The 138,893-nt window shown below is 50.4% G+C and overlaps 13 protein-coding genes across 13 annotated transcripts; 10 read left to right on the top strand and 3 right to left on the bottom strand.

The window, feature by feature from the left end:
• Positions 1–289: 289 nt before the first annotated feature.
• Positions 290–31,298, top strand: MINK1 (misshapen like kinase 1). The gene is made up of 33 exons (XM_053465125.1): positions 290–689; positions 1,894–2,060; positions 10,602–10,667; positions 11,701–11,757; positions 12,390–12,515; positions 13,620–13,730; positions 14,793–14,883; positions 15,664–15,794; positions 15,953–16,007; positions 16,109–16,187; positions 16,982–17,157; positions 18,679–18,748; positions 19,055–19,259; positions 19,809–19,916; positions 22,486–22,683; positions 22,877–23,008; positions 23,461–23,697; positions 24,285–24,370; positions 24,735–24,844; positions 25,331–25,419; positions 25,606–25,629; positions 26,396–26,556; positions 26,711–26,828; positions 27,146–27,286; positions 27,479–27,590; positions 27,684–27,854; positions 27,981–28,124; positions 28,392–28,526; positions 28,616–28,716; positions 29,038–29,187; positions 29,603–29,762; positions 29,851–29,990; positions 30,643–31,298. The coding sequence occupies exons 2-33, from the start codon at positions 2,004–2,006 to the stop codon at positions 30,724–30,726; spliced, it is 3,825 nt and encodes a 1,274-aa protein (XP_053321100.1). The 5' UTR covers positions 290–689; positions 1,894–2,003; the 3' UTR covers positions 30,727–31,298.
• Positions 31,299–34,238: 2,940 nt separating this feature from the next.
• LOC128492536 (very-long-chain 3-oxoacyl-CoA reductase-B-like) lies at positions 34,239–42,966 on the top strand. Its single transcript, XM_053465116.1, has 11 exons — positions 34,239–34,464; positions 38,709–38,755; positions 38,838–38,913; positions 39,189–39,299; positions 39,651–39,718; positions 39,939–39,983; positions 40,105–40,139; positions 41,237–41,318; positions 41,646–41,711; positions 41,933–42,082; positions 42,729–42,966. The coding sequence occupies exons 1-11, from the start codon at positions 34,296–34,298 to the stop codon at positions 42,837–42,839; spliced, it is 960 nt and encodes a 319-aa protein (XP_053321091.1). The 5' UTR covers positions 34,239–34,295; the 3' UTR covers positions 42,840–42,966.
• A 606-nt stretch (positions 42,967–43,572) lies between these two features.
• On the top strand, positions 43,573–47,962 carry LOC128492540 (eukaryotic translation initiation factor 4E type 2-like). The gene is made up of 7 exons (XM_053465122.1): positions 43,573–43,715; positions 44,301–44,373; positions 44,693–44,827; positions 46,263–46,367; positions 46,722–46,874; positions 46,984–47,120; positions 47,508–47,962. The coding sequence occupies exons 1-7, from the start codon at positions 43,702–43,704 to the stop codon at positions 47,545–47,547; spliced, it is 657 nt and encodes a 218-aa protein (XP_053321097.1). The 5' UTR covers positions 43,573–43,701; the 3' UTR covers positions 47,548–47,962.
• On the bottom strand, positions 47,644–55,777 carry CHRNE (cholinergic receptor nicotinic epsilon subunit). The gene is made up of 12 exons (XM_053465113.1): positions 55,699–55,777; positions 54,322–54,458; positions 53,664–53,708; positions 53,471–53,580; positions 53,048–53,203; positions 52,450–52,553; positions 52,134–52,334; positions 51,521–51,635; positions 51,123–51,237; positions 49,288–49,495; positions 49,080–49,207; positions 47,644–48,616 (listed from the first exon to the last, which is right to left on the bottom strand). Exons 1-12 carry the CDS (start codon positions 55,748–55,750, stop codon positions 48,452–48,454), a joined length of 1,536 nt encoding a protein of 511 aa, XP_053321088.1. The 5' UTR covers positions 55,751–55,777; the 3' UTR covers positions 47,644–48,451.
• A 1,016-nt stretch (positions 55,778–56,793) lies between these two features.
• On the top strand, positions 56,794–60,757 carry GP1BA (glycoprotein Ib platelet subunit alpha). Its single transcript, XM_053465126.1, has 2 exons — positions 56,794–57,525; positions 59,322–60,757. The coding sequence occupies exons 1-2, from the start codon at positions 57,037–57,039 to the stop codon at positions 60,636–60,638; spliced, it is 1,806 nt and encodes a 601-aa protein (XP_053321101.1). The 5' UTR covers positions 56,794–57,036; the 3' UTR covers positions 60,639–60,757.
• Positions 60,758–62,309: 1,552 nt separating this feature from the next.
• On the bottom strand, positions 62,310–67,747 carry SLC25A11 (solute carrier family 25 member 11). The gene is made up of 8 exons (XM_053465117.1): positions 67,611–67,747; positions 65,981–66,133; positions 65,087–65,293; positions 64,847–64,937; positions 64,192–64,282; positions 63,630–63,729; positions 63,179–63,230; positions 62,310–62,930 (listed from the first exon to the last, which is right to left on the bottom strand). The coding sequence occupies exons 1-8, from the start codon at positions 67,676–67,678 to the stop codon at positions 62,775–62,777; spliced, it is 918 nt and encodes a 305-aa protein (XP_053321092.1). The 5' UTR covers positions 67,679–67,747; the 3' UTR covers positions 62,310–62,774.
• A 5,473-nt stretch (positions 67,748–73,220) lies between these two features.
• On the bottom strand, positions 73,221–78,006 carry RANGRF (RAN guanine nucleotide release factor). The gene is made up of 6 exons (XM_053462785.1): positions 77,959–78,006; positions 77,202–77,295; positions 76,081–76,197; positions 75,849–76,005; positions 73,893–73,987; positions 73,221–73,737 (listed from the first exon to the last, which is right to left on the bottom strand). The coding sequence occupies exons 2-6, from the start codon at positions 77,279–77,281 to the stop codon at positions 73,617–73,619; spliced, it is 570 nt and encodes a 189-aa protein (XP_053318760.1). The 5' UTR covers positions 77,282–77,295; positions 77,959–78,006; the 3' UTR covers positions 73,221–73,616.
• A 1,817-nt stretch (positions 78,007–79,823) lies between these two features.
• On the top strand, positions 79,824–87,527 carry LOC128491594 (uncharacterized). Its single transcript, XM_053463911.1, has 22 exons — positions 79,824–79,920; positions 80,257–80,346; positions 80,742–80,869; positions 80,947–81,087; positions 81,617–81,683; positions 81,759–81,928; positions 82,009–82,105; positions 82,274–82,497; positions 83,026–83,183; positions 83,332–83,539; positions 83,818–83,932; positions 84,006–84,211; positions 84,721–84,838; positions 84,944–85,113; positions 85,526–85,623; positions 85,737–85,855; positions 85,954–86,007; positions 86,175–86,364; positions 86,871–86,979; positions 87,067–87,151; positions 87,229–87,327; positions 87,410–87,527. Exons 1-22 carry the CDS (start codon positions 79,824–79,826, stop codon positions 87,517–87,519), a joined length of 2,853 nt encoding a protein of 950 aa, XP_053319886.1. The 3' UTR covers positions 87,520–87,527.
• Positions 87,528–89,395: 1,868 nt separating this feature from the next.
• LOC128491592 (uncharacterized) lies at positions 89,396–96,494 on the top strand. The gene is made up of 8 exons (XM_053463910.1): positions 89,396–89,512; positions 90,432–90,494; positions 90,860–90,931; positions 91,111–91,199; positions 91,290–91,344; positions 91,582–91,747; positions 94,678–94,875; positions 96,373–96,494. The coding sequence occupies exons 1-8, from the start codon at positions 89,396–89,398 to the stop codon at positions 96,459–96,461; spliced, it is 849 nt and encodes a 282-aa protein (XP_053319885.1). The 3' UTR covers positions 96,462–96,494.
• Positions 96,495–100,925: 4,431 nt separating this feature from the next.
• On the top strand, positions 100,926–107,718 carry TNFSF12 (TNF superfamily member 12). The gene is made up of 7 exons (XM_053464808.1): positions 100,926–101,187; positions 103,658–103,693; positions 104,110–104,191; positions 104,885–104,953; positions 106,240–106,275; positions 106,354–106,478; positions 106,776–107,718. The coding sequence occupies exons 1-7, from the start codon at positions 101,020–101,022 to the stop codon at positions 107,025–107,027; spliced, it is 768 nt and encodes a 255-aa protein (XP_053320783.1). The 5' UTR covers positions 100,926–101,019; the 3' UTR covers positions 107,028–107,718.
• Positions 107,719–110,856: 3,138 nt separating this feature from the next.
• Positions 110,857–116,545, top strand: TNFSF13 (TNF superfamily member 13). Its single transcript, XM_053464496.1, has 6 exons — positions 110,857–111,323; positions 112,628–112,721; positions 114,132–114,182; positions 114,982–115,100; positions 115,577–115,724; positions 116,403–116,545. Exons 1-6 carry the CDS (start codon positions 111,144–111,146, stop codon positions 116,510–116,512), a joined length of 702 nt encoding a protein of 233 aa, XP_053320471.1. The 5' UTR covers positions 110,857–111,143; the 3' UTR covers positions 116,513–116,545.
• A 3,320-nt stretch (positions 116,546–119,865) lies between these two features.
• WRAP53 (WD repeat containing antisense to TP53) lies at positions 119,866–126,950 on the top strand. The gene is made up of 10 exons (XM_053463909.1): positions 119,866–120,074; positions 121,213–121,311; positions 123,649–123,757; positions 123,970–124,058; positions 124,524–124,614; positions 124,729–124,861; positions 125,337–125,545; positions 125,911–126,014; positions 126,092–126,226; positions 126,658–126,950. Exons 1-10 carry the CDS (start codon positions 119,866–119,868, stop codon positions 126,818–126,820), a joined length of 1,341 nt encoding a protein of 446 aa, XP_053319884.1. The 3' UTR covers positions 126,821–126,950.
• A 749-nt stretch (positions 126,951–127,699) lies between these two features.
• Positions 127,700–134,182, top strand: LOC128491260 (uncharacterized). Its single transcript, XM_053463541.1, has 6 exons — positions 127,700–128,043; positions 128,817–128,935; positions 129,708–129,941; positions 131,511–131,638; positions 133,020–133,089; positions 133,833–134,182. Exons 1-6 carry the CDS (start codon positions 127,974–127,976, stop codon positions 133,980–133,982), a joined length of 771 nt encoding a protein of 256 aa, XP_053319516.1. The 5' UTR covers positions 127,700–127,973; the 3' UTR covers positions 133,983–134,182.
• The last annotated feature ends 4,711 nt before the right edge of the window (positions 134,183–138,893 follow it).

The raw sequence follows: 138,893 nt of genomic DNA, 5'->3' as shown, positions 1-138,893 counted from the left end.
AATGCCTCCCGAAAATTGGCTCCTGAACTGGAGACAGGAGGCAAAGTCTGGTTTGTGTCTCGTGTCTTTAGGACTCCTAGCCGTTTTAGATTGACAGCCCGCCGGCGGATTTAGCTTTACGTCACTAGACCAGCCCACTAAAGCCGCATCAGGCCCCGCCCCTGCCTCCTCCTAGCCCCCATCTCCCCCTCAGGTGCTGCCTCTGCTGGTGTTGCGGCTGCTTGTCATGTGATGGCCCTCCCCTTCCCCGCCCAGCAGCTCCTCTTCCAACCAATCTGGGGCGCTGAGCCACTGCGCGGGTCCCTCCCAGGTGCGGCGCGAGATTGCGGTGCGCGTGACAGCCCCAGGTGCGGCCTCGCGCGCTGGGCATAGAGTGTGAGGAGACCGGAAACGGCGGCTGGGCACCGGGGATTTACCGGAAATACCGGCGACACCGGATTACCCTGTCTGGAATAGAGGATTAGGAGTGTGCGTCGTACCTGGAAGGAGGAAGCAGCGCGGAGAGCAGACGCAGGCTGCGGGTCCTGCGCATACTCGCTATATTCTCTCAGTACCCCCCGAGGAGGCCGGGGCATTACTTTGCACAAACAACATACACTGTGGGGGCAGGAAGACGGGGTCCACAGAGAGGGGCAGCGCAAAGAACCCCCCAATGCTGCCTGTCACCCCATGGACAGGCCCTTGTGGATGTGAGTACGCGCCCGGCCTGCCGCCTGCGACAGGGGTGTCAGGTTGTATAGCTGGAGTGGCTGCGGGGATGCATAGCGCCTGGTTGTGTGGCTGGGTTGGCTGTTGTGTTCATGGAACATTGTGTGTTGTCAGGTTGTGTGGCGCCTCATTGAGTGGCAGGTTGTGTGGTTGTGGTGATGTACGGTGTCTGGTTGTGTGGCTGGGTTGGCTGTTGTGTTCATGGAACATTGTGTGTTGTCAGGTTGTGGTGATGTACAGCGTCTGGTTGTGTGGCTGGGTTGGTTGTTGTGTTCATGGAACATTGTGTGTTGTCAGGTTGTGGTGATGTACAGCGTCTGGTTGTGTGGCTGGGTTGGTTGTTGTGTTCATGGAACATTGTGTGTTGTCAGGTTGTGTGGCTGCGGGGATGTGTAGCGCCTGGTTGTGTAGCTGGGCTGGCTGTTGTGTTCATGGAGTATCGTGTGTTGTCAGGTTGTGTAGTAGTTTAGCTGGGTTGGCGGTGGTACCAGGTAGATTGGATGAGATAACACTGCTGTGCGGAGTCAGGTTGTGTTACTAGAGGGATCAGTGGTGTCAGGTAGTATAGCTGGAGTAAGTGTTTTGTGTGGTGTCAGGTTGTATAGATGGGCTGGCGGTGTTGGTTGTTGTGTGTGTGGCCAGGGCTGTGTGTGTGGTGTGTAGCAAGGGTTGTGTAGCCGGGGCTGTGTGGGTTTTTGGCATGCTCCGGGGTTGTGTGTATGTGACTCCCTGTTGTAGATTGTGTGTTGTGCGTTGGTTCCCCGCAGCCTGTGTGTGTGTGTTGCCGGGGCTGTGTGGGTGTCTGGCATGCTCCGGGGTTGTGTGTATGTGAGTCCCCGTGGTAGATTGTGTGCGCAGGCTGTGTGTGTGTGTGTAGCCGGGGCTGTGTGGGTGTTTGGCATGCTCCGGGGTTGTGTGTATGTGAGTCCCCGTGGTAGATTGTGTGTGTTGTGCGTTGGTTCCCCGCAGGCTGTGGGTGTGTCGGAGACAAGCTGTGACAGTGTGTGGGTGACGGCTTCGGCTCCTGTGATTGTGTTATTTGTGTGGGTTGTGTGACTCGCTGCGGTTTGTGTGTATGTGCCGTGTCCGGTGCCCGCTGCAGCCGTTGCGTGTGCGTGTGTGTCTGCAGCGTGTGTCGCTGTCACGGTTCGCAGCGTGAATGCAGTAATCCGTGTGTCTCTCCAGCTTGTGTGTAGAGCGCCGGCCGCCTGTGACAGTCCATGTGACCCTCTGACCCGTGTGTGTTGGTACCGCGCGGACCTGCCGTCACCCCTCCCACCGCACGCACCGGAAACATGGCCGCCGACCCCCCAGCCCGGAGCCTGGACGACATCGACCTGTCTGCGCTACGGGTGAGCGTGTAACGTGTATATGATGTAATGCACGCCGTTGTTTAATGATGTCGTAATGCAGCGAAGGCCTCCGTGATGTCACACGCTGAGTGCTTTAAAAGAGCTGACATTCTGTATGTCTGCGTATAACTACATGCGTGTTTCTGGTATTGGTATGTACCACCTCTGCTCGCAGGCTGTTCCGCTTATCCACCTGCTGTCAGTAAAGTAAAACCCCATTTGGGGGGAGGGGCTTGTCTCTTGGGGGAGGGGGGGTAAAGTTGTACCCATCCTTATTTACCGGTCGCTTGCTGGTGACCTTTATCATGATGTCATTATTCCAGAGGCTCCTAGGGGCCGTTACGGATTGGGTTTAGGACCCGGGGCCCCTGGGGTTAAAGTGCCTCCAGTGGTCTCTCTTGGTCCAAATGAAGCCCCTCTTAGTAATGTGGGGGGCACTATGAAGCCCCCGTTCCGTGTCTCTCCCTGATAGCTGGTCCTGCGCCCATCGCTGACGTGTCCTGCAGCCTGGGGCCACAGAGGGGCCACTTTCATATAAAACGGCACAAAAGAGGAGCTTTACCCGGCTCCTGGGGTCAGTCAAGTCCAGTCGCTTAGGTGGGACCCCAATACCCATTATGGGGCTTTCATATCGATTGCCCCCGACCATGGGGCAGCCGCCGGGGTATTAGGAACCGTTTCCCAGCAGCGGTGTTCGGTCACCCACCGGTGGTACCCGCTGTGCAATGTTTGCGCGTCCCGAGGAAGGGAGTGATGGGAGTTGGATGATTTTGTCTCCTCAGGCTGGGGCATTAGAAATGGGGAAGTGATGGACTACAATTCCCAGCATGCTTCACCTCGGTCACCGGCCCAGCGCTGCCCACGGGTAACGATTGTGGCCCCAGTTGGTTAAATACTTGTATAGATCCTAAGCATGCCGCACTGGGACTGTTCCACAGAGCTGACAATCTAAGCCATGGCAGCGTGAATGCTTACCCCGGCGGGGGGGTGGTGAGTGTGAGTGCCGGAAGCGGAGTGGAATTTCCTTTCCTCCCAGCAGGGGAAGTCAGAACGCAAAACAAAAGCCTCTTAGGTCTCCGTCATTTAGCGGAGTCTGCCCGCTTCTGCCCTGCACCCCCTCCCTCAGCCGCTTAATGGAACAGCCCGTATTCCCGGCAGGGGGCGAGTCTGCAGAACCCCTGGTTGGCAGCTTTATGGTGCTGCTCAGGGGTGGGGGGGTTAATGGAGCGGCCTGATGCCCCTCATATCAGATTGTGGCCGGGTGCAGAGAGTGGGGAGGGTTAAACTCCGTGCCTGCCAGGGGACTACAACTCCCATGATGCCCAGCTAGCAGGGGGATGGGAGAGACAATTAAATACATAAAGGGGGTTTAATAAAGTAAAGGAGGGAAGTTTATTGCAAAAAGTTACAGCTAGAGACCGGAATCTAACGCTAGGGGGTCAGATGGAATGGAAGGAAGTTTTACTTTACTGAGAGGGGGGTAGATAAGTGGAACAGACTCCCAGCAGAAGTGGTAGAGGCCAATACAGTAAGGGAATTAAGGGAGCCTCCACAGATTTCCGCAAGGAGGCCCGAGGCCTTATTGTCTACGTCGGAAAAGGGCCTCATGTGGCCTCCTCGGCAGGCTTTACCTCTCCCCCCGAGTAACCCGTGAGATCCGCCGCCGTGTTCTTTACGCTGAAGGGTTGATCACAGAGACTTTTATAAGATGCTTTTTTAATTTTTTGTTTCTATGGCAACAGGCAGGCTGTGCCTGCTTTTGTGTCACATGACGAGTGTTCCCGACACAAACAGTTAAATAAAAATAAAAGAAAGGTAAACGAGGCGACGTGATTTGTTGGTCTGCAGGATCTCCGTGAGAATAGCATGAAGTGAGAGAGACGTGGATCCATGCTCTCCCCGTTCTCACCTCTCTCTCTCTCTCTCTCTCTCTCTCTCTCTCTCTCTCTCTCTCTCTCTCTCTCTCTCTCTTTCCCCCCTTTCTCTCTCTCCTTCCCCCCTTTCTCTCTCTCCTTCCCCCCCCTTTCTCTCTCGCTACTCTCCTCCCCCCCTTTCTCTCGCTACTCTCCTCCCCCCCTTTCTCTCTCTACTCTCCTCCCCCCCTTTCTCTCGCTACTCTCCTCCCCCCTTTCTCTCTCTCGCTCTTCTCCTCCCCCTTTCTCTCTCGCTCCCCTTTCTCTCTCTCGCTCCTCTCCTCCCCTTTCTCTCGCTCCTCTCCTCCCCCTTGCTCCTCTCCTCCCCCTTTCTCTCTCTCGCTCCTCTCCTCCCCTTTCTCTCTCTCGCGCCTCTCCTCCCCCTTTCTCTCGCGCCTCTCCTCCCCCTTTCTCTCGCGCCTCTCCTCCCCCTTTCTCTCTCTCTCGCTCCTCTCCTCCCCCCTTTCTCTCTCTCTCGCTCCTCTCCTCCCCCCTTTCTCTCTCTCGCTCCTCTCCTCCCCCCCTTTCTCTCGCTCCTTTCCTCCCCCCTTTCTCTCGCTCCTTTCCTCCCCCCTTTCTCTCTCTCGCTCCTCTCCCCCCCTTTCTCTCTCTCGCTCCTCTCCCCCCCTTTCTCTCTCTCGCTCCTCTCCCCCCCTTTCTCTCTCTCGCTCCTCTCCCCCCCCTTTCTCTCTCTCGCTCCTCTCCCCCCCCTTTCTCTCTCTCGCTCCTCTCCCCCCCCTTTCTCTCTCTCGCTCCTCTCCCCCCCTTTCTCTCTCTCGCTCCTCTCCCCCCTTTTCTCTCTCTCGCTCCTCTCCCCCCCTTTCTCTCTCTCGCTCCTCTCCCCCCTTTCTCTCTCGCTCCTCTCCTCCCCTTTCTCTCTCTCTCTCGCTCCTCCCCCCCCTTTCTCTCTCTCTCTCTCGCTCCTCTCCTCCCCCCTCTCCTCCCCCCTCCCTTTCTCTCTCTCGCTCCTCTCCTCCCCCCCTTCTCTCTCTCGCTCCTCTCCTCCCCCTTTCTCTCTCTCGCTCCTCTCCCCCCCTTTCTCTCTCTCGCTCCTCTCCCTCCCTTTCTCTCTCTCGCTCCTCTCCTCCCCCCTCCCTTTCTCTCTCTCGCTCCTCTCCTCCCCCCTCCCTTTCTCTCTCTCGCTCCTCTCCTCCCCCCCTTTCTCTCTCTCGCTCCTCTCCTCCCCCCTTTCTCTCTCTCGCTCCTCAGTCGTTGGTCTTGTGTTAGATTCAGGAGCCGTATGCCTGTCCCCTGCATTCCCTCACTGCATTAGCCTCTACTAACCTCGCTGGTAGGCCGCTCCATTTATCTACCACTCTGTCTAACAAAAAAACCCAGGTGCAGGAAGGTTAGGGAACTTAATGCCTAGCTCAAGGCTTCTGCTGGGAGGCTGTTTCACGTATCCACCCCCTTTCAGTAAAGTAAAAAGTCCGGCCGGAGCGTGGCGGTTGCCTCACGCGGTCTCCCAATATGTACAGTAAGCTTCTGGGACCTGCTTCCCTGATTAATAATCGCAGGGAATTCTGTCCAGCCGGCGCCTCAACAGTCTCCCGTCACCGAGATTTCTCTAATTATCAGCATCGAGCGGATCCGGCCCCCGCAGATGGATTTAAATACATAAAGGAGTTTAATAAAGTACACTAGAGTCAGTGACTGAGATAGAATGGAAGGGGGTTTTCTGAGAGAGTAGTAGTGGAACAGCCTCCCAGCTGAAGTGGTAGAGGGTAATACAGTGAGGGGATTTAAACATGCGTGGGGTCTGTCGGCACGTGGGCTGTTAAATGGTGATGATGGCCGAGCAGTCGTCTGTTTTGGAAGCCCCCCTCCTTCGCTGTGTGTTCCCGGTGAGGGGGCCGTGTAAAGTGGCGCGGGGGGCCGGGGCTCGTCTGGCTCGCCGGTGATAAGGGACAGGAAGCCGCAGCTGTCAGCGTCATTGTGTCGGCCTGGAACTCCAGCGAGCGACCCGGCGCTGTGTATGGTAATACCCCACCTGCACCCCCCCCTCCTGCCGGCGCTGTCTATGGTAATACCCCACCTGCACCCCCCTACAGTAATAACCACCCCCCTCCTGCCGGCGCTGTGTATGGTAATACCCCACCTGCACCCCCCTACAGTAATAACCACCCCCCTCCTGCCGGCGCTGTCTATGGTAATACCCCACCTGCACCCCCCTACAGTAATAAGCACCCCCCTCCTGCCGGCGCTGTCTATGGTAATACCCCACCTGCACCCCCCTACAGTAATAAGCACCCCCCTCCTGCCGGCGCTGTCTATGGTAATACCCCAACTGCCCCCCCCATAGTAATAACCACCCCTCTCCCGGCCGTTGGCTTTGACAAATAGCTGGTCATGTGATATTTTGGGTGACTGTCTCGGCTCAAACACCACACTGAGCTGATGCTTTATGGCGATGCTAATGAAGTCCGATCCTCCATAGACTTTCCTTAGCCGGAGACTTTTAGTGGGTGATGAAGACCGAGCCGTTCTGTTTCCCGTGGCAGCTTGCTGAGCAGAACACATGGCTGATATGCAGCTTTCTGCACACACAGGGAGGTTAGCGGGAAGCGGGCGATGTGTGTGAGGGGCTTCCGCCGAAATGGGGGCCACGTTTAAAGGAAAGTGTTTCAGGATCTCCTCAGAGGAGAGCGGGTTTCCGGGGGGGGGGAGTCAGAGGTCGTCCGGCCGTCACCTTCTCACCCCTTCTCACCCCTCGGTCTGCTTCTCGCGTGTGACGGGAGACGGATCCGGTTACTCCGCTCCATTCAGGGGCAGAACAATGGGGGGGTGTCCGGGGGGCCGTAATGAGTATACACAGAACAATGGGGGGTGTCCGGGGGGCCGTAATGAGTATACACAGAACAGTGGCGGGTATCGGCGGGGGGGGGGCGTAATGAGTATACACAGAACAATGGGGGGTATCGGGGGGGGTAATGAGTATACACAGAACAATGGGGGGTATCGGGGGGGTAATGAGTATACACAGAACAATGGAGGGTATCGGGGGGGGGGTAATGAGTATACACAGAACAATGGGGGGTGTCCGGGGGGCCGTAATGAGTATACACAGAACAATGGAGGGTATCGGGGGGGGGGTAATGAGTATACACAGAACAATGGGGGGTATCGGGGGGGGTAATGAGTATACACAGAACAATGGGGGGTATCGGGGGGGGTAATGAGTATACACAGAACAATGGGGGGTATCGGGGGGGGGTAATGAGTATACACAGAACAATGGAGGGTATCGGGGGGGGTAATGAGTATACACAGAACAATGGAGGGTATCGGGGGGGGTAATGAGTATACACAGAACAATGGAGGGTATCGGGGGGGGTAATGAGTATACATGAGATCAAATTCACCCCAAAGAGAAGGAACATGAAACTGTTTAGCGGTTATGAATAAAGCAGGATTCTGGTGTGCAGTGGTGCAGTCGCCATGGCAACCGATGGAACGTCACAACGTCTTTGTGGTTGCCTATTGACACGGTCCGTGGCCACGCACCGCCTGCTGGCCGCTGATAACTGGGAGCATCCGGCCGGCGCTTCCCCTAATGCCCCGGCCCCCGGACGTACTCTGCCCCGATGTGTATATATCGCCGTCATACTCCGCGGTGCGGTACAACGAAGAGTCGGGACGGCGCTGGGCTCCGAGACCACCGTGGTGTGTAACATGCCATCGGAGAGACAGCAGCCCGGGGAGGGCGATATATATTTATATATGATACCGCATGCATTGCATTCTGGGAGCTGTGACTCTCCCGCTCCTATCTTTGCCCATCTGTACCCAGGCAAGCCTCAGCGGGCTCCTTATTGCCAGAGATAGCAGAGGAGGGGCTTAGCTTGACGTGGACCCCCTAAAGCATCATTTTATGTCCCAAACCGTGATGACTCGGCGTGGCCTCGATAACGCTATCAGAAAAGAGCCTCGAGTGGATGTGACCCAGAACACGCTGATTAAGGCGGCTGGGAAAGTAGATCGCGCGCCGACCCCGTTATCACTCGAGAGACGCCTTCCGAGCCAATAGATAGAAGCGTCTGCTGGGAGCCGGCGGCGGGGCCCCTGATGGCGGCATCCACTACTAACGCTTCAGGGCGTTGCCGTGACGATGAGCCTTACAGGATCTTCAATGAATGCATAGAACCCATTCTGCCCGTTTTTTTTTTAGCGTTCCTGGGTATCGTCTTACCCCCGGGATGCCCATCCCCCGCATGCTCAACCTTAACCACACCTGCCAGGAGGCTGTTCCACTTATCTACCACCCTCTCAGTAAAGTAGCGCTTCCTTCCATTCCACCGCACCTTCTGATCTTCTGCTCCCAGCATTCACCCTCCTTGTGAAATACCCTTAAGCCGCGTACCGTGTTTAACCCCTTAATGCCCCGTTCTGTGCGCTAGGATTGTAGCTGCTCTCTTCTCGGGACGCCTCCTGCAGCTCGAGGAGTTATGGTTCTCCTTTATTGGAAACCTAATAAACGGGCTTCACCGAGGAGGTAGTAGATGGGAGGAACAGCCTCCCAGCAGGAGTGGTAGAGGGAATTTAATCCTGGGACGGGCAAATGGCTGATAGACGAGATAAACGACTGATTAATGTCTGATAAGCGGGCAGACTAGACAGGCGGGGGGGTTCTGTGTTGCTCGGTCCGCAGGGCCGGTCCCCGGGGGCCGGTGTGGGTTGCCGGCTCCTGTCTCAGCTGCGTAAATACCGACCCCGCGTTCAATAAACACGGCACGCCTTCCCGAGGCTGTTTATCGAGGGATCGGCCCGGCTTCCCGCACCCACCCCGGGGAGAAAAGGGCTCCCGCTTCCCTTGTCTTACGCCCTCTGCTGGGAGTCCGCTCGGATGTTTCTGGGTCGGTAGCTCTCCCCACCCCAACGACCCAGGACGGTGATTTAACGCTCGGAGAGGAGATGTCGCTTTGCACACGGCCCCTTCATTCCCGCTTCGTTTTCATCTATATTTATATTTGTATTTTATTCTGTTCTCGTCCTTTATTTTATTTTACTCTTTGTTGTTTTGTTGTTGTTTTGTGTTTGTTGTTTGCGTGGGGGGGGGGCAGCTGTCCGCGTGTCACAAGAAATGTCGGTGAGATCCTGCTTTCCGTTTCTTTTCCAAACTAGTATTAAATATCTCACTCGGGGGGGGGGGGGGCATTTGCTGGATCGAGCGATTATAGCGCATTCATATTCCCCAGCGCTGTACAACCCTGTGCTATCTGGATAAATCAGTCGGGCGTTCCGGATTCTATCGGGGTATTAAGCGCACGTCGTGTTCATGCCCGGTGGACTAAAGCACTTGCATACCCTGGAAGCTGCAGCCCTGCTGCTGCTGATGATGAAGATGCCCTCCTCTGTGGTCTGACACTCCTAGCCACAGATTGGCTGATTGAAGCAGCCAATCCGTGCCGAGGAAGCTCTCCCTTTGAAATCGGTGGGACGTTCCCATTGGGGGCGAGTGCATACTGGGGGAGGGGCAGGGAATGGGGCGAGTGCATGCGGGGGGGCAGGGAACGGGGCGAGTGCACACAGGGGCATTCTGCAGCCCCCCCCCATGAATTTGCCAAAGGAATGCCCTGGATATGGTGGTGGGGTCCCTTTAAGGGGTCACAGACAGATGCATTATGGGTAGGCGGGCTGAATGTTCATTCGACTTCATTGATCCAAATAAAACACTGTGGATATAAAGCTCCCGGCGGGGGCTCGTGGGTAATTTAACCCCTTCTCATCATGTCGGCCGTGCGGTGTGTCCCCATATAATAAGTGGTTACCAGGGTGTGGCGTTGACCCCGGCAGCTGTATTACAGATAATGCCCGGGCGAGGGGCGAGCGGGGCAGGAGCCGGAAGCCCTTGGGTTATTTTATGGTGCTTTCTTGCTGCAGTGCATTGTGGGATATCTGCCAACCGCTCCAGATCTCCCCACCGGGCGCCCCCTCTCCCCCCGGGGGTGGCGGGGGGTTGCCGGTGGGCGAGGCGCCGGGGGTTGCCGGTGGGCGAGGCGCCGGGGGTTGCCGGTGGGCGAGGCGCCGGGGGTTGCCGGTGGGCGAGGTGCTGGGGGTTGCCGGTGGGCGAGGTGCCGGGGGTTGTCTGGTGGGCGAGGCGCGGGGGGTTGCCGGTGGGCGAGGTGCTGGGGGTTGTCTGGTGGGCGAGGTGCGGGGGGTTGCCGGTGGGCGAGGCGCCGGGGGTTGCCGGTGGGCGAGGTGGGGGGAGTTTCCGGTGGGCGAGGTGCCGGGGGTTGTCTGGTGGGCGAGGCGCGGGGGGTTGTCTGGTGGGCGAGGCGCGGGGGGTTGCCGGTGGGCGAGGTGCCGGGGGTTGCCTGTGGGCGAGGCGCGGGGGGTTGCCTGTGGGCGAGGCGCCGGGGGTTGTCTGGTGGGCGAGGTGCGGGGGTTGCCGGTGGGCGAGGCGCCGGGGGTTGCCGGTGGGCGAGGTGGGGGGAGTTTCCGGTGGGCGAGGCGCCGGGGGTTGTCTGGTGAAGCTACGTCTCTTCTGCGCCTTGAGTTTAAAGGGAAGCTGCAGCCTTCGCTTCGTGCGGCCGTCCGCTCAGGCCCCTGTTTATCGCGTGTACAGAATGTCAGCTCTTCGGCCCAGGCCGCCGTGCGTGTAACTAATACCCGGCGTTTGATCTTTCAGGACCCGGCTGGAATATTTGAACTGGTTGAAGTGGTTGGAAATGGGACCTACGGACAAGTGTATAAGGTGAGCGTACGTGTCCCCCACACCTCCGGCCCCCGCTGGCACCGTGCCCCCTCTATACGTAGAGCACAGCAAAGCATACCGAACCCGCAGCGAGTAAGGAGGAGGAGTGGGAGAGGGAGCGGGCGAGCGAGGGGGCGGGAGAGCTGCCGACGGCCATGGCAACAGAAACCGGCAGCGAGCACAAAATCCCACACAGGAGTCTGACGGCTGAACGGTGCGAGGAGAGCTGCGGGTGCGGGATTACAAGCGTGTGTGTGTGTGTGTGTGTGTGTGTGTGTGTATATATATATATATATAAGAGAGAAGGAATGAGAATATATGCCTAGTTTTAAATCCTCTCACTGTATTACCCTCTACCACTTCTGCTGGGAGGCTGTTCCACTTATCCACCACTAAACTTCCTTGCATTACGGTGAGAACGCCAAATCCTAGCCGGTAGACCCCCAGGTCCTGCGCGCTGTGCCCCTCGGCGGCATTCATTAAGGGGTATTTTGGTTGATAGAAGCAGCCAATCACTAGCAGCGATGCGCTGAGCCCCCCCGCTTCCATTTAAGATATAAGGTGGCGCTTATACGCATTCCACTCTTGTTGCTATGGCGATAGCATCCCTCTTTAAAGCATTAATCGCTTTTTTTGCCCACGAGTCCCCATGGCGTTCTTGTTCTCTGTAAGACTCATCAGAGTTCTCGTTATCAAACCTGGGCCCCGACCGCCCCGACCCTGTTACATGGATTTCCTAAAATGGTTTGTGAGACCCCGCACTCTGTCATTTGTTTTACCTACAGAGAAGTCCAAAAAAATAAATAAAGGAGAAAAATATATTTTTTAAAAATGGATGATTTTCGCGGCTGCTTTTAAATATTCTTGCAGCTTTAATGCCCCATTATTATTATTATTATTTATTATTATTATTATTATTTATTATTATTATTTATGATCATAATTTATTATTTGATAATATATTTTTAATTTAAAACATAATCTCGGGAGGGGGGGGTCTTCGAGTAACTTGTAACACGTTTTCTCCCTTCAGGGTCGCCATGTCAAGACAGGCCAGCTGGCAGCTATTAAAGTCATGGACGTGACAGAGGTAAGCGATCGCCTGCCTCCTGTATAGTGGTGTATGCGCTTCTTGCTTGCGCAGCTGTCGGGTGATGGATACAGGTAAGTATGTGCTAAGCCGTATAGCGGTACGGAGCACCCATCACCCCCTCCCCCCCCCGGACCCTCTCCTCTGTATAATGAGAATGGAACAATGGTGGATAATGAGTGTGAGCTCCTGCTCTGCGCTCGCTCGCTGCCGAGCTCTGTAATCACGCAGATACACGGCAGAGTACACGGACGCCGACTCTTGAAATACTTTAACCCCCTCGAATGCCAAAAAATGAGCTAAGCAGAGCAGGAGTCTGGCTTTCACAGCAGATGAGCTTCTGCCGTGGCACCGTGGTATATACGGCTCCTAGGGGGCGGGGCTGATCAGGGAAAGGAACGGGGGTCGATCGGTGGATTGGTCACTCGTTAGTACAGCTTAATGACATTGGGGGTTGTCTGTCTCTTAAGATGTCAGCGGCCCCGGCTGTTTTGTTTTTTTTTGATATTTTTTTTCTTTCTTGGCTGGGGCGAGCTGTTCTGCGCAGGTTGGGGGCCGTTGAATAAAATGAGTAGAAGCAGTTTTTTTGGGGGGGTGTTTATATGTGAGCGTTGACGGGGTCTCTCTGTCAGGATGAAGAGGAGGAGATAAAGCAGGAGATAAACATGCTGAAGAAGTATTCCCACCATCGTAACATCGCCACCTACTACGGAGCCTTCATCAAAAAGAGCCCGCCGGGCAACGACGACCAGCTCTGGGTGAGTCAGCGGGCCACGCTCTACTGAGCTGTATGGGGATATAGTGTAGATGGTCAGCTCTGCGGGCCACGCTCTACTGAGCTCTAAGAGGATATAGTGTAGATGGTCAGCTCTGTGGACCAGGTGATACTGAGCTGTATGGGGATATAGTGTAGATGGTCAGCTCTGTGGACCAGGTGATACTGAGCTCTATGGTGGTATAGTGTAGATTGTCAGCTCTGCGGGCCACGCTCTACTGTATGGGGATATAGTGTAGATTGACAGCTCTGTGGGCCAGGTGATACTGAGCTGTATTGGGATGTTGTATAGATTGCCAGCTCTGCGATCAAGGCTCTACTGAGCTCTTAGGATATAGTGTAGATTGCCTGCTCTGTAGACCAGGCGATACTGAGCTCTATGGGGGTATAGTGTAGATTGCCAGCTCTGTAGACCAGGTGATACTGAGCTCTATGGGGGTATAGTGTAGATTGTCAGCTCTGCGGGCCACGCTCTACTGTATGGGGATATAGTGTAGATTGTCAGCTCTGTGGGCCAGGCGATACTGAGCTGTAATGGGATATAGTGTAGATTGTCAGCTCTGTAGACCAGGCGATACTGAGCTGTAATGGGATATAGTGTAGATTGCCTGCTCTGTAGACCAGGCGATACTGAGCTCTATGGGGGTATAGTGTAGATTGTCAGCTCTGTGGACCAGGCTCTACTGAGCTCTAAGGGGATATAGTGTAGATGGTCAGCTCTGTGGGCCAGGCGATACTGAGCTGGATGGGGATATAGTGTAGATTGTCAGCTCTGTGGACCAGGCGATACTGAGCTCTATGGGGGTATAGTGTAGATTGTCAGCTCTGTGGACCAGGCTCTACTGAGCTCTAAGAGGATATAGTGTAGATGGTCAGCTCTGTGGGCCAGGTGATACTGAGCTGGATGGGGATATAGTGTAGATTGTCAGCTCTGTGGGTTAGGCTGTACAGTGCTGTTGATGGGTAAGGTGTAGACTGTCAGCTCTGCAGACCGGGCTGTCCCTGGAACTCCATCGTGTCGGCGTTGCTAGAGTGGGCTGTAGATTGTAAGCTCTGCGGCCTGACGTTAACCCTTGCTCCTCTGCAGCTGGTCATGGAGTTCTGCGGGGCCGGATCGGTGACGGATCTGGTGAAAAACACCAAAGGAAACGCCCTGAAGGAGGACTGCATCGCCTATATCTGCCGCGAGATACTACGGGTCAGTCACCTGACTGCTTAAACCCCGCCCAATATCTGACGCACCACGCCGACGCTTTACCGCAATGCTGATGAAGTCCGTGCCCCATACACTTCCTTTAGTCAGAGAGTCTCTGGGACCGAGGCATTCTATTATTAACCGAGAGTTTAGCGTGTTTAGTGCATTGGATAGAACTTAGTACCTTATGCCCCGGAACGCCTTCGGGAGAAGCTGTGCCGGCGAGCGCTCTCTCTCTCTCTCGCGCTCTCGCTCTCTCTCTCTCTCTCGCGCTCTCGCTCTCTCTCTCTCTCGCGCTCTCGCTCTCTCTCTCTCGCGCGCTCTCGCTCTCTCTCTCTCGCGCGCTCTCGCTCTCTCTTGCTCTCTTTCTCTCTCTCTCTTGCTCTCTCTCTCTCTCTTGCTCTCTCTCTCTCTTGCTCTCTTTCTCTCTCTCTCTCGCGCTCTCTCTCTCTCGCGCTCTCTCTCTCTCGCGCTCTCTCTCTCTCGTGCTCTCTCTCTCTCGCGCTCTCGCTCTCTCTCTCTCTCGCGCTCTCGCTCTCTCTCTCTCTCGCGCTCTCGCTCTCTCTCTCTCTCGCGCTCTCGCTCTCTCTCTCGCTCTCTCTCTCTCGCGCTCTCGCTCTCTCTCTCTCGCGCTCTCGCTCTCTCTCTCTCTCGCGCTCTCGCTCTCTCTCGCGCGCTCTCGCTCTCTCTCTCTTGCTCTCTTTCTCTCTCTCTCTTGCTCTCTTTCTCTCTCTCTTGCTCTCTCTCTCTCTCGCGCTCTCGCTCTCGCTCTCTCTCTCTCGCTCGCTCGCTCTCTCTCGCTCTCTCTCTTTCTCTCGCTCTCTCTCTCACGCTCTCGCCGGCCGTGACAGGCTGTATCGCGGATCTCGCTCCAGACTCTCGTTCAGTAGGCTAATCCTTCCGGCCGAGCCATTGTCTTCCCCAGACTCCCTTAATCCGCGGCCCCCGGGGGCAGAGAGGGGCGCAGGAGCGGCAGCGTTCCAAGTAGAGCGTTACGACGTGGGCTTCAGGCTTAGGGGAATGAGCTGACCTCATGAGCTGACACTCTAATTGCTGATCTTGCAGGGCTTGGCTCATCTCCACAATCACAAAGTGATCCACAGAGATATCAAAGGGCAGAACGTCCTGCTCACCGAGAACGCCGAGGTCAAACTGGGTGAGTCACGCCCCGGGGTCACCACGCGGGACTGTCTCTTTAACCCCCCGCACCTGCACGGGGCTGTCTCTTTATCCCCCCCGCACCTGCACGGGGCTGTCTCTTTAACCCCCCCGCACCCGCACGGGGCTGTCTCTTTAACCGCACCCGCACGGGGCTGTCTCTTTAACCCCCCCCGCACCCCCACGGGGCTGTCTCTTTAACCCCGTCACACACGGGGCTGTCTCTTTATCCCCCCCGCACCTGCACGGGGCTGTCTCTTTATCCCCCCCGCACCTGCACGGGGCTGTCTCTTTAACCCCCCCGCACCCGCACGGGGCTGTCTCTTTAACCGCACCCGCACGGGGCTGTCTCTTTAACCCCCCCCGCACCCCCACGGGGCTGTCTCTTTAACCCCGTCACACACGGGGCTGTCTCTTTAACCCCCCCTGCACCCCCACGGGGCTGTCTCTTTAACCCCCCCTGCACCCCCACGGGGCTGTCTCTTTAACCCCCCCCTGCACCCCCACTGGGCTGTCTCTTTAACCCCCCCCTGCACCCCCACGGGGCTGTCTCTTTAACCCCCCCCCTGCACCCCCACGGGGCTGTCTCTTTAACCCCCCCCTGCACCCCCACGGGGCTGTCTCTTTAACCCCCTCTCGCCTGCACGGGACTGTCTCTTTAACCCCCTCTCGCCTGCACGGGGCTGTCTCTTTAACCCCCTCGCACCCACACGGGGCTGTCTCTTTAACCCCCTCCTACGTGTCTCTCACTGGATTGTAAACGTTCTCTCTCGGTCAGTGGATTTTGGGGTGAGCGCCCAGCTGGACCGCACGGTGGGGAGGAGGAACACGTTCATCGGCACCCCCTACTGGATGGCTCCGGAAGTAATCGCGTGTGACGAGAATCCCGATGCCACGTATGACTACAGGGTACGAGACCGCCAACGTAACCCAGATACCTGATGCTGGGGGGGGGTCACAGCACCCCCCCCCCAAACACAGCACCTGTCACCCCTGCAGACGTCTGCCCCCTCTTGTTGCCCCGTGAGGGGAGGAATAAACCCCTAACTCGCTGCTTTTCTCCGCAGAGTGATATCTGGTCCCTGGGAATCACAGCCATTGAGATGGCCGAAGGAGCCCCCCGTAAGTATGCGCCGTGTCCCTGCGTGTACCCGGTCACGTATGCCGCGAGTGTGCTGTGTGCACGCGGTCTCGGAGATAACCGGGCGCTCTCTCTCCGGCAGCTCTCTGCGACATGCACCCGATGCGAGCGCTCTTCCTCATCCCCAGGAACCCGCCGCCAAAGCTGAAATCCAAGAAGTGGTACGTAGATATACTGCGGGGCTGTCCTATAAAGCCGGCCGACCGCGTGATGATTTCCCAAATAATATCTCACTCGCGGTGTAACTTTATTTATATTTTTCCTAAATATCCTAAATATGAACCCCGAGCTGCAGGCAGGTTGTGTTTATTCCCTGTATTTACGTCCCTTGTTAAAAAAATCTTTTGCGGATCGACTCCAAGATCCTGTCCTCTGTCCTGTATCTTTATTTTTTTTATTTATTTATTTTTTCCTTTAATATTTTTTTACCTCCCTTCTTAATAAGTTTTTTTTGTTTAAAAGTTATCGGGTCACCGTATCATAAGGCAGGCATGAAGCATTTTTATTATTATTAATTATATGTTTGATGTTAAAATTTGTCTTTTTTTAGTTTATTTTGTCTGCATTTTTTTTTCCCTTTAATATATATATCTATATATACCCTTACCCCCCAGAAACCCGCAGCGGGCCAGCAAAGAATATTATATTATATCTGAATATAGGGTCATACTTCCAGAGATTTCATTGTCATGTGACACAAACCTAGCCAGTGATAGGCTGTTGCCAACGCAGCTGGACGTTGTAGAGGGTGAAAGTAATATGTTGCGTTAAGTGGAACTGCACCTTTAGAGGCTGAAAATGTTGTTCAGAGCGGCCATCGCTCCTTGGATACACCCTGGGGTATTTTTTCTGCCTTGGGCAGACATTAACCACCTTGGCAGGGTAGCAGTGCATGGTGTCAAATACTCCAGAGTGTTTACCCTAACCCTGCGCTCCTCTGTCGTCTCCCGTCCAGGTCCAAGAAGTTCATCGACTTCATAGAAACGTGTCTGATCAAGAACTACGTGAACCGGCCGCCGACCGAGCAGCTCCTCAAATACCCCTTCATCAGAGACCAGCCCACCGAGCGGCAGGTCAGGATCCAGCTCAAAGATCACATAGACAGATCCCGGAAGAAGCGCGGAGAGAAAGGTGCGTGCATGCGCTGGGGAGGGGAAACACTACACCGTGCAGACAGCGGGCGCCTCCCCTCACACACAACTACACCGTGACATGTAACAGCCTCCCCTCACACACTACTACACCGTGACATGTAACAGCCTCCCCCTCACACACTACTACACCGTGACATGTAACAGCCTCCCCTCACACACTACTACACCGTGACATGTAACAGCCTCCCCTCACACACTACTACACCGTGACATGTAACAGCCTCCCCTCACACACTACTACACCGTGACATGTAACAGCCTCCCCTCACACACTACTACACAGTGACATGTAACAGCCTCCCCTCACACACTACTACACCGTGACGTGTAACAGCCTCCCCTCACACACTACTACACCGTGACGTGTAACAGCCTCCCCTCACACACTACTACACCGTGACGTGTAACAGCCTCCCCTCACACACTACTACACCGTGACATGTAACAGCCTCCCCTCACACACTACTACACCGTGACATGTATACACAGCGCAGATACAGCGCAGACAGCGGCAGTGCCAGCCTCCCCCCCCTCACACACTACTACACCGTGACATGTATACACAGCACAGATACAGCGCAGACAGCGGCAGCCTCCCCCTCACACACTACTACACCGTGACATGTATACACAGCACAGATACAGCGCAGACAGCGGCAGTGCCAGCCTCCCCTCACACACTACTACACCGTGACATGTATACACAGCACAGATACAGCGCAGACAGTGCCAGCCTCCCCTCACACACTACTACACCGTGACATGTATACACAGCGCAGACAGCGGCAGTGCCAGCCTCCCCTCACACACTACTACACCGTGACATGTAACAGCCTCCCCCTCACACACTACTACACCGTGACATGTATACACAGCACAGGTACAGCGCAGACAGCGGCAGCCTCCCCCTCACACACTACTACACCGTGACATGTATACACAGCACAGATACAGGGCAGACAGCGGCAGCCTCCCCTCACACACTACTACACCGTGACATGTATACACAGCACAGATACAGCGCAGACAGCGGCAGTGCCAGCCTCCCCCTCACACACTACTACACCGTGACATGTATACACAGCACAGATACAGCGCAGACAGCGTCAGCCTCCCCTCACACACTACTACACCGTGACATGTATACACAGCACAGATACAGCGCAGACAGCGGCAGCCTCCCCTCACACACTACTACACCGTGACATGTATACACAGCACAGATACAGCGCAGACAGCGGCAGTGCCAGCCTCCCCTCACACACTACTACACCGTGACATGTATACACAGCACAGATACAGCGCAGACAGCGGCAGTGCCTCCCCTCTTAGCGTGTATGTCTCCATGCGACATGTCTCGGCCAGAAGCACCTGTTGTTCACACACGTGTACCACCCCTTCTGGTTGCAGCTCCAGACTGTACTATTGATCAGTTATTGACCGCGCGGTATATGTACTTGGGCCCATATTCACTAAACCGTCTGCCTCTTTCACACAGATGAGACTGAATATGAATACAGCGGCAGCGAGGATGAGGAAGAGAACCACGGAGAAGAGGGGGAGCCCAGGTATCGGTATTTTACTTGGCTGAGAGGGCGGTAGATAAGTGGAGCAGCCTCCTAGCAGAAGTGGTAGAGGCTAATACAGCGAGAGAATGGAAGCATATGGCTGCTGACTCAAGGGCCGATTGGGTCTAATCCTCCGGCATGTTCTTTGTTTCCATGTAAAGGGTTAAATAATGGCACAGCTCGGTGCCCCGTCTGCAGGGTGACACAGACAGGATTGAGAGAGAGCGCTGCTGCTTCCTCCGCTGGGTGGCGAAGCAGCTGTCCCACTCCCTTTTGTCCTCTAAACCCACCGCTTGTTTCTCCCAGCTCCATCATGAACGTCCCCGGGGAGTCGACGTTACGGCGCGAGTTCCTGCGGCTGCAGCAGGAGAATAAGAGCAACTCGGAGGCGCTGAAGCAGCAGCAGATGGGACCCCAGCAGCGCGACTCCGAGGCCCACATCAAGCAGCTGCTGCACGAGCGCCAGCGGCGCATAGAGGAGCAGAAGGAGGAGCGGCGGCGCGTGGAGGAGGTGAGCGCCTCTATTCTCGCTCCCGCGACCCCCATGCGCAGCGAGTGCTCCCGCCGGTCTCTAACGGAGCGACTTCCTGCCCCTGAACGTTAAACTGTCCGCGCAAGCTGCAATATTTACCGAGCGATTTAAACATCGGGGAGGCTGACAAAGAACAAGGGTGAGGATGGGGCCCGGGTCACCTGTAAATGCAGTGTTAACTCTTTATGCGACCCTTACTGGCATCCTATGCGTCGGCGCACGGGGACAGTTTAATGTATCGTAACAATTTTTAGTAAAAGACACAAGGAAGAATTTAGAAGGTTCCGCTCCTAAATACTGCTCCCCATTAACCCCTTCATGACAAAGCCCATGCATGTACGGGCTCACAATGGTTTAAATGGGGAAGGTCTTTGTCACGGGAGTGTACGGTCGAGCCCCTGCGCCGCCCTTGTCGGGTCCGCGGACGGCTGTGCACTTAGACGGGTAAATATTTCTATTTTCCACATGTTTTGGGCCAGAGGGTAAAAAAGTATTTTTTTTTTGTTTTTTTTTTTATGACCCGCGCAGCAGCAGCGCAGGGAGCGCGAGCAGCGGAAGCAGCAGGAGAAGGAGCAGCTGAGGCGCCGGGAGGACATCCGCCGGGAGGAAGAGAGGAGGATGGCAGAGAGGGAGCAGGTGAGTCGGCGGGGGCTTTGCATGGTGGGAGGAAATGGGCTGTGGCAGGACAGACTGACGGCCGACTGCTATGTCTGCCCGTGGGAGACGCGGCACTGGCAGGACAGACTGACGGCCGACTACTATCTGTCTGTCTGCCTGTGGGAGACGCGGCACTGGCAGGACAGACTGCCGGCTCCTAACCATGGGAGGCGCTGCACCGCAAGGACAGACTCCCGGCTCCTGTCTGTCTGTCAGGCCCTGTGCCGGCAGGACAGACGGCTCTGTGGCGTAAGGCCCGAGCGGTGACGTGTGTGGCACGTGTTGTCGGTGCTGCCGGGACCGTCTGTTTGTTGCGTGGAAACCCGTACAGCCGTGCGCTCTGTTCTGTGTAGCGTGTGACCCCTGTGGATCCGTGACCCCCACACGTGATGTTCTGTAACTTCTCTGCTTCCCGAGTCTCTCGTTTCTTGGAGTTTTTTTGTTTTTTTACTTCTTTCCTCCTTTCTCTCTGCTCTCTCTCCGCCTCTCTCCCTCTCTAGGAATATATAAGGCACAAGTTAGAGGAAGAACAGAGGCAGTTAGAGATCCTTCAGCAACAGCTTCTGCAGGAGCAGGCGCTCTTACTGGTAATTCCCGGCAGCGCATGTCACACAGCGCATCGAGCCCACCGCAGTGCCAGCCTCACTCACACACTACTACACCGTGACATGCAACAGCCTCACTCACACACTACTACACCGTGACATGCAACAGCCTCACTCACACACTACTACACTGTGACATGCAACAGCCTCACACACTACTACACTGTGACATGTAACAGCCCCTCCCCTCACACACTACTACACCGTGACATGTAACAGCCTCCCCCTCACACACTACTACACCGTGACATGTAACAGCCTCCCCCTCACACACTACTACACCGTGACATGTAACAGCCTCACTCACACACTACTACACCGTGACATGTAACAGCCTCACACACTACTACACCGTGACATGTAACAGCCTCACTCACTCACTGCTACACCGTGACATGTAACAGCCTCACTCACTTACACACTACTACACCGTGACATGTAAAAGCCTCACTCACTCACACACTACTACACCGTGACATGTAACAGCCTCCCCCTCACACACTACTACACCGTGACATGTAACAGCCTCACACACTACTACACCGTGACATGTAACAGCCTCACTCACACACTACTACACCGTGACATGTAACAGCCTCACTCACTCACTGCTACACCGTGACATGTAACAGCCTCACTCACTTACACACTACTACACCGTGACATGTAAAAGCCTCACTCACTCACACACTACTACACCGTGACATGTAACAGCCTCACTCACGCACTACTACATTACTACACTGTGACATGTAACAACCTCCCACTCACACACTACTACACCGTGACATGTAACAGCCTCCCCCTCACCCGCTACTACACCGTGACGGATAACACCCTCCCCCTCACCCACTACTACACCGTGACATGTAACAGCCTCCCCCTTACATGTCACGGGGTGGTAGTGTGTAAGGGGGAGGCTGTTACATGTCACGGTGTAGTAGTGTGTAACAGCCTCCCCTTACACACTACTACACCGTGACACAGCGCAGACAACGGCAGCCTCCCCTCACACACTACTACACCGTGACATGTATACACAGCACAGATACAGCGCAGACAGCGGCAGCCTCCCCCCCACACACTACTACACCGTGACATGTATACACAGCACAGATACAGCGCAGACAGCGGCAGTGCCAGCCTCCCCTCACACACAACTACACCGTGACATGTATACACAGCACAGGTACAGCGCAGACAGCGGCAGCCTCCCCTCACACACTACTACACCGTGACGTATACACAGCACAGATACAGCGCAGACAGCGGCAGTGCCAGCCTCCCCCTCACACACTACTACACCGTGACATGTATACACAGCACAGATACAGCACAGACAGCGGCAGCCTCCCCCTCACACACTACTACACCGTGACATGTATACACAGCACAGATACAGCGCAGACAGTGCCAGCCTCCCTTCACACACAAACTGCACCGTGACATGTATACACAGCACAGATACAGCGCAGACAGCGGCAGTGCCAGCCTCCCCCTCACACACTACTACACCGTGACATGTATACACAGCACAGATACAGCACAGACAGCGGCAGCCTCCCCTCACACACTACTACACCGTGACATGTATACAGCAGTGTGCGGGCAGCCCGTGGCCGTAGAGCCGTTACTCCTCCTGTTTCTCAGCGCTCCTCTCGTCTTTCCCTCCGCTCGTAGTTGGTGTTCCCTGCAGGAATGGTCCTGTTTTGTTAGTAAAGTCCTGTTTCGCCGTCTCTGTTCCGTGTACGCGTTCAGTATTCGTAGATACTCTGTATTAACATACGGCTTGGTATCTGTGTTAAGGGTGTACATGCGCGCTGCCACCTGTCAGAAAACCACCGTGCGTTTGCAGCGTTTCTGTACGGATAGGCGCTCTGCGTGACTGTAGTGCGAGTGTGTTCGCGGCGTGGATAGGCGCTCAGCTTGTTGTGTCTGGGCAGGAATACAAGCGGAAGCAGCTGGAGGAGCAGCGTCAGTCGGAACGCCTGCAGCGGCAGCTCCAGCAGGAACATGCGTATCTCAAATCCCTCCAACAACAACAGCAGCAGCAACAGCAACAACAACAGGACAAGAAGCCGCTGTACCACTACAACCACGCGGCCCTCAACCCCAGCGAGAAGCCCGCCTGGGCCAGAGAGGTAATTCAGCCAAGGCATGTAATAAATGCCCGCCGTGTATGACGTGCATGGGGCACAGGATCTCTAAGGCCCACTTCTGCTGGGAGGCTGTTCCGCTTAGGTTCGAGTCTGAGTCTGAGCCGCCTGTCGGATTCCGCGTGGACGCCTCCTTCGGGGGACGCCGCTCTCGGTGTAACGTCTCCCCGTCTTTTAGGTGGAGGAGAGATCGCGGCTCAACAAGCAGAGCTCACCGCTGTCCGTCACCAAGCTGAGCTCCATGGAGTCTGCCGGGACCCCGTCGCAGACACCCCCGTCCCAGCGGCCCCCAGAGATCCAGGAGCACAAGGTAAGATACGGAGCCGAGCTGCGATCCGCGTTCCGTACGCAGGTTCACGGTGGCGATAAAGTCTAGCACCCCGTAGGCTTACACTCCATCGCTCATCCCGCTGCTCCGTACGTGGGAGCTCGGCTCTCCAAAGCCATTACATTCACGCTATCCGCCCGGAGAAGTAAGAGTTAATCTATAGTGTGTGTGTATATATATATTCGTATCTATAGGTGATACTTAACTACAATTCCGGGATTCCATCATACTTGCTATTTTTTCTCTCGTAATGATGATTTTCCTGGCGTTTTGGGGAGTTTCTCCGGGGTTGATTAGCCATGTGATTTGATTTTTTTTGGGGGGGCGGTATAAAGCGTGTCCTGGACCCAGGTGACACCGACCCGGAGTTCAGCGATACAGACGCTCACTCACTCACTCACTCACTCGGCTCGTCCGCTCGTTTCCTTCCTCAGCCTCTCCGCAACACTCCTCAGGCCCGCGGAGCCCTCAAACCCATCCCCCGACCCAATTCCCTTCAAGATCCGCCCGCCGCTCCCCCCGGCGCCCGCCAGCCGGCCGCGCTCGCTCCGGCCTCCCGGGGCCAACTGGCCCGCCAGAGCTCTGACCCCTCTCCCGACCAAGCTGCCCCTCCAGCGCGGCTAGAGCGAGGACCCTGGGTGAAAATGGACCCAGAGATGCCCCCTCCCAAGGTAACACAGCGTAGGGGCCGCTCCTCGGTCTCTGCGGGGGTCTCTGGTTCGGTGTGATTAGAGTCTTTATCTCTCTCCGCTCGCCTTCTCTTTTATAACCCGGCTGGATCTTTCGCTCCGTCCTTCCGCACTAATTCTGTTTTTCCATTCGCGGCTCGTTGGTCGTCCTAACGCCGGCCGTCGTCCCTCACGCGGCTCATCTCTCCTTATTCCGGTAGTAGTCTGTGCTTGCCTCTTACTCTTAGCCGGGGCGGGATGGGCGCCGTCTGCTCAGCTTCTCTTAACATGTTGGCTCTCTAACCACGGTGATCCGAGACGGGGGCGCGGAATATTCCGGCACTTACCCCCCCCTGTGTCTGCGTTCTCTGTATCTAACACCCTGGGTGGGCTCTCTGGATTATCTCTCTTCCTCCTCTCCATTTCTAACCCGCATCGCGCTCTCCCCTCCTCGCTCTGGGATCTTATCCATGCGCTGTTACGGGCTCCTCTGTCTGTTTTATGCATCAGACATGCTGTCCGTCCTCATACAGCAGTCTCTCTCTTTATTCTAATTCCTTTGCCCCCCCCCTATATTTTTTCCTCCCCAGGTTCCTCAAAGAACGACCTCTATCGCTACAGCGCTGAACGCCAGCGGGTCGGGGGGAAGCCGGCCGGTCCAAGCCGTGAGAGCCAGGTAACCTTTTGTTGCTTTCTTTGTGGTCTTTTGTCTGTACAAATGGCTACCGGTACCTTCCCAGCTGGATGCCCTTCAGGATCTCCTCGCGTGTGCACGGGTGGGCCAGCCAGTGACTTGTGCGGAGATTCTGTTCCGGGTGACTGAGGCTACTGAAGACTGATCCGTTTGTTTTTTGCGTCGCTCTACAGCATTCCAGAAGTAGAGTTCAGAGAGTTAATCAAAACTGTTCCTTTTTGCCGCTCTCCCCTCCCTGGGACCTTACGGGGGGTCGGGGGGGGCACAATGGAAACAGCACGTTGTATAAACCCCAAAGTCGCTCATAACATCAGTCTGTCTAATTATTCCTCCTTCCCTCACTCAGTAATCCAGACTTACGGCGAGCAGAGAGCGGATGGGAGAGGGGAGATTCCCTTCTGCAATCCCCTCACCCGAACCTGCCCCAGGCCGGATCCCTCGAGAGGAACCGCATAGGTAGGTGCCGCTAACCTTCCGCATGACGTCACTACGGCCATGTAATATGCTCGTGTTCCAGCGGAGGGCAGCATCGTTTTGCAGTCCGGTTTTATACGCTGGTGCTCCACCAGAGGGCAGCATCGCCTGGCTGTATCGTTTTGCAGTCTGGTGTTATACGCTGGTGCTCCACCAGAGGGCAGCACTGCCCGGCTGTATCGTTTTGCAGTCCGGTGTTATACTCTGGTATTCCACCAGAGGGCAGCATCGCCCGGCTGTATCGTTGTGCAGTCCGGTGTCATGCGCTGGTGCTCCACCAGAGGGCAGCATCGCCCGGCTTTATCGTTTTGCAGTCCCGTGTCATACGCTGGTGCTCCACCGGAGGGCAGCAGCATCTTCAGCCCCGTAACACCCCCGTTTCTGATGGATGAGGTTCTCCGCCGTCGCCCAAACACGTAAGTGTTAGAGAAAGGCGCGCAGTGACCGTCTGATTGGTGTCCCACGCAGCTCCACACAAACTGGAAGAATCGTCTATCGGTCCCCCGGGCAGTAAGACTCCAGGAGACGAGCATCGATCCCGGCCCGGACGCCCAGCGGTGAGTGCCCGGCTCGGCTGGCTCTCTGTTTGCTTGTTCTGTTTAAAGGCCTTGGTAGCATTGGGCTTGTCCCGTGTGATATGTTTGCCACTGCGCGTCCCACCTGTCTCCTAAATTCTTCTCCTCCGGCCGCGTCCCGGGCTGCATTTATTTTCTAACCTCTTTCCTTTTCTTTGCTGCTGCCAGAGTTACAAAAGAGCAATAGGAGAGGTTAGTACAGCTTTCATACGTGTAACCCGGTGCTGTGGTGTAGAGCGTGTCCGTGATGGCGTGTTATAGGTATCGTAAAGGAGCTGCCATGTTGGGTGGATGAGAAGCCATGGCAGGACCCGTCTAATTGGCTCTTGAGTGGCCGCAGCAGAGCTGCTGTATGTAAGGTGGCGATAGCGGCGGCCATATTGGTGTATAAGAAGTCGCGGTGGAGTTGCTGGACTGGTTGTGTGAGAGGCCTCAGGGGAGCTGCCATATTGGTTGTATGAGAGGTTGCCGTAGAGCCACCAGAGCAAGAGAAAAGTAAAGCTTTGATGCTTTCCTTTCTCCTTCCCTCTCGCCTCGTTTTCCTTTCTCCTTCCCTCTCGCCTCGTTTTCCTTTCTCCTTCCCTCTCGTCTCGTTTTCCTTTCTCCTTCCCTCTCGTCTCGTTTTCCTTTCTCCTTCCCTCTCGCCTCGTTTTCCTTTCTCCTTCCCTCTCGCGTCCTTTCCTTTCTCCTTCCCTCTCGCCTCGTTTTCCTTTCTCCTTCCCTCTCGCCTCGTTTTCCTTTCTCCTTCCCTCTCGCCTTGTTTGCCTTTCTTCTTCCCTCTCGCCGCGTTTTTCCTTTCTCCTTCCCTCTCGCCGCGTTTTTCCTTTCTCCTTCCCTCTCGCCTCGTTTTCCTTTCTCCTTCCCTCTCGCCTCGTTTCCTTTCTCTTCGTTTTCTTTGTCCTCCCCTCTCCTCTTCCGTCCCCTCCTTTCCTGCTCTCACTGTCCCGTCCCATTTCAGGACCACCTTCTGGTGAAGGATCGTCCTGAAGATGTCCCCAAGCCCCCCAAGAAGGCTCTGGATTACTCCTCCTCCAGCGATGAGATGGACAGCAGCGATGATGATGAAGATGAGGGTGACGCGGAGAGGCAGGAGCAGAGCAGGGAGAGCTCTTCTGCCAGGTAAAACAAGCTGTCGGGCTGCCGGGCGTTATGTGGAGGAGGCAGGTGCTGGACACGCCGAGATCCGGTGTGGCTGGAGAGACTTGGCCTTGTTGGGCCTCCTCTTCAGGGGTCGCTCTGACTTTTCATCTTATCCGTGTCCTTTGTTTATCAGAAATGGGCGCGATGCGGACACGGACAGCGTCAGCACCATGGTGGTCCATGACGTGGAGGAGCTGGTGGGAAGCACATCCGACAGCTCGTACGGAGACGGGACGATGATCGTACAGAGGGTGAGAAGCGCTCATGGCGTCTTATCGCGGCCGCGCATGTACCTAGCGCAGGCACCCCTTTGTGTTAGGTTGTGGGCTGTTGGCTCTGTTGAATCACGTTGTTCTAGCAGCTCTACCAGAGAAGGAAGGAGCTTTTATAAATCACATACCGTCTTTATCATGCGCGAGTCTGCCACCACTCAGGGCTAGGATGCATATCCGAGGGGGGAGAGAGGGGCTAATCGCTTCCTTCTTCCTGCATTGTAACCCCGCCTCCCAGTAACCCCGCCTCTCGATAACCCCGCCTCCCAGTAACCCCGCTTGTCTCTTCCACCCAGACCCCAGAAGAGGAGCGCAACCTGCTCCACACAGACAGCAACGGATACACCAACCTCCCCGACGTGGTGCAGCCGAGCCACTCTCCGACCGACCCCAAGGGGCAGAGCTCGTCCCCCAGCAAGGAGGGCAGCGGCTCCGATGTAAGGAGACCTTTATTACTAATGTCCTGACACCCCGAAACTCGCAGGGGACGTGTGACCCCCCCCCATACAGAATACTTTCAGTGCGGAAAGGCACGCTGCCCGGCACGGAACTTCGCTGTATATCTATATGTTGTCATGGTAACTTATAATGTCTCATACATGGCATCTGACTTTCTCCCCGTGTCTCAGTACCAGTCTCGGGGTCTGGTGAAAGCCCCTCCTAAGACATCCTTCACCATGTTTGTGGATCTCGGCCTGTACCAGTCGTCGGGTGGGAGCGGAGACACCATCCCCGTGGCAGGTACGCCGCTTAGTCGTGTCCACGTTGGTGCATCGCCGAGCGGACATGGCCCCGTACGCTGACGCTGTCCCCTCTTTCTCTCTCTCTCTGCAGCTTCCTTTGTGTGCGGGGATGCGGCCCGCTTGGAGCAGCTGAAGTACGAAGCCCGGAAGGGCTCCGTCGTCAACGTAAATCCAACCAACACGAGACCGCACAGCGACACTCCCGAGATCAGGAAGTACAAGAAGAGGTTCAACTCCGAGATACTGTGCGCTGCCCTGTGGGGTAAGAGGGGGCCGCGGGCGCCGGACCTGCCCCTCGTAGGGAACGTAGAATTATGACTGTATTGTGTGTGGGGGGGGGCTTCTACATGCGCAGCGAGTCACGCTCCTCCATCTCTCCGTCCTCCAGGCGTGAACCTGCTGGTGGGCACGGAGAACGGTCTGATGCTGCTGGATCGAAGCGGGCAGGGGAAGGTGTACAGTCTGATCACCCGCCGGCGCTTCCAGCAGATGGACGTCCTGGAAGGGCTTAACCTGCTCATCACCATCAGCGGTGAGTGCCGACAACACGCTGGAGGATGAGGCCAACGGGTCCCGGTGGCCATGGGGACCACGCTCTGTGTATATTGTCCCATAAGTCATAGCGATGCAGTGGGGGGGGATCGGACCGTTCCCCTACTGTCCAATGTGCAAGGGCGTCCATAACTTACCCCATCGGTGATGTCTGAAGGGCAGTTTCTTGCCCGCTGTTGTGTCAGCTGCTTGGTCTGTCTGCGGTTTCGCTGATTACCCGACACTGTCCCCCCCCCCCTTCTTCCAGGTAAGCGAAACAAACTGCGGGTTTATTACCTCTCCTGGCTCCGAAACAAAATCCTCCACAATGACCCCGAGGTGGAGAAGAAGCAGGGCTGGAGCACGGTAGGCGACATGGATGGATGTGTCCACTACAAAGTAGGTAAGGAGCGTCTTCCCTCCCGCCGGCGTCTTCTACCGCTGCCTGAGACCCCCCTCGCTGGCCGTAACACGCTCTTTTCTCGTCTCCAGTGAAGTACGAGCGCATCAAGTTCCTGGTGATTGCACTGAAGAACTCGGTGGAGGTTTACGCCTGGGCCCCCAAACCCTACCACAAGTTCATGGCCTTCAAGGTAAACAGAGGACCTTTTTTGAAGTCAAAATAATGGTCGGAACCTCGGAGGTCCAGACTGCGCGGCCGTAGTTCGTAGGAAGTTGGCTGTGACCTCATGCCTCGAGATTGGTTTGGTTCCTGTGATGTCACCAGAGTTTCGGTGCCCCAAGCCATGGGTTTCCAAAAGCTTTTTTTTGCCTTAGAGTTATAATTTATATGTAGCTAGTCATAGTAGGAAGTTAGGTATGACCTCACACCTTGAGGTTGGTTTGTTTCCTGTGATGTCACCATTTCAATTGATATGTAGCCGTTCTCACCCTTGTCTCACCCCCTTTGCCAGTCTTTTACAGATCTTCCTCATCGGCCTCAGCTTGTTGACTTGACGGTGGAGGAGGGTCAGAGGTTAAAGGTCATCTACGGTTCCTCGTCTGGCTTCCACGCCGTGGATGTGGACTCCGGAAATAACTACGACATTTACATCCCAGTCCATGTGAGTGAGCGCCGATACCTCCGAGGGCACTCCTTCACCCCACATCACTTACGGCTAACTGTTACTTTTCTCTCTCGCCAAGGGTAAACACCCCTCTAGGACTGGCCACCTGCGCACGTTCTCCTAAACGTGTCACCCCAGTCGGCGGTAAGGGGGTTATCTTTCCCCGAGTTCCCTCGCCAGCTCTCTTGGTTATTTCTGAGGGCACCACAGACCCGTGACACGGACATCATCGTGCGACTCGCTTACTGACCCCAACCAGACAAACTCACTTAGGATGGTCTCACGCTGTAGGAGACATTAGAGGGTAGACCATGAGGTCTTCTCCTCGCTGTCTCTGTGCGGAGCGCGGGTCTTCGTGCGTTCTTTCATCCACCCCGTGGCCGCTCACACGCGCTCTCCTTTTGTCGTTCAGATTCAGTGTCAGATAAACCCGCACGCCATTATCTTCCTGCCAAACACGGACGGCATGGAGATGCTGCTCTGCTACGAGGACGAGGGGGTCTACGTCAACACGTACGGGAGGATCATCAAGGACGTGGTGCTGCAGTGGGGGGAGATGCCGACCTCCGTGGGTGAGTAACGGCCCCTCGAAGCGTGAGGGCCGGAGGGGGGGGAGCACGGAGCGCAGAGCACCGACTGTCTCGCTCATGTCTCCCGCAGCCTACATCTGCTCCAACCAGATCATGGGCTGGGGCGAGAAGGCCATCGAGATCCGCTCAGTGGAGACGGGGCACTTGGATGGCGTCTTCATGCACAAGCGTGCCCAGCGGTTAAAATTTCTTTGTGAACGTAATGATAAGGTAATAGGACCCGTTCACTCACACTCCCTCTCCACTCAATGAGTTCCCTCCGTCAGGTTCACTCGCTCCCTCTCTTTCTACTTTTCCCTCTTTCTACTTTTCCCTCTTTCAGGTTCATGTACTCCCTTTGCCCTCACTGGGTTCCCCTTGTCAGGATCACACACTCCCTTTCCTCGCTCTCTTTCCCTTTGACCGTTCCATTCTCCAACTCCCTTTCCTCGCTCTCTTCCCCTTTGACCGCCCTGTTCTCCAATTCCCTTTCCTCGCTCTCTTCCCCTCTGTCCCGTTCTCCAACTCCCTTTCCTCGCTCTTTTCCCCTTTGACCGTTCCGTTCTCCAACTCCCTTTCCTCGCTCTCTTCCCCTTTGACCGTCCCGTTCTCCAACTCCCTTTCCTCGTTATCTTCCCCTTTGACCGCCTCGTTCTCCAATTCCCTTTCCTCGCTCTCTTCCCCTTTGACCGCCTCGTTCTCCAATTCCCTTTCCTCGCTCTCTTCCCCTTTGACCGTCCCGTTCTCCAACTCCCTTTCCTCGCTCTCTTCCCCTTTGACCATCCCGTTCTCCAACTCCCTTTCCTCGCTCTCCTCCTTTGACTGCCCCGTTCTCCAGCTCCCATTTGTTTGCCCCCTTTTAACCCACCGTTTCCCCCCGCAGGTGTTTTTTGCCTCTGTTCGTTCTGGTGGCAGTAGTCAGGTCTACTTCATGACTCTAAATCGCAGCTGTATCATGAACTGGTGAAAGCCGAGCACTTGGAGGACGAGACGGCAAGACGGCTCCCCCGTACACTGGAGTTCCCCTCCCCCGCGCACCGCAGGCCCTGCTCTCTTGTATATCGCGCCGGCCATGATAATTTACCCCCATGCACGCGGCACCTTGCTGCTTTCATGCGTTGTAATGTATTGGGGTGCAATATGAGCCCCCCAGAAATCCTAATCCTTAATCGCGCGCCCTCTATATTTCCAGGGTTCGGGGAGGGGGTCGTTAACGGGAGAGACGTGATGCTGGCCCACTTCCTGCCACAAGGCATTCTGGGTATGTCGACCCTGTTCCAATGGATGGTCCCTACTTCCTGTCAATCATACAGAGCTCTCTGTGTGATTGGATAGCAGCACAGCCCCCCCCTCTCCTCTCACATGCACAGAAGCTGATGCACTTTCCCCAAAATGCTAACCATAAAGGCACTTTAAAGGCAATTACCCTCCCCCCCCGGCCCTCCTCAATCCAAAGCCGCACGGCCACCTTACCCCCAAAGCCATCGATATGCCCCCCCCCATAATACCTGCTCAGCACCCAAAGAGATGTTCTGCTCCTGCCCCCCATCAGACATATTGGGTGGGCTCCCCCCGGGACAGTCCCACCAATCCCGCCATGGCGTTCGGTCTCTCGGAGGAAGCCCCTGGCGGGTAATGAATCATGGTGCGGCTCGGTGTGCCCGCTAACGCCCACACCCTGACGCTTCAACCCGGTATGAAGTCACCGGACCCTAAGAGTGAGCCTCAGAGCTTACACTCTACGGGGTAAATCGGGGCGCGTAGGGAAAGGAAGATGCGTGGAACCCGGCCCCCTTTGCTGCCACTCCCAGCATGCCGCAGTTTGGTAATGCCCAAATCGTGCTGCCTCCCAGGACCCTCAGCCTGCCGGAACGGTAACGGCTGGGAGTGATGGGAGAAGAGACACCGGGTATAGCTAATACCGGCTGCGCATGCTGGGAGTTGCTGCTCACGGCAGAGTTTGCACACGTCGGTGTATAGCTAATACTGGCTTAGCGTGCTGGGAGTTACGCCTCAAGGCAGAGTTTGCACACGTCGGTGTATAGCTAATACCGGCTGCGCATGCTGGGAGTTGCTGCTCACGGCAGAGTTTGCACACGTCGGTGTATAGCTAATACTGGCTTAGCGTCCTGGGAGTTACGCCTCAAGGCAGAGTTTGCACACGTCGGTGTATAGCTAATACGGGCTGAGCATGCTGGGAGTTACTGCTCACGGCAGAGTTTACACACGTCGGCGTATAGCTAACACTGGCTGAGCGTGCTGGGAGTTATCGCTCACGGCAGAGTTTGCGTGTCTCGGCACGTGTGGAAGCAGCAGGGTGGTGGCTCCTTCATCCGAAAACCCATCCCCCGACCCTATTTCTTAGTGATTTTCTACATTCTGAACCAAAAAGCTGAAATTCGGCATCGTGGCCGCTGCCCCCCCCCTCCGTTGGCCACTGCCCCCCCCTCCGTTGGCCACTGCCCCCCCCCACCCCCCCATCCCACAGAAAGTGACAATCGAGGCGGATGGAAGACGGCAAATGAATCGTTATTTTTGTAAACTGACAGATGCTGAATCTACGGAGGAGACAAATATTTTATGTAGCAAATTGTATAAAAGGTTAACGACAATGGTGACTATGACATCATCGCTCTAATAAAGTTCCGTCTGCTAGTCCCGCCTCCCCTTCCTTCTGTTCGATAAAGAAGCATGGGGGGGCAAAGATCTGAAGAAGAGACCTCCGAGGTGCTGAAAGCTTGGCGTTTGGTCCGTTTGCTGTAGGAAATTGTATGCTCTTTTACTGGCCCAGCGCTGCCCCCTTTAAGACATGGCTCTCGGTATATGCCCTGGAGCGAGGATGGCGGTATTAGCCGGCTTTTTACCCCTTTGCCCGCTGAGCGCGGGGCTCCATCTGATGATAAATGAAAACCATAAAAAGTATAACTTGCGTGTGAAGAGGGACTGGCCACACTAAACAGGGACATTTGGGAGGTATGCATTGGCTGCCTGCCTGGAGGCGGGGTCATCTGTTGTGTGAAAGACTCATGTGACCTGCAGTTATCTGATCATGTGATCATTTTTCCAGTTTACACCTCGGTGAAAAGTAAGATTCCGGATCCCTTCGCAGGTCAACGACCGACTTAGAGCGAAACCCTCAGCAGAGCCATATAACTGGTTAAAACGCCGCCATACCGGGAGAGACCCCCGCCACTCTGTACCGGGAGAGACCCCCCCCCCAACACACTGTCTGTACCGGGAGAGACCCCCCCCCAATACACTCTCTGTACCGGGAGAGACCCCCCCCAACACACTCTCTGTACCAGGAGAGACCCCCCAACACACTCTCTGTACCGGGAGAGACCCCCCCAACACACTCTCTGTACCGGGAGAGACCCCCCAACACACTCTCTGTACCAGGAGAGACCCCCCACACACACACTCTCTGTACCGGGAGAGACCCCCCCCCAACACACTCTCTGTACCGGGAGAGACCCCCCCCCAACACACTCTCTGTACCGGGAGAGACACCCCCCCCCCACACACACACACACACTCTCTCTGTACCGGGAGAGACCCCCCAACACACTCTCTGTACCGGGAGAGACACCCCCCCCCACACACACACTCTCTGTACCGGGAGAGACCCCCCCAACACACTCTCTGTACCGGGAGAGACCCCCCCGACACTCTCTCTGTACCGGGAGAGACCCCCCCAACACACACTCTCTGTACCGGGAGAGACCCCCCCACTCTGTACCAGGAGACCCCCCCACACACTCTGTGCACAAATATAACCAGTTATAGTGGCACCGGCACCCCTATTAGTTACCAGTCAGTGCTGGCCAATGGCTGCCAAGATCACTCGCTTCACTGCCGGGGCTGACACCTGCCCATGGGGGCAAATGCCTGAGGGGGGCCTTAACTGGAGTGCACATACCCCCCAAATCAATACACCTGTGTTGGGGGTGTGGCTGGCAAGAGCACCCGCCCACCGTACCCCAGGAGCCACCTCGCAGCGCTCACAAGGGGCCACATCGGATTCACAGATCCCTGTGCCGGCCAAGAGGAGATCGGGAGTGAGCCACAAAAACATGGACACCTGGGCCGTACGCCCTCATGCTATAGATCCGCCGGCCATAGTGGGGTCATCAGAGTGCATGGCCTGGGGCTGTCTTTAGTCCCATGCCCCCAAGTGACATTTCCAGCAAGTTCGGGACAGTTAGCAGCTATGCTTAAGACAACACAAGGTAAGCAGCCATTCAGGTCAGGTGTAGTACAAGGGTCGGCTGCAAAGTGTTCTAAACACAAGAGCTCAAGTGCAACCTGTGTCAGAAACTGCTGTATACACATAACGCGGTCGCATCCCCTACGTTACATACACACCCGCCGCTGTCTCACCAGTCCTGATAACGTGCAGTCACACCCCTCTAGGTTAATTATAACCCCAGCCCTGCCCAGCCGGTTTGTGCTCTCGGAGCAGTAGAGGAACAGTCTATTATCTGTTGTCCCGTCCTGCAGCCGTCCGGATTCTTTGCAGTCACCAGCGTTCTCGGGATGTGTTTGCTGGAGACATGTTTGTCCTCCCCAGCCTTTGCCCTCATCGGGGTCCTGGCCGTGGGGTATCTCACGCTAAGCCTGGGGTGGAAGATACTGCGAGGCTTCCTGGCGCATGTTGTCTCTGAATGGTGGAAGACGGACCTCAAGAAATATGGAGGATGGGCGGGTGAGGAGCAGCCTCAATGCTTATAATACCTTATAATACCTACATGCCTCCGCACACACGCCGCTACACCGCGACATTCCTCCACTCACACACTGCTACACCGCGACATGCCTCCACTCACACACTGCTACACCGCGACATTCCTACACACACACACGCCGCTACACCGCGACATTCCTCCACACAAACGCCGCTACACCGCGACATTCCTCCACACACACACTACTACACCGCGACATTCCTCCACACACGCCGCTACACCGCTACATTCCCCCACACACACGCCGCTACATTCCCCCACACACACGCCGCTACACCGCGACATGCCTCCACTCACACACGCTGCTACACCGCGACATTCCTCCACACACACACGCCGCTACACCGCGACATTCCTCCACACAAACACCGCTACACCGCGACATTCCTCCACACACACACTACTACACCGCGACATTCCTCCACACACACGCCACCACACCGCGACATGCCTCCACTCACACACGCTGCTACACCGCGACATTCCTACACACACACACGCCGCTACACCGCGACATTCCTCCACACAAACGCCGCCACACCGCGACATTCCTCCACACACGCCGCTACACCGCGACATTCCTCCACACACACGCCGCTACACTGCGACATTCCCCCACACACACGCCGCTACATTCCCCCACACACACGCCGCTACACTGCGACATGCCTCCACTCACACACTGCTACACCGCGACATGCCTCCACACACACGCCGCTACACCCCAACATGTCTCCGCTCACATGCCGCTACACCGCAACATGTCTCTACTCACATCCTGCTACACCGCGACACGCTTCCGCACACATACTGCTACACCGCGACATGCCTCCGCTCACACACTCCTACAACACTACATGCCTCCGCACACACACTGCTATACCGCGACATTCCTCCACACACACGCCGCCACACCGCGACATGCCTCCACTCACACACGCTGCTACACCGCGACATTCCTACACACACACGCCGCTACACCGCGACATTCCTCCACACAAACGCCGCTACACCGCGACATTCCTCCACACAAACGCCGCTACACCGCGACATTCCTCCACACACACACTACTACACCGCGACATTCCTCCACACACACGCCACCACACCGCGACATGCCTCCACTCACACACGCTGCTACACCGCGACATTCCTACACACACACACGCCGCTACACCGCGACATTCCTCCACACAAACGCCGCCACACCGCGACATTCCTCCACACACACGCCGCTACACCGCGACATTCCTCCACACACACGCCGCTACACTGCGACATTCCTCCACACACACGCCGCTACACTGCGACATGCCTCCACTCACACACTGCTACACCGCGACATGCCTCCACACACACGCCGCTACACCCCAACATGTCTCCGCTCACATGCCGCTACACCGCAACATGTCTCTACTCACATCCCGCTACACCGCGACACGCCTCCGCACACATACTGCTACACCGCGACATGCCTCCGCTCACACACTCCTACAACACTACATGCCTCCGCACACACACTGCTATACCGCGACATGCCTCTACGCACACGCCGCTTCAGTGCGACATGCCTTTACTCACACGCCGCTACACCGCGACATGCCTCCACTCACACACCGCGACATGCCTCTGCTCACATGCCTCTACACCGCGACATGCCTCCGCTCACACGCCTCTACACCGCGACATGCCTCCGCTCACACGCCTCTACACCGCGACATGCCTCCGCTCACACGCCTCTACACCGTGACATGCGTCCGCTCACACGCCTCTACACCGCGACATGCCTCCGTGCACACACGCCTCTACACCATGACATGCGTCCGCTCACACGCCTCTACACCGCGACATGCCTCCGTGCACACACCGCTACACCGCAACATGCCTCCGCTCACACACCCCGACATGCCTCCACTTACACACTAATACACCACTACATGCCTCCACTCGCACACCGCAACATGCCTCCACTCACACACCACTACACCATGACATGCCTCCGCTCACACGCTGCACCACCGCTACATGCCTCCGCTCACACGCTGTTACACCGCGACATGCCTCCGCTCACACGCCACTACACCGCAACATGCCTCCGCTCACACGCTGCTACACCGCGACATGCCTCCGTTCACACGCCACTACACCGCTACATGCCTCCGCTCGCACCCCGCTACATGCCTCCGCTCGCACCCTGCCACACAGTGACATGCCTCCGCTCACACGCTGCTACACCGCGACATGCCTCCGTGCACACACGCCTCTACACCATGACATGCGTCCGCTCACACGCCTCTACACCGCGACATGCCTCCGTGCACACACCGCTACACCGCAACATGCCTCCGCTCACACACCCCGACATGCCTCCACTTACACACTAATACACCACTACATGCCTCCACTCGCACACCGCAACATGCCTCCACTCACACACCACTACACCATGACATGCCTCCGCTCACACGCTGCACCACCGCTACATGCCTCCGCTCACACGCTGTTACACCGCGACATGCCTCCGCTCACACGCCACTACACCGCAACATGCCTCCGCTCACACGCTGCTACACCGCGACATGCCTCCGTTCACACGCCACTACACCGCTACATGCCTCCGCTCGCACCCCGCTACATGCCTCCGCTCGCACCCTGCTACACAGTGACATGCCTCCGCTCACACGCTGCTACACCGTGACATGCCTCCGCTCACACGCCGCTACACCGGGACATGCCTCCGCCTGCACCCCGCTACACCGCGACATGCCTCCGCTCGCACCCCGCTGCATGCCTCCGCTCGCACCCCGCTACACCGTGACATGCCTCCGCACACACACCGTGACATGCCTCCGCTCACACCCCGCTACACCGTGACATGCCTCCGCACACACACCGTGACATGCCTCCGCTCACACGCCGCTACACCGTGACATGCCTCCGCTCACACGCCGCTACACCGTGACATGCCTCCGCTCACACGCTGCTACACCGTGACATGCCTCCGCTCACACGCCGCTACACGCCTCCACTCACACGCCGCTACACCGTGACATGCCTCCGCTCACACGCCGCTACACCGCGACATGCCTCCACTCACACGCCGCTACACCGTGACATGCCTCCGCTCACACGCTGCTACACCGTGACATGTATACGCCGCACAAATACAGCTTTTATTGTGAGGATAAAGTCCTTTTATTGCAGTTAATAAGTAATACGCTGCATAGCTCTGTTAAAGGGACAGTCACCCTGAGACATCTTGCGGGGTTTCTAATGCTCACCCACCGAGTTTTTTTGCCCCACTGAGTTTGCTTTCAGAGTCTCAAAGGAGATGGTGATAGACTCCACTCACTCTACTGACCAAGCTGACTCCACATGAGTGAACATTGAGGTAGACTTTGTGCTTCCAGCTTCCTCAGGTCTGGAGACGGCTTCATTTTGGACCCTTCCTTCTTCTGTGATTATGCCCCAACTCAACTACACACCTCCCAAGTGTCCTTCTTTAAGTTGGCCAGTCCCTCTTTGCTCCTCAATCCCTGATACCCCTCTCTCCTCCCCTGATGCCCCTCTCTCCTCCCCCGATGCCCCCTTTCCTAGGCGCTCGGACTGTTTGCTGGGTAAGAGGCTATCAGAGTTCTACAGCCGTAAAACCCCAGGTTCACAAGGTCGATCTGCCGCTCTGTCGCCTTGGCCTTGGTCAGAATTTGTCTCTGGATTCCGTTTTTGGACCCTGATCCTACTGAAGGAATCTGGGAAATTGTATTCAGTATCAGGGTATGAATGATGTGACCTTGGGGGCAAACGGCTGGAGAAGTGTTTATCCTGGGAGTTCCAGAACTGCCCCCATCTAGCTCTGCTATAAAGACTCAAACCTTAATCAGTCGTTGGTCTCGTCTTAGATTCAGGAGCCGTATGTCTATCCCATGCATGTTTACATTCCCTCACTGTATTACCCTCTACCACCTCTGCTGGGAGGCTGTTCTGCTTATCTACACCAGTCCTGATACAACTTAACCAACGCAGGGAGCTAAGCAACAGAGCAGAAAAGTCCTAAGGGTCTGTTTTATACCCTTCACCTGAGGGCATGTAGCCTTCTGTATAAGCTACCCCATATTGCCCCAGCAATGGAGGAGACTTTGTCAAGGCTGACCCAGGTGATCATTTATTTTACCCCTCACCACGCTGTGTGCTCTCGCCCCTACAGTGGTCACCGGCGCCACAGACGGGATAGGAAAAGCCTACGCTCAGGAGGTAAGTATCCGTCTGTGCGTCCCTCTGCAGGAGTTTGTCCGGACTTCCCGTTAACTGCCCCCCCCTGTCCGCCTGTCCGTAGTTGGCCAAGAGGGGTTTCGACGTCGTCCTCATCAGTCGCACGCTGGAGAAGCTGAAGAAAGTCGCAGAGGAGATCGGTAAATAAAATGCCACGCTGGGGGGTTTTAGGGCCAAACAACCCATAAACCCCTAATCTCTGTGCAGATTTTCTATAAAGTTAAAGCCGGTTGGGTCATTCGTTCTGATCCCAGGGGCAGGCTGGCTGGGGGGGGGGGGCAAGAGCAAACCCCATTATTCTTCTCCGAATGCCCCACTCAGTTACACAGACAGTTAAAAATGACTTTTATGGCAATTCTAGGCATGTTACACGGAATACATCCCACTTGTGAGGAGTAATTTGTTTCTTTCTTAGAGCGGGAAAGTGGACGCAAAACGAAGATAATCCAAGCGGACTTCACGAGAGGCCTTGAGCTCTACGACTCGATTGAGGATGGTCTGCAGGGCCTGGACATCGGAATTCTCGGTATTAAAAATACAAGATGTGGCTCCTCAGGGGTGGAGCTCTAAATGGGGTTTCCAACAAGTATCTTGATCCCTTGTGCCTTCTAATTGGTTGAAGATAAAAAAAAAAAGCCTTCCATCATGAATGGTGACATGAAATGGTAAAATAAATCTGATTTTGTTTTCATGGTTTTCCTTGCAACACCCCATAAATCCACTAGGGGTAGTGTAGAGCTTTGTGGAGTTCAGCATTTACACCCAGAGGGGATCCTTTCTGTGCTTCGTGAATGTGACTGAGTCTGCTGCTATTTGCTAGCCCTCTCGAGTGACTTTGGCGTTGCGACTAAGCGTGGTTTGTTTCCGTGTGTTCCAGTAAATAATGTGGGAATGACTTACACTGAGGGGTCCGTGCTGTTCCTGGATGTCACGGACATTAAGAAGGTACGTGGCTGCATCGCGGGAACATGCTAGTATGTTTTGGGTTGGTTTTTTTTCTAATTAATGACATTTTTGATACATTGAAGCCTTGGGCAGGAGGGTTAGACCTCCGCAGGCAGCATGTGTGAGGTAGGAGGGGTAGAAGTTAAGGAAAGGCGCGCAGGTACAGGCTGGCGATCGAAGATTCCCTGATGTGACCGATTTCCTCTCCTTTTTTACCCAGCGCACGACGGACATCATTAACTGCAATATAACATCCATGATTCAGGTACGGACCTCCTGCAACCCCAGCCTGAGGCCCCTATGGGAGGAGCTATGATTCTGCCCCTCCCCCTGTGGGGTGTCACCCTAGGATTCCAAATGATACACAATTATTCTTTCTTCTGCAGATGACCCGGATCGTCCTTCCTAACATGGTGAAGCGGTACGTGGAGAATCGATTCCTTCTGGGCAAATTAAACCAATGAGAGGCGCTCTCTGTAACTGGAGCTATGTGCTCAGGCTTGGTTGGCTGTGATGGGTTCCCTAGCTAAGTATCTTGGTGATGGTTTCCCCTGCTGAGCATGGCTGTGATGGGTTCCCTCGCTGAGTATTGATATGATGGATTCCCCCGCTGAGTATGGATGTGATGGGTTCCCTCGCTGAGTTGATATGATGGGTTCCCCCCACTGAGTATTGATATGATGGGTTCCCCCGCTGAGTATTGATAAGATGGGTTCCCCCGCTGAGTATTGATATGATGGGTTCCCCCACTGAGCATGGCTGTGATGGGTTCCCCCGCTGAGCACGGATGTGATGGGTTCCCCCGCTGAGCATGGCTGTGATGGGTTCCCCGCTGAGTATTGATGTGATGGGTTCCCTCGCTGAGTATTGATATGATGGGTTCCCTCGCTGAGTATGGATGTGATGGGTTCCCCCGCTGAGTATGGATGTGATGGGTTCCCCCGCTTTGTACTGATGTGATGGGTTCCCTCGCTGAGTATTGATGTGATGGGTTCCCTCGCTCAATATCTCTGTTCCCTCGCTGAGTATGGCTGTGATGGGTTCCCTCGCTGAGTATTGATGTGATGGGTTCCCTCGCTGAGTATGGATGTGATGGGTTCCCCCGCTGAGTATGGATGTGATGGGTTCCCCCGCTTTGTACTGATGTGATGGGTTCCCTCGCTGAGTATTGATGTGATGGGTTCCCTCGCTGAGTATTGATGTGATGGGTTCCCTCGCTGAGTATTGATGTGATGGGCTCCCCCGCTGAGTACTGATATGATGGGTTCCCTCGCTGAGTACTGATATGATGGGTTCCCTCGCTCAATATCTCTGTTCCCCCGCTGAGCACGGATGTGATGGGTTCCCTCGCTGAGTATAGATGTGATGGGTTCCCTCGCTCAATATCTCTGTTCCCTCGCTGAGTATGGCTGTGATGGGTTCCCTCGCTGAGTATGACTGTGATAGGTTCGTATTGTTGTGACAGATTCCCTGATGGGTTCCCCCGTGTTCATATCTTCCTCTCTCTCCGTTTCCCAGGAAGAAAGGGCTGATCATTAACCTGTCGTCTGAAGCCGGCACCCGACCGTATCCCATGATGACCCTATACAGCTCTACTAAGGTGCGTCACGCCGGGCCGGGCCTTCAGAATATCTTTGGGGAGACGAGCAGCCGCTATATCTTGGGACTGCGGATTCTTTCAGCACGCAGGCCGCTCCTTCAGAGAGTATTGCAAGAGATTTTCCTTACATTTCCCTGATTTAACTATACATTACACAGGGCCAGCTCAGCCCTTCCAGAAACTCACTGGGGTTGGCCTTTCATGTGACCAGTAACGTCAGTGATGATGTAATTGGTTACATCAGCAATGAAGGGGTTATTTTCTGAACGTTGACCTTTTTTTTTGTTACTTTTTCCTTAATCAATAATTCCAACTCTATCCTTAAAGGTCTTCATGGATTTCTTCTCCCGCTGTCTGAACACAGAATACGGCTCGCAGGGGATCACCGTACAGGTAGTAGCCCCCACGGCGCAGCCCCGTCTCCATATGGGGCAGATTGTCCTCTACTACTCCTTCACCCCACATTAAAAAGTTACTGCCCCTCAACGGGCCAGGTGTCTGGCGATGTCCCGGGGGTCCAGGCCCCCTCCGGCCCCAGGGTCGAGGCTACAGGTGTAAATCGGGGCCGATGGCGCCTGGAGCCCCTCCGCTGACGTCCCCTCGTCTCTCCGCAGTGCGTCATGCCCCTCCTGGTCTCCACCAATATGACGCGCAGGATGGAGACCAACTTGTTCGTGAAGACGCCCGAGAGTTTTGCACGCGAGGCCCTGAACACCGTGGGGTACGTCAGCCGGACCAGCGGATGCCTCTCCCACTCGCTCCAGGTATAAAGCCGCGGCGTTCTGTGTATAGAGCGCCAGCGTGTTCCGTGGCGCTATAACAACACTTATAACACTTATCACACGGACGTGGTAGGACACACCGGTGCAGACGGAGAAGAGGCCCTAATCTTAGGAGCTGACGCTCTACTGGACCTCAGTCTTCTCTCTCGCTCTCCCTCTTTTGGCACCCAACTTCTTTCTTCACAGTAAAAACTGAGGATAGATTCCACCTCCCCTCTGCCCCAAGTGGTTTGCTCCAATGGCACTTCCTGTCTGTAGCGTAAGCAGCTTCCTGTGTCCGCTCTATAAGACGCCCCATTTATTTTTCTTTATAAGATGGGGTGATTGGTCGCCTCGATACATTCTTGGGTTGCTATTGTCACTTATTTGTATTGTTATACAGGTTGAGACAATCGCGGCAAACAAATAGTTAATTCTATTCATAAAATATCTCCTATATTTCCTGCTGTAACGACTCAGACCTTAATCAGTCGCTGGTCTCGTCTTAGATTCAGGAGCCGTCTGTCTGTCCCATGCATGTTTAATCCCCTCACTGTATTACCCTCTACCACTTCTGCTGGGAGGCTGTTCCACTTATCTACCACCTGAACCCTATGACCCAGCAGGTTTCCGTTTCTTTTGTTCACAGAGTTATGCCGTACGCTACGTACTCCCCGATTTCCTCCTTTTGTCCCCGCTGTTCCCCCGCTTATCTCGGATGCTCGACAAACACGTACAGGACAGAATGAAAGCCGAATAAGTCACGTATAAGGCGGGGGTCCTCGCGTCCGGGGCCCGGGGTCCTCGCTTCCGGGCCCGCCACCGTCTACATGTCCCGGTTGTTAAATCCTCTTTTTTTCTGAAATAAAAACCTCAATAAAATTGAATATACGGCTGATTATTTCTGTATCCTGGGGGGGGGGCTTTGACGATATCTGATTGGTCGGAAATGGACGGCCGCAATCCCAAAAACATTGACATCTGCGATAAGTAACATTATTCTTATGTTTGTATGGCGCCATCATATTCAGCGGCGCTGTACAATCGGTACCCAGGGTCCTGCTCATAAGCGCACTTTTCAGATTTTGCCCCTTAAGGTAGTTTAGGTTGCCCTGTGATTGATCCCCACGTAGTAATATACCCCTCAAGTGTCCCTTTTTTGTCACCTGATGTCCATCTTTTTCTAGGAGGTGGGAATGTTTGCTGGGTATGAGGGTATTGAGGCCCTGACAGGCCCGATAATGTGTATAGAAACAGCAGGGAAGGGTTAATCAATTAAACGGGGTAAATAAACCCCATTATTCTCGTTCCTCAGTTACAGAAGAAATAACCGGCAGCTGCTCAAAGCTACATAAATACGGTCTCGAGAAGCCACGCCCCCTAGTCACACTAAGCACGCCCATAACCCCCCTCCCGTGGTCGGACGCAGAGCAGCGCAGACGCGCGCGTTACGTGAGTGGCGCATGTTGAGTGCGCTTCGGCTGGTGATGACGTATTTTGTAAGGGACAGCTTGCTGCCTGAATTAGCGATGACGCGGCGCATGCGCAGTGCGTGATTTCTACATGCTGATCGGGGATCTGTATACCGGCGGCGGGGGCGCAATATCCGGGTTACTGGTGACATGAAGAAAGAGGAGTGAGTAGCGGGGGTGGTCGGTTCTTATTATCCTGCGGTATTTGCAGGTTTGTGGTGTTTTAGTACTAGCTCCCATCACTCTCAGCGAGTGGAATGGCTCGGCTGGGGTCTGGAGTTTCGTCAGCTGTCAGCTAGTTTTGTTTATAATTATAGGGGGGGGAAGAAGGTGTCGTGGTGTTGAGCCCTAGAGCTATGGTTAGAGGTCCGGGTGGGGGAGGGGATCTCGGAGTGGCATGGTGTAGTCCTGGGTGTTTAAGGAGGCTGGGTGGGTTCTTTAAATCACGTGATATGTTTGGTGCAGGTCTGTGACCTCCTCCAAGGGGTCAGGTTAGGTGTTCTGGGGCTTTTAGGGGTGTGGGATTGTGTAGTAGGTATGTGGAATGACCTCCCAAAGGTTGAGGTTTAGGGGTTAAAGGCTTTTTTGGGTCTTCTTATATCGCTACTTGGGCTGGATGTGTGAGCATCAGCTGGGGCATCATCCCTATCATTCCCAGCCAGCAGACTAATAATTATCTTCCTTAAAATGACAATTATGGCCCTCAAGCCAAATAACTTGTCTAATATTTCTAACTTTGCAACTTGCAGACAGGAAATGGGATTATCTAGCGATGATGTCAGAGTTCTAGAGGATGAAGTCACTATATCTCCGAAAGGCAAGGTACTGATGCCGGTGAATACGTGACCGTGTTAAGGGCGAGGGATAGCAGGCCGCACCTGAACACGCTCTCGCACACGCACACTGTGTTATTTACGGTTAATAAGTGAGATCATATTATTATTATTATTATTCCCGTTATTTGCTGCGTTTTGTGCTGTGTCGGGTAACAGTGTTTTCAGGGACGCAGGCGTTTTGTTCTGTAGGATTTGACGTTGTTGGGGGGCGGTTAAGCCTCTTGGGCTCTTAGTAAATGCGGCGGGGGGCTCCGTGCGGCCCGGCTGGTGTCGGTGACGAGGTGTCTGTTGTATCTCCCGTGCAGGAGGTGATGGTCCCCCCCGGTGAGCACCCTTTACAGTACAGATACACGTTCTGGTATTCGAGGAGAACGCCCTCTCGCCCCGCCAGCACTCACAACTACGAGCAGAACATCCGCCAGTTCGGTACCGTGGCCTCGGTGAGTGCAAAGATTTGAAAACCGCTTCCGACGCGCTTAGTGAATAGCAGGCGGAGACGGGGATACAGGAAGGGGTTAATGTCGCTCCTGGAGGCCTCCACCTGCTGTGACCCAGCCTCCTTCCGTTCAAAGGTTTGGGGTCGCTCATGGAAAACGATGACATTTCTGGCTGTAACATCATCACAAAAGGGTTTTCTATCCATCAGTTAGCCTTTTAAACTTAAACTTGGATCAGCGAACACAACGTGCCATTGGAACACAGGAGTGATGGGAGTGATAAAGGGCCATTGGGGCACAGGAGTGATGGGAGTGATAAAGGGCCATTGGGGCACAGGAGTGATGGGAGTGATAAAGGGCCGTTGGAACACAGGAGTGATGGGAGTGATAAAGGGCCATTGGGACACAGTAGTGATGGGAGTGATAAAGGGCCGTTGGGACACAGGAGTGATGGGAGTGATAAAGGGCCGTTGGGACACAGGAGTGATGGGAGTGATAAAGGGCCATTGGGGCACAGGAGTGATGGGAGTGATAAAGGGCCATTGGAACACAGGAGTGATGGGAGTGAGAAAGGGCCATTGGGGCACAGGAGTGATGGGAGTGATAAAGGGCCATTGGGACACAGTAGTGATGGGAGTGATAAAGGGCCGTTGGGACACAGGAGTGATGGGAGTGATAAAGGGCCGTTGGGACACAGGAGTGATGGGAGTGATAAAGGGCCATTGGGGCACAGGAGTGATGGGAGTGATAAAGGGCCATTGGAACACAGGAGTGATGGGAGTGATAAAGGGCCATTGGAACACAGGAGTGATGGGAGTGATAAAGGGCCATTGGAACACAGGAGTGATGGGAGTGATAAAGGGCCATTGGAACACAGGAGTGATGGGAGTGATAAAGGGCCATTGGGGCACAGGAGTGATAAAGGGCCGTTGGAACACAGGAGTGATGGGAGTGATAAAGGACCATTGGGACACAGGAGTGATGGGAGTGATAAAGGGCCGTTGGGACACAGGAGTGATGGGAGTGATAAAGGGCCATTGGAATGCAGGAGTGATGGGAGTGATAAAGGGCCATTGGAGCACAGGAGTGATGGGAGTGATAAAGGGCAGTTGGAACACAGGAGTGATGGGAGTGATAAAGGGCCGTTGGAACACAGGAGTGATGGGAGTGATTAAAGGGCCATTGGGACACAGGAGTGATGGGAGTGATAAAGGGCCATTGGAACACAGGAGTGATGGGAGTGATAAAGGGCCATTGGAACACAGGAGTGATGGGAGTGATAAAGGGCCATTGGAACACAGGAGTGATGGGAGTGATAAACAGCCACACGTTAGTGTGTGTATATGGGTATAATTGTTGCTTTGTGCTTCTAGCGCAGTTCACGGTATAAACCTGCGATTGGTTATTTCTCGCTCTGACTCCCTTCTCCCCCCGGCAGGTGGAGCAGTTCTGGAGGGTTTACAGCCACATAGTGCGTCCGGGAGACCTTACCGGCTACAGCGATTTTCACCTCTTCAAGGAGGGCATCAGACCTCTATGGGAAGTAAGTGATTGGCGGGGGGCGGGGGGGGGGTTGTGTCTCCGTCTCGTCTCCGTCTTTCCTCTGTGTCAGGAGCCCGGGATTCTGTATTTCGTATATTCCTCCCTTTAATATCTCTTTATCTTCTTGTTGTAATGGCCGCGTACATCAGTTGAGTTACCTAGCAGTGATAGTAGAGGCAGCCTGGGAAGGAGTTCAATTAGTGAATTTCAATTGAACTTCCTGTTCTTCATTCTCCGGATTTTTTTTTTTTTTTTTAACACTATAAAGGCTGGATGGAATAATATTTGGAGAAATAAGGTAATGTTTTATTAACGTTAAAATTGATCTTTTTTTTCCGCCTTTTCTTTCTCTCAGGATGACGCCAATAAAAACGGGGGAAAGTGGATAATCCGCCTGAGGAAGGGCCTGGCGTCTCGCTTCTGGGAGAACATAATCCTGGCCATGCTGGGGGAGCAGTTCATGGTGGGAGAGGAGATCTGCGGTGTCGTGGTGTCCATCCGCTTCCAGGTGGGTTTACAGAAACGCTGTCGGATCAGGGGCCCGACCCTAGCGCCCCCCCTGCCCCCCCCCGCTTCCCATGCTTTAAGGGCTATTTATGTGCCCCTTTCCCCTACAGGAGGACATTCTTTCCATCTGGAACAAGACGGCCAACGACCAGCTGAGCACGGTGCGGATCCGCGACACGTTACGGAGAGTTTTAAATCTTCCGCCCAATACAATCATGGAATACAAAACTCACACGGACAGCCTCAAGTAAGATGGCGCTCGCCTGTACTGTGCGTTTCTTTTTATTGGCGTCCGATAGCGATGCGATGTACGCTTTCAGAGCCTGAGCCTGGACTTTCCGAACAGCCCCTTGGTTTATTGGCACTCACGTGAGTTTAGCAGTCGGGGTTCTGTCACTCGGTTGAGTCAGATCTTTTATCCCAGTCGCGGTCGCGTGGAGATACGGACCTGCGCTATCGGTTAAGCTAAGTGGCCTTTTGTCGTATCCTGGGGCCACAGCTGGAGCTTTCATCCTAGGGCCGCGCAGGAGTTAAATGGAGTTGAAGGATGTGGGATAGAGCGAGCCTCCAGGAGCCCACCATGTATGTTTTTACAGGGTCTCATTGTGCTATTTTTTTTTTGTCCTCCTTGCAGGGATAACTCCAGCTTTCGAAATACTAAGATCACCACTTGATTCTCAGCACGGAAGCTTAAGTGTAACCAGAGAGGAGTCTGGGAAGATCAGGGCATCGCTTTTTTTTTATTTTTAATTTTTTTGAAGAAAATCTAATAAAACTGTCCGTTCTCACTTCATCTCAGGGGAACATCGCAAACGGGCGCGTTTTTTATTATTATTATTATTTTTGTTTGTTTTCTGCCCCTTTACCCAAAGAAGAAGCATCTTCCAAGCTGTTCTTGGCCCCCAGAAACCTGATACCCAGTGAAAAAAAACTCTAAAAAGGAATCTCATTGTGTCGAGTCCTGCACCGGTACAAGGAGTTCGAGAGGACTCTTCCTTGAACACAGCGTGCCTTTGTGAGAGGAATGAATGGAATTACGATTCTTTTTTTCTTTTATTGTTAATATAAATAAATGATGTTTTGACAAGATTCCTGCTTATGTTTTGTCAGGTGGGGGGGGGTGTATGAGTTGCCTTTAATGAGCAAAGCATCATGGGAGTTATTCTAGCCCAGGGCAGAACGCTCACTACAGGGGGTATTTATAGAGCTCTGGGTCAGTGGTAAAGCAGGATTAACCTGATGTGGGGCAGGCAAGCTTAGTAATGCTGCAAAACCTAGCGGGATATCCGTAATCTAAATGATCTGCCCTGGGGCTCTTTAAATTTTAACCCTTTAACACGCAGTCGCAGCGACTATTATATTGCCAAATGGCCCTAGTAACAGCGGAAAAGATATTCTGAATGAAATCACCTGTGTGCAGGCAGGGATGCTCGTTAAATCAGAGTGGGCTATGAAGGGGTCGGCTCCAGACTGCGGGGGCTGGGGTATGCGGTGGCGCGGCTGCCCGTTACCAGCCGTAGGTTGTAATACTCGGACCGAGTGACTGGTGTTGGAGGCCGGGAAGTCAGGGCGTTGTCCTCATGGCGCGTAAAAGCGGTCGTCGTCCTCGAAGGGCCGGTCTGGGGCTTTGTTAACGTGCCCCATGAGGAAGATGGCGAGGGTCCCCACCACGAACAGAGGGAGCGCTGCCCAAAAAAACAGAACGTCCAGCACCTTCCCGATCAGGATCCAATTCTCCATCTCCTGTAGCAGAACAAAAGGAAACGCCACGACGGGGTTAATTTGATGAGCTATTACCCTGCGAGGGGCAGAATCGCAGGGGGGAAAGACCGGCTCCCGGCGTCTTCCGTCTAGGGGGTTTATTAACTAAAGGGAGCGTTGGCAGGAGAGCTTACTATTCATTATGAAGGGCCAGCAGTGGAAGATTCCGCCAACAAGAAGGGCTGAGGCGGCCCTGTATCATGTATAGTTTATTGGGTAAGGAAACGTTGAAGGCATCTCGCTGATTTAGCTATACATTATACAGGGCCAGCCAAGCTCTTCCTGCAGGAGAAGCTCCCTGGGGTTGTAATTTCATAACGTACAATGTAAAGCTGCAACCCTCCCATAAACTCTCCCTTTAGTGAATAAACCCCTCTGTCGCCCTGCCCGGGGGGGGGAGTAGCTGGTGTGGGGTAATTCGTGGCGGCGTTGGGGTGGCACTCACCGCTCCCGTGACGTTTTGCCCCCTCGTGCTCTCAGTGATGAAGTTGCAGGCATCCACGCAGTCCTTGATCTCGGGGGCGCACTGGGCCAGGTTTCGGTATAAAGTTGTCGTTACATCGAATTCGTCGCCTGGAACAACAAGGGTTGGGGTTACAATGAGCGCAGACCCCTCCGCGGGGGGGGCGGATTGTCGGGTCTCCTCCGTTCACCTCTGTGGCCCCCGGGGCCCCTGCTCATTCCGTGCCGTTCCCGCTGTCTCTCGAACATGAGCTCGCTTCTCGGCTTCTTCAGCACGTACTCCTCGGCTTTGAGCATGATGCCCAGCGAGCTTCTCCTCCGCTCCCGGGGCGGCTCCTCCGCCTCCTCGCACGGCTCCACCCTCATCCGGAGGTACCGCGGCAGGACCTCCAGGACCATCTGCCGTCCATGGCGACAAATAATCACAATTAATACCCGTTTCATCACCGTTTCATCACAGCTAATTGACTTTTATTAGTACCTGGTTAGTTAGTTGGGTGTTACTAGGTTTATCTGCTCTGTCGCCTGTAACCCGGGTGTAGCAGCTTTACTAACATCGGGGACCGAACGGTTCCAATTATGGTAGCAGCAGCCAATCACGTGAATGCTAGCAAAATATCAGTATTCTCACAGCATTCATCCGATTGGCTGCCGGTTCTCCCGGCCCCCCAGGTGTCCCACCGCGCGATGGGTCGATTACAAGAGACCCAAGAAGCCTATTAACGCTATGGGCGCTGTGCCGGCCTCCATAGGCTTCATTACAAGGCGCTGCTAGCGTTCAAGATACAGAGCACCCGTTCCTGTGTTTGATTTGGGCGAATATTCGCATACATTCTTCGCGTTCGTTTTGTTCTTCGTTTTTTGTAGAAGGGGTTAATACGGGGTTAACGCGGTATGCACTACGCAGCAGCTTTGGCGCCAGGATTTTAAATGTCCGTACGAGCAACTCTATTGGTCGCCTGCAGGGGCCTCCTCTGCTGGCGACCAATAGAGTCGCTTGCACAGCCTGACGTGGAACTTGGCCTGTCTCCCCGCTCCAAGTTTAACTCCTGATGTTGTTAAAAACGCCGTGCGAGTGAGCCTATTGGTGGCCTGCAGGGGCCTCCTCTGCAATCCCAAGGACCATGTTTTCATCACAAAATGGTCTTGTTGGCCGCCTGGGTTATTGAGACCAGACTGCTGAAGGACACTATTTCGATGCTGCGACTCAGACCCCACTGAATGCTTTAAAGATACAGATTTCAGCAGATCCTACATTTTCATAAGCATTCCCCGCCATGGGATCTCCTCTTATACAGATTTACAGAAGCGTCCTTTGAACACGAGGCCTCCTGTGATGTCAGATCTCACAACTGGATGATATTTTCCCATTTGCTATTTCATCTGTAGGCTTGGCTTCTGAGACCCAACGTATTATGGAATGTATCCTCGTCTCCGGAAGCACCAAAACCCCTTTTTTTAACTACAACTAAAGAACACTCTAGAGGAACCGATACTTGGTTATGATTGAAGCTCTAAAGTATTAAAAATGAGGCTCCACTCAGCTCCAGAAAACGGACTCCATCTTGATAGCTAGCACATTGACTCGCTCATACCAATAATAACGTCTCCATTATGGAATTAGCTAAAGAACTTACAGACGTGGCCAAACTCCACTAGAGAAGTTGACACTGGACCACATTTGGTCCTCACTACACTCACTTACCAAGTTCTGTACTTTTAACTCTACTCAGGCCTGTCTTATCCAGAAGTTTTGCCTGTAGTTTCATTATTTCGATTTTTTGATTTTTTTTATATATAAATATATATTTATTTATTTTTTCTTAGGTATGAATGGCTTTGGGGCGTCTCACTAGCTGCTACGCTGTCCTGGGTTCGAAAGAAGGAGATCCTAGTGGTTTCCCTTAAATGCGTTTCCCTCAGGACTCTTAGCTAGTACAAGATGCCCCGTTCTGCCTGGCATTTATTTTGGGGGTTAAAGGAGTTATTTTGTGTTAGCCGGTAGTATCATTGAGCGCTCTCTCACGTGCTTAATGTTGGCGGTCAGGCGGTGAGTACTCGGCGTCCGAAGGGACACGTTAAGGACAATGACACAGCTCAAGACGATGAGCGTCGACACCAACATGACAAAGATGAGGTATCTGCAAGAGAAATGGTGGATGGAGACGTGAAATGGAAGACGCGCTCATTCTGATAATCTGGACCGAAGCGGTTGAAGACCTACCCCCAGCCCATTTACCCCTCCTGCCCCTTACAAATAGAATGTGTTTGGGGCTAGCCCTCCCATCGATGATACGGGTCCAACCATTGACCCGCTCACCCGCATCCCAAAGAGTAGCCGTGGCCTGGATCCTCCCAGGTATGCATTAACGTGAGGAGAATCATGGAGGGGAATGAGCGTGAGATGGATCCGTTCCTACATACTTGCCAATAAGTGGGACGCTGAGAGACGTCTCAGGGACCTTCTGCGAAATCAGGATGAGGAACACGGTCTGTGCCAGGAGAACCGAGATGGACACCGTACACTTCTGGCCCCCAGCTGCAAAACATTGGGAAGCGGGGGGAGGGGGGACGGTTGGATTGAAGGACGGGGTAGCCGGAGTACAGCACAATGACGCATGTTAATGTACATTTTAAGTTTTTGATTCTGCTGTTTGTCTTTAACACCCAGTTTGTTCATTAAATGTTTTTAAATAAACACAAATTAGCATATATCGGCCAACTAATCGATTATGAAAATAATCGTTACTTGCAGCCCTATGAATCTTATATCACGGAATCCACGATACACTATATGGACAAAAGTATTGGGACACCTGACCGTTACACCAACAGGGACTTTGATGACATCATATTCTAAATACATAGACATTAATATGAAGTCGGACCCCCTCTGCAGCTATAACAACTTCCACTCTTCGAAGGCTTTCCACAAGATTTTGGAGCGTTTCTGTGGGATTTTTTTGTCAATTCATCCCCCCAAACTGACCTCAAAACACAGCTTGGCATAGTAGCTTGACTTGTGACCCCGACTCACCTTTGGCCGGCAGGAAGTAGACCAGCACCACCAAGGATGATATGAGGACACAAGGAACGATGATGTTGATGATGTAGAAGAGAGGTTTCCTCTGGATAATCAGACAAAACAAAATCTCTTGATACTCAAGGTCTTCTGGTGAAAATCTGGAGTTCACGACCTTTCGTGCTGGCCTGTGTTTGATGGCCCACTCCCCATTCTCTAATAAAGAGGTTGAGGGAAAGTCATAAAGAGACAGACAATGGGAGGGAGACACATAGGAGACCAAGACAACAATTCTAGATCCAGACCATTGTATAAGAGGAATTGGGATCACCTGTGAATGCTTCCGGATCAATGTCCACCCACTCTATCAGTTTATCCGTTTCCGAATCATAGGCCAGCTCCAGACTGATCTCATTTGCGTTGAATGTTTTAGACCTGTAAGGAGAGATGCACCCGGAAACTTTGATGGCTAGAAGAAATGTCTTAATGTCTCTCCTACTACAACACAGACAAGCACGTTGAGGAACCTAGCCTAGATCTTGATCTAGAACAGACAGACTGGAACCACAAAAACGTGCAACCACACCTGAAAGGCTCCTCTTAAACAAAGAGATAAACCCAGACTCCTCTAGAACAGAGCGACAACGGTTGACATTTGTAGAGCAGAGAGACAAAGCCTGGCTCCTCTGGAATGGAGAGACAAAGCCTAGCTCCTCTAGAAATGACAAAACAAAGTCTTGCTCCTGTAGAATGGAGAAACATTTTCTTCTAGAGCTGGGAGACAAAACCTGGGTGCTCGATAAACCCAGGCTCTCCTAGTACAGAGAGAGTCGAAGCCTGGCTCCTCTAGAATGGAGAGACAAAGTCTAGAACCTCCAAATTTCAGGGCTTGTCTACTGCGAGGCACGGTATGGGGGCTAGTACCTCACCTGAACACCAGCGAGCAGTTCTGCCAGTCGAAGGGGAAATAGGTGACCACAATGCTGCACGTGCTCCTGAAGATAGCCGGTGGGATCCAGTTAATGTACCCAGAGCTATAGACGAGGGCATTAGCGTAATAGGCGACTTCGAAATTGCCATCGATACTGTAAGAGAAAAGGACAGGGGGTGAATCCTAACATCATGTCACCCAGTGAGGGGAACATCACACGATCCAACGTTCCCCCCAACTCTGAGAGGACTACTTTTCAGCCATGGCTTTTTTTTTTGGACCATGGGACATTTTGATATTGTGATTCCCAGCGAACAAGCTCCTGGAATAAAGGGAGATTAGGGGAGGAAAAAAAAAACAGAGGACACAGGAATTTGTGCCCCAGAGAGGGAGCATTAGGGGGTATTTGGGTATCACTCACTTATTCTCCAGGACGATTTCCGGTAGCCACACCATGTTATGCGGAACGCGTATAATGCCAATCCCTCCGTATTCTGACTCATTCCAGGACAGACGGTAATCGTCCCATTCCTCCGGGATAATATGAAAAGAGTTAATTTGGGATTAACGTGTATTTTTGGCCTCATCCTCCCAAATTACTTCCTTCTACTTACTAATTGTATCCACACGTTGGTTGTTAAGGTCTCTTCTTTCTCATTCTGCAAAACGGATAAACCATGATGAGATTCTTTTAGGATGTCAACGTTATTGCACGTCAGCGCTTTGATGAGAAAATTGAGATCATCTAAAAAATTCTAAAACTTCCTTCAAACCTGAAGAAAAGCCTGCCCCTACCCAAAAAGATCATTAATTTGGGCAGTTAGGCTATAGGTTTACCACACATGGTCCTTTGACATTTCTGAACTAGAAGTAGAGCTTCAAAAAAAAAGGAGGCTCCATCCCGTACTCAGACATAGAGATCCTACAAGGGCCCTGTTAAATGTACAAAGGACTAGAGGTGAGGGAACCGGCCATAGCATGGTATAAGCCAAGCTAGGCCTTAGTCTTGGCTTCACAAACCATGCATTAGCTGAGCTGGATGCACCTAAAACCTGTTTAGATGAGGGGCTTGAGCTGTCTTGGCTCCGTCTCATACTTTTTCCCCTTTTAACAAGCCAGAGACGGACAAGACATTGGTCTGGAGCCAACGTCGTCTTACTCAGCTATACAAGGGAGGCTCCAACCTGAGCCACCAACACAGACACCACGAGCGGGGATCTCCCTGTAGGAGGAGGTAATGACTCTCTTTCTGACAATGATGACTTTATATACCAGAGAGATGAGATTGGTCAACGTGAGCTTCAGTTTCACTGTTATGATTTCATTGATGTCTCTCACTGGCCGGGACTTGACATCATAGTTGGAGAACAAGTCCTTAATCAACTGAGCCTCCTCGCTGGCCAAGCAACCTGCAGAAGATGAAGAAAGAGGTTCGATGAAATGTTACCATAATCACACACCCCCCTGTCAAGAAAAATGACAAGTATCAAATATAAAAAGGTCATTAACAGTCCACCTTCTCCATGTAACCAAGGCTATTATTCCTAGTTTTTCTGGAACTCTCCAGGCATCCCACCCATCGAGGCCTGGCTTAAAAAGTTGGGACTCATTTATCGAATAGAGGGTTTGGTGATGTCCGCTAATGGCTTAGGCTACCAAAATGATGTAAAATGGCTTCTTTGGAAAAAAATATTTTTATCTTCATCATCCTTTTCTTGGGGCCCGTAGACCCTCATGCTACTTCGGAGATCGTTTCTCATCTTCCTAGGGCTCACCACTATTACACTGTATCGTTTCTGTGATGCTTCATGGTCCCCGTGACGGTTTTGCGACACAATATGGAAGGCGTCATATTGGTCATTACTTGAAACACTCTATCTAGCTGGATTTTGTCTTTTTTCTGTTTTACATTGTTTGATTAAACCATTGTATCTATTAAACTGAGAATTATGCTAATTATTCTCTAAGTCTTCTCCACCATGTGGTCATCAAGACTCATCTGATTCAGCAGAGTTCCAACAAGTGCAGAACGTCTACAACTAATGTTCTCAATCATGAAAATGGATCACTGAGTCCTCTGCCCGAGTCTTCTTTCTTCTTCTTTCCGCATTTGGTTTTCTGAAGACGAGCCCGACCACTGATTAAGGTTTAAGCAGGAGACATGGGCAGACCAGACGAGCCGGACATTAGGTTTCTAAGCTGGATTCACCGGAGGAAAGTAGACTCTCGCTAATGGTCTATTTGACTAGAGAAAGTTGGACAAAAAAGAAGGTTCCGAGGTCCAACGGAATGATGAGACGCAGAAATCTGAGGTAAGCAGCGGGTACGGCGATGGGGGACACGCTCAGGTGTGAGAGACAAGCAGGACATGTGGCTTCTCTGCTGGGAGATGGATCAGAGGCTCATGGACCAAGGCAAGGTGGATGAACCACACAAGTACCCGTGCAAAGGGGCCATAGGGCAAACAGGTAACGACAGAGCTAAGCCTGGCACGTTTCTCCAATAAGCAGGGCTGAGCTGGCCCTGCACAATGTATATCTCAGTCTCAGTGATTTAACTATACATTATGCGGAGGCAACAAAGCTCTTCTTGCAGAGAGGGGCAGCGACACAGACAGACAGACACACAGACAGACATATAGTGACTCACAGCGCAGGAAGGGGAGAAGAAACAAGGCTCTGAGACCCCAAACCATGGCCATGACCGAGCGTCAGCTCCGGGCTCTCTCTCGTTCCACGGGGGCTGCAGAGCGGAAGGGGTACCCAGGGAGAAAGTTATTTAAAGACGGGATGTGTTATTTCCGAGAGGAGGGATAGTATCGTCTTCCACGGCTTCTGGCTCCTAGAACCTCTCTCTCTCCGACCCCCCCACAGTGCGTGGCTCAGCTGTCTCCAATGTTACGTGTCATATGTATGTTCACGTGCGGTCACGCGGCTTTTACAACTTAATCTGATCCGTTTTAAAGACAAAACCCCCAAATAACAACAAAATAATAATAAAAATAACAAAAAAATTATAAAAATACTTCTTATAATAATAAAAAATAACAATAATAATAATAAAATAAAAATAATACAATTTGAATATTTTATTTACTCCTCTAAAAAACATATGTGAACTATTAGTGAATTATTAGATAATAATTTAATGTTCACTAATAGCTGACGGCCTCGTTTATTAATACATGATGAAGCAGCGGCACATCGCTCCCAGTTCTCCTTGTGGAATTCCCAGTTAGTGAATGGGTGATGAGTGACAGGGCCGTCTGGGGCTGCAGTCTCATTGACATTGGCCCAGAGACTAGGGAATGCCATTTAGAGGGGAGGAATAAGGGGGGGGGGTCCGCGTCTTATCCCTCCCCATGCGGCATAGTCAAGGTTAATAATTACTTAAAATAGACCTGGTCCTGGCTTACGTCAGAATCTATTATCATCCCGAATAGAAACGATTATTACTTAGGGTTGTTTGTTTATGATATGGAATAGATACTCGGCATCGTTGTACACAGCGGCGCGTTCGGCATCGGCGCATAGATACTCGGTATCATGATATAGACCAGCGAGGGGATAACGTCAGTCATGACAGTCTGCCGGTTATTAAACGGATATTCTTTATCCGTTTTCACTGGAAGCCCTCGAAATAACGTCAGGAAATAGGCTGCTCTCTCAGATAAGGCGACCACAGCCACGTCACAGATAAAGCAGGAACCACGGGGCATGTTCTCTAAGCCGAGGGTCAGCCTGGACGCTGTCAGTATACACGGAGCTGGTGGGTTTGTGGAATTTTACTATTAGTTTTACCATCGTTAATGTACCCAAAGCCAACGACTCGCTCTGAGCCCCCCGCAGTAAGTATCGCTCGGTAGAACTCCAGAATGTCCTCAATGTCTAGAAGTTAGCTTGTCTTTATTACGATATATATACGTTCCCAAAATTCTTTTATTGCTCGCTCAACGTTCTTAATTCTTACAGATCACACTTCGTTATCATGAGAAGTTTGGCGCTTTGGGAACTTCTCGTTCTACTTTTGGTGGGAAACGGTTCTTCTGCCAAGCCTTCCTGCTCCACTCAGAAGGACAAGTTGGACAAGGTGGAGACGTCGTGCACCAACCTTGGTTTGACCGGCATCCCTTTGGACGGCATTCCCACCGACACGCAGATCCTCATCTTGAGTTTCAACTCTTTGAAGTCCGTCTCCACCTCAAGCTTCAAAAGTTTCCCGCAGCTGGTAGAGCTGGACTTATCCAACAATGGGATGTCTGTCATCGACGTTGACTTACCGTTGAAGTTGGAAGACCTGAACTTGGCCAACAACTCGTTCGACAAGCTACCGAAGCTCTCCCAGTTGAATAGTTTGGTAAAGCTTGACCTGTCCAACAACCGGATTGTGACTGTGCCAGACGCCGCTTTCCACGGCCTGAAGAAGCTGAAATCATTGTATCTTCAGGCTAATAAGATCCAGGATCTTCCCGATAAGGTATCTCGTTCTCTTCTTCTAGACTCCAGAAAGTCACCCCGGGGCGTGAGCCGCAGACAGTAGAATAATTATGTGAACCTAGTGGCGTAAGTGCAGCCCCTTGGTCCTGTCTTCTTGTACCGGAAGGGTCCTTTCCAACTAAACTAATTCCAACCGGTGTGGGGAGACAGGACCTTATGAGAGGCGCGTTACTCTACGTGACCCCGTGGTGAAACCGAGGCTGCTGGCAAAGTGCAGGTGGAAAGGGGTGGGAAGTATGTATATGTATATGTGTTTGTATGTATGTATGTGAGCATGGATGTGTAATTGTTTGTGTGTGAGCATGGATGTGTGCGCCAGAGTGTATGTTGGAAGGGGGCAAGGGGCAAAGGAGGCACAGACAAGTTGATTTGGGGGCAATGATGGCGCAGGGCTCACGATGCATTTCTCCGGTCGGGTGGTTGTCCGGAGGACAGGATCATGCAGAAAACTGTTTTTACATCGTGTTCTCTGTTAACCCTTTCATAACAGGGGTATTTAACACCCTGTAGGTCAGCCTACAGTTTTAACCATTTGTTTAACTGTAATTTCCCCTGTTTCGGGGTTTTGTGCACCCATTTAATGGCTCATAATGCAAAACACAAATAATTAATAACTAAGGGGTAAAATTCCTCAATTATGCTCTGCAACAACCCGGCCCTTAAAGGCCAAATTACTTAAGTGCAGCGGTCGGCTGGATATCCACGCAGGAAGAACAGGAAGTTAATATGGAACAGATCTCATCTTTAGCCCCTTTTCACCCCTAAGAATGTACCGGCTGTGCCAAGCTGTGCCGAGACACCCATTAGGACGTACCGGTACGTTCTGACTTGGTTGTAGCGGCAGGGACAGGGAGATCAGGCTGTCTATTAATACAGACCCCCGCTTGCTGATCACAGTGTGATCAGCGCAGACAGATTAGGAGAAGGAGAAACAAACAAACTAAAAAAAAACCATAAGGGAAAAATTAAACATAAATAAAAAATAAAATAAATTTTTTATTGGGAGTCCAGTGATGTCACCATGACATCATTGGCATAAAAAACATATGAGAGTTCACCAAAGGGATCTCGAGCCGTAGTCGTGATTTAAAAAAACATATGGTTAGAAAAAAAACCTGCTGGTCCTTAGATTATGAAAACCCTCAGACCTGAAGGGGTTAAATTGCCCAATTCTTGTAATTTAGCTTGACACCGTAGCCCGCCTTGAAATTGGTCACATGACTTTAAACTTGCTAGTCGTCATCGTGGTTTTCTCTGTGGTCCTTCTGTTGTTCCGACTGTGTATTACATCATAGGAGCCGTTACTGCGTTAACCCATCGTGTAGCGATGGATGAGGAACATAATTATTACATATCCGCTATACGCATGTTATGTTATTATGCCACTTTCCGATTCATGAGCTGGATCTTAGAGTTCCGGAATGGAAGTTTGGAGTGGAGTGTGACAAAAAGCTGAAAAATGGAGATATTCACAAAAAAACGTGGGGGGGTGTCACTGTTGACCTGGAGTTAGTCCAGTTGTTCTTCTGTCCATCACGTGCCATATTGTTTTTCTGCTTGTAAGAGAACGTTAATGATTAAGATGCGATAATGTTCCATTATATCCTTCAAACTGCGGGCAACGACATCGGGGGCTTCAACAAATCTAAAGTCCTTAAAAATGATCTAATCGGGTTTGGTTAGAGACGAAAACGCAAGAATGAAAATTCTGAGCATAGTCTTCCGCGGTCCATCAACATTCTAACGATTCTTTGTTTTTTTGTGTGTTTGTGGAAGGTTTTCGAAGGCCTGCAGCTCCTGGAAACTCTGGATCTATCGTCTAATGAACTGTGGCAGGTCCCGCAGCATCTCATCTACGATTCGGTGCGGATGGAGAAGTTTCACTTAAGCGGCAATCGTCTCACGGAAATTCCGGATTTGTTTTTTGAGGGGCTGGATAATTTGGCTTACGTGTACCTGGACAAGAACCCGTGGAACTGTAACTGCGCTCTTGCGTATTTCAAGGACTGGGTGGAAGAAAACGAACACAACATCTACACCATTGTGAGCGGAACTCCGGTCAACGACGGGAGAAGTGTCCTCTGCTCAAACAAGTTACCGCTTTTGGATTACTCCACCGAGCACTGTAAAAGTACAGGAGACGCTGGACCGGGTGTGGCCAAAACCGAAAGGCAACCATCAACAGAAGTGCCAACCACATCCGCAACCACACCGGTGGAGACTACAAGCCTAGAAACCACAAAAATGCCTACCACCGAAGTTCAGACTACAACCCTAGAAACTACAACGCTGGCAACCACCGAAGTTCCGACTACAACCCTAGAAACTACAACACTGGCAACCACCGAAGTTCCGACTACAACCCTAGAAACTACAACACTGGCAACCACCGAAGTTCAGACTACAACCCCAGAAACTACAACACAGTTGAAGACTACAAGCAAAGCAGTAATTCCAACTACCACGGTAGAGCATACAAGCCTAGAAACCACACAACTGACAACCACAGAGGTAGTCAGTACGCATCATACAACAACCCCAGAATCATCCACCAAGATGACAACCTCTACACCATCACCAACCACTACCAGATGGACAGAGGAGACTCCAACAAGACCAGCTTCTACACTCACAGTGCCACTAACCACCACGGCCACGTCACTCTACCCAACAACACAAACTCCTGCACCAGCAGAAATCGACGTTCCCGTAGCACCCGTGGCCATGAAACATTGGCGACTGTGGCTGGTGGAGACCATCATCAGGCACTGCTGTTTCCTTCACTTCTTGCTGTACACGCTGATCGTTGGCGGTCTCGTCCTTCAGATCGTGGTGTGTCTGGGGTTGCTGGTATGGGGGTACACCTCCTACAACGTATATTTCCAAATACTGACACAAAAGGCCCCCGGAGTCCGGCTGACGCGATACAGTCAGAGAATATCGAGAAACGAGGACGAGATCCTGCTGGTGCACGACGGCCACGGAGATTCCACCTTCACAGACGGGTCGGCCGGAGAGCCGGTCCCGATACTACTGCTAGAGGCGAGGTCCAGAGAGAACGGCAGGAGGTTCACGTCCGCTATCTTACCGTGACGCTGTGCCAAGGTACGCCAGCTACATGTGTATCAGGCCCTACACCCGGACAGAAGACAAGGACCCTGTGTACTGTATAATACTACCGAGTACCTCCAAAATAAAACATGACAAACCTGCGTTGTGTAATAATGAGTATGCTGCGTGCGGAACACGCCGCGCTGTATAATGATGGCGAGTATCTATACGCTAATATCACACACATTGTAGAGATACTAAACTTCAGTACACGAGGACCACAAACATGTAAGGAAATCTGCGTACCCCTAAAAAACAAGTAGCTTAATTCATTTTAATTAAAATTGCAGTCCATTTGTGGCCCTTGAGGACCGGGGTGGTGCAGCCCTGACAATAATGTCCTTGTTACTCTGGTGCCTACACGTGGAGCAGTTTCCAGTCATGACTAAACATCTTCCCGTTACATCAAAGTGAAGCCCACCCTGCTCAGGGCAATGAACGCTATGGGGGCAGATAACCAGCATGCCCCACCCGTCCGGCAGAAAGTCTGTAAACTTTCCATCACCCCACAGACTTCAATCCAGATGATGAGGAAAAGAATTAGGCCTCCTGCCCTGATGTTGTCACAGCACAGTACAGCCACGCGCTAACCTCAGTCCTAGAACGGCTGCTCCTGCCATTGTGTGCCACACCATGCCCTCCGCTCAGCAGCGGCATTCCCCTCGCACCACCTATCTCAGTTCATCTCCTTGTTCATTGCCCTGTTCTCCACGTTCCCCGCCAGATCGTGCCACCTGAGACACATCTCTCAATTTCATCTTTTCCTCACACCTACCGTCAGTACCCAACACCAATCCATTGTGCAATCTGCATAACCAGCCTCCCAATCCATCATGATTACCTCTGCCAGACAAATGTTCTCCTCGGCATCTGCTGCCCCTCTATGCCAGACCCTCCATTACCTCCCTGTACCCTCCAGAATTAAATGTAAACGAGCCCCAGTTACCGAGACCTTAACGCTGCAGCCCACCATACTCTCCTATCCGCCCTCCTCATTCTCCCCGCAAACCTCTTCTACCCTACCCCGTTCTGTCAGAACCCAGCCCCCAATACCCTAAGGAAACCTGTGTCACCCCCACCCTGCGAGATAACTCTTCACATCACCCGCCCTCCAATCAAATCATCCTCACCCAAGCAACCCCGCTGTCTAATACCCCCTCAACCACTTAATAGATTGTCAGCTCAGAAGACCAGGGCCTCTTCCTTCTGCACCGATATGTCTTATTATTAACATTATTGTCAATTTCACAGCCCACTGTTGTAACTGCGCTACGGAACCCGCTAGCGCCATATAAATAATATTTCATGTCCTTTCCTGACAGAAAGCGATCCCATTTGCTGCTGGAGCCGCTTTTTTAACCACCTTCATAGAACTGGCTGTCTGGGTCTTCGGCCGACGGCATCACACACTAGCCCTCGGCAGCAGATTGGGCGCTGCAGTGTGCAGCCACCGGCTGGATATGCCGGCCACATGCACATATTCAGCTGATGGCCGTACTTACACCTGGCCTTAAAGTGCGCCCCCAACTTTTTAAGTAGGGACCCCTCTGTCACTCATATGGGAGGAAGGGCAGCCATTGCTGCAGGGAGGGAGAGCAGCAGGGGGATTTATGTGTAACAACCCCCCCCCATCCCATCACATACAGCCAACGTTTCTGCCTCTACGAAAGCATTTAATTAACACACATGTAGGACCTTCCACGTTAAAAACAACACACCGGTCGCCGGGGTCCGCGGGAGGCCGCTGTCAGTATTATTCAATGAGAACTTGTTCGTTGTCGGGGGGGATCCACGAGGAAGGACAGTCCCGATCCGTGCGCACATATATATATATATATATATATAAATTCCTGATTATTGCATATATGTGAGGTTTACGACCTCCCCGACCTGTTCCTGTTACACGCAGGAAGAAACTTTTAACCCTCTGAGGTCCAGAAAAGGAGGGCAATGAGGTACACTGCCCCAAAAGCCTTGGCGCTCACAGGGTTAAACACCAGAGGTGGTGGTGGCGGCGGGGGAGGGGCAAAGCACTATAGAGCAATGTCTAGCGGCCGGTGGGCCCGGGGCAATTATCGGGGTGCAGTGTTCTCAGGAGGGCTTGTTCTCGGGGGCCCATCATCCGCTCAGGAAGAACTTCTTGTACTGCTTGTTCATTTGTTCGAGGAAGATGAAGGTCAGGACGGTGTGAGGGCCGAGGCGGGCGTAGTACGGAGTGAAGCCCTTCCACAGGCTGAAGAAGCCCTCGTATCGCACGACCTTCAGGAGAACGTCCTACAGAGCGATAAAGGGACAGTTACACCCGGATGCTACGCGACCCAACAACTGCCCTGTGTTTAATGGGTTAACGGGGCAGCCCCACAGGAACACAGAATCTGACGGAAGATCGGCCCCTCTCCCCCCTGTCTAGTCTGCTTTCGGGCCTCATCTTATGCCTGTCCCATGCATGTAACCGGCGACCGCCCTCCCTGTGATCCATGTAACGTCAGGCGTGTATTTATACCAGGTCAAAGGTCACTCACCAGTCCGTTCTTATATTCCGGCTTCCCGTCTATCATTCTCATATTCTGTATCCTGGAAACGAGAGGGAGGTGAGAGGTGGGACACGCTGCCATTACTGCCGACAAGCCCCGGGGAGCGGAGGGGGTGGAGCGGGAGGGTAAGAAGTAGGAGAGGGCATGGAGGAGGCAGGGGTGGCAGCCATATTGGTAAAGGTAGGAAGACCAATAGCGGCATTACAGGGCTAGCACACACTAGAGGCTGTGGGAGGGCAGCCATATTGGTATGGGAAGGAATCATTGTTTTCAGTGGGGATGGCAGTCATATTAGTGTGAGTAGTCGTAAAGCAGTGGTTCAAGGAAGTGGGGTGGCAGCCATATTGGTGGGGGCAGTTAGACGAAAAGCCACGCTGCTGGGCGAGAGCCGGCGCTGACCGCGTTGGGAACCCGTACCGGATCACCGGACGAAACTCACCTGGTTTTCGCAATATCGACGGGCATGGAGGCCGCGGTGGTGACCAGACCGCTGATCATGCTGGCACAAAAGTGACACAGGATATCATCCCTGAAGTACCCTAAAGACATGAGACCACAGAACATAAACACCCCATCGGGGGACTACACCATTCCCCCCCCCCTGCCCGGCGCTGTATGACTGCTCACGCACCCCCGGCGCTGTATGACTGCTCACGCACCTGGCGTCTGGTAATGGACCATTTAATAGCATTGTGGCTCCGATATACGCTAAGAAACCCGCCTCCTACTTCCTGTCCAATCGCAGCCAGACCCTCCACCAAGGGGGGGTAAACTGCAAGTTGCTGATTGGTAGTCACTGGGGTTAAATACTCTGCCCTAGAGGAGCCGGTCAGATAGCACTTGTCATTTTGGCCATACTGGGTGCAAGGATACAATAGGTTTTACTAAATGTCTATTTGCCCTGCAGGTTCTGTGCATGCGCTGAAAACCCAAATCTAGGAAATCTAAATCAACCTGACGCTGTATATGCAGCGCACGCTAGCAAGTAACGAGTATCTCACCAGAGTCTAAAAGGGCCTGCTTGGACTGGGAGTAGGAAGCCAGCTGAGCTGCATTCACCACAACCGCACGAGCCATGGTGGGCACACAACCCTGAAAAAGAATCCGGACACGGGATAAAGCAGTGATACAACCCACACTACTACACCGTGACATGTAACAACCCCCCCCTCACACACTACTACACCGTGACATGTAACAACCTCCCTCACACACTACCACACCGTGACATGTAACAACCCCTCCCCTCACACACTACCACACCGTGACATGTAACAACCCCTCACACACTACCACACCGTGACATGTAACAGCCTCCCCCTCACACACTACTACACTGTGACATGCAACAACCCCCCCTCACACACTACTACACCGTGACATGTAACAGCCTCCCCCCTAACACACTACTACACTGTGACATGCAACAACCCCCTCACACACTACTACACCGTGACATGTAACAACCTCCCCTCACACACTACTACACCGTGACATGCAACAACCCCCCTCACACACTACACCGTGACATACAACAACCCCCTCACACACTACTACACCGTGACATGTAACAGCCTCCCCCTCTACTACACCGTGACATGTAACAGCCTCCCCCTCACACACTACTACACCGTGACATGTATACACATCACGCACCCTCCATAACGTGGCGACTCCCTCCTCTCTGGTAATCCTCACTAGGGCGTTGAACACGTTGCTGTAGCCTCTCCTCTGATCGATTGGTAACCTGAAGAGGTAAAAAAGGTATTTTGTGAAGCCGAGTAGCACGCCGTGCAGCGGTGACGGCGCCGACTGGCTCTGCTATCCCAGCATTACTGTGCGTTCCATGATCCGGCGAGGCTGCGCATGCGGTGGCCCCTTGGTGTCCCACATTACCTTCCATCTGCGGTCATTCTGATGAGGGCGACCTCAGCCGGCGTCCCCACGAATGCTCCAGTAGCGCCGGCCGTCATCCCGATGGCTGCCTTCATTAAAAAATTGGGGGGCGTCCCGTCAGCCTTGGTCAGTTTCTCAAACAATATGGTATAAATACCGAGTCGCGTGGTAGTGTAGGTGGCCTGCCGCAAAAGCCCCGCAGATAATCTGCAACCAAAACATAATAAAATAAAAAAAATTATCATTACAATAATCATAATAAAACAACAACAAAAAATAATTACAAAAATAAATTAATTAGAATTTTAAAAGTATAATAATCATAATAAAAAATAATTACAATAAAAAAAAATACAAAAATAAATTAAATAATTAGAATTTTAAAATATAATAATCATAATATATGATAATATATATATAAAATAATTACAATAAAAATAATAAAAACAATAATAATAATAATTACAACAATCATGACAATAATCAAAAATAAAATAGTAATAACAAAAAGATAAAAACAATAAAATAACAAAAATAAAATAAAAATAATTTAAAAAAATAAAACAAAAAAATAACAACAAAAATAAATAAAATAATGTTAATAAGTAACATTACACACAGATATTCCTGATGGAGGGTGCGAGACAGACGGAGCTGTTTGTTTGTCCCTTGAAGGTCGCGTGAGCGGCAGTTAATAGAATCTCTTTTCTTTACCCCTCCGAATAGATTGTAAGCTCACAAGCCCAGGCCTCCCTCCTCCTCCTCCTCTATCGGAACGTCTTGTTTGTTGGAGTTTTTGCGAACTCTCTACGTTCTGTATGTATTCTCCCTGCTTTACTAACAGCTATGGGCGGCGATGACATCATAATAATAATAAATGATAATAATAATTACCCGGTGTAAATGCCCCGCAGACCCTCGTTCCGCAGGATGCTGCCCACGGCGTGGAAGCTGGTTTTGTATTCCCTGGTCTTGGCTCCTTCGCCGCTCAGCTGCATGCGATTCTTCACCAGATCCAGCGGCTGAACGAACACCGTGGCCCCCATCCTACGGCCGGAACACAGACAGCGTCACCCCGTGCCCCAACCCGGGGTATTAAACACCAACGTTCGGCTCTCCCTTATATTTATAGCTTCCCGCTGTACAGCGCCGCGGAATATGCTGGCGCTATATAAATAACATAATATATAAGGGCTATTTATCTCCGCAGAGCTCAGCTTCGCGTAAAGATGCGGTTCCACTAAGACAGAACGTTAATAAACCCCTTTCATCGCCTTATAAACAACGCGCAAGCTTTTAAGAGCCGGTGTACAGCGCTGCACAATATGACGGCGCTATATGAGAAGCTATAAGGCTTCTACGGCACTATCCTATCAGTGGCCGTTTTTTTTTGTCACATGATGAGTGGAGAAAATACAAATGATGAAGCTTAGTTAGTTATGGCAACATTATTCAGGAACCACGTCTGTATTCCCTCACTGAATTAGCCTCTACCACTGCGGCTGGGAGGCTGTTCCACTTATCCACCAGCCTGGAAAGGACCATCGCTCTCAGCGTGCACAGAGGTTGCAGTCGACCGAGCGGATATTTCTACGAACAGAACGTATTTATATGCTGAATACATTCTAACAACTAAACAATCGGCAGACGCGCAAAGGAAAGACATCGTCTAAATCGCTACATGAGGGAAGGGGAGGGGTAGCGAGGGGTTAACCCCCGACAGACCGGGCAGAAAAAGATGCTTTATTATCCAGAAGTTACAGAACCCCCCCCCCGCCTAAAAATACACACCGGCAGAGACCACCCCAAACACGGAACCCTATACACCATATATACAAAAACACATATACACATATATACGTACATACATACACACACATATATACACATATAAACACACATTTATACATATACATACAAATATACACACACACACACACATTTATACATATACACATATATACACGCACACACACATATACATACATATACACACACATACGTACATATATATATATATATATATATATATACACACACATACACACACATATATATATACACACACACACATATATATACACACACACACACATTTATACATATACATACAAATATACACACATTTATATATATATATATATATATATATATATATATATATACACATACACGCATTTATACATACATGTATTTATATATACACACATACGTACATATATACACATACATACATACATACGCACGCACACACATATATATATTAATACATACATATCCGTACACATATACACATACATATACACACACACACCTATATACATACACACATTTATTAATACATACATTTATTTATATATATAGACACGCACCAATTCTATGCATTACCAAATACATCTATCTCGTGTATAAGACGCATGCCCCCCGCAGTACACAGCTGCAGACACTCATACAGAGATCATACATGTCTACATGTCTAGTAAGTATGTGTCATGTCCCAGAGGACACATCAAGGAGCCATTACCCGGCCAGCCCCCCGAAGAGGAACTTCACGGCCTTGGGGGAGGTCCTCCGCGTCCCACTCTCTGCCATCTTCTCACGAACTGACCGGAGAGACCCCCAAGGTGACACCGTACCGGCGGAGGGAGAGATTGCAGGGGGCGCGGCCTGATGACGTAAGCAAAAGGCAGTAGCGGCAGCCATGTTGGAGGAGGGCAGGGTGCGCGGACATCAGCGGAGGCGGCCATGTTGGTTACGGGAACGTTCATTTAAATGACTCTGCGTGCTAAATCCTGTTTGTAATGAATAGCGAGTTATCCACATAGAATAACGGAGCAAGATTCACGTCATCCGGGAAAATGGCAAACGTATATACATCCATGCTTTATATCATTGTAACATGCTCATATCTGCCAAGTGTCCCTGTGTATTTGGCCAGTCCCCCTCTGTAGGAATAAGGACTGCCCCTGCTAAACAGGGACTGTTGTCATGCATACTGGTTGCTGATGTAGAGATTGCTTAAGCTGACACAGCAGGCACAGAGAATCTGGCCGGGTTCAGCCGTTAAAAGGTCAATGCACCAACGGGGCCTGTGACTAGGATCACGGCCAACAACTAGGATCACGGCCAAGAGTGACACGCAGCGCGTGCGAAGATCTCAGTGCCGGGGAGGCTGCGCTTATTTACATAGCCCCGGCAGATTCCGTAGCGCTGTTACAATAAAATACTTAACAGCGTTAATGCCCGATAACACCTTCTGTTTGTTTTTTGAGAGCCTGATGAGTCCTCCGCCGCCGTGCGCTGTGAAGAAACCACCAGCCATAGGCCAGGGCAATTTAAGGGTGGGTACATAAAAAATGCATCATGACGGGATCCAAGGTCAATACAACGTGCTTATCAACCCGTACAAAGTGATAAAAAAACCATCACAGTGCCGAGTGCCCCAGCGGAAATAATGCCAGGGGGCGCTATAACACCCCGGGCTCTCTGACGCCATTGCCGGCCTTAAGGCCAGAGGACCAAGCTTTCCCTCTCTCAGGCACTCACTTGATCTTAGCCGAAAGGCCGAGAAGTTATACCACATGTTGAGGGAGAAGAGGGCCCTGCCCCGGAGAGCTTACAATCTATTGGGTGGATGAGGGGGAATGAGACAGAAAGGGGCTGTTGGGTCAGGGTGATTTGATTGTAGTTGGGGCGATACGGAGAACTCTGTGTCGAGAGGGTCGCCTCCTTCAGGATGCAGGTTGGGGGATTGTAAGCTCCTTTGACTAGCTGGGGCATTTAGAGTAAGTAGGAGAGACTCTGACAGAATGGGGCAGGGAAAGGGTGGGAGAGCAATAGGGACATCTGCTGGTGATGGTCGGGACTGCGACGATGTGTTCCCAGTGCAGCCTCTGTGCAGTACTGCTCTTTGCCAGTAGATGGCGCACAGATCGATTGGAGCTGTGCATTAAAGGTGCTGTTCCACCTAGTCTGCAGCTTTTAGTTCATTAGAAACATCGCTGATAGTGTTATGGGGATAAAACTCTCCCTGACATCATTCTTTCTTCGTGCCAAATATAAATAATTGTGAAGCGACTGGCGGAAGAGAATCCATTACTCAGTTATACATCGCCCATACTGCACGGGGTAGCATTTTAGTTTAATTTATAAAGCCATTCCCTGCTGTTTCTATACACATTATCGGGGCTTTTAGGGCTGTAGAACCCTGCGATCCCCTCATACCCAGCAAACATTCCAAGCGCCTAGAAAAGAGGGGCATCAGGGGAGGAAAAAAGGGCATCAGGGGAGGAGGAAGCCACGGGGGGGGGGGGGGACCGGCCAAACTAAACAGGGGTATTTGGGAGGGGTGGGTTATGGAACATCGGCCTCTAAGCTGTTGAGGGATGTGTGAGAGTCATACAGTATAGGAGTATACGGGTGTCAGAGTATGTGAGTGTACACTAAGAGTAAGAGAAGAGGAAAAGCGTATAGGAGTATAAGAGTATAAGTATAGGATTAAAGAAGAATAAGCGTGGAGGAGTAGAGGAGTATTAGACTAGAGAGGTATAAGAGCAGAGGAGTATAGGGGTATTAGAGGGGTATTAGAGTAGAGGGGTATTAGAGTAGAGGGGTATAGGGGTATTAGAGTAGAGGGGTATTAGAGTAGAGGGGTATAGGGGTATTAGAGTAGAGGGGTATTAGAGTAGAGGGGTATAGGGGTATTAGAGTAGAGGGGTAGAGGGGTATTAGAGTAGAGGGGTATAGGGGTATTAGAGTAGAGGGGTATTAGAGTAGAGGGGTATTAGTAGAGGGGTATAGGGATATTAGAGTAGAGGGGTATTAGTGTAGATGGGTATTAGAGTAGAGGGGTAGAGGGGTATTAGAGTAGAGGGGTATTAGAGTAGAGGGGTATAGGGGTATTAGAGTAGAGGGGTATTAGTAGAGGGGTATAAGTGGCTCCCACGGTTGGTCGCGCAGGATGTATTTCATCGTTGAGATCCAGTATGGCTCCTCGGTCCCAGTGAGTAAATCTCACAACTCCCATCCACCAAGCCCTTCCTCAGCATACGAGCCGCCTGCTGCCCTGGAGCGCGTTCACCATAATGCCAGTTATCTGATGTCCGCGTGGCCCTCACTGTCACCCGTCCCATGTCTTGTTGTCCCCGTGGCCCTGTCACCCGTCCCATGTCTTGTTGTCCGCGTGGCCCTCACTGTCACCCGTCCCACGTCTTGTTGTCCGCGTGCCACCTGTTACACGTCCCATGTTTTGTTGTCCACGTGGCCCTCACTGACACACAGGTTTCACGTGGCATCCCTTTGTCACTCGCCCCACGCGGCTCCATTGTGTGGCAGCGGCCGGTCTCCACGCTCCGTGGCCGCAGGCCGGGTTACGTCGCTGCGTATAAAAGGCCAGCCGTGTAATTATCTCCGGCGCGCCACGATGTGCGGCTGGCTGACCCTCCTCACCGTCCTCGCCTGCTTCACAGGTAACAAATATACAGTTTTATTTATTTATTCTCCACGGGAGCCATGTCCCTACCCTCACTCTACCACTTCTGCCGGGAGGCTGTTCCACCTATCCACCAGCCCCATTTCTCCTCCTTCGAAACTGAAGTCAAGAACTACATTATAAAAATTATTCGGTTGCCCTCCTATCCCGTTTGGGTGGCCAACTCCTAACACTGATATGTGGCATCCTACTGCGGCCCCCGAGAAGCCACGTCGCTTTCTCTAGAGTGGTTCATTGACCTCTTTACCCTCCGTGGTTGCCCCGTGGTATAGTTGTTTGGGTGATCATTTTGAATAAATCAAGTTCCGGGCAATAATGTGATTGCAAGCTCTAGGGGCACCCGCCGATGCCGGTTCCAGGATGCGTCACCGTGTGGGTGCCCTGCTCGCTGTATAAACCATGCCACGGTCATTAAGCCACATTATTCCTACAGGTTCCATGCAGACCCTCCCTTTAGCCGTATTTAAAGCCATCGTACACCATGCCAAGAGCCACAAAGCCCTCACGGAGACCGATGTGACGCAACAGACCCCCATCAGCATGGAAGAGACCCCCCCGGGACTAGGAGAGACCCCGACCAGCGTGGAAGGGGCCCCCCCTGCACTAGGAGAGACCCCAACCATCGTGAAAGAGCCCCCCACTGCACTAGGAGAGACCCCAACCAGCGCAAAAGAGCCCCCCCCTGCACTAGGAGAGACCCCGACCAGCGTGGAAGGGCCCCCCCCTGCACTAGGAGAGACCCCGACCAGCGTGGAAGGGCCCCCCCCTGCACTAGGAGAGACCCCGACCATCGTGAAAGAGCCCCCCACTGCACTAGGAGAGACCCCAACCAGCGTAAAAGAGCCCCCCCCTGCACTAGGAGAGACCCCGACCATCGTGGAAGAGGCCCCCCCTGCACTAGGAAAGACCCCAACCATCGTGGAAGAAGCCCCTCCTGCACTAGGCGAGACCCCGACCAGCGTGGAAGAGGCCCCCCCTGCACTAGGAGAGACCCTGACCATCGTGAGAGAGCCCCTTCCTGCACTAGGAGAGACCCCGACCATCATTGAAGGGGCCCCCCCTGCACTAGGAGAGACCCCGACCATCGTGGAGGAGGCCCCCCCTGCACTAGGCGAGACCCCGACCATCGTGGAAGGGGCCCCCCCTGCACTAGGAGAGACCCCAACCAGCGTGGAAGAGGCCCCCCCTGCACTAGGCGAGACCCCGACCATCGTGGAAGAGGCCCCCCCTGCACTAGGAGAGACCCCGACCATCGTGGAAGAGACCCCCCCTGCACTAGGCGAGACCCCGACCATCGTGGAAGAGACCCCCATACTTCTAGAAGGGATGCCCCCCAGCCTGGAGGGGATCAGAGTCTGACACGCAGCCACCCCCGGCACGCTAACAGGTATCTGTCTGTGTGATGATCACCTGCCCCTTTGCCCCACCCTCAGGGCAGTATTTCTGGCGGGGGGATATAATACGGGGTCCTGTCTATAATTCTGTATGTGTCGTGCCTGTAGGGGGCATCCTGATGCGTAGAATGCAGCACCGGGGGGGCAGAACGCGCAGGGATGATCCGGTCGCCCCACAGAACGCCCAGTCAGGGGGGGGGGGGCAATAATAGAGAGGGGAGGGAAAAGCGCCCAGACAGCAAAAATAACATTTCTTTCTGATAGGTGCTTCCAGCAGCGGCCCCCGAGCCCCCACCACGTCCAAGACCCTCTCACAACAGCCGAGACAGCTCCTCCAATGGACACGCTAGGGGGTAGTGTGGCCGAGTGGGGCATTTAATAGAAGAATAAGAGCTTTTATTTGCCCTGTATAACTTATAACCCCATTCCCTGCTGTTTCTATACACATTATCGGGGCTTTTAGGGCTGTAGAACTCTGCGATCCCCTCATACCCAGCAAACATTCCGAGCGCCTAGAAAAGAGGGGCATCGGGGGAGGGGAGAGGGGTATCAGGGGAGAGGAGAGAGGGGCACTGGAATGAGGCGGCGTTGCCCCTGTGAGGATCTCCGGCCCACGTTTTCTGTTTATATATAAACCGTATAATAGATACCCAAAATGTTAAAATCCCTGCATTCCCACCGTTTTTACCGTTCCAGTAATGTGTATTTTTTTCTCTAAAAATATATTTTTCTTTAAAAAAACCACCAAACTTTAGGGGTGCGGCCTATATTCCAGCGGACGCGGTACATTTCTCTCTAAGGACACGTATGTATCTCGTACGGCCGCCCATCGGATGTAGAGCGCTGCCCCCTGCAGGACGGGAGGTTTATAAACTCACAGCTAGGGATGAGTTATACCCCCCAGGTCCTGCAGGGGGCAGCACTTCACACGCGCAGCGCAGACATTTATATCTTTAGAAGGGAGGACCCTGTTCCAAAGAGCTGACAGTCTACGTATCAGTTAAAACGCGATGGGCTGATCGTAATGTTTTGTTTTTTTATCGTTTTCAGGGATTTGGTCGTTTCAGCCACTTTTCCACTGACCGCCGCGTCCGTAAAGCGAGGATGAGAAAAAAAAAAATACCGATATCTCCGGCGTTTCCACACGTATGAAACATGTAACGTGAGGATCGCGGGATGCCAAGCAGGCGTCGTGGGGGGAGGGGGGAATAAACCACGCGCCAGAATAAAAAATCCTCCAACACAGAACACGCGTGAAAGTGTGTTATTGTACTGCACGCTAACAGGACACATGAACACGCAGAGTACATACGTGAAAGTCCCCGTCAGTCCGACGACGAGCAGGAGGCAGACAAATGTTTAAAAGGGGCAAATATGGGGCACTCTCCGCTAACTGCCTCGGAGGGTTACTACTGCCGCTCGAAGGGTTAATACTGATAACCCATAATGGATCCACCAGATCCCCTAAAGAGGTTTGCTGGGCGTCAGATTCTCGCCACTCTTTGCCCCGGGGCGTTTTATTTTAATAGTTAACCCCGTCTCTGCTGAAGTGTGGTATCTCTTGCTTATATAAATGCCCCCTGTCAGTCTGCCCCAACAGTCCTTTCTGCCCGTTAAACGGATCCAAGTAAACAGCGGCGGGCGATCAGCCAAAGATGCCGGGGTCATGGAGCCGCAAACTACCCAGGAAACGGTTAAAATCTTCAGGTGTCCAAGGAGGAGACGCCGCAGCACTGACTCCGCCCACTGCGCTGCTGCTGGACGGGCTAGGGTTAAAAGGAAAAAAACAGAGCATCGTTATCATACCCCCATTACTGTACATGGCCCTGTCTGTCGCCCTGCGGGGGAGGAGCCAACTCCCAGCCCCGCCTGTCTGTGTCGCCCTGCGGGGGGAGAAGCCAACTCCTTTTCAGTTACTTACTCAATAGCAACAGGGTCATTAAACGTGACGAGTAGGTCTGTGGAATGCTGAGGCAGCCGGAATAACACCAAGTGCACACGGACGGTATTCAGAGCCTGGAAAAGAGAACACACATGTGTGACCCCTCACACGCTACTACACCGTGACATGTAACAGCCGCCCCCTCACATGCTACTACACCGTGACATGTAACAGCCGCCCCCTCACATGCTACTACACCGTGACATGTATACACAGCACAGATACAACGCAGACAGCGGCAGTGCCTCCCCTCACACACTACTACACCGTGACATGTATACACAGCATAGGTACAGCGCAGACAGCGGCAGCCTCCCCTCACACACTACTACACCGTGACATGTATACACAGCACAGATACAACGCAGACAGCGGCAGCCTCCCCTCACACACTACTACACCGTGACATGTATACACAGCATAGGTACAGCGCAGACAGCGGCAGCCTCCCCTCACACACTACTACACCGTGACATGTATACACAGCACAGGTACAGCACAGACAGTGCCAGCCTCCCCCTCACACACTACTACACCGTGACATGTATACACAGCACAGGTACAGCGCAGACAGCGGCAGCCTCCCCTCACACACTACTACACCGTGACATGTATACACAGCGCAGATACAGCGCAGACAGCGGCAGCCTCCCCTCACACACTACTACACCGTGACATGTATACACAGCACAGATACAGCGCAGACAGCGGCAGTCTCCCCTCACACACTACTACACCGTGACATGTATACACAGCACAGATACAGCGCAGACAGCGACAGCCTCTCCCTCACACACTACTACACCGTGACATGTATACACAGCACAGATACAGCGCAGACAGCGGCAGCCTCCCCTCACACACTACTACACCGTGACATGTATACACAGCACAGATACAGCGCAGACAGCGGCAGTGCCAGCCTCCCCCTCACACACTACTACACCGTGACATGTATACACAGCACAGATACAGCGCAGACAGCGGCAGTGCCAGCCTCCCCTCACACACTACTACACCGTGACATGTATACACAGCACAGATACAGCGCAGACAGCGGCAGCCTCCCCTCACACACTACTACACCGTGACATGTATACACAGCATAGGTACAGTGCAGACAGCAGCAGCCTCCCCTCACACACTACTACACCGTGACATGTATACACAGCACAGATACAGCGCAGACAGCGGCAGTGCCAACCTCCCCTCACACACTACTACACCGTGACATGTATATACAGCACAGATACAGCGCAGACAGCGGCAGTGCCAGCCTCCTCTCACACACTACTACACCGTGACATGTATACACAGCACAGATACAGCGCAGACAGCGGCAGCCTCCCCTCACACACTACTACACCGTGACATGTATACACAGCACAGATACAGCGCAGACAGCGGCAGCCTCCCCTCACACACTACTACACCATGACATGTATACACAGCACAGGTACAGCGCAGACAGCGGCAGCCTCCCCTCACACACTACTACACCGTGACATGTATACACAGCACAGATACAGCGGCAGTGCCAGCCTCCCCTCACACACTACTACACCGTGACATGTATACATAGCGCAGATACAGTGCAGACAGCGGCAGTGCCAGCCTCCCCTCACACACTACTACACCGTGACATGTATACACAGCACAGATACAGCGCAGACAGCGGCAGTGCCAGCCTCCCCTCACACACTACTACACCGTGACATGTATACACAGCACAGATACAGCGCAGACAGCGGCAGTGCCAGCCTCCCCTCACACACTACTACACCGTGACATGTATACACAGCACAGATACAGCGCAGACAGCGGCAGCCTCCCCTCACACACTACTACACCGTGACATGTAACAGCCTCCCCTCACACACTACTACACCGTGACATGTATACACAGCACAGATACAGCGGCAGCCTCCCCTTTACCTGTTCATTGAACTTGGCCACCTGCTGCAGACCGGTCAGTGCCCATGCGCTGGCGCAGTTGGTGAGCGAGAGCTGCGCCAATGGCAGAGGCTCCACACTCAGCACTTCCGACCGCCCCTCTGCGCCGTTACTCGACGCCACGTCTTCAAAGTGGTATCTGCCGCAGAGAGACGATCAGTAAAGCGAACGACGGCCGCTAAAGGAATTTGCTTGCTCCGTCTCGCGCCCTCACCTGGCGGCGTCCGGGTCGCTCATCCCCGCCTGATACTCCAGCAGCTCCACGATGACGCTCTGATCGGTGCCGCTGTGCACAAAAACCTCCTGGTTATCGGGGATCTCCCGGAGATCACTGCGCGGGGCGAGAACCGGGGAGAAACAGTGAGGGACCAGCAACCCAGGGGTGGATTGGGGGGATACAGAGAGTTGGGGGGCCGAGGAGAGAGACACGGGGAGCGAGAGCCCCCCCCGAGGAGAGAGACACGGGGAGCGAGGGGCCCACCCGAGGAGAGAGACACGGGGAGCGAGAGCCCCCCCCCGAGGAGAGAGACACGGGGAGCGAGAGGCCCACCCGAGGAGAGAGACACGGGGAGCGAGAGCCCCCCCCGAGGAGAGAGAAACGGGGAGCGAGAGCCCCCCCCGAGGAGAGAGACACGGGGAGCGAGAGGCCCCCCCGAGGAGAGAGACACGGGGAGCGAGAGGCCCCCCCGAGGAGACAATTTGGGAGGTACAGGCGGGCAGTAGTTATGGGGCAGTGGGGGCAGAAGAAGTTTACAGGAATGGGGGGTGGGGAGAGGAGGTGAGAGACAGGCGAGATTAGAGGATGAGGAGGGCAGGATTAGAGGATGAGGAGCGCGAGATTAGAGGATGAGGAGCGCGAGATTAGAGGATGAGGAGCGCGAGATTAGAGGATGAGGAGGGCGAGATTAGAGGATGAGGAGGGCGAGATTAGAGGATGAGGAGGGCGAGATTAGAGGATGAGGAGGGCAGGATTAGAGGATGAGGAGCGCAGGATTAGAGGATGAGGAGCGCAGGATTAGAGGATGAGGAGCGCAGGATTAGAGGATGAGGAGCGCAGGATTAGAGGATGAGGAGCGCAGGATTAGAGGATGAGGAGGGCAGGATTAGAGGATGAGGAGGGCAGGATTAGAGGATGAGGAGCGCGAGATTAGAGGATGAGGAGGGCGAGAGTAGAGGATGAGGAGGGCGAGAGTAGAGGATGAGGAGGGCGAGAGTAGAGGATGAGGAGGGCAGGATTAGAGGATGAGGAGGGCAGGATTAGAGGATGAGGAGGGCAGGATTAGAGGATGAGGAGGGCAGGATTAGAGGATGAGGAGGGCAGGATCGTGGAGTCACCTGACATCATGGAAGGGCTGGGGCAGAACAGCAGAGAAAGCTCCACCAAAGAGCGGATGCCCCGCGGCGTTCACATCCATCACGAGTGGGGCATCTGCGTGAAAGGAGGCAAGAAGAGGGCAAATTACAACTCCAGACACGCCCCCAATTTACCAAACCCCTGCCACGCCCCCCGAACTGACCAAACTCCCAGCACACCCCCTAACTGACCAATTCCCCCACCACGCCCCCCATTATACCAAACTCCCAGCATGCTCAGCGCGGACAAAAGATAACCTGGGAACGTATCACACGGGGCGGTATTAATGCCACCTCCGCCACGACAGACGCATTTTGTCACCGTTATGGCCCTTTATTCAGTCTTTTCTTCCCTCGCACTTTGTGTTTATGATGTCACACTGAGACAGATATATATATATATATATATATATATATATACGCACCCTGCGACCCACCCGAAGAAGAGCCCGCCGAGGTCTCAGAGGTTACATAATGTCACACCTTTTTCTGTGTCAGCCCAATAAAAGGTATCAACTCCAACTAATCAAAGACCACAAGCGGTGTCCTAAATGTAGTCAGAACCAGTGCGTCCCAGTCTGACCAGTACCGACCCTTTACATCCCTGCAGGCGCACAGGTGAGGGACTTTCAGGTTCACCCTAAAGCCCTCGCTATGATTTATTACAGGGTAAGATCCCAAAACACCCTTTATTTCCCCTAAATTTAAGTTTTAACCCCTGCTCGCCCGGCTGTATTACCTGCTTCCCGGCTTTGTATGCAACGTGCTCTGGACAGGAAGTAGGGCAGCGACGTCAGTGAAGCTCCGCGAAGTGAGGGGAAAAAAAAACCGCAGCTCGGATTCTCCCGTGGGGCAGCCGGCAGCCATATTGACTGTGGGCAAATTGCCAGTACTGCGTCCGCTGACATGTTTGCCAGGGTTAACCCCTTTCGGTCGGTAATGGTGGAAAAGAATATGCCATTTACTGTAAAGACATTTAAATATCCAGGTTTCAGAGCCCTGCGGCACAAATTAAATCCCATTTCAAATGCACCGGCTGTTAGTATTATTAATAAAGAGACATGACAACAATACATAATAATCATACCTGGGGCTTTTACCCCAAGCTCAGGGGCAGATTTTCTGGAGCGCACTCCTTCCTAGTCTACCCCCCCCAAGCTATGATCATATATAAAACTCCCAATTGGTGTTTTTGCACCCCGTTATATGATGGGCGATGTCCCTGCTTGAATGCAGGTGACTCTATTAAGCGCGTGTTGAAATAATGGCAAGCCAGGGGTTTCCATGGGGACCGGTATTAGAGCCGGTATTAGAACACATTTGAGGGGTCACTACACAGATGGGCTATTAAAGGGTTAATATTCCCAGCGCCCCGCGGCGGGGTCATTTATGATGATAACGAGGCTGATCAGCTGCATCGCATCACGCCAGGCGTCCGTGGCGCTGGCGGAATAAACTGCGGCGAGGATCCACGGGCGGAGGAATCGCCACCTGTGGATCACCAAACCCCCCCGGTATAGTTACTAAGAGTCCCGAAACAATCGACAGTCCTGCCTGTAGTGTCTATACTCTATAGTGACCCGATAACCTCTTATATATTCATATATATATATATATATATATATATATTATCCGTTTTTTCCTCCCCAGGCTTTCTGTCCGGCTCCCGTGGTGATTTCGCTGCACGATGCCTGTCCGGGTATTAATTTCTACTGCTGGTAACAAACCTGCCTTTGATTGCGGGTTAATTCGGTAACGGGCCAGAGACCGCTATAAATTCTCTCAGAAGTGGGGCAGTGGTTTATGGTGTTCTCTTTTCTGCTCTTAATGAGTTTTCCAAGATATTAGGCAGTTTTTTTTTCCTCCCCATCCCTCGCTTTGTCCCTTGGCGCTGCTGGCATGCAGTGGGCATTTCTAGCCGGGTAATGTATTTTATGTTCTGCTGTATGGGGGGGATTTTTGGGTCTTTGAATCCCTTTAAAGTGTATTTTGTGTTTGTAGGAACTATGTTGTGAGGGGATTTTTTTCTTTAAACCCCCCCCCCGTCTAGCCTGACCGTTTCACCTGTAAAGGCTCAAACCTTCATCGTTCGTTGGCCATATGCCTATCCCATGCGTGTTTAAATCCCCTCATTGTATTATCCTCTACCACCTCTGCTTGGGGGCTGCTCCACTTATCTACTACCATCTTGGTAAAGTAAAACTCCCTTCTGCTCCATCAGAGCCTCTGATCCTCTATTGTTAGGTTATGGCCTCATAAGCCTTCTCCTCCTTTGCAGTAAACTTCCCTCCTGTAAGTTTTAAATGTCTCTCCTATCCCCTCCCTCTCATGGGATCAGCTATCTTTAGTTCCCTTTCCCCAGGATCTCTATGATTATTCCTCCCCGTTAAGCTATTTCTCTAACTCGCTGATAGTTGTCTGGTCCAGGCAGCATTTGTAAGAGAGGGAGCGGCTCGCAACTTTTTTAATTTTGCCCCGATTTCTTTTTCTGCTACAAACCTTTAAATCGATAACTCTGCTAAAGCTCTAATCTATAGATGGTTAGAATCCTTCCAGCTCCCCTCTGTGCCACAACCAACATGGCGGACACTCTTGTTACCTCTAATGGTGCCCAATGAATGTAAGGCTCTGTTCTGTTTCAGGGTCGCCCTGCTCTTCGTGAGCTTCCCGCGTATCGTGAGAACGGCCTCTTTTCCAGACGGTAAGCCCGGCTTCCATCTCTTGGCCGATCGGCGTAGGCTCTTCGGTCGGTGGCAGAAGCTGCTGCTCTCTTAGACTGGGGTGAGAGTGAATGGCTCTCCTCCCAGTCTCTGGGGCTGGATCCTGCAGCTTTCGTTGACATAAGCTCTGGGGAATAGGACAGACTTGGTACCCCCGGCTCGGAGCTTCTGCGGCCCTTGTGACGTTGCTTGTGTGATTGTAGAGCTGGGATCGATACCGGTTCCTAACCGGTGGTGTACTCTCCGCGAGTCTAATGTGAGGAACGTAGGAAGTAGAAGCTTTAACCATGAAGGATAAGGAGTCTTCTCTTGTGTAGGCGTCTACAAGACTGAATGCCGGAGCCGCTCCTTCTGGATATGGGTGGAAAGAGACTTCTTGGGACCGCAGTGGCAGCTGGAGACCTTCAGTAAGCAGAACCTGACCCTGTCCAACGGGGGGGCAATTTATTGGCTGTAGCCCTGGGGAGATATATAAAGACCCCACGGCTCCAAATATAGTCTTTATCTTTGATACAAGATTGCCTCTGACATAGTAACGGGACAGGAACCCACTGGCGCATTTTACTTTGTCTGCCTGTACTACCTCCACTTGGTATCTATTCATGGTCTCTACTACCCCTTTGTGCATGGAATTATCAGTATGCTGCAGTTTAATCATTGGCCAGTCCTGGTTATCTTGTCCACAGCAGTGATAATGGTACATCAACACTGGGCCGTGGTCCCTAGGGCCCATTATGGCAATATTTATTCACTGTGGGGGTGAAACATCTGAAAGAGGCTTCTATCTTCCTTCCTTCTCCAGATGAGACGGGATACCCCGTCGTGATGGACGATTACCTCTCCTCGCAGTGCGGATATACCAAAAGCAGGGACATCTACGGCAATGTGGAGATCAGGATCTCCTTCCTCGGGTGTTGGATTCACAATGTGGTGCGTATCTGCCCGTTTGGGCACCGGTAGGGGTAAAAGTCCGCAGCGGCTGGTACAGTGTCCTTCTCTCGCCCCAGAACGACGAACAGTTCAACAGTCTGGTGCGGTTCAAGGTGGCCAAAAATGGTGTCGATTCCCAGTATATGGTGTCTCAGTCCTGTCGGCTTACAGACCCTTGGAACATGAGGGAGATCGTCTGTGAGGAAAACTACATGGAGGTAAGAGCTTGGACCGGTGTTTATGGACTCCTGTCCTGCCCCACAAGACTCGGTTCTCTCTAAGACTTGCCGCTCTAACTTTCTTATTGGGGAGTTGGAGTGGACACTGCTTCGTCTCCACCTACACTGAGATCACGACGTGTCCCATGCTGGGTCTGGAATATCTTGTTGGCGACACCAATGGTTCATAGGCTCGTTAGAAGTAATCTTAGTTGCAGCTTTCCTAGGGGTTCAGGATGGACTGAAGTGGGAGAAAGGGCAGCCCGATAAATAGGGGCTTGCGATAACCCCGATTGGCATATGAGGGGTGTAGGGGACGCCAACATGGCGCAGTAGGGGAGAGGAACCACTGCTGGAGAAGGAGATGCTAAAAAGGAGGTGGGATTTGACCCAGAAAAGCCATGTCATGGACGCCAGAGAGGTCAAAGAGGATGCATAAGGAGAAGAGCTGTTTGGGTGGAGACGAGATTGTTGGGGGATTTTCCCGACTTTCCCAGTTTCCAATCTGGTTAATATCTGATCTCCGCAGGTCTCTGTGATAAGAATTATCCCTCTAGAAAACTGGCTGAAAACCGATATTAGACTCTCATGGCCTGCCGTAAGTTGACTATTTTTTCAAATAATTGTATATTAAAATTCCTGGGTTATATAAATTTATAATCCCCCTCCCCCCACACAGGGTGGCGCGTCCCCACGCTGGCAGGTCGAGTTCATTGTGAACAACTCGATTATCACTCTCTCTTCAACAAACGCCTTTAAAAAGGGCTACGGACTCAACGCTACCGCCACCAGGGTGGTCTTCAGGGCACCGTACCGCACGGCAGAATCCGTAACTATGATGGTAAGGAATGGGAACTCTGGGCACTGCTGAAGGTGTTGGCAGTGGGTATAATGCCTCGTTGACCATCTTCTGCCTTATAGGTCGATGGCTACCGCTACGCTGGGATTCTAGGCATGATGTACTACTCCCAGCCTTTGGTTCGTCTCTATGTGAATACAACGCTGGCCTGTCCGTCCGGTAAATCACTACTTATGATTCAGAATGCCATATCGCTGTACTGGCCTCTGCAGGGCGGCTGTTGCATCTATCTACCACCCACTTGGAGGGGGAGGAAAAACTTCCACTCCATCCCATTTTAAGATTATGATCAGTTTTTTTTTTGTTTTTTTTTCTCTTCCCTCTCAGATCCCCCGATCTTCACGCCAACCTCTCTCATGTGGCGCTCGCCTGCCATACTCTCGCCTCTGGTCCTTGACCCCACAGCCTATATCGAAAGTGATCTAAACTTAGGCCTCGACGGGCAGCTAATAGACTCAAGCGTGATAACCAAGAATGGCTACGTTTTTCAAACCAGACCCACCGCTGTTGAGGTCATTGTGCCAATTGGTGCCCCTGGAGGCAACATTGAGGTGAGTGATCTGATTCCTATCCAACTGCTATGATCTGCTACTATGGAGAAGGCTTACTTCCTTGAGTAAGGGGAAGAAGAAGGCTTTAAAAATGAGCCAGCCGGGAGAGATATAGTATCTAACTGGTAATGAGATCCTGGTTGGAGCTGGAACTTGGTGGAAAATACAATCTCATGGAAGTGGTGGGATGGTGCACACTCTGCAGAGGTGACATGCTATTTAAGGTGTTCTTCATTCAGGGAACGTGAGTTGCAGAGCTACAAGGGAAGTTATCTTAATTACCCCTCGCTTGACTTCTATGCCTAACCCTCAAGACTTGGGGCAGAAGTTCTTGGTGGAGACTCAAGCTATGAATCTCTGAACTCCTAAAGTGTTGTATGTTGGTGGCTATCAAACATGGCTGGCAGGACCTCCTGCTAGATCTGCATGGAGCAAGCTTGACTCTTAAATCGCTGATCTTGATCAAAACTGTGCTGTATGACCATTGCACCCCAAGAAAATAGAAATCTGTATGTGTTCTGTCCCTAGAGCGTTATAGTGAATAACTCCTATGGGACGATTTATCGCATCCACCTGCTTCTGGTGCATGAGTGGAGAGAGTTGCCGGCTGATGTCACGAGACACACAATCTTAAAGCCAATTGCCACTGCTTTTAGGCCAGAAGTTCCAGTTTTTATTAACCGTAAGTCTTTTATTTTTTTCTGATTGTGTGCAGAAAGGGGTTAAGGTGACTTGCGTTATGTCAAGACAAGGATTGGGTCTGGTTTGTCCTGTAGAAGGAAAGTTAAGTTGAGATGTGCTGACTTGGCCACATGTCCCCTGTCCAGATACCAGATGCCAAATAACAGATGACTTCTTTGAAGTGTCGCTTGGTAACTTCTTCTCGGATGTTGAATTAAAGTCCCTTGAGATCAAGAAGGTTCCGTTTACCCTGGAAGAGGCCAAGGCTAGAGGTTTCAATGTGATGACCGTCCCCAATGCGAACGGTACCAATGCGTTCTACCTTCAAGTGCCTTTCAGCGATTCGCTTGTGGAGCAGAAGGTAGTTACCTACTTGACGTGTCTGGATCTTAAGTCTATCTGTATGTGCATATGACTGCTTCTGGCTGCAAGACTTGTTCGTGTCACCATCTATGTAACTGATTCATATGGGCTTCTTTACTCTACCGTTACTAGAGCCCTTATAAATCCAAGCTGTGATAGTGTGGTCTACAGCAATTGGACTATTCTCTAATATGGTGTTAGAGGGTGCCATGTTCAGTCTGCACCTAACATATATATATTTTCCACATCTTAAACATTCCCATCTCTGCTTTGTAGCATCTTCAGGGCCACCTGCTGCTCTACACTCTGCATGTGACCTATATCATGACCCTCCTGACAAAGCAGGACTTCCAGTACACGGATGTGGTGGAATGTATACGACAAGATGTTGGTATGTGAAACTTGCAGTCTCTACTTCATTCCATGTCATTACGCCAGACCCCTGATGGCTATTTCTGCTGTAGAGCCTCCTTCATGTAAGGATGAATGTGGTCCGGACAGGCTCATCCTTGTATTGACCCACGGCAATATGGATAGATACTGGGTTCCGTACATCCGAGAACTGCATCTGACAAAAGAGCTGGCACAGTCGCAAAAATACGTAGTTTCCGATCAAGGCTCCATCTACAGGCTCGAGGTCCCTCTGTTTGCTGCTGGCCTGTCCTACAAGGTGAGCTTGTGCAGCAAGTAGGACATCTTCCAAATGGGACATGTCAAGAAGTGAGGTAGCTGCATATGAGTTTATTTTTTGTTTGGGCATAGATAAGAAAAAATCTACTAGACGAACACCCCAACTCCTTATCATACTGCCTGTGAGGAAACTGAATGACCCAACCAGACTCTGACTAATGAGTCTACAGAGGGACTGACTTCATTAGCATTGCCATAAAGCATCAGCTAGGTAGCGCTTGAGGAGTCTCCTCAAACATCATAACTGTGAACTGTCACCTCCCGGGGCTGCAGATAAAGGGAGTTTATTGGAACAAAAATGTGTTAATGTCCTCCGGCATTTGTGTCCAGCACTGGGGTCTATGTCCATGGGGGGGGGGGGAACTCCATGGGATCTTACCTTTTTAAATAGCCCCATTACAGGCAAGACTCCTGAACTCTGGCTGCCACTGGCCTAGATGGGCTACATCTAATGGCTTGCGCCACTTCTCATTTAAATGTTGTCTTCAGGAAATCTCATTGCGGGGAGTCCTTGTTGCGCTGAACTTCACACTGAGAGACAACAAGACCTTGGACATAAAGTTTAACTGCTTAGTGGAGTGCAGGTTCCCCACTGATCGGCTGCTGGGTGAGTAGATGAGCACACAACCTCAAACCACAGCTTTAGAAAAGACAAGATCTGCCTACCCAGCGTTTCTTCTTCTGACATCCTCAATGATCTTCTCTTCTGCAGTTTGTCTTCCTAATGGCACAATGGCCGCCACAGTACTGGGCTTGGATACCAAACCAAACTTCAATCCTGCCAGGACTCACCTGAAAGACCCGACATGCAAACCCCAGGAAGTGGATGACACGCGTGCCCTCTTCGTCTTCCCTGTCTTTAGCTGTGGGACTATAAGGAGGGTAAGATCCAGATGCTCAGCTATGGTTGAAGGAACCTGTTGTGCTAAACTACTCTCCTCTTCAGTACATGAGCACCCGGTTTAGCTGGTGATATTGTAGTCTTTTAGGTTCTAGCTCTTGGTCACCTATGGATGACTTTGAGAGGTTCCCACAAAAACACAACATTCTGATTTGAGAATACACTTCACCGAAGTTTAGATTCTCGACATTCTTGAAATCTGGGTTCCCAGCTGAGTTTTGTCGAGGAAACAAGACTGTCCCTAAGGACCTCCTCTACTTGCCATGCTCCACCCAAGTTGGTGAGGCTTTAGTTGGGTCCCTGTTGACTCGCCATAGTGTCGCGTCTCTCCGTTTCTTTGGCTTGATGGAAACTTTGTCTTAGTTGAGTAACAATTTGATCCCTTTTCTGCAGTTTGATGGGGATTTTTTCATATATGAAAACGAAGTTACTTTTGATCGGGAATATTTACCACAGGATCAACCAATAATAACACGGGACTCAAAATACAGGTGACTTCCTACCATTCCTGCTCTTGTATGACCCAAACCTTGCCTTTGCCTCTGAATAAGGTCCTCCGTATAGACAGACCTGTCTTTATCTCGGGTCTTCTCCTGTACCATAGGCTGACCCTTCGTTGTAAATACCCTGTCCGAGACACTCAACGGATGTATGGTAGATACAACAAGACTACTCCAATCAGGCGTGGCTTCTCGGCAGTCTTAACGGGTGACAAGTCTAAAGGTGACTGTTACGTCTGTGTCCATTATGAAAGCACCGTATGCTTTTCTTTCCATTACTGCTGTTCTGTGCTCATTAACGTTCCGTTCTTTCTTTCCAAGTCCTGAGGAAGAGAGCAAAGGACAGGCTGGATGCTGTGCTAAGGGTTGCAAAGGGTAAGGATGCCCGGGAGCAGAGCCTACGCCTCTGGCTGGTAGTGAGGTGGAGTAGTTACTCCTGGAATGGTGCAAATCCAGAGGTGCCATGTTGAGTTGCGGAGAAGAAGCTGATGAGGCTCTGCCATGCTTGATGTAATGTCCAGCAAGCTGTCTTTATTTCATAGATGATGCTTTCACCTCCTTCTACCAGTCCGGAGACTTCCCTGTGTATATGGCAAGAGATACCAGCCTCAACCTCGAAGCTGACATAAATGGGAGGATGGCCGGGATGTCCAGGGTCGTATTGCGGGAGTGCTGGACTACACCAACGCCTCAGATGGATGGCTCTCCACAATGGGACTTGGTGGCAAATGGGTATGGGCTTGGTCTTATACCTTATTCCTCATGACTTCCAACAAAAGTGGAATCTGCTGCAGTGTTCAAGGTGGCAGATCGGCCCCGCTCTGTCTAGTCTGCCAGTGTCTCCTGCTGTAAAGACTCAAACCTTACTCAGTCGTTGGTCTCGTCTTAGATTCAGGAGCCACATGGCCATCCCATGCATGTTTAAACCCCCTCACTGTATTACCCTCTACCGCTTCTGCTAGGAGGCTGTTCCACTTATGTACCGCCCTCTTGGTGAAGTAAATCTTAAACCGTAGTCATCTAATCCTGCGTTTAGAAACTGTTAAAGCATCAAACCTCTTAAGCAGTTAAACCTTTCACAATAACACGGTCTCCAGCCAGCTGCATGTAGCTACACACATTCTCTTAATGAGGACGCCTAGTCCTGTCAGACTGCCAGCTCCATTTTAATGTCGTAACCGATACCCCATCTGAGTGGTGGGGACTCTAGTACTTAACTAACAATATGGTGTTTCTAGGTGTGCCAAAGATGGTGCAGCCTATTCTACCAAGCTCCAGACATCACCGGACTCTCCTCCGCGGTTCCAGGTGAAGATAGGAAGTGGTCTCCATGAGCCCGGCAACCAGGTTAGCCGGACATGCAATGTGCTCCAGTCTTATCCCCGGCGGGTAACCTGGTTTCTAGTGACTCCTTTCTTCTTGCTCTTGCTGCAGATTTACATTCATTGCCTAATATCCCTGCATGATGACGATGCTATAAGCTGCAACGGGGTTGGTGATGGACCGGAGCAGAGAATGGGTGAGTCCCTTGATTGGCATGGACATCACCATTGCTATCACATCACCATCACACTGGCATCACCTTTCTCTTTATAGGGAAGAGATCTGTGCTCCAGAGGGTGCCGTACGAAGCGGTCTCTGCAGGGCCCATCCAGATCCTGGCACGAGATAACGGTGTTGCGTATCAGTGTCTCGGTGAGTTCTCTGACATTAAATTCCCTACGACCCCTCACGGTACAGACATGGCTTCCACTAACGTCTCTCCGTTCTGTTCCAGGAGACGAGTCGTGGTCGGTGTGGACCTGGATCCTGTCGGCTGGGCTTGCTGTGTTTGCTGTGGTCACTATTGCCGCTGTCACACTTGCTGTTCGGCTTTTTGTATGCTAAATAAAACAAAATAACGTTTACGCTCTGTCTTGTTCATGGTTGGGATTGGGTCTCGTGGGCATGGTCCGTCTGGAGTTAAAGGTGCAGCTGTGTGTCTTCTGTATCTCTAGAACAACACCAATGGGTTCCACTATCTCCGGGGTTTAGCTTCTGGGCAGCCACATCTAGGCTTGTTGGGTTGCCATCAAGATCCCTAAGAGTCCACCGCTAGCCAGCTTCTAGGAGAGTGGAAGTGAACCCTTGTGCTCTGAGGAGAGTTCAGTCTGGGGAGGACAGCAAATGGCCAAAACCCTACTGCTATTCCAAAGGGGATGGTTCTAGATCCTCTGGACATCTTGTAGACCTTGATTGTCTAGAAAACGAGTCGCGTCTGGTAAACTGGGAACAACTGGGCTGCGTGAGGAGCGTAGGCTGGCGCCCGGCAGGCTTAAAATAACCATAGAGGTTTTCAGGGGCTGGTTAGATAGAGGGGATGTGAGATGCATCTCTGGTAGCTATGCTAACGATGGAGGGAGTCGGTAAAGGGACTTCACTGCCACCACATGGCTCCTACAACGGGGCAGATTGTTCTTCATCCATGATTAAAGAAAATGCGGGTTTTTATTTTTGAAATGCATGTGGGTTTTTTTTTTTTTTTTTTTTTTTTTTTTGGTGTAACAAAAACTGCAAACGTCAAAGCACTACACGTTGTAAAAGTTGTATAGTATTAAATTGGTCTTGTCTTGGATTCGGGATATGTCTATCCTGTGTTTAAATTCCCTCACTGTATTAGTCTTAGGCTTCTGCTGGGAGGATGTTCCACTTAATTACTACCCTCTTGGTAAAGTAAAACTTCCTTACATTCCATCTAATCATCTAGTCTTAGATTATGGCCTCTCGTAACTTTTTTTTTTTTTTTTTTTCCCCTTCTTTACACCATACCTGCCAACATTTAAAATGTGAAAGAGGGACACTGAGTCATGGGAAGTGCAGCAACAGTAAAGCTGCAGATGCTAGCTGTGAACTAAAATTCCCATGACTCTCAGCCAGCCAGGTGTCCACCATAATACTGGCTTAGAATCACTGGAAGAGCAGTCCACCGCAGCAGAGATTTTATTTTTAATTTAAAAAGGCTAATGTTAGCCTCCCTCCTTTGATTTTGGAATGAAAACATTTGCTACTGGGGGTGTCTGTGACCCCAGGGCAACGCTGGTCCAATCTCAAAGTGCCTGTCCTTTAAAGGGCTGCTCTATAATATATCACAATATGCTGTATTGACCCCAATACAGGCTGCACCCCCCCCACAGTCTTTAAAGTGGGGTGCGGCCTATAATCGGGGTTTAGTGCAGGGATGCGCAATTCATATCTCCCGACACACATGCAGTTCCGGGTACTCTTATTTTTTTTCCAGGGTTAGGATCCAGATATCCCGCAGCGCTGCAGGGGACCCGGATCCTCCTCTCCGGTGGACGTCTGCGCGATGCCGGGGCTTCTATGGTGGAGCACCGGCGTGACGTAACCTTCCGGCTGGCCCCTTCTAGACACCAGGGAGTCTGGGGGTGCATTGGTAAGTCTGGGGGGATATCAGGGGGCAGAGTGGTATTTCTAGGGGGCATAAAGCATATATAAAGCGCTGACAGACTCCATGGTGCTGTGTACAAAGGAGAAAATGTTAGATAAGGACAAATATAATACAGCAATTGACATACAGATAAAAGAGGAATGGATCTTTGCGATGGGCTGAGAAAGGGTTAATAAATAGCTGAGGCACCGCAGCGAAGCTCCTTTCAGAAAGCTGGGATGGGGTTAACAGACGGTCTTTTCTGTTTAATGTCTTTCGGTGATGAGAATGGAAGGTATAGGAGAGGGGGGGGAGCGGAGGAGAGTCGGGAGGAGGATGGATGCGGTGCAAGCATTGGATGAGGATGGAGAGAGGGGAGAGCGGCATCACAGTCTGAGAGGGAGGCTGAGCCCATCCTACAAACACGGCATCATCGTGATGAGAGACACACGGGTGAGTGGGGCAGCTATACGGACCCTGACCTATAGACATATATATGGGGCATCAGCTGGGGGCAGGCCCTGACCTATAGACATACGTATGGGGCATCAGCTGGGGGCAGGCCCTGACCTATAGACATACGTATGGGGCATCAGCTGGGGGCAGACCCTGACCTATAGACATATATATGGGGCATCAGCTGGGGGCAGACCCTGACCTATAGACATATATATGGGGCATCAGCTGGGGGCAGACCCTGACCTATAGATATATATATCGGGCATCAGCTGGGGGGACAGACCCTGACCTATAGACATATATATGGGGCATCAGCTGGGGGCACCGGGTGGCCATCTGGCACGTCAGCCAAATACATGGCTGGCCGCTGGCCGTCAGGAGAACATCAGGACAGGAAATTGATGAGATAATGCTGGCTCTGCCACAGGCTGCCACCGGTCGCAGCTTCCGTGAGATGGAGCTTTAAAGAAAATATCTCCCAGACCCACGCGGTAACTAGTTACTAAAAATAAACGTGTTTCATATTTACCAAATCCACTAAATTCCTTCCGCCTCGTCCAGCGCTTGCTACGTTGTATCGGCTACCAGCTGGTATTTCTGCGTAGTTCACGTTTCGTACCGGACTGAAAACCAAATCCGTTGTGTAATTAGGAATTGGGTAGGAAATTATGGAATTTGGCACTTCTAGGAATGACCTATTCCAGTAACGTTCGTAAAACCCGAACAGAATGTAAGGAAGTTTAATTTTGCTGGTGGATTAATGGAACAGTCTCCCAGCAGAAGGGGTAAGTGGCTAATAAAGTGCATGGGATAGGCATACGGCTCCTGAATCTAAGACGAGGCCGCAGCAGAAGAGGCGGGAAGACTAGGGGCCGACTATGTGTAAAACACGGGTTGTCACGTTCTGTTTCAGGATGATGGGAGTCAGCGTTTGGAGCATTTTCTTGGCGACCTGGCTCTTCTGGGTTCATTACAGGTGAGATGGAGCTTCCTTCAGTAGATCCGTCGCTTAGAACAACAATGGATCCCGAGAGATTCCTCTAAGGTTCTACTTGGCCTGTGAGGCGGTCCTTTCTCAGAGGCCATTCTCTGTCTTTTTGGAACGTTATCGTTGTTTTCTGGTGGATCTGGCACCAGATTGTACGTAGCCTCCAGCTCTGTGTTGGGGGGGGGTAACATTGGTACATGTTCTAGACCTAGCTCTGGAACGTCATTGGGACCTCGCCTTGGTTAGTTTAATTATACAGCAGCTGGAAGTTGTCCTCCCATCCTTGGCGTTCCAGGAGGCAGTAAAACCCCCCCTTTCGTGAGACAGAACCTTACGTTTCTTGTCGCCTTTAGGGATTCCGGTACTTCCAGCCATGGCTTCGAGGGAGAGAGGAGATCCTGATCACCGTAGTCAATGAAGATCTGGTACTACGGCCGGTCCATCAGCTGCAGTCTCTTCTGTTCTGGCTCCTGTCTGTTGCTCTCTCTCTTTACTCTTTCGTTGTTGTTTGTTGGCTCGCTCTGTCACCTCTCTCCTCTTTACTCCTTATCCTTCCTTTTTCTTTATTAGTCTTGGGATCTGTCTTTGTCTCTTTTTTTTTTAGAGCTGTCCCTCTCTCCGTTCGCCTGTCTCTCTCAGCAGTGACTCCAATGGCCGCACTCCTGTCTACAACCATGAGCAAAACGCCCACAGGTACGTACCGGATCGCTGTGTCTCGGGATAAAGGGCCGGGGCAGTTGGCTTTCCCTTGGGTGTTGATTTGACCCTGGTCTCTTTCTTCAGGGATTCTTCTCTCCTCCCTCCCGCCTCTCCTTGTGATAGAGAAATTGCTATCCCGGTAAGACTGGTCTCCTCCATCACTCTTCATGTTGCCGATATAATATCCTTGTATCTCGTGGCAGCTCTACGGTTCTGCTTTAACCTCCAATGTCTAAAGAAGACCTCTCCATGTCTATATCGTGTCCTTCACCACGCTCTAGACGTTCTACCATCCTTTTCTTCTCCTTACCACTTGTCCCATGCCTCTACTTCTTATCTCGGCCTTCTTATGCCCATCGCTCTCTTCTGACCCTAGGAGACGCACTGCACTCTTTTTCTATTGGCTGCCTATGCCAAGTATGGCCGCCCGTATGTCTGGGTAAGGTCCAATCACCAGCGTCTGATCGGCGGAGACCAAGATGATTCGCGTTTGAGGGACACTCCGCTGGCGCTTCCATCTTCCTCCGAGTGGAAAAGAAGAGGTATTTCCCCAAATGTTACCCCTCCTCCCGCCAAGAGCCATCGCTCCACAAAAATACCACGTACATGGGGCATGGTCAGCCCCGTAAACACGTCATGTAAGACGGAGACCTAAAGGGTATTGTGGGCTCTAGAGGCTCAGGAATCGGAGATTTACTGAATCCTGTATTTACCCCGAGCTCTTTCCTTCCCAAAATCAGATAACTCCCCAGAATTATTTTTACTTAATAAAATCAACTCAGTTTCTTGAGTTTGAGTTCAAGTCCCTTAATAGTGGGAAAGCGTTATATTACTGTATATACAGCGCTGGGGGGTTATATTACTGTATACAGCGCTGGGGGGGTTATATTAATGTATACAGCGCTGGGGGTTATATTAGTGTATACAGCGCTGGGGGGTGATATTACTGTATACAGCGCTGGGGGTTATATTACTGTATACAGTGCTGGGGGGTTATATTACTGTATATACAGCGCTGGGGGGTTATATTACTGTATACAGCGCTGGGGGTTATATTACTGTATACAGCGCTGGGGGTTATATTACTGTATACAGAGCTGGGGGGTTATATTACTGTATACAGCGCTGGGGGTTATATTACTGTATACAGAGCTGGGGGGTTATATTACTGTATACAGCGCTGGGGGTTATATTACTGTATACAGCACTGGGGGTTATATTACTGTATACAGCGCTGGGGGTTATATTACTGTATACAGTGCTGGGGGTTATATTACTGTATACAGCGCTGGGGGGTTATATTACTGTATACAGCGCTGGGGGTTATATTACTGTATACAGCGCTGGGGGTTATATTACTGTATACAGTGCTGGGGGTTATATTACTGTATACAGCGCTGGGGGTTATATTATTGTATACAGCGCTGGGGGTTATATTACTGTATACAGCGCTGGGGGTTATATTACTGTATACAGTGCTGGGGGGTTATATTACTGTATATAGCGCAGGGGGAGGTTATATTACTGTATACAGCACTGGGGGTTATATTACTGTATACAGCGCTGGGGGTTATATTACTGTATACAGCGCTGGGGGGGTTATATTACTGTATACAGCGCTGGGGGTTATTACTGTATACAGCGCTGGGGGTTTTTATTACTGTATACAGCGCTGGGGGGTTATATTACTGTATACAGCGCTGGGGGGTTATATTACTGTATACAGCGCTGGGGGTTATATTACTGTATACAGTGCTGGGGGGTTATATTACTGTATATAGCGCAGGGGGAGGTTATATTACTGTATACAGCACTGGGGGTTATATTACTGTATACAGCGCTGGGGGTTATATTACTGTATACAGCGCTGGGGGGTTATATTACTGTATACAGCGCTGGGGGTTATTACTGTATACAGCGCTGGGGGTTTTTATTACTGTATACAGCGCTGGGGGGTTATATTACTGTATACAGCGCTGGGGGGTTATATTACTGTATACAGCGCTGGGGGTTATATTACTGTATACAGCGCTGGGGGGTTATATTACTGTATACAGTGCTGGGGGTTATATTACTGTATACAGTGCTGGGGGTTATATTACTGTATACAGTGCTGGGGGGTTATATTACTGTATACAGTGCTGGGGGTTATATTACTGTATACAGAGCTGGGGGGTTATACTACTGTATACAGCGCTGGGGGTTATATTACTGTATACAGCGCTGGGGGTTATATTACTGTATACAGCGCTGGGGGGTTATATTACTATATACAGCGCTGGGGGTTATATTACTGTATACAGCGCTGGGGGTTATATTACTGTATACAGCGCTGGGGGTTATATTACTGTATACAGCGCTGGGGGTTATATTACTGTATACAGCGCTGGGGGTTATATTACTGTATACAGTGCTGGGGGGTTATATTACTGTATACAGTGCTGGGGGGTTATATTACTGTATACAGCGCTGGGGGTTATATTACTGTATACAGCGCTGGGGGGGTTATATTACTGTATACAGCGCTGGGGGGTTATATTACTGTATACAGTGCTGGGGGGTTATATTACTATATACAGCGCTGGGGGTTATATTACTGTATACAGTGCTGGGAGTTATATTACTGTATACAGTGCTGGGGGTTATATTACTGTATACAGCGCGGGGGGTTATATTACTGTATACAGCGCTGGGGGTTATATTACTGTATACAGTGCTGGGGGGTTATATTACTGTATACAGTGCTGGGGGGTTATATTACTGTATACAGCGCTGGGGGGTTATATTACTGTATACAGCGCTGGGGGTTATATTACTGTATACAGTGCTGGGGGTTATATTACTGTATACAGCGCTGGGGGTTATATTACTGTATACAGCGCTGGGGGTTATATTACTGTATACAGTGCTGGGGGGTTATATTACTGTATACAGCGCTGGGGGTTATATTACTGTATACAGCGCTGGGGGGTTATATTACTGTATACAGTGCTGGGGGGTTATATTACTGTATACAGCACTGGGGGGTTATATTACTGTATACAGCGCTGGGGGTTATATTACTGTATACAGCGCTGGGGATTATATTACTGTATACAGCGCTGGGGGTTATATTACTGTATACAGCGCTGGGGGTTATATTACTGTATACAGCGCTGGGGGTTATATTACTGTATACAGCGCTGGGGGTTATATTACTGTATACAGCGTTGGTGATTAAGGAAACTGAATTATTCCTGCAGTATCAGTAAGATCCCTCTAATAATTTAAGCTCTCCTCACAATAAATGAGAAAGCAGATCTTGATGACATTCTCTCTCCTCTCTCTCTCTCTCTCTTCTCTCTTTCTCTCTCTCTCCTCCTCTCTCTTCTCTCTCTCTCTCTCTTCTCTCTCTCTCTCTGTCTCTCTCTCTCTCTCTCTCTCTCTCTCTCTCTTCTCTCTCCTCCTCTCTCTCTCTCTCTCTCTCTCTCAGATGTGGCCGTGTGGCACGTGGTATGGGATGTGGTCAACGCCTGCATCTCTCCACCTCCGAGGAACGCTCTAAGTGTGGACTTTGCTTACTTGCGCTCTCTTCCCCTTTCTGAGAGGTCTCTCTCCTCCGGAGCTTTAATCGGCTTCTTCCATCGCCTCTTGCTCCGAGAACCCAGAGGGACCCCGTTATATACATACGGTGGGTATAACATGGCGGTCCGGCTCCCCTCCGGTGTCTGGGATGTTTATAGCGCCCTGGAATCTGCATTCTCTATTACCTGCTTTGACAAATGGCCAGCCCGGCCCTGCTGTTAGGAATACTCTGCTTGTTTATAAGTGATAATATTGACAGAGGCTCGTTTCCCGGGTCGTTCCGCTGTCTATGGCCGGGCTGATTGCTAATCAGACATAAATATTAACCCCGGCTCTTCTGCCAAATGTTTGAAGGAGGCTGCATTGTGAGCACCAGGGAGGGCCGGCGTCGTTCAGCAGACCCGGGCGAGAGGCCTGATGGTACCATAGGTCAGAACACACTGGGGTCCAGTCCTGGCAAGCATAAATTAACCCCAAAGGGAACTGCGCAGAATAGATCTCCCATGATAGGAGCAAACAAAGGATCCAGGCATGGTGTGAATTCTGCATACAATTCTTTCTGATACTTGAGTGTTGCTCTACAAGCCTGATGTGGCCCAGAATGTTGAAGTCGGAGCAGCCTGGGGGGCAATTTACACTACTTCCCTCATTGCCCTCCCCTACTGAGCACTTGGTGCATCATCTGCCTGGTAACCCCCAAGCTATGAAAGGAAGATTTGGGCTAGCCACACACAAAAAAGCAGGATTTGTCCTCAAAAGGGTGAAAAATAGAACTTGCAGTTACATCGGCCCCGCTCCCCCCGTCTAGTCGCCCGTTTCTCCTGCTGTAAAGACTCCAACCTTAATCAGTTGTTGGCCTCGTCTTAGATTCAGGAGCCGTTTGTCTATTCCATGCATGTTTAATACCCCCCTCGCTGTATTACCCTCTACCACTTCCGCTGGGAGGATGTTCCACTTATCTACCGCCCTCTTAGTAGTGGTCTAATAGGTGTTCTAATGAGCTTTGATTCCTGGAGCTTGCTCCCCAAACTTGGGGATTTACAATCAGTGCCCACCATGGATGGCACATTAGACCTCCAATCTCTCTCTCTCTCTCTCACCTACCCTCTCTCTCACTCTCACTCTCTCTCCCACCCTCTCTCTTTCACCCTCTCTCTCACCCACCCTCTCTCTCTCATCTCTCTCTCTCACCCACTCTCTCTCTCTCTCTCACCCTCTCTCACCCACCCTCTCTCTCTCACTCTCTCTCCCACCCTCTCTCTTTCACCCTCTCTCTCACCCACCCTCTCTCTCTCATCTCTCTCTCTCTCACCCACTCTCTCTCTCTCTCACCCACCCTCTCTCTCTCACTCTCTCTCCCACCCTCTCTCTTTCACCCTGTCTCTCTCACTCTCTCTCCCACCCTCTCTCTCTCACCCTCTCTCTCTCCCTCTCTCTCCCACCCTCTCTCTTTCACCCTCTCTCTCTCTCACTCTCTCTCTCACTCTCTCTCTCACTCTCTCTCTCCCTTGGTCCTTCTCTATTGCTATTTCTCTGTCTCAACCAGTAATCAACAACCTCTCTCTCTCTCTCTCTCTCTCTCTCTCTCTCTCTCTTGTTGCAGTCTGGGAAGAGTTGGGGGAGCTCACGCGACTCCATGCGCAAACACTGCAGGATCTAACGGATAACAACCTGATAAGGAACCCGTTGTAAAGATTCCCCCCAAATACGACAAGAAATCGCGGCGGCGTTGACGGCGACCACATTTGATCTAAAATAAGACTTAACCCCTTAAGGACAATGAGTGGTTCCTAAACCCATTGAAAACAATGATTTGTTTGATTATACATGTACGGGCTTTGTCATTAAGGGGTTAAGAGACTATTTAAAAAAAATATATATATTTTTTTTTTAAAAAACAACAATGGTGAAGGTTTGTGCCATGTTCTGTCCGCAATCCCTCGCCCAATGAGAGCAGAGGAGCTTGAGTATGCATTTTTTTTTTTGAAACATTCTAAATCGCTGATATTACTCTAGATATAATAAAGTATTTCATTAATTGTTAGAAATACATTTTGGCTCCAGGAAAATTACTTTTGTGCCCTGGAAAATATATATTTTTTTAAATTTATTAATCATTAGGCCTCCCTGAAACTCCTCAAATATTTTCCGGGTGTAATTTGAAGATTCATATATTTGACAAGCTGCACCTAAAATATACTGTATTTTCGAGATTATAAGACGACCCTGATTATAAGACTAAATTTAATTTAGGAAAGAAAGAAAAAGCCTGAATATAAGACTACACTATATGAAAAAAAAGGTTTTACTGGTAAATATTAATTCATGTAAACTATTTTTTCATATTTAATAAAAACTATGCTTCAGAAAAACGCACTCGCCGCTCCGTAGTGTCAGCCTGAATGCAGGGGCATACCTAGAAACCACGGGGCCCCCTGACATTAACAAGCAACATGGCCCACAGTGCCATATTTTCCCACAAACAGCCTGCTTGTGCCATATTTTCCCACAAACAGCCTGCCTGTGCCATATTTTCCCACAAACAGCTTGTCTGTGCCATCTTTGCCCCCAAACAGCTTGTCTGTGCCATCTTTGCCCCCAAACAGCTTGTCTGTGCCATCTTTGCCCCCAAACAGCTTGTCTGTGCCATCTTTGCCCCCAAAGAGCTTGTCAGTGCCCCAAACATCCTGTCATCTTTGCCACCAGACAGCTTGTTTATGCCCTGATGCCCCTCTTTCCTCCCCTGATGCCCCTTTTTTTCTAGGAGGTCGGAATGTTTGCTGGGTATGGGGGTATTGCAGGGTTCTACGGCCCTGAAAACCCCGGGGGATATCTGCCCAACATATAGTGTTTGCTTTTTATTGTAAATAGTAAACCTCTCTGTTATTTCCTGTTGTAAATTCCTTGATCGCGTATTAATTTATTTGTAGGTCACAAAAAAAGTCGTAGTTAGGCCCCGCCCTGGCCACGCCTTTAACCACACCCCTTAACCCTCTTTGGCCACTTGAAACGTTGGGCGATATGAAACATGTACGCGCCGTGCCGCACACGTGTGTATTTGCGGAGCCGTAGTATGTGTGGCTTGCATCCTACCCGGGATTATCCCCAACATTTATTTCACCCCACCATGCTCTCTTACCCCTTTTCACCGCCGCCCCACCCTGAGCCATTATCCTTCCCGCTGACCCTCAGAACGCCTTTCCAGCCTCGGCCCCCCGGCCAGCTGTGTTTTGCATGCTCACAGCTGCTCTATTTACACAGATGTTATTCTTTCTGAAAATGCGGCGTGGAGAATTATGCGTAAACATGGATTGGACTGACTTTCCTCGCCACTAAATTCTGGGTTCTTGGTCTCGTCTTCAGGAGCCGTATCCCTATCCCATGCACGTTTAAATTCCCTTACGATGTTAGCCTCTACCACTTCTACTGGGAAGCTGTTCCAGTTATCTACCACCCACTAAGTAAAGTAAAACTTCCTTACATCGCATCTAAACCTTTCACCCTCTAGGTTTAGATTCTTGTTCTACGTTATGGATCATAGTAAAGGTCTCATTCCAACGGCCGGCGTGTGTCACCAAGCCTTGGTAGCCTTAAAACCTTGGGGTCTCCTGGTTTATACCCCCTGCCTCCCCCAAGATTGTACTTTAAAGGCAGGCTTGACTGGCAGGCCAGAGAAGAGCCACTGGCCGACAGCACCACATACTCGCTGAATCTGCTGCTGCCGTGGCCGCGGTTATGGCATCAAGCAGCCAACTGCCTTAAAGTGCCAGGGCCGCCTCGTCGCCCCCACTCCGGCCCTGTTTAAAGGAATGGTGTCTGGAGGGGCTGGGGCTCTGATAATTTGAGGCTGCTGTTTTATAATTTCCCTCTAAGCCGCCCAGTTAAACCCCTGAGTAATATATACAGAGTACTATACACAGCGTAATATACAGAGCATAATATACACAGCGTAATATACACAGTGTAATATACACAGTGTAATATACACAGAGTACTATACACAGCGTACTATACACAGAGTAATATACACAGAGTAATATACACAGCGTAATATACACAGTGTAATATATACAGAGTAATATACACAGAGTAATGTACACAGAGTGATATACGCAGAGTGATATACACAGAGTAATGTACACAGAGTAATATACACAGCGTAATATACACAGTGTAATATACACAGAGTAATGTACACAGAGTAATATACACAGAGTAATTTACACAGCGTGATATACACAGAGTGATGTACGCAGAGTGATGTACGCAGAGTGATATACAGCGTAAAATACGCAGAGTGATGTACGCAGAGTGATATACGCAGAGTGATATACGCAGAGTGATATACAGCGTAAAATACGCAGAGTGATGTACGCAGAGTAATATACGCAGAGTGATGTACGCAGAGTAACATACGCAGAGTAATATACGCAGAGTGATATACCCAGAGTAACATGCGCAGAGTAATATACGCAGTGATATACCCAGAGTAACATACGCAGAGTGATATACGCAGAGTAATATATACAGCGTAATATACGCAGAGTGATGTACGCAGAGTAATATACGCAGAGTGATGTACGCAGAATGATATACGCAGGGTAATATACCCAGAGTGATATACACAGCGTAATATACCCAGTGATATACTCAGGGTAACATATGCAGCGTGGTATACGCAGATTTATATACGCAGAGTGACATATGTAATGTGACATGCCCAGAGTGCTATACGCAGAGTAATATACACAGGTAACACGCACGGGCGCTCCGTGTCCGTGTAATGGATGTGTTCTGTGAGTTTTGGCTCTGCTCAGCTTCACGTGCGGGGAGGGCCTGAGGAAGCTCACACGGGCGTGGGATAATCTGACAGCCAAGAGGCTGTCACGGAGACTGGGACCACACGCACGAACATGCGTGTGCATCCACATACATGTCTCATCAATCAGCTGCCGTGTCACATTCAATCTGTCCCTCAATCACAGTTTTTCCTGATCTATCTCCATTATTTGATTCGCCTGCCCCCTCTTTCCTCTTTTTTCCCTCACTCCTCACTCGCTTATCTCCTTCTCTCTCTCTCCGTCTCTCTCTCCCTCCCTCCTCTCCCATTCTCTTCCCCCTCCCTTTTTTCTCTCTATTTCCTGTCATTCTCTTTTTTTTTTTTTTTCACTTCTCTCTGGAACTAGCCCAGAATCTAGAAAAACACACAGATTTCCGACCAGCGGAATACAAGCACTCGTCCTGTTCTCTCTTCCTCCTTCCCTTCCTCCGAACTCTCAGGTCTGCTGCATCCTCGCCCCTTCACTCCTATACCTCGAAAACTCTCTCCCGTAACTGACTCAAGGCAAGACATTTGTTGACTGCAACTTTATTTAACTTACGAATATTTTTACAAAAAAAACCTGCTTGTTTTTAATAACTTAACCTCTAAAAAAAAAAAACACCAACGCAGCTGTTTTTTTTTTTTCCTCCCCAATTATTTTTAGAATTTTTTTAGAAAACGGATCTGTGTCTCTGTGATAAGCCTGCTCTTTTTAGGAACAAATCAGTCTTTTTGCACACTTTGGAATTTATTGAAAAGGATTTTTTTTTAAATATATAAAAATTGCAATTTTTTTTTTTTTTTTTTTTTTTTTTTTTTTACATGTTTGGTTCTTACTGGGATTATACAATTTGGAGGTCGGTTTCTTACATTGGATTACAAAGCGGATCTAAAGAGGGATTTAATTCATTTTATTGGATGCCTCGGAGAAAGTTCATGGAGTCACAGGATTTTTTTTTTCTATTTCCAGGAATTAATTGTTTTTAAACAATTAAAAAAGGGGGAGAGGACACCTCTGGGGGGGAGAAAAAATTATATTTTAGGATATAATGGCAGAATCTGCTTCTGGATATATGAAAAAGACTTTCCGCTATGTATAAGGAGCATTACACATGAACCGGAACACCTACAATTCCTCAATTTTTTTTTATTTTTTTTTAACGTCTAAGAATGTAATCGCAAATTTTGTTTTTTAAAATTTATTATTTCTACAACTTGGCAGTTAAACAAAAATATCTAAAATCGCTTGCCTCTCTTTTTTTTCCAAGTGGATATTTTTCCATTGGGTCTTCCAAATACATAAAGAAAAAAAGACTATTTTATCCAATTATTCACTTTAACAGCTCGGAGGAAGTTCGCTTTTTTCCCCCCTTCGCCATAACTTTAGTTTTTGCAGATAAATAAAGAGGGAATGACAGAGTGACATCGATGTCTCGGTGGCGCAAGAAAGGGACACGGAGAGGCACTCTTCTTCTGCTGCTGTTCCTGGCGCTGGCACTGGGGGGCGCAGCTCTCTGCCTGGCGTCCTTTAACCTGCTGCTGACGACCACAATCTGGGGCCACAGTCTGTGCCAGGCGCAGATCCAACCAAACCAGGTAAGGGGTCCTCTGCGACCTGGCGAGGCCAGAGCAAATCTACTCATGGCCTACAAGGAGTCCTGAGAGGTCCGAGGCCTCCTCTATTCTAAAAGGGAGATTTAAGCAATAGACAGCCAGGGGTAAGAGGAGACCAGAAACCAAACTGGTTTAAGGTAAGTTGTGAATACAATTACCTAGCAACGTAGAACCTGTGGGCAGATCAGCCACGCTCCCCCCCGTCTAGTCTGCCCCTTTCTCCTTTCTCAGTAGCCATATGTCTACCCCATTGATGTTTAAAAATTACAAAGATAGGTTATGAGAGCCAACTGGGGAGGGCCAACTGTTTCTATACACATTATCGGGGCTCTTGGGCTGTAGAACCCTGCGATACCCTCATACCCAGCAAACATTCTGACCTCCTAGAAAAGAGGGGCATCAGAGGCCCTCTCCGGCTGCCTCTGCTCACACCAGGAAGTGTGCACCGGAAGCATACTTCCTGCACATGCTCAGTAGCACTCCCCTTGAAGTCAACGAGAGCCGAGCTTCCCTTGAAATCAGCGGAGGTAGCAGCAGCCAATCACATGTATGCTAAAAAAACACTGGCGTTCAGACAGCACGCTTTTGATTGGAGGCCACTGCTCCAATTAATTTTAATGGGTTCTCGGGTCTCATTACTGAGCATGTGCAAGAAGTGTACATATGTATGTTTCCTGCTTTCACGAGAGGCAGAGAGGGGAGGAGTTAAAGGAGTCCAATAATAAAAAATTCCCGCCCCCCAATTTGCATGCAGTAAAATGCATTGGGGTGCATACAATTCGGGCTGGCATATTCCAATAAGGGGGTTTCATGGGGTGATAACTGAGGGTAGATGCCTCAACCAGGACACTGTCCTCTGAAAACAGATGACAGGCGGTCACTCTATGATAAAACTAAACCGCGGAATGTAGTGAGCACCTTGAGGATGTGGGCGCTGCCCTGGGTCAAGCATAGTGAAGTACACAGCTGCAGCAGTGCCCCTTAGAGGATATACCAGGTAGATCATGAGTTGTAAGGAAACTGGAGATGGAAGGTGAAATCTTTGAATGGGCCAACAATCTTCAGATGGGTTATATGGGTCTGATTTTTATATACCTCCTTTATGGAAAAAGCATATTATCAGCCTGCAGTGGGTGCGTTGTTGCCCTGTAGCATGAGTTTGATAGAAGTAAAGTATTATTATTAAAATAATGAATAAGACACACAATCTAGCAGCCGATCGGGAAGTGTAGGGTGGGAGACAACATGTTTTAAATATTTCGGGTCCCCCAACCACTGCTCTATTCACAGGCGCAGGGGGTCCAAGGGAGGCTATGTTTAGGTGTCTATCAAGGGGCTCCTCTGCTCCCTAATGGCCCCTATGTCCCAGGCACTTGGACGCCAGGTTCTGAAATTATAGCCCCAGAGCCGAGAGTCCATAAAGGAACACTGTAGCCCTAGTTTCATATAGCATGCATATTAAAGCTGCTCAGCTCCCATTACCCTTACATTTACAGGAAGTGTACTTAAGTACACTTCCTGTTTTCAGTAGAAGCAGCCGGGGGGAGGAGTTAAATGAGACAGATGTTTCATATTCTAACTACAATAAGAAAAGAATGCCTGCACCGATTTGCATGCAGTAAAATGCCTTAGAATCCATGCAAAATGGGCTTTATTTTTACTTTCTCTAACATTTTCAGGCCTAGACTATTCCCATAACTTTGTAAAGACCACACGTAGTTATAGGAAAAGTCTAGATCCAAAAAATGTTTAAAAAAATAAAACAAATAAAATAAAAACCGTAGACAGTAGAGAAATCTCGCAGGCCTCCCTGTTTCCCTTTCTAGACCACCGGGTAAATAGGCCACAGAGGACACAGCAAAGGTCATGGGTTCTGTTCCATCTGCAGCCCCCCGTGACCTTCATTGTTACATCACTGGATGTAAGTTGAAATATGTCAAAAAAAATGCTGAGCAAAACAATATGAAACGTTACTAAAATATCCACAAAGTTCTCAACTGTCATCCCGAATAAAAAGTGTGAAAAACACGCCGTTTGGGTCTGTTAGCGAGGCTGAACACTTTTCTGGAAAATAAAATGTTATCGCCTCAGACATTTAATTTTAATTAATTGATAATTCATTTTTTTATTAATTAATATTAACTTGATGTTCATTATCTAATTTTATTATGAACTTATTATTTATTTAGAGGTTGTTGTTGGATGGTCATAATCTGGTGCACCCTTGCCCTTTTCTTCTGGGGGGGTATTTAAAAAAGACTTCTTGAAATAATCATTTTTTTCCGATAGTAAGGTATTTAATGCCCATGTGGTCACTGCCGACGATGTTCGGATCGGCTCTGTCAGTTCTAGAACATTCTAGTGTCAGAGACACGTATACACACGCCAAGGGCACATACACCCCGCGGAGTGGACAGACACCTTCTAATAACGCTAATTCTCTAAATTTCAGGATCTTCCTCGACAAGGACCAAAGTCGGAGCCTCAGGTGAGACGGATGGAGTATATATGTATGGATGTCAGTGTGGGAGAATATGAGTGTGTTAGCATGAATGTGTGTGTGTGAGCATGAATGTGTGTGTGTGAGCATGAATGTGTGTGTGTGAGCATGAATGTGTGTGTGTTAGTGTGAGAGTGAATATGTGTAAGTGTGTGTTAGTGTAAGTATGTGCGTGTAAATATGTGCGCTAGTGTATATGGGAGGTTACCAGGGAGGGAGCCATGGGTCTATGGCACCATTTGGCTTCATCTGCCCCCTGGGCCGTAAGATGCCAGCCATCCCCTGGCACGCGTTCAGTCATTAATTGTTATGGGTGTTCTATACAGCGTGGGCAGAGCCAGACTCCAGGATCCATTTATATTTCTCTTACTCCGTCTTCTCATGCACTTTTTTTTATTTTACAGATTTTTTATCAGAATGTTTGGGAAAAACAGCAATTTCTTTATCAGAAATTAAGGGAAGAGAAGGATCGCCATAGACGCTCAGGTAATACCGGGCCCCAGCGAATCAGCGCCCCCGGGCGCGTAGCCAAGGAACAAGCGCTACCCGCACAGCCACACGTGCACGTTTAGGGCGTGTAACCTTCAAACGCCTTAAAACTAAGTTGATTCTCAAATTAAAATCACCATCACACCTCCCCCAGCGTATGGAGATCAAAGTAATTGAACACTTAGATTCAATAAGGCCAAAACTAGCCATTAAAATGTGTCCAGATCACCTTGATACCAAGTGCAACTGAAACAAGACAAGTACAACCTTTACATTTAAAACCTTACATACCTTACATGCCATATGCCGGCATTCCGCTTCTTAAGGACGCACAACGCTGGGCGTAAGTGACCTATGTCCTCCGTAATGTTAGCGGGCTGGAGTATTAGCGATCAACCACCGATCTCCCTTTAAACCGGCCCGCTAACCATTGTGTATAATGAATAAGTACAACAGGGGGGCCGAGGCAAAATAAAATATTACATTATTTAATGTAATACCAACAAGTAGTACTGTCTAGTGTTGACTGGAAAGCTAATATTCAGCCATCTTTGGTGAGAATTTTATTGCTCAACTTGTTGCAATTTTCCCCCTACATATATGTAATGAAACAATCTCCTGCTAATGACGCGCACTGCGGGCTGTGCAGGATTAAAAAAAAAAAACCTTTAAAATGTTATTTTTTTCCAGTAAAGAGAAACAAAGAGAGAAACAAAGGAAACCGTAAAACTGCACAAACCTCAGCAGCCCACTACGAAGGTTCAGTAATCTATAGTTTAAAATTGAAATACTCTTCTATAACACTCATAGCCCTCTCTATCACCCCTCCTATTCCTATATATATATATAACCCTCCCTATATCTCCTCCTATTACTGCATATAACCCTCCCTATAACTCTGCCTATTACTGCATATAACCCTCCCTATAACTCCGCCTATTACTCATATACCCCTCCCTATAACTCCTCCTATTACTGCATATAACCCTCCCTATATCTCCTCCTATTACTGCATATAACCCTCCCTATAACTCCGCCTATTACTGCATATAACCCTCCCTATAACTCCGCCTATTACTCATATAACCCCTCCCTATAACTCCTCCTATTACTGCATATAACCCTCCCTATAACTCCTCCTATTACTGCATATAACCCTCCCTATAACTCCTCCTATTACTGCATATAACCCACCCTATAACTCCTCCTATTACTCCATATAACCCCTCCCTATAACTCCTCCTATTACTCCATATAACCTCTCCCTATAACTCCTCCTTTTACTCATATAATCCTCCCTATAACTCCGCCTATTACTCCATATAACCCTCCCTATAACTCCTCCTATTACTCATATAACCCTCCCTATATCTCCTCCCATTACTCATCTAACCCTCCCTATAACTCCTCCTATTACTGCATATAACCCTCCCTATAGCTCCTCCTATTAGTCCAAATAACCCTCCCTATAACTCCTATTACTCCATATAACCCTCCCTATAACTCCTCCTATTACTCCATATAATCCTCCCTATAACTCCTCCTATTACTCCATATATCCCTCCCTATAACTCCTCCTATTACTCATATAACCCCTCCCTATAACTCCTCCTATTACTCCATATAACCCTCCCTATAACTCCTCCTATCACTCATATAACCCTCCTTATAGCTCGTATTACTCCATATAACCCCTCCCTATAACTCCTCCTATTACTCCATCTAACCCTCCCTATAACTCCTCCTATTACTCCATCTAACCCTCCCTATAACTCCTCCTATTACTCATATATCCCTCCCTATAACTCCTCCTATTACTCCATATAACCCCTCCCTATAACTTCTCCTATTACTCCATCTAACCCTCCCTATAACTCCTCCTATTACTCCATCTAACCCTCCCTATAACTGTCCTATTACTCATATATCCTTCCCTATAACTCCTCCTATTACTCATATAACCCCTCCCTATAACTCCTCCTATTACTCATAACCCTCTTTATAGCTCGTATTACTCCATTGAACTTTCTTTTGTATTTGTGCAGTGAGATCACCCAAGGGTTCATTACAAATGAACGCAGGTAAGTTAAATGCACAGCCGCCTCTCGCCTCCCTCTCTCTCTATGCATAACACAAACAGCAATCTCCCCTTTTTGCAGACAGTAATGGTACAATCCGCCACTGGATTGAAGTCCCTCTGAACTCCAGCAGCCCAGTCCAATACGACGACAAGAGGGGGGAATTTACCGTGAGCCGTAGAGGACTATATTATGTGTACTGCCAGGTAACATGAGCATGGACTTCACCATAACGTGTACCCATTGTACAGCACCATGGAATATGATGGCGCTACGTCAAACAATAAATACAGGAGCTCTTGGACGATGGAGGGTGGGGGGGCTCCTGTAGCTCTGTGCCGAATTGCTTTGAATATTTGCCCGTATTTCCCCATGTCTGGTACCCCAAAGGCCTATCCAGTTGTTTCCTTAAGAAAACAGGGGCATACGGATGAGTTAGGGTTTATATACAGAGCAGGTGATTTTGTTCACGCTTCATTTCTGTCCCTTTTCCCATCTTTAAGGTCCATTTCAATGAGGACCACAGCATCTACATCAAGCTCGATCTCCTCCTGGACGGCTCGTTGATCTTCCGTTGCCTGCAGGAATTCTCCGCGACGGCCGCCAGCATTCGTGGACCCGAGCGCAAGACCTGCGGCGTCTCCGGTCTCCTCACGCTCCCTTCTGGCTCCTCTCTCCGCGTCCGCACGCTCCCCGACGTCAGCTTGCGGGTAGAGCATTTCCTAACCTACTTTGGGCTTTTTCAGGTCCACTGAACCTGATACAAAAAGTTTACCCTAGTAGGGGGGGGTGGGAGCGGGCAGTAGGATGCCCACCCCATTCTGAACTTCTATTACAAGTCTGGACTACAGGCACAGAACCCACCGTAAAACCGAAATACACACGAGAAACCACGAGGACTACAGAGTCAAAAATCCAACTCATAGATGATTGATGCCACAATCTATAGTTAGAACCATCCAAGACATTTGTTAAACCCTAATCAGATGATTATTGGCTAAAACCGGTTTGCTAATCTAGAGCAGGATGAGACAATAATACCAACCCCAACTGGATGGGTGCCTTCACCTTTCCAAAACCAATGAACAAACTCAGCTGCAATGCCCGTGGTGTGTAACCCCCACGTCGTCCGAACCAGCGAGACGTAGAAAAAATATCACGGAAGCAAGAAATCGGTACAGATTCCATGTCTACAGCAAAAGAGGAACCGATGGATTGGCACATGGATATCTAGAATCAAGATACGGTGAGATATTGGCACAATTTTGACATCTAGAACCGAGATATGGTGAGATATTGGCACACATTTCATATCCTGAACCAGGGACAGAGCAAGTGATGGCCACTCATTTCATATCCAGAACCAGGGAGAAAGAGATTGGCACTCATTTCATATCCAGAACCAGGGAGAAAGAGATTGGCACTCATTTCATATCCAGAACCAAAGAGAGAGCGATTGGCACTCATTTCATATCCAGAGCCAGGGAGAAAGAGATTGACACTCATTTCATATCCAGAACCAGGGAGAAAGAGATTGGCACTCATTTCATATCCAGAACCAGGGAGAAAAAGATTGGCACTCATTTCATATCCAGAACCAGGGAGAAAGAGATTGGCACTCATTTCAAATCCAGAACCAGGGAGAAAGAGATTGGCACTCGTTTCATATCCAGAACCAGGGAGAAATGAAAAGATTGGCACACATTGGAGTTCAGAACCCCACTAACAATTAAGAACTGGTGAGATTTCCATGTACAATTACCCAGAATGCACTGTAAATCCAGAATCAGTGAATTAGAACTAGACAGGGAGAAGCAGGAGATGGACTGAACATCGCACCCATTCCTCTAAACCAGGAGGGCTGGAATTGTGGATACTACTACAGACCTGGGGTGGACTAAAAGTTCAGAACCAAGGAATGAGATATCTGGACCATGAATCCCAGCACAGAATGGGACAACTAGAGACGGTAACAAGAACTACAGGCCCCAGAATGCACTGCGATCCACATCATCCTTCTATACTTCACCACTGAGCCACCCCAGACTATATGTGCTTAGGGTTGTCATATTGGCCGATGTTTCCAGGATGCTGATCCCCAGCCGTAAGTCATACCTGGGAACTCTCCCGGATTCACTGCGAGACTGCGGGTGAAGGGTCACATCTCCAGGTCACAACAGAGACTGGGTGATGGGCGTTTAGGAACACCCACTCCCCACCCCTTTCCCCTCCCACCCCATTATAAATTTAAAGTGTTTGGAGGTAGCATCGCCCAAGTACGTCATCAGTCCCGTCCGCATACATTATCAGTCCCAGCCACTTACGTCATCAGTCCCGTCCAGCACTAACCCAGTGCCCCCCCCAAAGAAGAAGAACCTACAGTATGTGGGATTCATGAACCCACAGCAGGGCATCAACATAATCCCAATCGTAATGCAGGGAAGCACTTTATAGGTAATGGTCAGCAGCATGTATAAAACAGGTGTATGCGGGGGGGAAACTGCTGATATGGCAACCCTATTTGTCCTCCTAACCACTCCCATATCCATGCTGGGTTTTTACATACGCATAATAAAGGTATATTTCATACAGGTGTAACATGCGGCTACAGATGCAGGTGTACTAACTGCAGAAGTATTTGTCGGTATATTGTAATAAATGCAGTCTATACATACCGCTTCTATTAATGGATCGTCTTTGCAGTTACAGGCCGCTCGGCACTTAGATTGGCCAAAGAGGGACACTTTTTGTTTAGGGGGTGTGGTCGGGGGCGGGGCTTCACTCAGACTGGGAGGTTAAGGTCCTAAAAAGCGATGGTCCATCCAAAAGCGGGGTGGGAGCTTGGAAGCGATACCAAGGGATCTACCATAACTTCCTGTTCTCGGGGTCACCGGGATTATTCCTCCCTATTAAGTTATCTCTCCCCTGTTGTTAAGTTGCTGATTATTTTTAATTGGTTCAGGCAGCCTTGGTAAGAAGAGAAGGGAGAGAACTTCTGGACAGAAGATTAATTAGATAATTGTGCCGCAGTTATACGCCGATTTTAAATGTTTTTAATTTTAATCTACATTTTTCCAAAACAATTAAAAGATCGAGACAAAAAAACACAATCTTATTGGTAGTTTTCAGGGATTATACTTTTTACCATAAGGGAGGATCGTAAGGACCTAGAATGTTCGTCCACTGGATGGGGCTGAGATAACAGAGCGAGAACACACAGCAGTCTGTGGGTCAGCAATTAAACAGAGAACAGCTTAACCCAAGAGCTGACACTCCGCTTGCACACCTACTGTCCTAGACGGTTTGGCTCAAGCGCCTCATCACTCACCCTCCAGCTGGCATTCCCACGAGCGATTCACGAGGAAAAGGAGAAGCTCAGTGTTTTCCCCAGAAGCATGCAAATATCTTTCAAGTACAGATAGTAAATAGCTACTGTACTTCCCTTACTGCGGCTCTGTTATTCCACCCCGATACTCTGTAACGGCCCTTACAATCTCTCCTTTGTTTAACTTATCTCACAATCTAATAATTGTTTTCACTCAAATTCCTGCACTTTTCCTCTCCCTCTCTCCCTCTCTCTCTCCCTCTCCCTCTCTCTCTCTCTCCCTCCCTCTCCCTCTCTCTCTCTCTCTGTCCCCAAACTCTCTTTAGCTGAACTAAGTTCTATCTCCTCAAACTCGTCACTCCCGGGATCCTTTCTCCCAACAGATTTTCTCCTTCTTCCCCTTTTTTTCCTCTCCCCAAGATTCTCTCTGCTGAACTATTTCTCCCAATCTTTATTTTACCCAGGTCTCTTTTCTTCTCTCTCCAAACTTTCCTCTCTACTTCTCCTGTTCTTTTTTATCTCCGTTTTCTCTCTCCGCTGTTCTTTTACTAAACGCTTTCTCACCCCTAAAGTTTCTCCCCAAACCTTTTCTCTCCGTTTCAAAGTCTTATCTCTCCTTCTTGCTCTTCACAAACTTTTACATTCGATATTTAGACCTCTTCTTTCTGTCCTTTTCTCCACCTCTCTCCCATCTTTTTTCTTTCCCCAAATTTTTTCTTTTCTTACATTGTTATTCTTTTCCTAAACATTCCCTCATTCCTCCCCAAACACGTTCTCTATCTTCCTTTCTTGTTCTTCCCAAACCTTGCATTCTCTCTCCAGACCCTTTTTCTCATCCCTCCCCATTTTTCTCTTCTTTTTCATATATTTTCTCCCCGAACCTCTTTTCCAGAACCTCATCTCTCTTTCTTGTCTTCTCACGCCTTTACGTTCTCTATTCAGACCCCTTCTATCTCTTTTTCCCATCTCTCTCTCTCCCCAAACATTTTCTCTCTTCTCAAACTGTTTCTTATGTTCTCATTTCTTAAACATTCTCTCTTTCCCCTGAACCTTTTCTCCCCAAACCTTTTCTCTCTCTGTTCCAGAGTCCTGTCTCTCTTTCCAAACCTTTAATTTTCCGACCTCTCTCTCTCTCTCTTCGTGCTGTCTCTTCTTCTTTCCAGTCTCTCTTTTCCGTGATCTTCTCCTCACTATTTGCTGCTAACCTCATTCTCATCTCCAACTTTCAGTTTCATTCTTTCACCCTGGCTCTCTGCCTCCCTCCATCTCGCTTTGACCAACGTGCAGAATACCACCTGGATTCATTCCTTCTGTCTTCTGCAGAAATGTCTCTTGCTTCCTGCTAGACCTGCTGGTAGAGTAAGTCTCTTTTCTAATCATCGCTGTCTCTGTTTATCTCTCTATAGACCCCTCAATTCTTGTAACAGTTCTATATTTTTATTACGCATTAGAATGATGCAATAATCCCTTAATCTCCTCGTTTCTGTCACGCCTTCTACTCTGCTTTCTTCCTCTCCCAAATTAAAAAGCAGAAGCTGGAGTCACAATGTGCCGTGTGCCGACAGTAAGCGGGTCCGTTGGGCTGGCACAAGGATTTTGGGGGGGTACCGGGTCCTGGCTGGGGGTTATCGTCTGTCTCGTTGCACTGATATGCCAATCAATCCATCTCGGGGACCTGCGGAGGGAACTCTCTCTTATTCAAAAAAATAAAGAAGATAGAGCGCAGGTGAGTGACGAAATATGTGAGACGCGGACCGAGAGCGGGTTAAATGGGTGAGAGACAGTCTTGATTAAAGTGACATGTCTAGAAGCGCAGGAGACCCCCCTGTCCAGCTTTCTATGATTCACGTAAAGCTATCACGTAAAATGTTTTATCTATATAAAATCGGAGTAGTAGATACGAAGAACGGACATCCAGTAGAAGAAGCGCAGGTAAAAGCGGTAAAGAAATTCAAGAGAGCTTTTCCCATCTGGGTCACGTTAAATGAAACACTTTCAATTGTCAGGACTGTCCTTGCAACCACAGGACTATTAGCAGCTGTGTAAATGATAGCAGCCTCATGTTATTCCGTCCACCGACCTAAACATATATGTATTAGAACCCCCCCCCCTGCTATGTGTACTCCATGAGGGGAGCCATCTCAACTTCCTCTCCTTGGGATCAGCGCAATTATTCCTCCCCATTATGTTCTCTCTACGTTGTTGATTAGTTCAGACAGCCTTTAAAAGGGTGAAGGCAGAGAATTTCACGCATTAAAATGCCGGTTTGGTTTTGACCACCCCTTCCATGAGACATACCCCCCCCAACCTTTCAGGGCTGTAGACGGGTGGGACTGACTGCCCGCCATATCCAAAGAGCCATCGCACGGCGCTCAGCTTCAGAGTGTCACGAGGCACAGACCTCCACTGATTTTACAGCTCACTGGGTCATGGGATCTCCACTGCCCGGGATTAAACCTGCAGAGGAAAGAATAAAGCGGCAGATCCGTTTATTTGCTTGACGTGCTAGAGAGTGCAGTTCATGTTGTTGTCTAAGTGGAACGGCAGCTTTAAATGGCTTTGGGCAGAAGACCTTAGTGACCTTGTGGGGACCTCCAGCTCGAAGGCGTCTCGATGAGTTTTTAATAGATGCTTTAAGTGAATTCCATTCATAGACGAGTTCAGGTGATAGGGAACGTTCCATATCACTGATGGAACCAAGTCTCGTAAACGACCAACCCTAGCGAGGTTCTCCTGCAGGATCTGAGGTGGTGTACCGATGGACCGCGGGGCTTAGAAGGCAAGGGTAGATGAGGCCTTGGACCGGTCCCATCACATCTCAGCTCCAGCTTCATTTCATGCCCTGTCTTGGGTTCATCAGAGCTGCTGTCCCGGAGACGCGTTCTTCGCCTTACTGAGAAAGGTCGGAGAGGCCAGAGGAATGGGAAGGCTAATGTTTCAGCCGTTTCTCGGATATCGATGTTAATCGGGGTTGGGGGCATCCATAGAACGACCCCACTATGCATCACACGCTGTACACTTTTACTGCAGGTCAGGAGGCACCATAATCCAGACGATGAATCCTTCAACCTGTGGCCCAAAGAGAAGCGGGACCTGGCAGGGAGACGACGGAGGAGACACAATGGTGAGCAGGGTAGGTCGAGGTATCACACAACACACGCGGTGACTTTCCCAACCTACGGCGGCGCCACCACCAGCCGCTCCCTCCATTCTGGGCTCCTCGTCATGGACATCCGGCACCGGGCAGATGTACCCGCTCACGGGCTTTTACTCTGCACACTCGCTCTGTTTTAAAAAGTTTTAAATATCGTTCACATTTGGCAAGAAGATAAAGTTGTGAAATAAGCGATTAGAGAAAGTAACTTCCTTAAACTGTTTGTTACAATGTATCCTCCCAACAAAAGGGATCAACACACGGCTCCTTCGGTCTGTGTCGCCCTGCGGGGGGAGGGGCAGACTCCCGTCTCCTTCGGTCTGTGTTGCCCTGCAGGGGGAGGGGCAGACTCCCGGCTCCTTCGGTCTGTGTTGCCCTGCAGGGGGAGGGGCAGACTCCCGGCTCCTTCGGTCTGTGTCGCCCTGCGGGGGTAGGGGCAGACTCCCGGCTCCTTCGGTCTGTGTCGCCCTGCGGGGGAGGGGCAGACTCCCGGCTCCTTTGGTCTGTGTCGCCCTGCGGGGGGAGGGGCAGACTCCCGGCTCCTTCGGTTTGTGTCGCCCTGCGGGGGGAGGGGCAGACTCCCGGCTCCTTTGGTCTGTGTCGGCCTGCAGGGGGAGGGGCAGACTCCCGGCTCCTTCGGTTTGTGTCGCCCTGCGGGGGGAGGGGCAGACTCCCGGCTCCTTCGGTTTGTGTCGCCCTGCGGGGGGAGGGGCAGACTCCCGTCTCCTTCGGTTTGTGTCGCCCTGCGGGGGGAGGGGCAGACTCCCGTCTCCTTCGGTTTGTGTGACCCTGCTGGGGGAGGGGCAGACTCCCGTCTCCTTCGGTTTGTGTCACCCTGCGGGGGGAGGGGCAGACTCCTGTCTCCTTCGGTCTGTGTCACCCTGCAGGAGAGGGGCAGACTCCCAGCTCCTTCGGTCTGTGTCGCCCTGTGGGGGGGAGGGGCAGACTCCCGGCTCCTTCGGTTTGTGTCGCCCTGCGGGGGGGAGGGGCAGACTCCCGGCTCCTTTGGTCGGTGTCGCCATGCGGGGGAGGGGCAGACGCCCGGCTCTTTCGGTCTGTGTCGCCCTGCGGGGGGAGGGGCAGACTCCAGGCTCCTTCGGTCTGTGTTGCCCTGTGGAGGGAGGGGCAGACTCCCGGCTCTTTCAGTCGGTGTCGCCCTGCGGGGGAGGGGCGGACTCCCGGCCCCTTCGGTCTGTGTCACACTGCGGGGGAGGGGCAGACTCCCAGCTCCTTCTGTGTCGCCCTGGATGGGGAGTGGCAAGCACAGCTTCTTCTGTCTGTCACTCTGCAGGGGGAGATGTAGACTCCCGGCTCCTTCTGTTTGTGACGCCCTGCGAGGGGCCGGATAGACAGCTCATCTTTCACATTTTCTTTTTTCAGGAAAGCACGCTCTTCTGCACCTGGTGCCTGCCTCTTTCTCTTCTCCAGATGGTGAGACCATAACCCATTTCCATATGAGTTCTTAGAACATAAGCTCCCCCAGAAGGAAGGGATCCCAAGGTTCTACGGGAATACTCCATTCTAAAAGTTGCCGCTGACAGCAGAATCCGATACAGTTATCTATCAACTGCCCGTCCATATTTTGATTAACTCATGTATGGGATCGACGTACGGCATATAAGACAAAACCAACGACCCAATAACATACCGCCCAATATTTCAGGACACCATAGTTGACAGCTTGCCCTCCATACCTAAAGTGCCACCGCGTGGAGTTACAGAGGATATCCTCATCCTCACTGTCTGCAAAAACAGCTGCCCGGGGAAAAAGGGCACAAAAACCATGACTGGCCTAAGAAAGCTGAGACACTTGGGAGGTATGAAACAGGTTGTCCTTTAAAGCAGGGACTAATAAGCACCTGTAAATAATCATAACCAGGCATTGCTCCATAATATTATCACTCGCTCAGCACTATGAAGGGCTGACCCCGGGCAAACGCCCTGCATAATGTATAGTTAAATACTGGTTCGCAAAATAAAGGTGAGGACTTTTCTCTACAGCCATGTGAGACTTTGATTCTGAAGGCGCCACATGATTTCGTGTGATTTCATGAGATTTAGTGTGATTTCATGTGATTTCGTGTGATTTCATGTGGTTTTGTGTGATTTTATGTGATTTCATGTGATTTCGTGTGATTTCATGTGATTTTGTGTGATTTCGTGTGATTTTATGTGATTTTGTGTGATTTCGTGTGATTTCGTGTGATTTCCGATCGCTCCTGTCTTCCAGCGTTTCAGGACGTCACGTACATATCATGGAAAGTGTCTCTACACGAGGGTAAAGCCTTCGAGCTTCAGAGAGAAAGTGTCCGAGTGAAACATTCCGGGGTATACTATATATACAGCCAGGTACTCTCTATAACACACACAGCTGTCTCTTACTCTGCACCTCTCTATAACACACACAGCTGTCTCTTACTCTGCACCTCTCTATAACACACACAGCTGTCTCTCGATCTGCCCCTCACTATATAACACACACATCTATCGCTCGCTCTGCCCCTCTCTGTATTACATACACATCTATCTCCCGCTCTGCCCCTCTCTGTATAACATACACCTCTATATCTCGCTCTGCCCCTCTCTGTATCACATACACATCTATCTCTTGCTCTGCCCCTCTCTGTATTACATACACATCTATCTCCCGCTCTGCCCCTCTCTGTATAACATACACATCTATCTCCCGCTCTGCCCCTCTCTGTATTACATACACCTCTATATCTCGCTCTGCCACTCTCTGTATAACACACACATCTATCTCCCGCTCTGCCCCTCTCTGTATATTATACCCAGCTCTCTCTCACCTGCCCCCCCCCTTCTAGGGCCTTTACACGGATATTACGTTCACCATGGGTCAGCTGGTGACGCGGAGAGCGGAAGGGGAATCTGGAATGGGGGACATTCTGCTGAGGTGCGTGCAGAGTATGCCGCAGGACAAGCTGCAGGCTTATAACACGTGCTACAGCGCAGGTGAGATCACGGCAGCCAGATAGCCAAGTCCTCCGTAGCGCATTACCAAACTGTTTTACCGGAGGGTACCGAGCGGCCCTGGGGGACAGTATGAAGAAGTTTCTGAATCTGAGGGGCCAAATCGCTGCTGTAACCAACAGTGTCGCCGGCCACGGGTCCCGTATCAGTTACATTACCTGACATTTGCAACAATGCACGGTACGTACTTACGACCAAGCGTTCCTGAGCCTAAAGGGTTAATCGCGGTATAACGCCGGTAAAATCCAAGGTGCGACACCGGTTATCCATCCGTTACATTCAAACAGCGTATTTTACTTTAAAGGTAAATGGGCGTCTGTCCATTAATGTAGCTTTCCTTTGCTGGGCTACTCCGTGCTGTGTTACCCAGTTACCCAAGTCTATCTTATTATAGAGGCCGACTTGTTACAAGGCAAGGCGACCTCTTCGGCCCAGGTAAGCTGCCATGAGATGGAAAACGAAATCTCGCCCATTAGCCATGCATCACTTTGGGCCAACCTGATCCTTCTTGAAGGAGATGCTCACCAAGGTCGGCCCCTGGATCATGGTATCAGATGACCTGCTCTGTCTCGCTCTGCCCTTCCGATCAGATGAGGGGTTTTGTGTTTCTTATCGGACCAGGCCTTAAATATTTCGATTCTGTTGTTTTCACCCTTCAAGGAGTCTTCCGGCTGCAGAAAGGAGACGTCATCAGCCTCGTCGTTCCGAGATATAACGCCAGCGTGGACGCCAACGGATATTCAACCTTCTTTGGCCTGGTCAAGCTCTAGATGGAACTCTTTAAGACGATGTCCTCTCAGACCCGTCCTCGCGTCTCTCTCTCTGAAGAACGGAGGCCAAAAGCGTGAATTCCCAATATGATGCTGCTATTGCTTCCTGACGTTTAGCTGCAAGCTCTGCTGGCGAGAGAAACACAAACAGCAATAATAAAGATATTAACCCTTCAGAGATAGGAGCCGGGGTCCGCCCGTACCCCCCCCCATAGGGTGACATGGACAGATGGAATAATTGTATTTATTTTTGGGGAAAATCAGAAACCCGCAGAACAGAATAAAAGGGATTTCGCCATTTATAACAGCTTCAGTGTTTCAACAAATAGCACATTTTTTTTACTGAATAAGTTAAAATAATAAATGTATTTTGCATTCATCCTCCTTTACTGATTATCTGTTAAAATGCGATTATCTCTGGGTGTTACCATGAAATTATACGGATTTATGGAAAAAAAATATTATTCATTTTGCTAATTTTTCCCTGCCATAAGTTTGTGGCGGTTGGGTGGCGGTTGAAGTTGCGGTTAAGTACGGGGTGGAAAATAAACATTTTCGGGGGGGGGGTTCAGATGTAGGGAGTCCAAAACCTTCCTTAGCGCACCTTACATCCCAGAAGTGAGTATGTCCTCCCCTGAGCCTCCCTCACAGCCCATACTCTGCTGGGATAGAACCTGGTTTCAGCAGCCTGCGTGACTTCTCTATATCCATCAGGGCACCTTCCTTCTTCACTGTAATTGGTTCGTCCAAAATTATGAAATTACGCATTGCTGGGGGGGTATATTACTGTATACAGCGCTGGGGGTTATATTACTGTATACAGTGCTGGGGGGTTATATTACTGTATATAGCGCTGGGGGGTTATATTACTGTATACAGCGCTGGGGGTTATATTACTGTATACAGTGCTGGGGATTATATTACTGTATACAGCGCTGGGGGTTATATTACTGTATACAGCGCTGGGGGTTATATTACTGTATACAGCGCTGGGGGTTATATTACTGTATACAGCGCTGGGGGTTATATTACTGTATACAGCGCTGGGGGGGTATATTACTGTATACAGTGCTGGGGGTTATATTACTGTATACAGCGCTGGGGGTTATATTACTGTATACAGCGCTGGGGGTTATATTACTGTATACAGCGCTGGGGGTTATATTACTGTATACAGCGCTGGGGGGGTATATTACTGTATACAGTGCTGGGGGTTATATTACTGTATACAGCGCTGGGGGTTATATTACTGTATACAGCGCTGGGGGGTATATTACTGTATACAGTGCTGGGGGTTATATTACTGTATACAGCGCTGGGGGGTTATATTACTGTATACAGCGCTGGGGTTATATTTCTGTATACAGTGCTGGGGTTATATTACTGTATACAGCGCTGGGGGGGTATATTACTGTATACAGTGCTGGGGGTTATATTACTGTATACAGCGCTGGGGGTTATATTACTGTATACAGCGCTGGGGGTTATATTACTGTATACAGCGCTGGGGGTTATATTACTGTATACAGCGCTGGGGGTTATATTACTGTATACAGCGCTGGGGGGTTATATTACTGTATACAGCGCTGGGGGGGTTATATTACTGTATACAGCGCTGGGGGTTATATTACTGTATATAGCGCTGGGGGTTATATTACTGTATATAGTGCTGGGGGTTATATTACTGTATACAGTGCTGGGGGCTATATTACTGTATACAGCGCTGGGGGGTTATATTACTGTATACAGCGCTGGGGGGGGTATGCTATTTACAGATTGAAATATATGTGTAAAACATCCTGATAAAGTTCAGTTTAAGGGAAGCAGCCTTTAACTTTCTGTCAGAAAACTGGATCCAAACCTCCTTTATAGCGAGAATTGAGAAAGCGTTTTAAATTAAATATTCTTAAACGGCCAAATCTACCCCTTTCAACACAAAATAAAATGGTCTGACCCAAATTAACTGTTATCCGTACTAATTACACAGGTTCAGTTTGCCCTTAACAAACGTGGATGCCGCACTCTTTCCCTTAACAAGTTCCGCTCTTTCCGAACGCTCTACGCGACCTTCCTTTCGGTCTCTATGATACCACTGCTTCGCCCCGCCCTTTCCTCGCCTTCTCTCTTCCTATTGGCTGCAAAATTTCCCTCCCCCTCTTCGCGTTTTTGACTTTCGTAGCCTATCCATCGGCCAGCCGCGGCTACTTTCCTATCTTCTATTGGCCAACCTCCAACTCCCATCTGGATTTTATTGGTGAATACACGCTCAAGGGCGTGTCCTGCCGTTCCACGTGCTGTTTCCGAGCAGCGTGTTTTCATCCTAGCTCCCGGAGGCGGAAGTGAAGGTATTAATGGTTATCACCCGAGCCCAGCACCCTCCATACGGCACATTTTATTAACTTTAACCTCTCAAGTGCCGTTTAGATCATACAGTTTAATGGTGCTGTGTGTGGGAGCTGAATGCAGTTGTTTGCCGCTGTCACGCTGCTGCACGGTGTATATCGTCCCCCCCTTGGTATTTTGGACTTAATGAGTCTCCGTAATAAGTATTTCTAATTAGTGCTGGTTTTGTACAGGAAAAATCTGGTAGCCAGAGCCAAACAGATATAGGAATCTAGTTTGTACATTGATATAAGTTGGGAAACTTATTGATAATGATATAAAATCTGCCATCTTTCTGCCCCATAGCATGGTTTAAATTACCCCCTCAAACTAAGATATCTGCGATAACAGTCTGCACTGAAGGATCATGGGAAACCCAGGTGAATTTGCATGATGCGGCCTGGCTCCGCCTCTGCCGGTGGTTGGAACCAGATAATATGAAATAATCACGCGAGTGGGAGTTGGGCTTTCAGCTCAGGATTGGGTGTTTTCCCTTTTAGGTTATTGTAGTTTTTAATGTTTTTGTTTTTTTATTATTAATGTTGTTTTTCCCCCCGTTCTGCAGGTTCTGTATCCTGGACGGTTTAGGAGTTCATGTCCCGTTTACGGAGGACACTCTGAGAGGTTTTTACGGGATGGACGGAGGGGAAGAAGTTGGTGTGGAGGGCAGGGAGAGCGAGGGAATGGAAAGCGGTGGAGGACAGTGGTTGGAGCAGAAGGCGTTGGGTAAAGGGAATGACGTAGAAGACATGGCGGAGGATGCCGGGGCTGATACGGTTTTGGAGTCCGGTGGCCATGGTAGTGACTGTGGGCCATTAGGGCCGGGATGTCTAAGTTTGCCTGCCAATGATCTGGTGCTGGAGGAGACGGACAATGCTTTAAGGACTATGAATGAGCTGCCCGAAGAGCGGCCTGCTGCTGCTGCTGCTGCTGCTGACTTCATTGAGGGTGAGAAGGAAGTGGAAGCCGTGATGGACGAGGAGAGCAGTCAGCAGATGGTCACAGCAGAGATCTGTGCGGAGGGTAAAGACGCATCTTCACAAGGGGCTTCTGGTGACAACCCGGCCCCCGTCTGTGACGTGTGTGCCGACGACAGAGGCGGCGGTGAAGCTGAAGTTCCGGAGGAGAACTTGGAGGTGACGCATGAGGAGCCTTCAGAGATGTTGGAGGAAACTTCTATGTAAGAGCAATGCAAGGTCTCCATGCGGCTCGATGAGGACTGGTCAACTAAACACGCTCTGTATACCCAGCACATGCATGCATTACATGGTGGTTTTTCTATATTAACCCCTTAAGAACTGGTTGTCCTTATACCAATTCATTACAATGCTTTGTGAGCCCGTACATGTCATGAAGGGGTCGCTCCAGCAATCGTTTGCACTATAATGCGTATGATAGCTGGCTGTCCCCCCTTTATTGTTCTTAATTCTCCCCCGCGCATCTGCCCCGCTCTCCAGCTCCTTGGCTTGCAGGAGATGTGTTTGGCCAAACTCCTCTCCCGCTTGTCTGTGGGCATGCGCAGTACGCTCACCGCCAGTCCGTTCCAGGGGGTCTAATGGGATCCCCCACCCACCCATGCGCATATGGGGGTGCTTTCAGGTCACTCATTTGCTGCTTCAGGAAGCTAAAGGTGTAAAGACCGGATGAGCAGAGGGGGCGGTATGCTGCAGCTTCTCCTAAAGGTTTGTTTTTAGGGGCCACCGTATAAAGGACCAACCTGATGAGCCGCTTCTTCAGAAAGTGTTAATCCAGACTTTTTAACTCTCCCCACATTAACTATACATTACGCAGGGCCACCTCTGCCCTTCCTTTTAGCGCGCCCAGAGAATAAACCGGCAGCAGAGGCTCAGATGTGTCGGAAATCGGCACCCAGTTTTTCATTCGCATTGGGGGGGGGGTAGAGAATGTACCTTTTTTTTTTTTTAAGAATATATATATTTTTAAACCTGGTGAAAAATAAAACATATTAGTCACCTTTAGGAGAAGCTTCAGCTTCGCCACTGCTCTGTGATGCATCGTTGCTGACCAATCAGCTGCAGGATTGCTCTCCCAGTTAAATGAATGGGAGCTTTACCTGTCCATGTGCACTGGGATGGGGGGGGGTATTTGTTGGACACCATGTGATGTATGGCGGGGGGTGTAAGCAAGAGGGGCGCCACGTCAGAGACCGCACCGCTTCATATGCATAGGAGCGCATGTGCCGGCGGAGCGGCCCTTCAAACCGTGCAAATGAAACTAGTGTTATTTATATAGCGCCATCCTATTCCACAGCGCTGTACAACGAGGCATCACTAATACCGGTATCCCCCCTCCGACAGGTTGGCAGCGTACGACTTCTCCCACCCGCCGTGGGCCCTAACAGGATCCTGGCGGGAGTATTCTGCGGCCCCCGAGAATTTCCTTAAAGGCTGCAAATGGTGAGTTAAACAATTCCTATAAAATCACCCGAACCGGCTCTTATCCATGGGGTAAAACTTCTTCCGCATCAGCGCTTTAAACTGGGCAGATTCCTGTAGTCTTTCTTTTTTCGGGGGGGGGGGGGATTATATTTTCCAGGTCTTAAAGGGTGTTTGCCACCAAAAATCAGCTAATCATTAATCAATAGACCACAAAAAAACTGCCTATCCCATCACTGCTTGTATTCCCTCACTGTATTAGCCTCTGCCATCTCAGCTGGAAGGCTGCTCCACTTATCAACCACCTTCTCAGTAAAACTTCCTCACTTTACTATGATGTTAAATGTGCAACCAATTAGAAAGCTGGGAGATCAGGATATATAGATATGTGTGTGTATGTATATATATATATAATTTTACAGTGCGTGTTTATGTGGCACTGTACCCGGTTGTCTTTCTGCTCTCGCAGCGCGGTAACGGGGGCCGGTCCCCCCCCAGTGAGTGATGTTTGCAAGGGTTAAATAAATCATTAAAATGCTAGTATTTATTACAGCGGTATTTACTACTCTTCTGCCGACCGCCATACCTTTCATCTGCAGCAAAAGATATGAATAGATTGGGCCGTGCGGGTCGAAGCGCGATTATCTTACAGCCGCTCAGCTGAGCTGCGATCAGTAAACTCGTGAAAGCCCAGTGTCTGTGCTGTGATAGGAGCCTCTTTCTGATCTCTGTCCCTTTAAATCAGCGCATGCTTTGCAGAAAGTTATTTCTGCAAAGCCGGTGGGGAATTGGGACTCCCGCGTTCTCATTTTTCTTTAGATATCGACGCGCGCGAAATAAAAATCCATAAAGCTTCTGTCCGCGAGGGACGAGGCGGGGAGCGCGCGGCAGGGCTTTTCCTCCCCGATACCCGGCGCGTTATACTGAATAGGGGCACAACGTGTGATTTATTAACGGGGCCGATGGGTTTAAGTTATCAAAGGGGCTCGGTTACCTAAGCGGCGTTTAACACTCTGAAACGGCAGAAGCTTTTTGAAGATGCGTGGCCATGAACGATAGCTGGTCTTCAGGAAGATTGTATCTTCTGATGAGCTGAACAGCCTCCCAGCAGAAGTGGTAGAGGGTATTAAACATGCATGGGACAGGCATACGGCTCCTGAATCTAAGACGAGACCGACGACTGATTGCGGTTTGAGGGCAGACTACACGGGGGCCGGTTGGGGCCGATCTATCTGCCGGCAGATTCTGTGTTTATGCCAGTAGCTGGAACTGCCCCTTTAAATGTTCCCGTCCGGGTTCGGCGCCCCCCGCTTTCCTAATCAAGCGCTGCCCCCGCCTCGTCCGCATGCCGTCGGGGGGGGGGGTTTGTACACCTTCTGCTATAAAAATAGCTGCGGGGATCATTTCCATATAAATTGCGCCTGAAAATATTTGTGTGAATAACGCGCCTCGCACGGCCGCTCAGCACGCGATCGCACTCACCGCTCAATCAAATCAGACGAAGCGAGCCGCGCATGATTTCATTTGATTGCCTGCATTTTCTTAACGTTTCTGCTGGGGGGGGTGTATTAACCATTTCGCTGCCGGCGATCGGGGAAAGTGATGACTGTGCTTCTGGCAGTAAGGAGTTAAAATGTTACATGTTATTTTATGTTTTACAAAAAAGGAATAAATGCAGAATCCTAAGATTCCCCTATTTGGTGTTTTAACCCACAAAAACTTTATTTTTTTTTACACTGTTTATGGATCTCTTGTACATCTTATGTCTGTGATGTCACAATGACATAATTAAGCTCACATTTTTTTTATTATTATTATTTCTCATTTCTATTTATGTTTTTGTTAAGAAAAAAGGTTATATATTTTAATTTTTCCCTTTGTGGGAAGAGGGAGAAATGTTTCTCGCCACAATACGTGCGATCAGCCAGCAGGGGGAGCTACTGGACGGGAATGTGTGATCAGGAATTATATGACGTTGCACGCGATCGGCCGGCAGGAAGCCAGCGATGCTGGGGATGTCACTACAGCTGCATTAAAGTTAAGACGTACCAATACGTCCATGTGGTCCTGAAAGGGGTTTAATGACCTTTTATGAGGGGCAGAACCAGCGTTATCCGATCAATTTCCTGTCGATTAAAATGTGGTGGTCAGGTACTGGGTTTTAGGCATCTGTCTCGGAGTTATCTCGGGACGCGAGGCGTGATACAGATTAAATATATATCCGTATATAAGCAAACAGGAAGTTGTTATCGCTGAGACGAAAGAGTGGCGCTTCGGCCGTCGGGCGCTTCGGTCTGGTTGGGGATTTCCGGGTGCTTTTGACTTCTGTGGTTATTTGGACCCCCTCTCCCACTGTAGGGCTCCTGATGGCTCCTGCATACTCACCAACAGCGATGACAACGTCTTGAGGATCTACAACCTGCCCACCGAGCTGTACACGGGCAGCTGGGACACCCTGGAAGAGATGGTAGGTGTCTCCGGACAGACACACAGACAGATCCTTCCGGACAGATTTCTTGATACGGGTTGTGGGGGGATGCGGAAACGGCTCGCTGCTAGGCTTTGGGGCTGATGGCTTCGTGTCACCGCGCATGCATGGGTCTGCCGTGTGTGTGGGGGGGGGTAGACTCTTACCCCATCAATGTGTCTCCAGGCTGATGAGCCGTCTTTCTCCCGTAGAGCGCTGTTCTCCGTATGGCTGAAGGCGACACGATTTACGATTACTGCTGGTATCCGCGCATGAGCTCCTCTGATCCGGACACTTGCTTGTACGTGTGACCCCTGTGCTCCTTGGACGTTGGTATATAGTGTATGGTGGGGGGTATATTACTGTATACAGTGCTGGGGGGTTATATTACTGTATACAGCGCTGGGGGGGTATATTACTGTATACAGCGCTGGGGGGTATATTACTGTATACAGTGCTGGGGGGGCTATATTACTGTATACAGCGCTGGGGGGTTATATTACTGTATACAGTGCTGGGGGGTTATATTACTGTATACAGTGCTGGGGGTTATATTACTGTATACAGTGCTGGGGGGCTATATTACTTTATACAGTGCTGGGGGGGTTATATTACTTTATACAGCGCTGGGGGGGTTATATTACTTTATACAGCGCTGGGGGGGGTATATTACTGTATACAGCGCTGGTGGAGGGGGTTATTAATGTGGCCAGGACATACCATACTTCCTCCATATAAGCGCTTGTGTCTCCATTGTGTCCCCTAGTGTTGCCAGCAGTAGCCGTGATAATCCAGTCCACGTGTGGGACGCCTTCCATGGCAACGTCCGGGCATCGTACAGACCCTATAATCATTTGGTAAGTGACAGTCGGGGGCAGATTCGCGTCACTTTATTGCCCTGTTGGCAGCGGGGGTAAGTCATGGACGGTCTCCTTGAATATATTTAGTAACGCTTGCTGTCTCGCTGTCAGGATGAGCTCACAGCAGCGCACGCTCTCTGTTTCTCACCGGACGGCTCTCAGCTCTTCTGCGGCTTCGATAAGACGGTCAGAGTGTTTGAGACGTCTCGGCCAGGGAGAGACTGTCAGTGTCGGCCCACTTTCCGTAAGTACCTCCGCTTCGCGTCGAAGACCGTATTTATCATCCCGCGTGCCTCTGCCCCTCGAGTTTTGCCTCCCTCGCTGGGTATATAATCGCCAGGGGCAGACTGTGCTGGTGTGTGTGTGTGAGGACCTAACTGTGCATGGACCCTTCGGGTCTCACATGGCATCCAGAGCTGGAGTTCTTGGTGGTCTTTAAGAAACAAAGAAGTCTATGTGCCCCCCCTATAGACCACCAGTTCCAGCTCCGTTCTATTCTGATACCATGAGGCCCATCTTATACGATCAGCCCGTCGGTGGCTTTGATGACTCTGGGTCCACCTGCTTGACCATCTGGAAGAAATGATGGCGTCCTGACATAAGCGTCAGAAGAGTCCATGGGCTGAATTATTTATTCTGTGGTGGGAGGTCCCAATGTCCGCTCTTAGGTTCCTCACCTCGCTGTAAGTGATGAATAATATTCTCGTATCCTTCCGCAGATAAGAAGCAAGGACAATCCGGCATCATCTCCTGCATCGCATTCAGCCCTTCCGAGGATATATACGCCTGCGGCTCCTACTCCAAATCCCTTGGTCTGTACTCGCTCCACGAGGGGGTCACCTTGGCGGTCCTACAGGGCCATCACGGAGGGGTCACCCACCTGGCTTTCTCACCCGACGGCCACTGTATTTTCTCAGGTGGTCGTAAAGTAAGTGATTGATCGCTCGAGACATTGAGTGGTGTGCATCTTCTCCTCTCCCCACCCCCACAATGGGTAGAATTGGCCTTTTTTGTATATATATATTGTGTCAAATTCCATAAAATCTGGAGTATGAAGCTGGGCCCCTCTGGAACCCCTGCAGATTAAGAAGCTCCAACTTCCTCCTCCTCCTCCATAAATCATATTTATCAGGAACCTCTGAGTGTTCCTCTCCAGACGGGAAGCCGTCCGTTAAGGGCTGCAGTTGACCTTCCGCGCATGGTGGTGGACGTAGCGGAGCCGTCACTGAGCCGGGACCAAGCAGGCGAAAGACGCCAGTAGAGGTTCTTCAAAACTCTGACTTGTTCCACCAGGACCCTGAGATCTTGTGTTGGGATGTCCGTCACCCCGGGAAGGTCTTGTCTACCCTAAGACGAACCGTATCCACCAACCAAAGGATGTACTTTGACATGGAGGTGTAAGTTCCCTTCAAGTATGAGTTCTCTCTCTTGTTTAAGGTCCGTGCACTCGTGTTTATCCTCCCTCTCTCCACAGCTCTGGGCGGTACCTCATCAGTGGTGACACCCGGGGCCTGGTGACAGTCTGGGACACCATGTCCTCAATCCAAGATGGCGTCGTCCTTCCTCTCCTCCAGTTCCAGGCTCATACTGACTGCGTCAATGGAATAAGGTGAGGGACAGACGTCAAACAAAGGAACAAAGGCCTCCAGAATTTAAGAAAGTGTTGTTCCTCCTCAGATAGGCATATGTCTCTTGAATAGAGAGTGGAGAGAGTTCAGAGGAGGGAAACTCAAATGGTGAATGGCTTGCTGGCTATATCAGGAAAGGCATGAGGGATCTCAAAATGCACGGAGTGAGGGGGGGGGTGGGAGAGGCATTTAAATACATGAAGGGATTTAACAAGGTATAGGAAAATGTTACAAGAGGATTAGATGGGATGGAAGGAAGTTTAACATTACTGAGAGGGTGCTGGATACGTGGAACAGCCTCCCAGCAGAAGTGGTATGGCTCCTGATTCCCGTGACTGATTGTGGTTGTTTTTACACTTGTCTCCCTTCCGGACCTGGCTGATTGGCTCCTTTCCCTCGCCTCCGCTCGTAGCCTGCACCCTTCCTACCCGCTATTGGCTACGGCGTCGGGACAGCGGAAGTTCCCAGAGTCGGGGGGCAGCAGCGACGAGTCCGTGGAGCCAGAGAGACCCCCGAAGGGCAACGCGGGAGACAATTCTCTGCAGCTGTGGTGGTGCGGGGCTGACGCGCAGTAAAGCCCGCCGCGATGTACAGATGTATATATCCTGTGCGTGTTCTAGAATCTTCCGCCTGTATATATCGTGTAGGTATTTTTCTACGTTCTCATCGCCTTCCTACCGTCTAAATAAAAGATTTTTAGAGAAACCTGATGTTTTTTTTCTGTGTCCGTGCACCTCCTTCCTTCTCTCGCCCCATTTCGGGTGTCTCTGTCCGCCTCCTCTCCCCCGAATCTTCTGTCTCCTTCTACATGAGGAGCCAAACAAATTACAACGGAAAGAAAAAAAATAAAAATATATATTTTTTACTCGAGGCACAATTTTTAGATCTTAAAAATAAAAAATAAAATTGTTTTTAGTTCAGCTTTGTGGACCATTCCATTTGTTGCTATGGCGATAAAACCACTTTTCGAACTGCTCCAGAATCCCGTTTTATACATAATCCTTAATGGAACCCCGGAACAATGGAATTTCTGCCTTCTAACGCGTCGTCTGCGGCTCTTTGGGTGTCCCTGCGGGTGTCTGAAGCCGAGGTCCGTGTTCTGGCCTGGGGATTGTGGCTGCGCATGAAGAAAGAATTTAAAGATTTTCCTTTAATACTCAGATTTTTGGTGATTTTTGTAAAAATCTTTTTGGGGTTTTCGGAACGAAGGGGTTACGTTGGCGATAAGATCGTTTATGGGCTCTAAGACGGGTGATTTTGGATCATGCTTGTTACAGGGCTAATGTCGGCAAAAACCTGGTATTTTGTTCCATAAAGGGGGCTTCGTGGTCCCGGGGTGGGGGGCAGCTGTGGCCACTCGCTGGTAATTGGTGGAAGACGTGGCGAGGCAGCCGTATCTATCCCATGGGTGATGGCTTGGGTCTTCTTCTCAGTAAAGACCGATACTAGGGCAACATTCTAGCTCTAGAGCAGTATCCATGGCAACCGATGTGCGTTCTTCATACGCGTGGCTCGTAGGGTCCGGGTCGCTCTTCTAGATCTTCCCGCGGAGGTTGTAGCAGGAAGGGTTGGCTGAGACTCCGTATCACCGGAGTGCCTGCTCGCAGCCGCCTCGCCCTCCCTCACACACGCCGTCTCTTGGAAACCCTGCAAACACTCGGTGAGAGCCGCCCGTCTCCCTGCACTCTCACGGACTTGCTGTCTCTTCGGGTTCCTGCCCCCTCGGGGATGTCTCGTGAGGTCACACCGCCCTCGCCGTCCTCCAGCAGACCCTCACAATGCCCCCCGCAGGAACAAGGTAATCATTGGCTGATACACGTGTCCTTACACCTAAATCGTGTTGTCACAGTTACCTGGATTCAACCAATAGGAGGTCGGATACCCTCCCGACTCTTTCCCTATTGGCTGGCCGCAGGGATTTAGCGACGGGCTTTTCTTTGGCCACATAAAATTGTTACGTTTGTAGCGTTTTTGTCTCAATCAGCCACCCTTGATGCCGATGTTTTAGTTGAGCCGCCATGTTTTTCTGACATAGATAAGGGGGGGGTAGCTGTTGAGATTTAACCCTTCCAATACTGGCACAGATTTAAGGAATCTATTATGGTCCTTAAGAGGTTACATTTCCTTATGTTTTTTTTAACCTTTCTATGACGCGTAAGATTAGTTTAGACCCGTCTATAGTAACTAACTAGAATGTAGATATCAGAGGGTCGGATGGAATGGAAGGAAGTTTTATTTTATGGAGAGGGCAGTAGATAAGTGGAACAGCCTCCCAGCAGAAGTGGTAGAGGGTAATACAGTGAGGGGAGTTAAACACGCATGGGATAGACATACGGCTCCTGAATCTAAGACAAGACCAACGACTGATTAAGGTTTGAGTCTTTACAGCAGGAGAAACGGGCGACTAGACGGGGAGGAGCGGGGCCGATCTACCGGCGGGTTCTGCTCTCAGATGAATGGCGGAGATCTTACGCTTCTGAACCATTTTGATTTCTTGATCTTAAAAACCAGTCACACAGGACAGAGGACTACTGAATTAAAACCCCATTTCCATTTTCCTTTCTCAACCAGTGCTCGGGGGCATTTCTGGTCATCTGCCCCAGGGGGTCTGCAGGAAATGTGCCAAGTACAGGGATATGATTGGTCAACTTCAGCAGGAGAAAGAGGAAGCACTCCAGGACCAGAGGAGGGTATGTTACCCTAAAGTGAGCCCTCGTTTCAGGACACAATGTACCCCACAGGTGCCATCCTGTCCTTTCGCTTCTGTTTGTTCAAAATGGCGGCTGGTCCCTGTCTACTCCCCGAGCTGTACCACGTTCCAGCCTATGGGGGTCTATTTCGCCCATAGTCACACCGTGCCTTTGATTTATATGGCCTTGTGGTGCGTGCCTGTTTCCTTCCTGGACCATACCATGTCCTTACCTGTTTCTGTCTAGGGATGCCTACCTAATTATTTCCGGGTCCATACCATGTCATTACACGTTCCTGTGTAGGGTTGCCTGCCTATTTATTTCCTGGGCCATACCATGTCATTATGTATTCCTGTCTAGGGTTGCCTGCCTATTTATTTCCTGGGCCATACCACATCCTTACATGTTCCTCTCTAGAAATGCCTCCCTATTTATTTCCTTGGCCATGCCATGCCTTTACGTCTTCCTTCCTGTCCGAGACTTTCCTTGATGATACCGCATTTATTTCCAGGTTAAAGGTACCTATTCATTTCATTGCCGGGCCATACCACATTTCTAATTTTTCTCATCTATATGTACCTGTACTCTTTAATCATGGGCCATACCATCTCCATACCCAGATAAGGGGTGCCAGTTATATCACTGTGCTTGGCCCATCCATGCTGGGGGTGGTATGTGGTAGAAGATCTGCTTCATGTCAGTGTGACCTCTGTATTAACCATAGATGTGTCGAACTGTACTTTAGTCCTAGCAGTTCTAGTCTATGTCTTAGGCTTTCCAAGACCAACTGTCTGAAATAGCCAAGAACCGGAGGCACCTGGAGGAGGAGCGCGCGGCTCTGCTACGCCACAGGTTAGAGCAGGAGATGAAGGAGAAGGCGCAGGTTCTCCATCAGAACTGGAAGGAGGACACTGATGAGGCCATTCAGAAAGCCTGCGAGGAAGCAAGGAGAGAGGCCGAGAGGGAACGGGAAAGGGAAATTCAGCTGGTAAAAGAAGCAGCCGAGGTGGGGACAACAACAGCGCCAGCCTCCCCCTCACACACTACTACACCGTGACATGTATACACAGCACAGATACAGCGCAGACAGCGGCAGCCTCCCCTCACACACTACTACACCGTGACATGTATACACAGCACAGATACAGCGCAGACAGCGGCAGTGCCGGCCTCCCCTCACACACTACTACACCGTGACATGTATACACAGCACAGATACAGCGCAGACAGCGGCAGCCTCCCCTCACACACTACTACACCGTGACATGTATACACAGCACAGATACAGCGCAGACAGCGGCAGTGCCAGCCTCCCCTCACACACTACTACACCGTGACATGTATACACAGCACAGATACAGCGCAGACAGCCTCCCCCTCACACACTACTACACCGTGACATGTATACACAGCACAGATACAGCGCAGACAGCGGCAGCCTCCCCTCACACACTACTACACCGTGACATGTATACACAGCACAGATACAGGGCAGACAGCGGCAGTGCCAGCCTCCCCTCACACACTACTACACCGTGACATGTATACACAGCACAGGTACAGCGCAGACAGCGGCAGTGCCAGCCTCCCCTCACACACTACTACACCGTGACATGTATACACAGCACAGGTACAGCGCAGACAGCGGCAGTGCCAGCCTCCCCTCACACACTACTACACCGTGACATGTATACACAGCACAGATACAGCGCAGACAGCGGCAGCCTCCCCTCACACACTTCTACACCGTGACATGTATACACAGCACAGATACAGCGCAGACAGCGGCAGTGCCAGCCTCCCCTCACACACTACTACACCGTGACATATATACACAGCACAGATACAGCGCAGACAGCGGCAGCCTCCCCTCACACACTACTACACCGTGACATGTATACACAGCACAGATACAGCGCAGACAGCGGCAGCCTCCCCTCACACACTACTACACCGTGACATGTATACACAGCACAGATACAGCGCAGACAGCCTCCCCTCACACACTACTACACCGTGACATGTATACACAGCACAGATACAGCGCAGACAGCGGCAGCCTCCCCTCACACACTACTACACCGTGACATGTATACACAGCACAGATACAGCGCAGACAGCGGCAGTGCCGGCCTCCCCTCACACACTACTACACCGTGACATGCATACACAGCACAGATACAGGGCAGACAGCGGCAGTGCCAGCCTCCCCTCACACACTACTACACCGTGACATGTATACACAGCACAGGTACAGCGCAGACAGCGGCAGTGCCAGCCTCCCCTCACACACTACTACACCGTGACATGTATACACAGCACAGATACAGCGCAGACAGCGGCAGTGCCAGCCTCCCCTCACACACTACTACACCGTGACATATATACACAGCACAGATACAGCGCAGACAGCGGCAGCCTCCCCTCACACACTACTACACCGTGACATGTATACACAGCACAGATACAGCGCAGACAGCCTCCCCTCACACACTACTACACCGTGACATGCATACACAGTTTTCATATTGCAGTTACTTGTGTGGAGCAGCATTTTTTACACATACGTTTTCAGATTGAGTTTAAGGAGCGTTTGCAGGAAGCCGAGCATCTGGTTAAAGAAAAGGAACAGAAACGCTTTGAAATAGAGAGACAAGAACTGGAGACAAAGCATTCTGAGGAGCTCAGAGCTGTGCACGTAAAGTGAGAACACATTGACTGCATCCTGTACTAATCCCAACTCTACACACACTGCATCCTGTACTAATCCCAGCTCTACACACACTGCATCCTGTACTAATCCCAGCTCTACACACACTGCATCCTGTACTAATCCCAACTACACACACACTGCATCCTGTACTAATCCCAGCTCTACACACACACTGCATCCTGTACTAATCCCAGCTCTACACACACTGCATCCTGTACTAATCCCAGCTCTACACACACTGCATCCTGTACTAATCCCAGCTACACACACTGCATCCTGTACTAATCCCAGCTCTACACACACTGCATCCTGTACTAATCCCAGCTCTACACACACTGCATCCTGTACTTATCCCAGCTCTACACACACTGCATCCTGTACTAATTCCAGCTCTACACACACTGCATCCTGTACTAATCCCAACTCTACACACACTGCATCCTGTACTAATCCCAGCTCTACACACACACTGCATCCTGTACTAATCCCAGCTCTACACACACTGCATCCTGTACTAATCCCAGCTCTACACACACTGCATCCTGTACTAATCCCAGCTCTACACACACTGCATCCTGTACTTATCCCAGCTCTACACACACTGCATCCTGTACTAATCCCAACTCTACACACAAACTGCATCCTGTACTATTCCCAGCTCTACACACACACACTGCATCCTGTACTAATCCCAGCTCTACACACACTGCATCCTGTACTAATCCCAGCTACACACACACTGCATCCTGTACTAATCCCAGCTCTACACACACTGCATCCTGTACTAATCCCAGCTACACACACTGCATCCTGTACTAATCCCAGCTCTACACACACTGCATCCTGTACTAATCCCAACTCTACACACACTGCATCCTGTACTAATCCCAGATCTACACACACACTGCATCCTGTACTAATCCCAGCTCTACACACACACTGCATCCTGTACTAATCCCAGCTCTACACACACACTGCATCCTGTACTAATCCCAGCTCTACACACACACTGCATCCTGTACTAATCCCAACTCTACACACACTGCATCCTGTACTAATCCAAGCTACACACACTGCATCCTGTACTAATCCCAACTCTACACACACTGCATCCTGTACTAATCCCAGCTCTACACACACTGCATCCTCTACTAATCCCACCTCTACACACACACAGCATCCTGTACTAATCCCAGCTCTACACACACTGCATCCTGTACTAATCCCAGCTACACACACACTGCATCCTGTACTAATCCCAGCTCTACACACACTGCATCCTGTACTAATCCCAGCTCTACACACACTGCATCCTGTACTAATCCCAGCTCTACACACACTGCATCCTGTACTGACTCCTGTCTCTGTTAGAGTCTGCACAGTGCAGGAGCAGTTAAAAGACGTTATCCGTGAGAAAATGGATTTTGAGAATAAATTTAAGGTAAATGTGTATTTTTGGATAGTTTGTCTCTTCCGTGTAGTTATCTGTCGGCTCAGTATAATGACGTTAGACTTGTACTATTTATAGAAGGCACGGTGCCCCCTTTCTTGCCCTTCACCAGGGTGGGTCTTAGCACCAGGCATGCCAGGAAGGTGCTCAAATTGGGGGGTGCCAGGAAATGATGTATTCTTCATAGGGAGATAGGTCTGAAGTGGTGGGATCTTTCGGTGCACTCTAATGTAACCCCTCCTCTCCTATAGCTCTTTCCCCCCACTTTTATATAGCCCTTTCCTCCCCATAGATCTTTGTCCACACTCTAATATAGCCTCTCCCTTCTAATAGATCTTTATCCCCTCCCTTCTCAATGCCCTTTTCCCGCACTCTAATGTACCCCTTTCCAAAAATATTTCCCCACACTCTAATGTAGCCCCTCCCTTCTTATAGATCTTTCTCCACACTCTAATGTAGCTCCTCCTTTTCCAGAGCTCTTTCGCCGCACTCTAACGCATCCCCTCTCTTCTTATAGATCTTTCTCCACACTCTAATATAGCCCCTCCCTTCTTATAGATCTTTCTCCGCACTCTAATGCATCCCCTCTCTTCTTATAGATCTTTCTCCGCACTCTGATGTAGCCCCTCCCTTCTTATTGCTCTTTCTCCGCACTCTAATGTAGCCCCTCCCTTCTTATAGATCTGTCTCCGCACTCTTTGTAGATCTTCTCTTACACTTTGCATCTTCATCAGGAGCTCCAGCTGAATTACAAGCGGTTTATTGACCTCACCGACTCCGCTCTCCATTCAGACTACCTCCTGCATCTAATCCGCCTGGGAAGACCGCCTGGCTTTGCCCATGGTGCTGTTCAAACTGATGATGTCATCAATACTCCTCTCTGATGTCATACCCATTCCAAGCCGATAAAATAATTCTTCGATATTTCTCTTCTCTCGTTAAAGCAGACATTTTTAAAGAGCACTGCAAAAATATTAATAACAGGAATTTTGTATTCATTTTAAAAAAAATAAGCAATTTGGATTGGCTGCTGAGATTTTACCTTTTATATTGATTTACACAATTAATAAACTGAAGATCCAACGTGAGTGTTTTTTTTTGTATTTCATCTTTTTCTTTACTTCTATATTTCATAAAAAATTTTATTTATTGGGTGTGTTTTTCACACAAAAAAATAGAAGGGGTACAAAACCTCGCCTTACTACAATAATGGAAAACATCGAATGCCCGGGTATCGTCTTTAGCCGTTGTAGCCCAACATCTACTCTCTCGACCATCCCTCTAATTTACTTTAATTATTAGTTCGGGTCCCAATACTGATCCCTGAGGTACCCCACTAGTGACAAATCCTCCCTCTGAATATACCCCATTAACTACATCCTTCTGCCCCTATCACTCAGCCATTGGCTTATCCATTCAACTATTCTGACATCCAAACCCAAAGACTTATTTATAAGTCTTCTATGAGGGACAGTGCCGAAGGCCTTACTGAAATCTAGGTAGGCGATGACAACGGCTCCTCCCCGGTCTATTTTAGTTGCCCAGTCAAAGAAATAAATGAAGTCAGTTTGACAGGATCTCCCTGTAGTAAATCCGTGCTGTTTCTGACCATTTACTTTTAGATATTTAACAACCCTCTCCTTTAGCATGGTTTCTGTTATTTTTCCAGCTGCTGACGTAAGGCTTACCGGTCTGTAGTAGGCCGAGTCTTCCCTGCTACTTTTTTGAGAAATGTTACTTCAGTTGCCAAGGTCCACTCTTCTGGAACAGCGACTGGTTAAATAAGTCCGCCAGCGGTTCTGCCGGGACAGTTCGATGCTCCTTGAATAATTTTGGGTTTATGCCATCGGGTCCCATGGATTTGCCCGTTTTTACTTTAGAGAGAAGTCGAACTCCTTCTTCTGTAAACAGTAAACACACTTGTTCTACGTCACGCTATTTCTCTCGGCTAACAGAGGTCCCTCACCTTCACCTTTATCTTCCTCTGTAGAAACATACCAAGACATTTTCCGACGTGGCAACAGTTTGGGGGAGACCCTTTTCTATTCCAGCGTGACCAGCGCACAAAGCAAGCTCCATAAAGACAAGGTTGGATAAGTTTGGCGTGGAAGAACTTGACTGGCCGCGCACCCCATCGAACACCTTTGGGACGAACTGGAACGTAGATTCCTCCGACGAACTGGAATGGAGATTCCGACGATGGGTCCTGATCTCAACCCCATCGAACACCTTTGGGACGAACTGGAATGGAGATTGCGAGCCGGGCGTCTCATCCAACATCAGCCCCTGACCTCACAGACGCTCTACTGGATGAACGGGAAGAAATTCCCACAAAAACTCCCCAAAATCTTGTGGAAAGCAGTCCCAGAAGAGCGGAAGCCATTATAGCTGCAAAGGGGGGCCCAACTATATATTAATATCTGTGTATTTAGAATGTGATGTCATCAAAGACCCTGTTGGTGTAATGGTCAGGTGTCCCAATACTTTTGTCCATATAACATGTAAGGTGCTGCCCCCTGCAGCCTGTGGGATGTATAACAGAATAACTGATTGCCTTCTGTGAGCTTATACCCCCCACACCCTGCAGGGGGCAGCACTGCACATGGGCCACTTTACACATAAAGGACCAAAATTCAGCGCATGTTCATATAACTTCAAAACAGGCGTTATTATAACATGAGCCGACGTGTGTTTCAATCCAATAAAAGGCTCTTCGTCAGCGCGTGTGACAATTACTGCTCCTTTGTAGCGTGTCCTGACGAAGGTCCATTTATCCGATCAAAGCGGATGCCGGCTCATGTTGTAATAAAACCTGTTTTGAAGTGAGCACATATAATTCCATTTATGTTTGTGAATGAAATAATCCAATTCCATTACATCACTTTAATCTCTCTCCAGAATATTCAAGCGGTGAGAAAATCGGAATTTTTCGGTGGCAGTTTTTTTTTTCTGTCTGTTTTACTTTTATTTTATACATTTAACCCTTTTTTTAAACCATTTTACTCTTGATTCTAAATGGACTTTTAAATGGATCCCCTGTTAACTTTAGCTTCTTGTGGCTCATTGTAGGTAATATAAGTGTTAACGGGTACCCTTTAGATTGTAAGCTTTTGGGCTGGTCCCTCGTTACCTAATGTATCGGTTTGACTTTGTCTGTCTTTGTATGGATGGACTGTAAGAAGCACTGCAGAAATTGCTGGTATAATATTAACACTACTACTAATAGTGCTATATAAATAATAATAATAATAATAATGATAGTGCTATATAAATAATAATAATAATAATGATAGTGCTATATAAATAATAATAATAATAATGATAGTGCTATATAAATAATAATAATGATAGTGCTATATAAATAATAATAATGATAGTGCTATATAAATAATAATAATAATGATAGTGCTATATAAATAATAATAATAATAGTGCTATATAAATAATAATGATAGTGCTATATAAATAATAATAATACCATTATTCAATATTCAATAGTGCTATATGAATAAAATATAAAAATAATAATAATAATAGTTAAATATTTATTATTATTATTATTTTACAAGCTGGTGTGTCAAGCCTGCCATTCCCCGTTCTGCCACACGAGGTCGCCAGTTCCCTTCTCTCTCTGGGAATACACCCTTTTTTTTTTATCCGTCCCCCCCTTCCCATTATTAACATTTCCCATATTTTTACCCCTTCATTACCTGCCCGCCTGTAATCTCCCCCTCCCCATTTATTCATCTATTTTCCTACCTGCCTCATCATCGCTTCATTCTTCCACCTTTAAAATTGCTCTCGTTTGCGCGCCCTCCTAATTTTTACCTTCATTTTACCCCCCCCCTTAAATCATACCCCTCGCCCTGTCGCCGGTACCCGTGATTTCAATCTTATTTTTGCAGCGGTAAGGTTGCCCACCAAAGACATTTATACAACATGTCTCATTACCTGTTAAATGCTTCCAAGCCAACAGAAGTGTGATTATAGGGTACACTATGTAACGATATATATATGTTTAATGTATAGCCGGGGCCGGGGAAACGGAAGAGGTCGGGGGATATGGCAATTTTCCTTTTAGAGGTAAGCCTGGGTCTTCTGGAGAGAAATGATTGCTCATCGCACCTGTTTACTTGGCACTGGTGCAGGCAAGGGGGGCAATTTCTTTATAGAGGGGGTCTCCGCTTGAGATGAGCGACGCGCTACCTCCCGAGACACAGTGCTAACTGTGACTCATCTGAGCAAAGAGCCGTACTGCGGAGAGCCGAGAACAAAAGGGGGGGCGAATTGAAAAGGTTGAACCGCGCGGACTTTCTGTACGAACTGTGCGATTGTATGTCAGCGAAGCGGCCGGCGACCGAGAGCAGCCGAAAAAACAAGCAAAGCGAGCATATCCAGGAGTCTGGAACAATGCAAACGCCGCGTTCCACTTCTCCAATATTCCATATCTGATGCAGTACACGATCAACATTTGGTACCCAACGCAGTTTACGATCAATATGCGGTATCCGGCGCTGTTAATACTCATTGTTTAGTATCTGACGCAATTTACAATCAACATTCCGTATCCGACGCAGTCCACACTTAACATTTAGTATCTGACGCAATCCACAATCAATACGCAGCTTCCGACACACTTCACAAATCAACATTCCGTATCCGACGCAGTTCACAATCAACACCCAGTACTCCGGTGCACTCCATGCGCCAAATTCTTCATCCGTAATGCAACTCACATTAACATTCTGTAACCCAATGAAAGTCATTCAGTACTCCAACGCAGTTCATGTCTCACATCCATTACCCCAACGCAGTTCATGCCTCACATTCAGTACCCCAACGCAGTTCATGCCTCACATGTTTTACATAATGCCTTACATTCAGTATCCCAACGCAACTCACCTGCCACGCTCAGTCACCCAGTGCAATTAATATCCCGCCTTCGGTACCCATAGCAACTCCCGCTCAGCAAAATGATTACAGCATGATTTTAGATTTCATTTTTGACAGGGGCAGGACTTTTCCGTTGGGTCCGTGTGCCCTGTTATTCCCGCGAGCGCCGTTAGGCTGTACGGTGGACGTGAAAACGGTTACGGGGCCCGGTTAACGTCCTCCCAGAAGCCTCGGCCTGAAATTCCGCACTGAGCTAATAACGGCTCCTGTGAGAGGAACGTCCTCGGAGCGGCCGCGGAACTCTCTCTTCTTCTAGAAGGAGGAAGGCTTCACAATTCTAGAACCAATTTTATCTGATTTGTCCCCGTTTTGGGGTTATTACATCACATTACATTATTCCTTTGGCGCATTGTGTTTGGAGGTGTTGCCTCTGCTGTGCTAGCCAATGGACCAGAAAGGTCTGGTCTGTCGTGGACGGGCTCAAACTAGGTCTAACCGGCCCTTTGCGAACTATTTTGGACCGGCCTGGGAGTACCGCCACCCCTACGTACACCACTGGTGCTGAGGGCCGAGATCTGGAGTCAAATCCCAGCGCTCAGCATTAATTTGGGGTTTGTTAGCCCCCAGAGTCTCCATTCTGGGGCTATGACGTTGAGATTCGGGCCTTCAGCTCCAGTATCTGATGGATGTGGTACCATTAGGAGCCACCACGAGTAGATGCATAAGGTGCCAGAGAGCCCCTATTGTGTTAAATCTGTTTTTAGAAGGAATGTAAGGAAGTTTTACTTTACTGAGAGGGTAGCAGATAAGTGGAACGGCTTCCCAGCAGAAGTGGTAGGGGGTAATACAGTGGGGGAGTTTAAACATGCATGGGACAGGCATATAGCTCCTGAATCTAAGAC

This window comes from Spea bombifrons, chromosome 4 (assembly GCF_027358695.1).
Source record: "Spea bombifrons isolate aSpeBom1 chromosome 4, aSpeBom1.2.pri, whole genome shotgun sequence".
NCBI classification, from domain to species: Eukaryota; Metazoa; Chordata; class Amphibia; order Anura; family Pelobatidae; genus Spea; species Spea bombifrons.
This window is presented reverse-complemented; position numbering and strand designations above follow the sequence as displayed.

Bases quoted from the DNA above. Each gene is read 5' to 3' on its own strand.
- MINK1 (XM_053465125.1), top strand. From the start codon at position 2,004: ATGGCCGCCGACCCCCCAGCCCGGAGCCTGGACGACATCGACCTGTCT. The intron at 10,668-11,700 runs GTGAGCGTACGT...TTCTCCCTTCAG, and splicing joins CCTACGGACAAGTGTATAAG to GGTCGCCATGTCAAGACAGG. The intron at 27,855-27,980 runs GTAAGAGGGGGC...TCCGTCCTCCAG, and splicing joins ACTGTGCGCTGCCCTGTGGG to GCGTGAACCTGCTGGTGGGC.
- LOC128492536 (XM_053465116.1), top strand. From the start codon at position 34,296: ATGTGTTTGCTGGAGACATGTTTGTCCTCCCCAGCCTTTGCCCTCATC. The intron at 34,465-38,708 runs GTGAGGAGCAGC...TCGCCCCTACAG, and splicing joins GAAATATGGAGGATGGGCGG to TGGTCACCGGCGCCACAGAC. The intron at 42,083-42,728 runs GTATAAAGCCGC...TTTTGTTCACAG, and splicing joins GCCTCTCCCACTCGCTCCAG to AGTTATGCCGTACGCTACGT.
- LOC128492540 (XM_053465122.1), top strand. The intron at 44,374-44,692 runs GTACTGATGCCG...TCTCCCGTGCAG, and splicing joins CTATATCTCCGAAAGGCAAG to GAGGTGATGGTCCCCCCCGG. The intron at 46,368-46,721 runs GTAAGTGATTGG...TCTTTCTCTCAG, and splicing joins GCATCAGACCTCTATGGGAA to GATGACGCCAATAAAAACGG.
- CHRNE (XM_053465113.1), bottom strand. From the start codon at position 55,750: ATGGCCATGGTTTGGGGTCTCAGAGCCTTGTTTCTTCTCCCCTTCCTG. The intron at 54,459-55,698 runs GTGAGTCACTAT...CATCTTCTGCAG, and splicing joins TCTTCTCCCCTTCCTGCGCT to GTTGCTTGGCCAGCGAGGAG. The intron at 53,581-53,663 runs GTAAGTAGAAGG...ATTATCCCGGAG, and splicing joins CCAACGTGTGGATACAATTA to GAATGGGACGATTACCGTCT.
- GP1BA (XM_053465126.1), top strand. From the start codon at position 57,037: ATGAGAAGTTTGGCGCTTTGGGAACTTCTCGTTCTACTTTTGGTGGGA. The intron at 57,526-59,321 runs GTATCTCGTTCT...TGTTTGTGGAAG, and splicing joins TCCAGGATCTTCCCGATAAG to GTTTTCGAAGGCCTGCAGCT.
- SLC25A11 (XM_053465117.1), bottom strand. From the start codon at position 67,678: ATGGCAGAGAGTGGGACGCGGAGGACCTCCCCCAAGGCCGTGAAGTTC. The intron at 63,730-64,191 runs GTGAGATACTCG...TCATGTCTTTAG, and splicing joins GCAGGCCCTTTTAGACTCTG to GGTACTTCAGGGATGATATC. The intron at 62,931-63,178 runs GTGAGTGACCTT...ATCGCTCTGTAG, and splicing joins CGGAATATAAGAACGGACTG to GACGTTCTCCTGAAGGTCGT.
- RANGRF (XM_053462785.1), bottom strand. From the start codon at position 77,281: ATGGATGTGAACGCCGCGGGGCATCCGCTCTTTGGTGGAGCTTTCTCT. The intron at 76,006-76,080 runs GTGAGGGCGCGA...TCTCTGCGGCAG, and splicing joins AGCGACCCGGACGCCGCCAG to ATACCACTTTGAAGACGTGG. The intron at 73,738-73,892 runs GTAAGTAACTGA...TTTTAACCCTAG, and splicing joins AATGACCCTGTTGCTATTGA to CCCGTCCAGCAGCAGCGCAG.
- LOC128491594 (XM_053463911.1), top strand. From the start codon at position 79,824: ATGGTGCCCAATGAATGTAAGGCTCTGTTCTGTTTCAGGGTCGCCCTG. The intron at 81,684-81,758 runs CCGTAAGTTGAC...ATCCCCCTCCCC, and splicing joins TATTAGACTCTCATGGCCTG to CCACACAGGGTGGCGCGTCC. The intron at 86,008-86,174 runs GTAAGGATGCCC...TTTATTTCATAG, and splicing joins TGTGCTAAGGGTTGCAAAGG to ATGATGCTTTCACCTCCTTC.
- LOC128491592 (XM_053463910.1), top strand. From the start codon at position 89,396: ATGGATGCGGTGCAAGCATTGGATGAGGATGGAGAGAGGGGAGAGCGG. The intron at 90,495-90,859 runs GTGAGATGGAGC...TGTCGCCTTTAG, and splicing joins CTCTTCTGGGTTCATTACAG to GGATTCCGGTACTTCCAGCC. The intron at 90,932-91,110 runs GTACTACGGCCG...TTTTTTTTTTAG, and splicing joins CCGTAGTCAATGAAGATCTG to AGCTGTCCCTCTCTCCGTTC.
- TNFSF12 (XM_053464808.1), top strand. From the start codon at position 101,020: ATGTCTCGGTGGCGCAAGAAAGGGACACGGAGAGGCACTCTTCTTCTG. The intron at 104,192-104,884 runs GTAATACCGGGC...ATTTTTTTCCAG, and splicing joins GGATCGCCATAGACGCTCAG to TAAAGAGAAACAAAGAGAGA. The intron at 104,954-106,239 runs GTTCAGTAATCT...GTATTTGTGCAG, and splicing joins CTCAGCAGCCCACTACGAAG to TGAGATCACCCAAGGGTTCA.
- TNFSF13 (XM_053464496.1), top strand. From the start codon at position 111,144: ATGTGCCGTGTGCCGACAGTAAGCGGGTCCGTTGGGCTGGCACAAGGA. The intron at 111,324-112,627 runs GTGAGTGACGAA...CTTTTACTGCAG, and splicing joins ATAAAGAAGATAGAGCGCAG to GTCAGGAGGCACCATAATCC. The intron at 114,183-114,981 runs GTGAGACCATAA...CCTGTCTTCCAG, and splicing joins CTCTTTCTCTTCTCCAGATG to CGTTTCAGGACGTCACGTAC.
- WRAP53 (XM_053463909.1), top strand. From the start codon at position 119,866: ATGGACGAGGAGAGCAGTCAGCAGATGGTCACAGCAGAGATCTGTGCG. The intron at 124,059-124,523 runs GTACGTGTGACC...TGTGTCCCCTAG, and splicing joins TCTGATCCGGACACTTGCTT to TGTTGCCAGCAGTAGCCGTG. The intron at 125,546-125,910 runs GTAAGTGATTGA...TTGTTCCACCAG, and splicing joins TTTTCTCAGGTGGTCGTAAA to GACCCTGAGATCTTGTGTTG.
- LOC128491260 (XM_053463541.1), top strand. From the start codon at position 127,974: ATGTCTCGTGAGGTCACACCGCCCTCGCCGTCCTCCAGCAGACCCTCA. The intron at 128,936-129,707 runs GTATGTTACCCT...TCTATGTCTTAG, and splicing joins CACTCCAGGACCAGAGGAGG to GCTTTCCAAGACCAACTGTC. The intron at 131,639-133,019 runs GTGAGAACACAT...TGTCTCTGTTAG, and splicing joins CTCAGAGCTGTGCACGTAAA to AGTCTGCACAGTGCAGGAGC.